Source organism: Coloeus monedula (genome assembly GCF_965178545.1).
Source record: "Coloeus monedula genome assembly, chromosome: 21".
Classification (NCBI taxonomy): domain Eukaryota; kingdom Metazoa; phylum Chordata; class Aves; order Passeriformes; family Corvidae; genus Coloeus; species Coloeus monedula.
The window spans coordinates 7020250-7164428 of record NC_138801.1 but is presented as its reverse complement, the minus strand read 5'-3'; the positions used below and the strand labels follow the sequence as shown (position 1 = coordinate 7164428).

The window sequence follows — 144179 nt, the reverse complement described above, 5'->3', positions numbered from 1 at the left end:
ATTTCAACCCCAAATCCCATATCCTGCGCATTGAAATAATTTTCTCCTTAAACTCAACCTTATGCTTTAGGTGGAAGCCTGTCTTTAAATGAGAAGGAAGCAAAAGCTGTGGTTTCAGCAGACTTTCTATTAGAATTGAAAACCCTGGAGCTTCTGGTACATTGTTGTGTTCATTAAAAGTCTGTTAAAATTAGTGGGGAAAAATAAGAAAACAAAAATCATTACAGGAAGATTTTTATTTCAATATGTATAAACTCAAAGAGATTGATGAACTGATTTTATTTTTTTTTTTCTACACAAACATTCTGTTAATTAAGTATTTTGTTGTTTATTTACCTTTACAAATACCCAAGGACAGCTTCACAGCAGGGTTTATATTACTCCCTAGGAAGCAGAAAGCTTGTGGGTCTAGGGAAATATTTTTATTTAACATTTATACCAGACCACAGACCTGATTCACATGCAGAATTTTCCCCTCTGAGGTATTTCAATGTACCCATAAGACTGATAGCAGAAAAAGTTGAACAGAAACCCAATTTTGCTGCAAAATAGTTAAAGGATAGTTTGAAAATGCAAAAAAAAATATTTTGAGTTAAAATCCTCCAGGTATGTCATTTTGCCTCATGATAATGATATTTTGGGGCACATTATTCTCTCCCACGGTCTTCAGAGTAGGGCTTGTACCTGCCTACTTCAAAGGAAATGTTGAAGCAATTTCTGCAACGCTGGTATTTTTCAGCTGATTTTTTTTTTATTTTGATAGAAACCAACTACCACTTTGCAAATATTTTGATGGAAAATCCCTAGCAATTTCCCACAATTCAATGAACTCAGTTAGATTCCTTGCACAGCCTAAATTCCATGAAAACCAGCATCTGGAATCTGTATCCAGGAGAAATATGCACACCTTTTTTTTTATTGGGTTTATTATATCTGGATTTTCCTTGGTCCCGGCCCCTCTGATTTGAGCCGTCCCCACAGATGATTGAGCTTTATTACAATTTTGGATGCTCCTCCTATGGGTGTCCTGTTGCATCCTGCAGACAATGAACTGGAGAGGTGCAGGGAAACAGGAGAAGAGGAAGGACAGATTTTGAGGAGCATCATTTCAGGTCCGTGTCAGAATCCTGTGACCACTCAACCCTAAGAAGGCTTTGATCTCCCATTTCCCCACCCCTGAGCCACTGTTGTGAGCATCCATGTTAATTCCTAGCAGGTTGCCACTCCTTTTTCCAGCCTGTATTTGCTGACATTCTTGGGCAAACACGGAAACAGGAAATCAGATGCAGCTGCAGATCCTGGAAAATCTGAGCTGTTTCCAACAGGCTCCCTTTATTATCCCCACCACTTTATTTTTTGGCAGCAAAAGCCAACTAACCATGAAATAGCTACTTCAGCCACAGGAAACTGAACACATCTCATTCTCTATTTCCCTCTCTCCATGGTTCTATTTCATGTTGAGTTTTGATGAGCCTTAGGGATATGTGTCCTTGGGTGATCCAAAGTTTATAAAGTAACAATGAGATCCTCAAAGTAGTAGTAGGATAATGTTTGGCAAGAAAACCAAGCAGGAGATGACATAAAGGAAAGTGGGGAAAAAAAGAGGAAATAGGAAAAGAGGGGCAGGAAGAAACAATAAAGTCATGCAAAAATGAAAATAGGGAAAAGGCTAAAAGGATGGTAAAGCAAAGATGGAGGAGACAGAATGGAGAAGATGAATAGATGGGCTGAAGGAAGGCAAAGGAAGGGGAAAGCTGAACAAGGAGTGATAAAAGAACTCCAGAGCGATGGGTTTGCAGGTGCATCCCAGCAGGTTGCCTCTGATGGGCTCTCTCAGGGACACAGCATGGCACCTGGGCTAATTTATAGAGGAAATGGAAAGGAAATGGACTCATTATAATGAACACCATTAATTCACCTCTCCAGACTCCACCGGTTGAACAGAGAGCATCACACCTCTCAATTGTCATTTGTCTGTTCCATCCTTCTCTGTTGCCTGGTGGAAAGGACTTGTGAGCACAGACGCCCCGAAAGGCTGCACAGCCACTAATTAGCATATATATTGTTTGTCCTGGTACAAATTTATAGCAAACAGCAATATTTTACACTCCAGTAAAGTTAATAAATGAGGATTTAGGCTATAAAAATTTCATGTTCTTTTGTGCAAAGGTCAATTATAAATAGTTAAGCTCAGATTCATCCAAAAATTCTGGGCTTCAGCAGGGGACGAATAGAATGTGTTTTGGTCACTCTGGTTGCAGCTGGACAAATGCCTCTTCAACAGTGCCTGAGACAACTCTCTGCAACAGCTCACTCAGTTGTAGAGTGGTTTTGGCTCTGAGGTGATGGATGCCCCATTTGAGAGGAAGAAGATGCTCTGAAGGGTGGGAGGCACAGCAGGATCTCACTGGGCCAGGAGAGGGGAGAATTTAATGTTTGGAGTTGTCTTCTCTGAGAGGGAGTTCTGGAGCTGGAAAAGCAGATGCATTCACTCAGCATCTCCAATGGTGTTACAAAGGACAAAAACACAGAAAGAAATTAAGGAATATGAAAACTTCCACATTCTAGACATAAAAGGAAATCTGGATTTCAAGACATCTTTTATTTCATAGAGTCATGGCAAAATTTTGGTTGAAAGTGGTCTTAAAGTCCCATGGGCAGGGACACCTTCCACTGTCCCAGGTTGCTCTAAGCCCTGTCCAAGCTGGCCCTGGAGACTTCCAGGAATGGAGCAGCCACAGCTTCTCTGGGCACCCTGTGCTAGGGCTTCACCACCTTCACAGGGAAGAATTTCTTCCTAATATCCAATCTAAACCTCCTCTCTGTCAGTTTAGCACCATCCCTGCTTGTCCTGTCACTCCTCCATGTCCTATTTTTATTAGGGGAACATGTAGGATCCACATTTTACTCAACTCTATAAATGAAGGAAGGAGAGGTGGCTTTGTTTTAAAGGTCATCATCTGCATACGAGTGATGGAGGGAGATGCTGGTTGTTCTGTGCATTATTATTATTATTCCTTTATCACACAGTTGCAACAGGGAGACTGTATCCTATTGTATGAGGTCACATGTGAACGTGTCAAGATAGATATCTCAAGGCTGGGGGTTTATAAGTTATGGGATCAATGATATATAGATTTATCTTCTTCCTAGTGCAGGAGGAAAGAAAAAATATTGATCTTTCCTGCAACAGCCTACTTGAGAATTGAGGCATTAAATCAGAAGTTTTTTGAGGGATCCTGGGGAAGTTGGTCTGGGAGGAGATAATTCAATTGCAGGACATTGGAGATTACAGGATGGACCAGACTGAACAGAGGATTCAGGAGTTAAGTTACCAAAAAGAGACTGTGAACAAGAGCATCGGAAGACTTGACACCACAGGAGGCTGGGAATGGAAAGGGCTGGATCCCAGGGTCATGGAGGAAGCAGTGTTAAGCAAACTGTCACCCAGCATTTGTCACCAGCCTTAACCTGGTAACCAGGCAACTGAGAGATGTGTGAGAAGCTCCCTGCATCATCCAGAGCCAAGGGATGTGTTTGGAAGGGAGGAGAAAGGGCTTGGGAGCTCTGCAATTTGTGGGATCAGCAGCCCATCATCAGGGGCTGCCAGGCTGGCAACTCAGGGGACACATGCAGGCTTTGTAGGGTAGATCAGGGGGAAGCAGGAAAGCTTGGAAATGTAATCAGCAGGGATGGGGCCTGTACTGAAGAACCCAAGCTTTTGTAATTGCCATCACTATCCACCTCTGAACCATTCCTGTGGCTGTCCCAAATGCCGTTTGTCACTTTGGTTTTATGTTTCCCTCTCCAGGGTTGGGCATCCCCTGTGTCCCTGTGGAGCTTCAGTCTCACTATGGGTCGTAATCAGGGACGTGGATCATCCCTTCACTGCCCAGAGCCCAAGGCAGCCCCCACCAGCTCCAGCAAAGGGAAGGACATCCATGGGACTACAGAGAACTTCCCCACTGCAGCAGGGGAGGATGGAGGAATAAATTTATTTAAATAGGCCACGGATATCCTGGGAGCAGCATGTCAGCAGCTGGGAGCAAGGAGACCCCCTCAATGGAGTAATTTCCTATGGGAAATGGTTTGAAGCTCCTGTTCAAGAAGAATTTTGGCAGGGAACAGAAAGCTGTGTGGAGGAGACAATGCAAGGGGTTTGGAGAAGGGGTAGGAAAAAAGGGGAGATACATCTTGCCACTGGAAGAGTTGTTAACACTCTGTGTACAGCCAGGGAGGAGAACTCAGCAGGCAAAGCTTGGCTTTCCCACTCCCCTGCTTTTCACTGGGTGAACTTGGAAGCTGTGCCTGGGAACAGAGGGTGTGCAGAGTTACCAGCTCCCTGTGAGGAGGAGACACAGACACCACAGATCCTGAGAGGGGATTAATGATAAAGTTGACTGAAATGAAACTATTGCCATCATAATAACCTGTGAGTTCATTTCCCTGCATTTCCACCTGATCCATTTTTTTCTGCTTGACATAAAAGGAGCTGTGCAGCGGCAGAGAACAAAAACAGGATTGGAAAGGAGAATCCATCTCCCAGGATGAGCAGAAGCTGTTGGCTGCTACTGCCAGGCTGGCTCAGCAAAGGTCACCCCAAATGGGCAGACCTGTGAGTTCTGCAAGAGGCTGGGAAGCAAAAAGAGGCCAGGCCTGAGCTGGGCTGCTCAAGGGCTTTCAGAGATGCCCCAGAAAGGGGAGGGATGCTGATGCCTGCACTTGGTCAGGAGGAGACAGAGCTCAGCAAGGAAGCTAATGCAGCTGTGACTGTCATGTTGGCTTTGCTTCATTTACAGCACCTGTTAATTACACAAGGTTTGTGTGGGGAACAGCTGGCGAGGTCCCTCCCTCTGTCCTGCTTCTGCATGAGCTGGCCTGGTTGTGTTCTCAGCATGTCAGACCCAGGAGGTTCTTGTCCTTGTGTGTCCAGGCACCATTCTCATTATGGCTCTAGTTATGTAACATCTGAATTTTAAATTAAACTCTGAAACATTTTTGCAATTTCTTTTCATCTCAGACCATAAAGAATGACAAAAGAAGGGAGATGGGGAAAGCAGCTCTTCAGCTTGGATGTTTTCAGGACCCTTGTGGTTTTCAGCCAGTTAATTTCTGATCCCTCTGCTCCAAACCTTCATCCTCCATATTGTCCATAGGTGAAGATTTTTACCCTTTACACTTTTCGAATTACTTGAGTCAGAATGGAAAAAGCTTCTGAAGTTTAAGATACAGAACTTGTGTCACTTCCTCAAATCCGAGGGAGATCATATTTGTTAGGCTGTGGTGACTGGAGAGCTCACTTTCAGAAGATGTTTACACAGAATATTTCAGATATAACTCCCTGGGTTTTTTTGATATTTATATAAAGTTTGAGGAAGACTTCAAATACAGCCTGGATCTCATTGTATAAGAGCAAAGGTGCACAAGGAAAAATGACAAATCTTGTGACAGCCCACACCTTCACAAGTTAGGAGAGGTCCTGCCAACCAGGAGTTCAAGCAAAGGGAGCAGAAATAGGAAAGTCCAGGAAAAATGGATATGGTGATATCCTGCATTAAGAAGAGACTTGGATTAGGGTGATTCACTGATTGAGAAGGAAGCAGCCACAGGAGGGTCCTCTTGTGAGACAAAGCCACTTTCAGTGGTCCCCAGTCTCAAATTAAGTCTTTAAACTTGGCACTGATGGTGTGGGCCAAACCCCTGCCCTGGTATTGCAGAAATCATCTGCTTTCCAAAATACTGAGTACTGGGCACTGTGCTGCACAAAGACAGGGTGAGAGGCAGCAGCCCTGCTCCCCCAAAGGCAGGAGGAGATGGTAGAGGGTGTACCCATCCCACAGCACTCCTACCTCTGCTGCTGCTATTTCCACCTTGGAAGTGGGGCTGCAGAACAGCTTGAAGGAGCCCAAGGACTGTGAAAGGGGTGTCCTGTGATCCACATCATCTCCTGCAGCTCCAGCTGTGGTGGTATGGGTGGTTGATATACATAGGTTAGTTGTCCACTCTCTTACCTGGATGTATGAACCACTCAGGAGTTCAAAAACTCATATAGATTCAGAAATTTGGAAGCTCAGGCTGGTCTCATCAAAGTTTTTAATGTTATTTTCTCTGTGAGTCAGAGGTAGATTCCAAACACCCTCAGGAATTCACCTTTAATAAACACTTGTGGAGCAAGGGGGTGAAGAGCATCCAGCCAGGCCCCTGTTACTATACTTTCCCCTTGTTCAGTACTTCTCTCACTCAAATATCTCAGAGCCATAGGGGGTTGCTGGTGGTGATGGGGATCTTATTGCAATTAATTTCTCATCCAAATTAAAACCAGAGCATTAGGTTCACCTTGCTGTGCTGACTGAGTGCTTTTCATGGAGCAGAGTAAGGCCAGAGCATGGCAGCGACAAAGCTGGGAGGTGGAAACGCACTGTGTCACTATCTGAGAAGATAAAGAACCACTGAGCTATGGCAAAATTAAAGCTTGCCCTAATTCCCCCACTGAAGTCTGCAATCAAGCTTGGAAGCAGCAAAAATGCCTCCAGACCACAGCCTAGTGAGGAAGTGACACAGCAAGTGCCATCTACAGCTGGAGAAGGCTGCAACAGAACAAAATCCTGGTGCCATGTCACATGCCATGGGTACAGCTGTCCAGGTGCTGCAGCCAGGCTGGGCCCAGAGATGTTGGTCAAACCATTTTTCTCCTGGCAAAACCCATCCTGGGGGACCTGGATCTGCTCCAGGTGTCCCCCCAGGCTCTGCTGTGCCCCCCTGCAGTGTGCTGTAGGAAAAGCATAAACAACATCCAGCTGTCTGCCTCAGCAACAAGTCCCTTTTGGAGGGTGTCAGTGGCAGCTTGAGGCAGTTTCCTCACTGGAACAGGATCTGGCATCTCCAGGGGATGTGGAGGAGAGCCAGGCTGAGACAGCCCTGATCTGAGTCATGGAGTGACTTGCAGAATTCCTTTGACTCAGTAGCTGAAGGGGTTTGGGTTGCTGTTCTCGGGCTTATTCCCGAATCTTCTGTCAGGAACACAGCCGCAGCCAGCAGGAAGGAGTCGGTGGTGGGGCTGCTCTGCATTGCTGCTCAGAAACCTAAATACAAATGCTTCCCTTTGAAACCCCTTCTCACATAACAGTAGAGGCATGGGCTCCAGGGTTTATTTAATGTTTTGCCATTTTATTCCCACTCTTTCTTCCTTGTCTTCAAAAGGTGCTGCTCACAATGCAGAGGGAGGATCTCTTTCTTAGTTTAAGAGGGAAAAATGTAAATGAGGAACAATACTTGACAAAATAAACCTGTAAGGGGAAATCTTCCAGCAGTTTTGCTTTTTGTTGCGAGTTATTATGTACACCCCTGCTCTGATATTATTTTATAATCTAAAATACTGCCATGCAGTAATAAAATAATTAAATACAAATATATTATTACATCTTTGTCTGGCTTAATGATGAACACCTTGGGCAGGGTCACCTGCAAGGTAGAAGCAGCTGGTGGCCTTGTCAGCTCTTGTCCCCTGCTCGGAGTCTCTCTCCTCATTTCCCTCTGCTGCAAGGCCCATTTCCTTGGCTAAGAGCCATGAGCCTCCCAATTGAGAGAGAAATTCGAGCATAGGAAGCAATTTATTGTCAAATAAAGACAACCTCTGACATCAGTTTCATTTCTTGTTTTTATTGACCCATTTCACGCATGTGAAGTCAATTTTCAAAGCCTGTTAGGGGCAGGTGTGTCCTTCTGTCCTGGTTAAATGACCTCACTTTGCACGGCTCCCAAAGAGCACAACCAGGCAGCATCACCTGAGCCCAGGCTCAAACTCCTGGTGTCAGCTGCTGCATCCCTTGTCCCTGGAGCCCAGAAGAGGGACAGCCTTGGAGCCAGGCAGAGAAAACCTATGAGAGGCAAGCAGGAGGGGCAAGGACTGGAACTGGATTAAGAATAAAGGGTGAAAGTAAGAGTACAGCAGGAGAATGGGACTTGCTGTGTCAGACCAGGACAGAAAAAAGTGAGAGAGAAGAATAGGAGAATAAGATGGTGTTAGCATAAAGTTGTGCTGCAGGAGATAGAGTTGGAAGAAGAAATGTTTATGGGAAGAAGAAAAGAGAGAAGGCAAAACAAAGAAAATAAATGAAGAATTAGTCTGAGGAAGACAAAGAAACAAGAAAAAGTACAGCAAAAAGGGTTTGTACTTCCTCCTCCTGAAGCAGCTGGGTTCAGTTTGTTACTTAACATTTTGGGGCTGTGTTTTAGAGGCTTTTCTTTTTCACCCCCCACTATCCCAGCTTGCTCCAAACTCTGTCCAGCCTGGCCTTGGACACTTCCAGGGATGCAGGGGCAGCCACAGCTTCTCTGGGCACCCTGTGCCAGGGCCTCCCCACCCTCATAGGGAGGAATTTCTTCTTTTAGCAGAATTGGGTCCATGGTTACACCCATTCCTGGGCCCTGAGAGCTGGAAGCCAGCCAGGGTTGATCAGAGACTCCAACCTTCTCCTGTTTCCTCACTTGAAATCACTACCTGCCACCTCAGGAACTGCTGAAATATGTTCTCCACACCTCCTCTGAGCTCCCCACCCTCAGAAGTCTCCTTGGATTTCCAATTTAACTCCTCCAGGGAGAGAGTGCCTGAAAGGAAGAAGCATAAGCTTACTAAATGAATCTCTTAATCACTGTCATTTTAGTCCTAAAAAACCTAGCAAAAACAAAGATATAACTTCTGCAGACAAATGGAAGTCCAGCAGTGAATTTTCCCTTCTGATCACATCCCTCCGGAGAAATCTTTCTTGTTGAGCTGATTTTTTACATATACAAAGCACATTTCCTTTGATATTTTCCACATTCAGCAAGGTGAAAATGCTGGTCAAAAACGGCTTATTTCTGTGCAGAGAGAAAAGCAATGTGCATCCAAGCTTTGAAGCCTTCCTCACTAAGCATAACCACAGTGTTCTCAGGAGGAGCTGAGCCCAGGCTGTCTTGGTGGATCAGGCTTTAACCTGCTAAGACTGAGAGGATTTTGATGCTCCTGATGGTGTTAAAGTTGCCCCATGTTCCCAGCTGGTCAAAATTATGGTGCACCCAATATGAAATATCATAGTGAAATGAATCTGAATGAATAAAGTGTGATTAATTCTGTATGTTAAATGGTCATAAGACGCTCAGGGTGCATGAGGCAGAAAGAGCCCAGCTTTCTCCTCATCTTGAAGCTCACAGCATTTAACCATGTTCAAGTTTGGCCTGGTGATCCTGTGCCCCCCTGGTGAATGAACTGCCTGTGGTGAATCTTGGATTTCGGGCAAACTGGCATAGATATTGCCTCCTCGCTACTAATTGTCCTGAGATAAATCTTGCTATGATGAAATAGCTCTGCCTACAAAAAAAAAAAAGGAGTGATTTGTGAAGGAAAGGCTGCAATGAAATAGCAAAGAGCTCAATAGTGCAGTGAGTTAATAGAGGAGGAAATGTAGGAACTGAAAGCTGAGCCCTACCTTTCATCCATGCAGTGGGCTCCCCACACCAGGGGAATGCTCTCCCAGATTTGTGCAACAAAGGAATGCAAAGAGGCCCCACCATCCTCTGCTTCTTCCCCCAGCTGGATTAAAATTGTGCATTCAGAAAGTGAGCCGGGATGGATTCCATGTAATAAATTCTGTTTGAAAGCTGGAAGGTTTGCAGCCAGCAGAGGAGGGAAGCTATAGGACAGCCTTCAGCAGGAGGAGTGGGTGGCAGGCAGCAGCCTGATGGGTTTTATGATGAAGCTTGATCTGCTTTTGAGTGGGTGTGCGTGGAGCAGTTGCCCAAGATAGCAGGGACTGGATGTGATGACCTTTGCGGGCTCTTTCCATCACTTGCTTCCTGAAATTCCAGTGAAATCATGGGGTATAAGAGACACAGTTCAATATTTTTTTGTCTTATGGAATGTACTTTAGCTCACACCAGCTGAGAACAGCCCTAGTGTGGCCAACACCAAGGCTGGCAACCTTTAATCCTTGCCACGTGTGACAACACCTCAGCCCTCTCAGCCCTCACCTGGCTTCCTGATAATACCAAGGATGGCTTTATTCTTCAGGGCCTTTTTCTATTGTAGAGATGTTAGCAATGATCTGGTGCCACATTCAAATAGATATTTCTCCCTTTGTCTGGCAATAAAAGATACCTTGAAAGAGCAAGGATGGTGGTGAGAGTGTCAGGTGGGGTCACAAGGCACAGGCATTCCACAAAAGGGAACAAAATAACAATGAGAAAATACCTCAAAACACTTGCCAGATATAGCAGCCTAATTAATACAGCCATTGTTTGCTCAGTGGCTGAACCTCCTTTCCTGTGCTTGGAAATGACTGCTGCGGAATTAGAAGGAACTTGACTTTGTTTCTAAGCTTTAGCCCTAACAATCTGCTTTGATGGAGAAATGTGTATGAAATCAGGTGGCTGATACTCAGCATGGGAGCTCTGGGTTGTGTCAGAACCGACCAGCACAACATGAACATGGGATGCAGAGTACTAACAATGTAATGCCTATTTTATATATATCTATCTATATATAGATAGATATAGATATATCTATCTATCTATCTATTTCACAGAGGGACAGTGTGCCCCCAGTCAAAGTGCTGGATGGACTACAAACAGAACAAAAAGGGCAACCTGCAGAATCTTACAATTCAACCAAGTTATGGCACAGAAAATATAATTCCATGAAAAAATGTTTGGCAAATAAATGCAAAGAATTAATCCCTTGTAGGAGGATAACGCACAGAAAGGCAAAATCAGTCAAGTAAATCAGAAAGAATTTCTAAAGCAAAATTAGCCTGATAAACCTGTGGCTAAAAGTTAATCAGTGCAGTGCTCTGGTTTGGTGTCACTTCCCTCAGGGTGCTGCTGGGCATGGACAGTGACTCAGTGGGGATGCATCAGTCTGGACAAAAAACTCTCCCAGCCCACTGCTCACCAGACCACAGCTGTCTCCACGTGTACCCATCCGTTTCTGGTAGGAGAACGACACTGGCTTTGTAGAACCTGCTGTTAAGCTTTGTAAGACTTCCAGCTTTGCAGGGCTCTTTTCCCAGTCTCTGTGGTCAGCCAAAATGGCATCTGTTGTGCTGTTGTTTCTCTGGAGACCGTCAGAGATCTGCTGTGCATGCACTGCTGGTTGAAACAGGCAGTGCTGGACTCATCCCTGTGCATTTCAGGATATAAAAAGAAGGATCTAGTTCAATAAGACCATAAAACAAATTTGTCCAAGCTGCACAGGAAAACAAGCCCAGCTGCACATTTTTGTGGATTCATTTATCCTACAGGCAACAGCTCAAGGGTACAAACGTTCATGGTTTCTCTTGCTACCACGTAACACTGAAAAGCACCTCTGTATTTGACATGGGATCAGAATCGAGGTGTCCCTTCATCTTCCCCTGTGAATCCCAGAATCAAACAATGTTTTGGGTTGGAAGAAACCTTAGAGAACATCTCATTCCCAGCCCCTACCATGGGCAGGGACACTTTCCACTATCCCAGGGTGCTCTAAGCCCTGTCCTTGACCAAGTGGCCTTGGACACTTCCAGGGATCCAGGGGCAGCCACAGCCGCTCTGGACAACCTGTGCCAGGGTTTCGCCAGCCTCACAGGGGAGAATTTCTTCCCAATATCCAATCTAACCTTCTGAAGGGGCAGGTTAGAGTAGGGAACATGCCAGGTTGAGGCTCTGTGGTCCCTGACTATATCCCTGGAGGAGGGAATGGTGTCCCTGGACAGACGTCCTGCTCCTGCCAGCACACACAGGAGCACATTTTCTGTGCATCCCTGCTGCTGCTGAGGAAAGGCTTGAAGTGCTGTCTAAAACTGCACTTTTAAGAAACCTCAGTAGCTGCCCAAGGACAGGAGTTTGCTTAATTGCTGTATCAGTGTGTTCAAAGCTCCTCCCTATCTCACCATCGCCCCGGCAAAACATGTATTATCCATTTGTCCTTGGAAGCAGCCATCCCCCTGCGCAGTGATTACAGCGCTCTTGTGCCACATGAACCATGCACAGCTCTTCTCCTCCTGCTCCCCCCAAAGATATCATCCCCCTGCCTTTCCCCTAGTTACGACAGAGCTCCTTCTGTTCAATTTATAACGTTTGCACTCATTTGTTTTCCGTCAGATTGGCTTCAAGGCACTGCATCCAGTGACCTCTGGCAAAGGGATGGGAATAGCACACACTTTTATCCTGGCACCAGGAAGCAGCAGTGACAAATTGGTTTACTTTTCTTCCTGACATGGGGGGTTCTGAGTAGGGAAAGGGGGTTTATTAGCCTGGACTTATGCATCTGAAATATGCTGGGTAAACTCTGCTCTGATGTTATTTAAAATATGTATTTGGCCTTGTCTCTTATTGCCTTGAAATGCAGTGAGTTTTGCCCAAGTGGATGGAAGCTTCTGGCTGGAAATAAACTTGTTATCACGATATGCCGGGATTTTAAATTTTTATTTTATTTTATTTAACAGCTAAATATAAATGTTCAGTTGTGTATGGATGTATTCGGTTATGTTAGGGAAAGGAACAGCACATACATCCACACTTTCCAGCACAAAAATATCCAGCCATTTACCAGAGAAAAGAGATTAGGAGGTGTGCACAGCCACAAACATTTCTCCAAGCCTATGGGAACATTTTGGAAAGAAAGTACTGTTCCCACTTCTCTCCTTCTAAAGCGAGCAGAAATAGCCCAGCAGATGGGGGATTCTGGGTGATTCTTGGCAGCACAAAGTGATAATAGCATTGAATTTGGTTTCACTGTGTTTTGCCAGCACTGCCCTGCCCTCCAGTTCAACCCCCTCCATGGGCACATCCACCTTTGGGAGTGCCCAGCAGAGCGGCAGAGGAAATAAAGCAGTGGAGATAATTTGTGTGGCATTCAAAATACTGCCCCTCTCTGCACAGCCTGTAAGGTCTATTGATAAAAGCACTAACAGGTGGGTCCTGTGTCTTTGTTACATTCATCACTGATTTAAAAATCAAGGAAAGGTTATAACACCTGAGGACTTTTCCTCAAGAGCCTGCATAACCATTTCCAAGAGTACACATGTGTATGTGAATATTCATTTTCTAACCTGGCTGGGCTTCTTGCTGTGGTTCTGAGGATGATCACAGTACCCATCTCAGCTTGGTGCACTATCACAGCACCATTTTCAGTGTTCCCATGTTGCTGCTGTGTCCTGACCTCAAAGGATCGAGCTCAATGCTGCCTCCTCAGAAAAACTCCATTTGTGTTCCCTCCTCCACTCTCCTTTTTTCGTGGCTGATATTATCTCCTGTTATCTTAATTACAAGCTTTAAGGGTGCCTGCTGCACAGATCATTGATGGAGTTTGATGTTTGTTAATATCAAGTTGCATTATGAAAATCTGGTACATTAAGAGCTTGGTGTCTTTCCAAATTATTCTGAAGATATAAAAAAAACCTAATAAGCAATCCACTTCAACTAATACAGACTAATAAGTTGGGAAGGCAGTGGGTGAGTTTGGGAACATGTTTATTTGAAGGGTTTTAAGAAAATTATTTAAAGAGCCCTTGCACAAGACTTGCTGTTCAAGGTCAGGGTTTAGTGTGAGAATTTGGGTTAGTGCTGCTGGGGACAGCAGACAGCAATTTGTGGTCAGATCAAGTGAACCTTCCCACTTGTATTTAATTTTCCCAAAACAGCAATTTGTCTTTAAATATGAACACTTTTTAAAATCAGATACAGATGGTTGTTTTTATCAAATGAATGCTGTTTTATCACTTTAAAAGCTTTTGTTCTTAGTCAAGTGAAGGCAGTGGGCAGCACTCCCTTGTTTTTGAAAGAAGAAGAGCATATGCTTTTTAATTTGAAATGTAGCACTAATAGCATTATCCACAGGGGTATAGGCTGTGCTATTGTGGATTGTGGATAATGCATTTATGCTCAAATATCCTTTATTCCCTCCTGAGTGAAAGAATTTAACAGCATATTGTATTATCATGCCACAGAGAATATAGTTTACACCAAGAGTGAATTTTTTGACAGTATTAACTCTTCTTATAAGTCTGTGTTGAAAAAAAACCCCTCAACCTATCATGAACAACGAAAAAACACTGTTGAGGGGAGATCTGGAGATAAGGCAGACAAGAGCCAGAGACAGTTTCAAAAACTGTCAGGCACATCCTTCTTTTGCCTTTCTCAGTCCCTGCTCCCTTCTCACCAGAAGTTGGTGCTTGTGCTACAAAGGTGCCACGCTGGGGGATACAGTGGAATGGGGAGAAACGGGCTTGGGATACACAAACTCAGCCCATGTGTGACTTTCTCTGGCAAACTCCTTTCCCCCAGGGCTGGAAGACAACTGGTTTAATAACCCAGAATGCTGTGCTCTTTGCTTCAGCAAAGTTGACTCTGTGCATTCAGCCTTACTCACAGGTATCTCCCACAACCTCCTGGGAAAATGCTGAACAAACAGAGATCATGGCTTGGACACCCGGGGCTGGCCTTGCATTGTTTGCTTTTTATTATAAGGCTTATCTTACTGTGTCATATGGTTAAGAACTGGAGCCTTGCCTCCAAGATAGCAGAGGGAAGGCAAGAAAAGCTTGTGCACATTTGTCTTCAGGTCAGTTTTACAAATGAATGTACTGATGCAGCCCTCAAAAAAAGGCATGGGAGAAACTATGAGCAAGAGAGAGCAGGAGCAAGTCCTAACTTTGTTACCATCATGTGGTTTTCTGGAAATGAAAAATCTGGACGCTGCTTTCATGCTCTCTCACCAGAGGACTGGCTGTGCTCCAGTATTTGTGTGAAGTGCTGGACTGGATCCTTTCACTCAGAGACAAGGGAGTGTAGCCACAGCCCAGCTGGAGGGACATTTGGAAAACAAAACCAGGTCATGCACCCTGTTCCCACCTGCCCCAGGATCTTGGGATGTCCTAGTTAAGTCAGGGACATCAAGCCAAACCTGTTAGAACCATCAACATAGAATGAGGTGACAAAGGATGAGAAGCTCTATGGAATGAAGGCACCATGGGGTGCAATGTACAAGTGGGGCAGCAAAAGAGAGAAAAGAGATTTTTGAAATCAAGCTGGACGCTGAGTGCCCACCTACGACCTTGTAGGAGGAAGCAGAGAAGGAATTCCTGCTGTCTCCCAGGAGGATTCAGCTTGAACCTGAGCTGACTGCCTGTTGGGCATCAATTACCTCAGACCTGGTTAGGGCAAGACAGGAGGTTCATCCTGCAGCTCCACGTGCAGGGCACAGAGCAGCAGTGCTCTGGTGTCCATCACAGTGCTTATTGTGAAGCACAGAAATATCTGCGTCTTCTTCAGCTAAGGGAGGATTAATTTTACCCATTTTTAGTCCTGTAAAAGTTTAAATGTCTAAGCAAGTGATCTAGCCTTCTTGTACAGGCTGTGAGGAGAAAGGGAGGAATCTCCAGAGCATGAGTCACCTCTTTTAATGTATAGTGTCTGAAGTGGGTGGGTTGAGTCATTCTCCAAAGGTAACAGTCTCTTTCTGTCTTAAATAACTAGTTACAACTGAAAGCCTGACTTCACAGTGGCAGAAGTTAGCCATCTTCAGTGTCACCAGCATTTTTATAAAGTTATTTTCACAATTTAGAGCAAGGTGAGAAGGCTCCTTCTCAGTTGATGGCACTTCATAGGACTGTTTTGTGCTTTCTCCTGGAATCTGCACATCTTTGTCCTTCAGAAATGGTGCTGAAATGGTTTGCTCGCATTTCATGGAGTCAGAGAAATTAAAGGCTGTTGGAAATAGTCACTTGACCCATCCCCAATCCACAGGCAGAAAACTGCAGTTCAGTTTTGTTATTCTTAATGTTTCCTTCTTTCAACAATATCTTCCAACAGTCAGTAAGAAAATTTCAGTTGTTTTCAATGGGCTTTGATCCAAGCCTGCAGAGAAGCAATAGAGGAAATTCAGCTGCAGAAGCAAATCAACAGAGGGGAAAGGTAATGGCATGAGAGAGCTAAAAGACGTAATCGTGAGATGAGGGGAGAAAGGGGAACAAAGAGAGGTGCTTTAAAGCCTGAGCAGAGGAGGAACACAGAGGCAGAGCTCAGTGGAGAGGGGATCTGGGCACGGAGAGAGGGACAAACTCATACCCTTGAAACACGCATCTCTCCACCACTGCAGCATTACTTCAATTCGAAAATGCCTAACTGCTCTTCAGTTTAATCATTGCTGCACTTTTGGGTATAAGATGAATAATTAAGCCTGGGAGTAGAATACAGCAAGTGTTAATAGGGCAGAAGGAACTGCAAAGTCCTTATAAAAAGCTGTGCTTGCAGCACGAAGTGGCTGCTGTTCTCTGCGTCCCCAATCACTGAGTGAGGAGCAGGAAAGTACTAAATTAAATGAAGTGCATCTGTATCCATTCTGCTGGACTCTTTTCCCCCTGTGTTTGATACTATTTCTTGCTAAATAATATCCTGTCTCTAGCAAAGGCTGAACAGTGTAATTCTAAATTGTCCTTCCAAATCCATCCAGGACAGACATCCCGCACAGCCCTTCCTTCCATGCCTGCACCTGAGGGCTCCGACAGGCACAGCCTTCTCCCTTATGTAACTCAACGTCTGAAGAAACTCTCTGGTGCTTTAAAGAGATAATTCAGTCTGAAGTGACAGCGTTGTGGAATTCATCCTCTCTGAGGAGCTTAAGATTTCTTCCTGTTGCTGTCAGAAGATGAACATGAAGTAAATGCCACTTCACAGCATGAGAGGCAACAATTAAACAAGGTCTGAGAAGACCTCTAGGACGCTTGAGCAGGGAGGTTGGCCCAGGTGACTCCACTGTGATCCCTTCCAGCCTGACCCATTCTGTGAAGACATTGGGCCATGCACACAGCAAGAGAAGGCAGAGCCAGAAAAAGTTGTACCTGGAATAAAGTACAGCCATTAATCCATGTACAACGCAAGTGATTGTGGTTTGCTGCTCTCTGCTCTCCCCTCCATCTGGTGTGCCTCCCTTTCCCTTAGCACCCTCTTCCTCAGACCAACAAAGCAGCAGCTCAAAGGACAACAGTTCATATCTGAATCACCCAAAACATACCCAGGGACAGCGTGCAGGGAGTGTTGTTCACTCCTCTGGGAGGTCAGACCAGTGACAAACCAAAACCAAACGCAATGCTCCTCTTTCAGATTTTCATTTTCCACACACACCCAATTAAACAGAGCTGTGTACATTAATCAAATTAGGTGGGGAGGAAGAAAGACAGATTGTTATTTTTAAATCCTTGGAAGATGTTTGGGAATGAGAGGTCATAAAAGTAAAGAGGGAAGTCAATAAATAGAAAGGAGAAAATTATTTTTACCCATTGCAGATAAGGTATTTTTAGAGCAATCACCTGAAAGCTCCCTGAACTACACAGAGTGATAAGCACAGCTCAAATTGGCAGCTTCAGCCTGGCTCAGACCCACCTTCCCTGGCTTCTTTAAAGTGAGTTTTCAGTGTAATGACTTTTTCCTTTCCTTTTTTGTCCCACCTCCAGTCATTTCTGCTCTCCCTGAGGCACCCCAGAAAGTCTGGTGCTTGTATGGACATTTGAGGACATCTCCAGTTGTTAAGTAGGTATTTTTCCTCCTCTTTGATTTCTTTTTCATCCTTTTCTTTGGTCTCCTTTCTCCTTCACAGGAGGTGGAAGGATGATGAGCCGAGCTTCCCCAGGCCAGCATGTTGGAAAAGAAACCAGAGGCTGACTTCCCCGGGGCCAGGAGGACACACCTTTGGCTGGAACATCATAGACGGGGGTGTCACATGTGGGGCAGGAGCAGTGACTCCATCAGAGGCCTGTGCCACCAACCTCCAGTCTGGAGGCAGCAGACCCAGGCAGAGCTGCTTAAGGGGCCTGGGTGTGTTTGCCAGTGGTGGGAGAATGGGACATCACTGGGTTTTTAATCTTCTTTTTGCACACTCTCCCACACAGCTTCACCAATTATCCATGTCACACCTTGTCATCAAGGAGATGGGATCAATACCATAATTTCTCATAGTCTGGTCAACAGTCCAGGCAAATTTAGGTGTAGGAAAACTGTGGGGTGTGCCCAGCCCCTGCCCTGGCAGGAGGCCTGCTGAGATAAGGAGATTGCACAACCTCCCAGCAGAATCGCTTTGGAAAAGGCAGCACTTCGGTGAGGGTGAGGGAAAGCAAGAGCCATGATCCTCTGGGAGACCCTGTGCAGATTCCTTGTAACCCATTGGCCTCTACCCTCCCACACCCACCCTTGTGTCCCTGTAAGATCTACCCTTCTCCCCCTTTGAGTTGGAGAGCTCGTCCCTGGCCTCCCTTCACGGGGTGCGGGCTGATAAAGCTGCCCCATGCAGAACTGCTAAAGGAGCCTCTTGTCTCCTGGTCCAGCCTGGGGTTTGCCTCACAGAGCAAGAGCTGAAATCACTCCCACTGAATCCCTAGAGAGCTGGCAGCCTGCTGAGACAGGGAACCCCTCTGCAGAGGCACCCCAGCAGCTGAGGGATCCCTGCAGACCTCTGGAAGGCTGTCCCTTGTGGGACACCCTCTCTGGAGCTGTCACGGCTTCCAGGCTCTGAGCCACAGACTCCAACCCGGCCGCAATGGAAAACAACTTTGGATCAGGATAAATCCAGGGCAGGCCTCACACAGACATTCCCCTCTAATGCTGCAGAAAAAAGCCTGGGATGCACTGACTCGGCTGTGTATAAAACACTTATTTTGGCTCTCTACCCTTCTAGAAAGGGCCAGATCTTCAAAATAATTCCTCATAAACCACATTGTGCTGTAACATGTAAGCTGTGAATTTAAAACAGATAATTTCAAAGGTAAGGGAAGATGTCCCAGTGTCTTCCTCAACCTGAATTAGCATTTTTCCTGCCAGGCTGCCAAGCTTTTGAATGTGTCAATATGTTGACATGTTGCCATAGTTTGGGGAAAACAATTGTTTTTGAGCCATCTTCCCATCTGTTGTGTGAATTTGATTGTCTTCTTGCACCCTGCTGGCCACTTCACTGAGAGCCATGGTGCCTCTGCCTTCATGGTTTTCCAGAGTAAGGGCAAGGAAAAGGAATTTTCTCTTTCAGGGATCAAAGCAAAGCATAGAAGATGACAAAAGATAAATATTTGACTTTGAAATGTGAAAAAAAGAAGAGGAAGAGCAGCCTCATGGGAACAGATCTCTTGGGGTGTCCTGCAATCTGGATGTACATTTGTATTGCAAAGATAGGAGCTGGGGATGTGGTGTGTAAAGATGTGGGTTTTACAAGAAAATAGAATCAGTTAGAAGACCTCTGGGAAATCACAGAATGTGTGTACACTTTATGGTTGATATAAAATTAAATGCTTTTTTTTTTTTCCCTGCAAGATATTGATCCTTGTTCTTTTATTATTATTTATTATTATCATTTCTTTTTTCTCTCTCTCCTTTGATTATCCATGTCCTGGTCTTTCTGGTCCCTAATTTGAATTGGGCCTATTTAAGTGAAAGAGGTTGATAACTCTCATCTCTTCTCTCTTATGCTCTGAATAATTATAGGTGTCCCAGGAAATCTGGCCTTCAGTAGAAATTTTGTGAAGGTTTTGAAAGATTTTCTTAGAAAACACTTGGATCCTGCACAATTATCGGTTCTGAAAGGTGCTTTGCCCACCCTCTCCAGTGGAAGGGCTATTGATCATCTCACAAAGGCAAGGCAGGTACTCACAGGGAGAAGAGTTGAGGTTTGGTTGCCTTTTCAACATCAAAGATAAAACTGCATCTAGTGCTCACCTCATTCACCTTAACTCCAGTGGTCTGCACTAATTAAGGTGGAGCAAGCAGTGCTGGTTAATAAAGAACACTGTAATTCAGCTTGTGCCAGGCAGTGATTGCGACAAGAGGAAAAACTCAATAACTGATTTAAAAGATGGGCTTTGATTGCCAGAAATATCTGGGGCTTTTGTTCCCTGATTCCAGAGCACACACTGCAAAACCCTGCCACCATCAATGGCCCTAATGTGACACTCAAAATACCTTCTCTACCTTTCAGGTTGGGCTGCAACTTGTTGAGTTGTGCTTTAAAATATTGTAGATGATCCTCACAATTCTATTTTGAAAAAAACACTCTTCTGTTTGGCCATATGTGCCACCATCCTGCTCCCAGGTCCTATATCCAGAGCCATCACATCCCACACAGTAGCCAGCTCCTTTTGGAGCAGCTACCTTGTTCCCTCCAAGTTCCACACTGCTGTAGTTTACAGGAAATCTTGCTCCTAGGTCTATTTTGGATATCCATATGTCTGCCAGGTTTGGTTCTCTCTATCCAGGACAGTTCTTCCCCACTATCAGAACAGACTGTGCTCTTTCCTTCCCACCACAACCAGCCATCCCCGAGATATGTCCTCTGTGCTGTGCCAGCAGGGTTAGGACACAATCCTGCTAGCTCCACTGCTCTGAGGTGAAAACATACACACACAAAATCATTTTCTAGAGCAGTGGAAGCCCAAGGGCAAGAGCCAAATCAGGTGATGTATTGCCCTCGTGGCTAATTCCATCTCTGGAGCATTAGCCATGGAAATGTGTGATGGAGACCAGCTTTTGCAGTCTGCCTGATTATCAGGGTGGGAGTTGGAAATATATAAAGCAACCCCATGAGGTTTTCACCCCCTATCCCTGTCTGGAACGGCACATTCCAGCTGTGTAGACAGGAGACAGAGCAATCAAGAATCACTCCTTCCCAGAAGCCTCTCAGGAGCACTAAGAAAGGTCTACATGTACTCAGCGAGGCCAAGTTTTCACACCCCATTAGCCCAGATGGGATGAACTTCACTTCTCATAACCAGCTCTGCTGACAGAGCTGACCAATTCATTTTTCCCCAGCTGAACAGTTTTCTCCTACAGAAATGCAAATTCAGCAAAATATCATTTTTGTTGACATTTGTAATGGGAAATTATTGAAACACTTCATTTCCAGTTTAGCATTTGGCTGGTTCTGTCTCATCTGCTGTGAAGTAATCAAAACCCAGCAAAGAAGCCCTTCCCTCTTAAATCATTCACCAAAGTTTCCCTTCAAGAAGCCTGTCCTGAGATTCCTGAGATGAAATATGATGGGAGGTTGCCTTTTACCCAAAACTTTGAGAATTCTGCTTTCCTTTTAACTTTAGAACTTCCCTTCTTGGAATGAAACTATTGCTCCAGAAAGCTGCATTTCTAGGGAGAAAATGTGCCTTGCAGCAGCTGAATCACAGAAAGGATGGTTTGACTCAAGGCTTTTAAAGAATTAACAGTTGCCACAACAGGACTCCCTCTTATGCAGCCAAGGCGGTGCAGAGAGGAGTTGGTACAGGGAGTCCTGCGTGGTTCAGGCTTTTTATAGTGACAGATTTCTTTGCATAATGTATTTTGGGTGAAGCTTCAGGTTTATTTTGTACTTATCTGATGACAGAAAAGTATATATTAAGTCTTTTAAAGAAAAAAAAAAGGAAAAGAAAGGTTTCTTAATCAGCTTATTACAGCCTTCCATGTCTAATAAAGCACTTATATGGCAGTAAACCTGGAATCCTACAGGAGTTTGCTGTAAAGTGACAGATTCAGGTCAGCACTTTTCATGAGCAGCCAGATTGATTTGTGATGCATAATGATGGGAGAAATGGCATTATTGTTTTACAGGAGAGCACAGAAAGTTAGAATATGCCAGGGCCATTAGAACAGCTGGGCACCCTGGTCTGAAATACCTTGCCTCTGGCCAGTGCCTGATATATCAAATAAATTTAAGCTATTCCACAACTGGTGAATAAAGCAGTCACACAGTAGATGTGGTTTTGGCTCCTTAGCTCCCTTCACTCTGGCAACAAGCCCTAAACGTCCCTGTTACCTCTCGCTCCTGTAGGTACAGATTTTGAAAACCACAGACATGGGATGGGTACAACCAGGGCCGTCTGCAAGAGATCAATTTTGAGATTTTCCTTCCTTTCCCTCTGTCGCTGCCTAACTCTGTGACCATGGGCAACTCTTTCAACATCTACTTCTTCCCTCTTCCTTGTTTTGAACAAATCCTTTTTAGCACATGAGTTTGTCCTGTCTGTGTCATCTGGTTGGCTTTTATGTTGTTTCTTGTTCTGAATTTGTTGGCCTTTATTTTTATTAAGTGGGTCCTGTAATAAATGTACAAGTAATGCTAACCTGGAGGAAATGCTGCTCACTCTATAAAGTTATCAGAGAGGTATAAAAACACTTTCTGAATGGAATTATACTGAAATGGTAAAAGCAATGGCTCCTGTCCAACATTTCCAGGGACAGCAAAAAACCACCCTAAAAAACAGATGAAGGACTGGTCCACCTTTATGGGACTGACCCTTGAAAACCCGCTGGGAACTTCAGATGGTGCTACATGCATCTTCCTCTTAATTAGTGCTCCTCTGAGAGACTTTGTGACACCAGATCTCCTTTTCCTTACATCTCAGTAAAATGCCAGCTCCTGTGGGGTCTTGGTGTGCAACTGAGGTCCCTCAGTGCTACATCAGATATATTAATTCTCATTAAGAAATGATGCAATCAGTGCTCATTTGGACACATGCTGTGCCCCTCACTGGCTGCTGGGTGCCCTGTGATTTTCATCTTGGGCTGAAAGGCTCTGTGCACTTTCCATCACAGCTGCCCAGGCTCACCTCACCCAACCAGCTGCTGAGATGAACAAAGTACTTCAGGCTGGCAGGTTGGGTTTTTGATCTTGGGACTCCTGGGCCTTTACAGCCCTGAGACCTGGGATTCTCCCTGCACATTACCAGTTATTGAGAACTCTGAATTCCAGCCAAAATAATTTATGGGCACTATCTTAACTCTGAGGGGTTTGAAGAATCCCTTTGACTTTCATGCATCTGCCACACACATTCAGACCCTCAGTGTTGCAACCCATTGTGCTCAGCACCCTGCAGGACTGAACCCTTCACTAATCCTCCTAAATCCAAGTCTATTGACTTTCAAAGCAACCCGCCAGGGTTTCTTATCTACATTTCCTGAACAAGCTGCTTGCTTAAGCTGAGCTTTTTTGCATTAGTCTTCAACCAGAGTTGATTTTGAGCAATGAACATGATTAGATTTTCATATCAAGAGGGAATGAAAGTCTGGAGATAGTTCACAAGTATCCTGGAGTGAGGCAGGAGTGATCTACCTTAATTGAGTAGCTTGTAAAAACACAAAAGGTCAGAATTAGTGTCTAAATCCAACTCAGGCAATATCCAGGTTTTTCTTTCTCATCCTGGAATGAATCTCAACAGAACCCTGAGTCTAAATGTCTTAGGGAAGTTTGAAAGCCAGATCTCAGCCCTTAGATGCCTGACATTCTAGAATATGATCCTGTCACCACATGGCAGAATAAGATTCAGTCCTAAACTACAGCACAGCCCCACAAAAGAGGGAGATGCTGAATGAGGTTAAGGAGCCTGCTCCAGAAAACAGGCTGAAATAAGGATTGCTTCATCTCCAGGAAATGTCCATTATGGGGGTCACTTTACCCCAAAATCAGGTGAAGACTGTTCCTTCAGGCTGGACCTGAGCATTTGGGATGACAGAAGTCTGAAACAAAACCCACATCGTGGCAGCACAGCACTGTACATCTTTCTCAAGGCCTGTGTGAGTGGGGCAGTCAGACACCAGGAACTGGCTGTGGAAATAAAGCACACCTGGAGTAGCCATTCCCACGCTGACATTCTCCTCATCTTCATACAAAGGTCAGGCTTAGGGCTGAGACTCCAGAGAGACTCTGGTACAGTTCTGTGCAGGCTTTGCCAGAGCAAGTCACTCTTTGTCCATTTTGGACTTCTTTTTCCCACCTATAAAATCAGAGTAGTCCTAAACTGACCATGTCTGTATAAGTGGCAAACTTGTATTAATTCAGTGTATGCCCAGGAATAAACACAATGAGACTTGGATTGTCACTGAGACCTCAAAAGGTAGATTAATAGATAAATTAATAGATGTCTGTTAATAAGTTAAAAGATCAATAATATACACATATCAAACTTAACAAAAACCTGCATGTAGAAACACAGAAGGTGTAATTGTGTTTCTGTCCTTCTGATGTCACATTCAGTCTCTTGGCTCCCTCGCTTCAATTCAACAGCACCATAATCCAGGTGTTCTTCCCTCTATTCCTGGCAGCAGCTTTGAGAACTCCTGACCTTCAGCTCCCCTTGGCACACCCTGTTTGAGGAGATGTGTGAGCATCTTGGAAAATCGCCCCAGCCGAACTCCTCTTTCCTATTTAGACAAATCTACGTTCTAGACAACATGACTGACAGTATTAAGACACAGGGCTAACTCAGTCTCAAAAAGTAATACCCATCTCACATTTGTCAGTCAAGAAATCTTGACTTTAAAGTATCCTTTTTTACCTAAAATTTCAGCCAAAATGGTTCAGTTGGACATTTTGTACTGGAAGCTGTTGTGTAGTTAAAAATTAAGGTATCTCACAGCGATTTATCACTGGCAAAAACATCCCTAATAAACAAAATGAGCTGGTGTGCTTTTCCCATTTCATTTTGCTTTTTTTGCTCAGCTTGATTTAGTTGACTTTTTCAGCATTAAAACATTATTTTAAGCTGTGCTTGCATGTTGTGTGTTATATATAATATCTAATGGGCTGGCTTTGTTCATCACTGAGCCAAAACTGAAACGAGGAGGTGATGAGAGACAAGATGGGCTGGGGGAGTGAAAGGAGTCCTCCCTGAGCACTGAGGTCAGTAATCCAATTTCTTTTGTGCCTGCCTGTATCTCTTCAGGGGTCACTTCACCAGATCTCGCTCCTCCACAGATTCTGCTGCCGTGGTGATTTTTTCCAGCAATACCTTTTGCAGTTCTCCTGGGGAGGAACCCATGGTCTGGTTTTTTTAGGTCTCTACACAAGGTCAAATTTCCTTCTTGGCTTAAAAGCAGGTGCTGGAGGTCAACAGGAACCACCTGGAGATTGCACTGCTCTACAGATAAATGCTCAGGATGGGTACACAAAGATGGGTAATAGTACCTGGGGCTGTTCCTGAAGATGTCTTTAATATCCAAGGAGCAGAGACTTGGATAATTTGCCTTTTTTTCTTGTTACACTGAAGGAAGGTTTGGTTGAACAATGTATTTGTACAAAGCACCCATCTTGGGCCAGTTAAAAATTCAGGAGGAAGGACTGAAGTGTCCAACAAGGCTTTTATATAGTATTTTAGTCCTCACTGGTTTCCATATTTATTTAATTCACAGATGAATAATCATTTTGGTGACATTAGGAGAAGATTTAGATGAAGGCAAAGAAATTGTGAGAGTGAGATAATTGATGTGTAGATTCTTGGACAAGAAGTCTATAATCTGACTGGCTCCAACAGGGTTAATCTATGATTTCAAATTTTTCCAAGGTAGAAAGAACGTGGAAGTGTCTCCCCTGTGACCTCCTTATGCCTTGTCTGCTGTGCCTCCCTTCAGCCTCTCCCCAACACACACACCACAGACCATCCTCCTGTGTCTCTACTCTCACACCTGCAGCACCTCCTCCTTGTGCCATTTCTTCCTTTCAATGAGGGTAAATTCCTCAAGGAGAGTGCTTTAGGAGACAGAGCACAGAGCTGGGTTTGGCACCCAGCATGTCTCCTGCAGCACTGGGACTGAGCAGCCGGGCTGGGGATCTTGCTACACCCTTGTGCAGGAGGCACCATCTGCCAAATGTCCTCCTGAGCCATGTTTTAGCAAGTGGGCTAAAGAGCTAAAAAGAACATCCCATCCATGGCAGCTGAAGTCCATCACAGCTTGCTTACAGGATTCTGGCTCTGAAGGGAGGCTGGGCAAGTAGCCAAGAAGCCTCTATTACTTGCCCATGTTTCTCTTTGGGGAAAGAGATTCCTGGTTTAGCATGGCCTGAGACAGCTTTAGGGAGCAGGATGGCTTTAAGGGAGCATTGGAGTTCCCTCATCCCAGGTGCAGCCCACCCAAGAAGATGCAAACTCCATTAATCTGATTTGCCAGGGCCTTGGGGCTGCTCTTGATTTCTTTGAAGTCACTGGCATAAGCCTTGTCATCTCAAAAAGTAGCAGATTTCTTGTGTTCTTTTATGTAAGAGCAGCCAGGCTCCCAGGGTAGGGAAAGGAAAGGAAAAGAAGGGAAGGGAAGGGAAGGGAAGGGAAGGGAAGGGAAGGGAAGGGAAGGGAAGGGAAGGGAAGGGAAGGGAAGGGAAGGGAAGGGAAGGGAAGGGAAGGGAAGGGAAGGGAAGGGAAGGGAAGGGAAGGGAAGGGAAGGGAAGGGAAGGGAAGGGAAGGGAAGGGAAGGGAAGGGAAGGGGAAAGAAAAAGGGGAGATTATCTCCATGCTTTATTTATTTCTCTGCTTTCTGCCCTTGTTGCCCCCTCCCCTTTCTTGTCCACCTACTTCTCATCCCTCCAAGAGGACATTTCTGCTCCAGAATGTGGTTGTTCCTGGAATTGTGCAGGGGGGTCACTGGGCCTGACTGGGGGGGTCTCTGGGGATGTGCCCTTTGCCCCTGAGGAGGCCAAATCTGCTGAGGTCCAGATTCTTCCTGATGATTCCATGTGATAGCTAATAATGGCCTACCCATGTTTCCGTGGCAACTCCATGCTGTGCTCTTAGCCCTGATCCAAATGGACATTCAGCACACTCCAGAAGCCATAGCATCAGCATGTTAATAAGACTTGCTGACGTCTTTTGCTTTCTGCCACACCGGCTGGTGAGTCTAAATTTGAATAATTTAAAAAGAGCAGATTTCTTGGGAAGCTCCCAATGCATTTCTGTCATGTGACTGGAGGAAAGTGGTCCCAGAAGTCTTCTGCATCTGAAGGGACGCGGGACTCTGCCCTACCTTCTGCTTTTTCCATGCTTTGGCTTTGGGACACCTGGCATTGGCTTTTCTTTTTTTCTCTGGGTTATTTTGAAGCTCCAGCTTTCATGTGGTCCCTAATCTAATGACAGCAAGGAGCAAGCTGGACAATCTGATGAATTGCTCCCTAACTCCTTCTTGTGCCAAGGAAGGAAGCTGGGTTTTGTTCTCATACAGTCAGAGAATGGCTACTCTGATTTGAGAGTATGAACATCCCTTTTGTCATTAAACTCTACAACAATACCCACTGATCATGCAGGTTAGTGGGTCAAGTTCTATGGTGAAAGTGTTCTCCTGGCCTCACCTAATTCTGCTCTGTTAATTACCCTCCATTCCAGTCATTGTCTTGTCAAACACATTTTTATGACCATCATTTCCTCAGGAGCCCATTAACCCCACTGTAGCACTGGTGTGGCCTCCTTGGGGGATCTGAACTGCTTTCTCTTCCTGAGACAGATATCAGATGCCTCCACATCTCCTATTGCCTGCAGAACAAATTCCCTAAACCAAAACTGGGGGATGTTTCTGGATCTGGCTGTCACAGACTGCCCCTTACCTGGGGAAGGGCTTTTGGGACTGAGCAGTGGAAGCAGAGCATGTCCCTGTTTAATTTATTTCCTAGCATCAAAAGCATCACCCAGGCCACACTTGATTGGCTTGTTTGGCTTTTTTGCCATTTTCTCAGTGACATAAGCTTTGAGCCCAAAATTGTGGTAGAGCTGCCAAACAGCTTCATCTTCCCTACCTTGAAGGACATGGGAGTTTATTCTTGGCATTTTTGCTGCATTCCTTCACAAAATTTCATGTAACCATGTTGGAACGTGGCTCCACTGTGTGGTGTTGATGTGCCATCATATTCAGGTGCACCATCAGGTACTCCCAAGGTGAGTTCCATATGGTGAACATGTCTATGCCAAAATTCCTTTCCTCTTCCTGCACTGTTTCCCTACACTCCAGCTTCCCCCTTCCCAGCCATGATGGGAATGTTACCTCACGTGCCTCTCTCAGCTCCACACCATCCACTTGGTTCTGGATGGGCCAGCCAGGATTTAATGTTGTGTTGGGACCCAAAACCTTGCTTAAGGTTTATGGAGTTGCCCTCGTTGCTGAAGGCAGTAAATTCTGGGGGCTGCTCATCCCAAGTCATCATTAAAGATACATGAGGGCAATTGATTTTATCCCTACCAGTTCCGAAACACCAGGCGAAATTTAGGTAATGTGCTGCTAGTAACCCATGAGATCTGAGATTTAATTGCAGCTTCTTTGTCTTCTACTCACTAGACCTGGATTCTTATCTCAAAGGAAAGGAATTTATCGAATTAATTTCACTCTGTGTTGGCACGGTCACTATTCCCAGCCATGAGCAAATCCCATCATTGCATGCAGGCTGCAGCTCAGGCTGCTCAGAAACAGCAGTCAGTATTTTTAGAGCTATAGTTCTTTCCAGTGTCAGCTCTTTGGGTCATACATGTAATTTAAACAGTACATTTCTATTCCCTGCTTAGATGGATGTAACTGTCAGGAACATTATTTCTACTGATAATTACAAATTTGACATTCATTTCCCATGAATACTCTCTACTATTTGCTTAAAACTCACCTCCACGCATACGACTGCTGCCAAATGTTCTCTTATCAGAAAGCTGAGGCAGAAATGTCACATCTATAAAGAACACTCTTGGAATGGTGGGGTCTAATATGATTTTCTGCTACACAAAGCAAAGACCAGGCAAATGAAAAACAAACACTGGGAAAAATGGGCAACCTGAGGCCTCTTGTGTGGGCTGCCCAGGGGAGAGAGAGATCTTGATACAAGGTAGAGAAAAAAAGCTACTACTAAAGGAAATGTCCCTATAAACATCTTTGCTGTTTAATTCACCCAGCTCTTCTTCTGATACCCATTCTTCAATAGACAGACTTTTCTGACTAATCCCCCTTTTTGGAGTTTTACTGATTGCCCAAATTGCTTCTCTTATGCCCTCAATTGGTAGCTCAGGAGGAGAGTTCAGTGAATGTATATTTTCCTTAAGGCATCCAGGTCCTTCTGAGGGAATTTGGATGAGATCAACCTAAGTCATACGAATTCAACCTGAAGCCAGCCTTAATTGCCCAAGTCCCTGGTGACACATGACAAACACCACAATGCATTCAGGACTTCCCAGAACTGATGTTAGTCTTAGAATCTCGGCCGAAGTTTTCAAATAAAGTCAAAATTCCTCAAGACTATTTGGAGGTCAGTTGAATCAACATGTTAAATCTTGAGCCAAACCTGAATCTTGGTCTTTGGATCAGGGCTGTGCCCCTTGCTCAGACCTGTTTTCCCCAGGATGCTCCTCCAGCTCTGGAAGCCATCAGGATCAGAGATTTATTTCTCCCTTTCTGGAGGGCAGGAATTCCAATCTCTCACTAGCACTTCTCAATCAACTTTAACTAAAAAAAACCAGTGAAATTAAGAGAAACACCTCACTACTCACCTCCCACAGTGCTCAGGCTTCATCACCCAGCTCAGCTGATCCTACATTCACACACTCCATTCAACATCCTATTTTTTGTTTAAATCCAAACACATGTCCACACACATTCCAAAAAAATTTACCCACCTTTTGGTTATTTTAGTATTTTTTTTGATAACTCAATTCTTTTTAATTTGGCTTTATCCTTGCAAACTCAGGGTAGGTTTGGTTGTTGTGCTCTTCCCTCCCACCCCTCCGTTTTACTAATTTTGCATATATTTTCATAAAATGTTCTCATATATTTGCTGTAATTTTTTTTTTTTTTTTTTTGTGGACAAAGTGTAAGTGAGACAAGGATATTATTCACAGCCACAGAAACATAAGAAAGTAAAAAGGACTTTTTCCTTTCCCAATGAACAAAAATGACCTATGTACCCTTCAGTGTCTCCAGGTTTCCTTGGAAATGTATTCCCTTGCATTGTGCTTTAGTTTTTGTGGTGATGAGGGTTACCCAGTGCTACTGAAAAACCCAGCACCTGAGGCAGAAAGACAAACTCAGCTTTGCCTTTATGATTTTGGCTTTCTCTGCTTTAGGGACTATGTAGAAAGGCCTTAAAGATGAGTGAGTGAAGATTTACAGGTGCTGCTCCTCCTCTGGCACCACAGAAGGCAACATCAGCCCGATGCAGGGCACAAACTGCAGGTCAGTTAAACAACCCCACACATCCCATTTTCCAGCATCTGCTGAGCCTCTACCTCTGGTGAAACATCTTCCAAGATGGAAATCCCAAAGCGAGGACACCTGAGCCCTTCACCCACCCTCCACCTCTTCTGTGTGGTCCCACCAAGGAGGCATCAGTTTTACTCCCCAAGGGCTGCCATCCCCTCCTGTCCTCCAGCAAAGCTCAGCACAGGCTGTGGGAATAACTCAATATAAAGCTGGCATAAATCTCAACAGAAGAAATATCTTTTATCTTTAACCATTTACTCCCACTATAGGAATAATGGTAGCTCTTTTACATTTACATATAACTCTTGTTTGTTTGCTTTGATTTTTTTTTTTTTTATGTCTCTTTGTCTTGGCACCTGCATAGCAGAAAACTTGACAGTTCAGTACAGAAGTTTGCCTCTCTCTCTGCTTCTCCCTTTATTTCCTCTTCTGCCCCTGAGGACTCGCAAGCAACACCCCCAAGGTCAAGAGAGAGTACGGTGTTACCCTTTTATGACGGATATAGAAATAACAAACATGCCTGACAGTTTTATACAGCTGCTAGAACGGGTTTAGTTTTCAACAAATGAAGAATTTCCTCTTTTTTTTTTTTCTCTTTTGTATATTAATTACATTTTACAAATCTTATTTTTCCCCTTTTCTTTTCTTTCCTTTCCCCCCACTTTTCCTTCTTCCTTTTTACTTTTTTCCTCTTTTTTTGTTTTGTTTTTTTTTTTTTTTTTGGTTTTTTTTGGTTTTTTTGTTTGTTTTGTTTTGTTTTATTTTTTTTTTTTTTTATACAGCAAAAAGATCAGTCACCAAGGTGTCCATTGCTAAGTCCGGGGTTAGCAGAGTTTGGCTGTCATCTGGTCAGACTGTTTGAGGATCTCGGTGTTGTACAGGTCTAGTGCATGGTTCACTCGGATGATCTCGCTGTTGGTGAGCTTCAGGCGGTGCTTGAGCATACAAGAGAACAGATCCAGCTGGGGCTTCCCCGGGGCCACTGGAGGCGCCAGGCGGTTGATTCGGTCCCGAATATCCAGCAGCAAGAGCATGACGGAGGAGGAGGAGTAGAACTGCCCGCCCTGCGTGTAGGACTGGTTGACCTGCTGCACTGCGCTGCGCAGGAGGTCGGCGTTGAAGCGCAGGCTGTAGCCATAGACCTGCACATCGGAGATCTTGATATAGAACTGGCGCTTGGTGGGGTCAGAAAGGTCCACGGGCCCTTGGCCGGTCTCATTGCGCAGGAGGGAGGGCAGCCGAGTCCGGCTGCGTAGGTAGATGTGGACAGTCTCAAAAAAGGTTTTCCACCGGTTGCCCAGCAGCAGGGTCCAGTTGTAGCACTGGCTGTTTTGGAGGCGGATTTTCTCCCAGCGCGGGTAGCCATACTCCCCGAAAGGCATATTCCAGCCCTCTGAGTGGCTCCCACTGAACGGGTTGACGTAGACAAAGAACATGGGGTCTAGGCTGCTGTTGCGCATCTGGCAGATGCGCATGGAGATCCCGATCACCATGTGGATGAAGTCCATCCGGTTCTTGTTGCTCTTCAAGGTGAGGGACATGCGTTTGCGCCACCGCGGGTCGAAGAAGGTGTCCAGGCGGATCTCGTTGCTGATGAAAGTGGTGTGCACATACAGACGAGAGTCCATCTTCTGCAGCAGGTACTTCAGCTCCAGGTCCTGGAAGTCCAAGTCCGTCTCAAAGCTGATGAACTGCTCGCTCCGCTCGGAGTCCACGTTCTGGGGCTCACAGCGGCCTCGGTAAAGCTTATAGCCCTTGTTGCACGAGCCGCAGAGGGAGATGTTGGCAAGGCTGCACATGGCACAGCTGTTGTTGCCCCCGATGATGCAGGGGATGGGGCGCTGGCACAGACTGGTGCCACCATGGCAAACGCAGCTCCGCTGGCTTTCCAGAAAGGTCCCCCAGAACCCGTTCTCGTTGCAGTAGAGCAGGGACTGGACTCGGGTAAGCCATTCCTGTATCGTCCTGCAGGTGGGGAGAAGGAAGAATTAGCCTAGTAAGGCCTCACAGGGACTTGGCGTTGGCATCTTGCTGGAGCTACAGTGTTTTCAGGGATATATCTGAGGCAGAGCTCTCGGAACATCGATACCCTGCTGAGGCATCTGGGAGCTATTCCAGTCTATTTCTAGACTGAATCTTTCATCTGCTGTTTACTCCTTTGGTGACGAGCAAAAGCCTTCTAAGAAATAGCTACCAGTTAGAAATGCTCATCTGATCTCTCTTCACTCTGCTCTAGGAGCTGATACAGGCACGGTGCTCTGCCAAGGATCCCAGCAGTGCTACAGTGACACGGGAATGGAGCTGATAAAGCCATGCCAGAGGCTGTGGGGCCATCAGACATCACAAGGGCAACAGAACTCCCAGGCTAGCAGGAGAAAACTGCTCTTCAGGTCACTGGCAGTTGGCCCCACCCTCTAAAAAACAGACCCGTAACAGGATAAGGCAAAGCAAGCTGCAAATTCTGCTTGTGGTGCAGAGCTCAGAACAGCAGAAAAGAGGGTGGAAGCCAGGATGCACAGAGACAAAGCTGCTAAAACTATTCCTCCTTAAACAAACCCAAAAGATTGCTGCTAATTAACCACCTCTTGCAGTCTCTCCCTTAAAATCAGCCCCACTCACCCACCCCTGAGCCCCACCACTCCCACAGCTGCTGTATCAGCACCTTCAACTCCACATCCTGCAGCCCTGGAACAACTCCTAGAAAATGACACTGCAACCCACATTCACTTTTTGCACAACCCACTTGCCATGTTGCCTTGTTTCCCCCTTTTCCCCCTTCCCACTGCCCCAGGAAAGCTGGGCACAGCGACTCCTTTCTCAACAGTCCTCAGCAGAACTCTCTGTGCAGCCGCTGCTCCCTCCCCTCCATCTTCCCCCTGGCTAATGAATACTTCATTGTCTCCTCTGGGCAAAAAGTTCTTGGTAGTGCTGCAGTGAGAGGACTGGCTAATGACAAATTAGGATTCAGCCCCTGTAGAATGGGAGGAGTGATTATGGACAGAGGCTCTCAGAGCTGGATTAGTGAAATTCATGGCACCTGCATCGCCTGACCTCCGAATAATCATTAAGCTGTAGGCTGTATCAAAGAAGGCATTAAATGATACAGCAGCAAAGAACAGCAAGATGATTCGGGGGAGGGAGAGAGTGGAGGGATGAGAGTGTAAAACAGAGGAAAGTGCTGGAAGGAAAGAAATAATCAAGGAGCAGAAGCAGAAAAGTTGGGAAATAAAGAGAGGAAAATGTGCAGGTAAAAGGAAAAATGAGAGAGAAACGCAGTGGGCAGGAGTAACAGGGGTGAAGAAAGGGAAAAACAGTAACACCAACAACTGAAAGAGAAGAGGCAGGAATGAAAAGCAGGAGGAAAAGGAGTGAAAAGAAAGGGGAAAAAAAGACAGGGTGAGGAGAAAAGGAAGGGCATTAGATGAAAAATTCGGAAGTGTTGGATGTGGGAACAGACAATTTTCCCATTCTTCCTGTGGTACAGGGCTGCCAGGGTCTCTTTCCCCTGTTCCCAGCCAAGAGGAGCTCTTCTGCTGGTGGAAAGGACAAGGTTGGCTGGGGAGCTTGGGAGCAAGGCAGGGACCTCCATAAATATCTGCTATAGAGGCAGACAGTGACAGCCCAGGTCCCTCGAAAAAGTGCACAGGGCTCCTCCTGATTCCTGGGACAGCTCTGCCTTGGAGAGGAGGGGACAGCACAGCACAAAGTGGCTGCAAAACACAGCCACAAGCTGACAGCAACAAGAATTTTCAAACCATCCCAGGGGGTTGAGGCTGCCTTCTGCTCACAGGTGAATTTTTGCTCACTTTTCAGCAATACAAATATGGTTTCACCCATCTGAAGCCTTGTGCAGTGCTGGATTGATGCTTTGCACAGGTTTTAGGGGTTGATAATGCCCCTGAGTTCCTGGGCCAAGGACTGCTAGACCAAAGCAGGGGACACAGTATAAATTAGAGTCAGGTGACCACATTCTGTCCATTTTGGGTGTGTTCTGTCTTAGAAAAAAAATCACTGGATCATTCTGTCCTTCTTTATACTAACAACCAGCAGAATAAAATGGGAAAGAAACCTCAGCTGATATCTTGCAATGGACACCAGTAAAATTCCTGTTCCCCAGATGAGCTTTGTGGAGGAAGGATGAGAGGTTGTTTTTTGTTGTGTGCATGTGTATGTCTCAGCTTTCAGCAAAGACACAAGTAGGACTAAAAAAAACAAGAAGAAAATGAAACAGAAGACTACCTACCATCTGCTGATGGCAGCAATAAAGGATGTAATTAAATGAAAATACAGAATCCAGGGCAGAGCTGGGCATCGACTACAAACTCTACAGTGTGAAGTGTGAGAGAGTGAGAGAGAAGAAAAGTGGTATAAATTACCCCATTTTTTCTTGCAATTGGGGCAGGTTAAGAATATACACAGGACCAGCCAAAGCCTTCAGCTGACAGAAGGTAACTCACAGCACTGTACCTAAGACGTGTCAGAGAAGGAGGATGCTGGAAAGAGCCAGTTTAACAGCTAAAATCCAGTACCAGAGTAGCCACTGATTTTCATTTAGAACTTTCCCAGGGAGGTGGTGGAGTCCCCACCCCTGGAGGTGTCCAAGGAACGCCTGGATGTGGCACTCACTGCTCCGGTCTGGGTGACAAGATGGGGATCGAGCACAAGTTGGACTCACTGATCTTGGAGGTCATTTCCAACCTCAATGATTCCATGATTCTAAAGTGAAAATAAATATGACATGCAGGCCAAGCTCTGAGTGAGAATTACTTTGCAGTGTTTTCTGACTGTTGCTCACTGGACACGTGGTTCCCTGGCAATGCTGGAAACAGGGAGCCAGACAGATTTTTCTTTTTATTTGCAAGGAAAAAAGGCAGGGACTTGAAAAGTTTGCCTTTGTAAACTCACCTTTCACTTTCCAACCAGTGCTGGCTGCTCTGGGGGTACTTTTGGATTTTCTGTACAGAATAGTGAAGTAAAAAATGCTATTTTTATTCTCAGCAGCTGTGAGATATATTCTGGCTGGAGGCCAGAACATGTATAATCACTCTCTCCATTGGATGTTATTTCTATTTTACATCCGGTATTTTAAAATAAAACTACAGGTGATCATTCAACATCAAAGCTTTATTAACTGAGGAGTGGTCTCCTTTTTAAACCAACAGATTTGCCTCTGTTTTAAACCTGTAAACTTTCCTGGGTTTTTACAAAAGAAGTCCAGACTGAATATACCTCTGTCTGTCTGTCTGTCTGTCTATATCTTTATCTATATTTTTATATATCTCTGTCTCCTTAGCTGTTGCAAAGGGTCATGGAGAATCAGCCTAATTGCCAGAAGGCCTACTCTTCCTTCCTTATCTTCCTTTTGGAAACACCACCTCTTCCTTTCCCTGAGGACAATCAACAGCAATCTCATTTCTGTTTTTTTACATTGCCTTTGAATGTATAATGCAGGCTTACAATTATGTGTATTAAAGAGAGAGAGGCTTGCTCTTAATAGAACCTTGCCATCCTTTCAAAGCCACTGGTATTCTTGATAAGCTTCTGTCACTCTGTACCGCAACAATTAGAAAATTAGAGTATTTCCCAGCTCTGTGAGGAAAAAGATGGGTTGCACCTCTTCCACTACAGAGCTCCTACCACACTGCCCCCCTGCCTCGCTGCAGATGCAGAATGACAAACAAGAAAAGAAATGATAATACGCCTGCTGATGTTGACTTAAACAAATCAAGCACATCAGTCACTTAAAAACCCAGCTGCCATCATCCATTCCATCCTCCTTCCCCCAGATTTCATTGTAGTAGTTGGAGGCTCCCTTTCTGCTTGGCTGGGTTTTTAAAATAGATGAGAAATGCTGGAGACATGTTTGTCTAAATGTTTTGGAGCAACGTGGTTGGATGGAGATTTCCTTGCTGCTGTTTCACTTTATTGTCATTGTTGTTGTGGCACAACTATAAAATCCACATTGGACATGCCTGTGGCTCCTCCAGCATCAGCCTGGTCAGAACAGCTCAGCCAGTTGGCAGAGATGGGCCAGGTTTAGGAAGCTCTCCAAAGACTTTATTTCATAATCTCTTACATTTAATAGATATTTCTCCTCATCCCTAGTAAGTCCATCAAATCTTTGTCCTGAAACATGAGATTTCTTGGTAATTAAAGAGGTGTTAAGCCCTGGAAGAGTTTCCTGAGCTGCACCAGCATGAAATGAAAAGTCAGCGTGTTCAGCAGCCAGGGAGCTGGATGAGAGCAGTAGACAGCAGTCTATCTGTCAATTTTTCTCTTGAAACTGAGTATTTAGCTAACGAAGGAAGTGGACAAACAGTTTCTCTTCAAATATTAACTTGGCCTGACCCTTCCAAGAGAAGCTTGGAAGAAAAGGTACTCAGACTCATTTTTTTCCATAAGATTTTCAGTATTGCTTCATTCCAGACAATGTAGAAAGACACAGCAAGAGATGTTTATTAAAATCCAGAAAAGCAGGTCTCCAAACAGGACTTGAAGCAAACTCGGCTACAGGTTAAAGCTGAAAGGAGCCAGCAGGAGAGGATTATTAGATATCAATAGTTGCTGTAGCAGTAATGGAAAATCTGCTCTCTCCACCTGTAATAACCCTGCAAGGCTTCTGCTCAGTGAGGTTTTACAGGTCCACTCTGCCTCTCACAGCAGCAATGTGATGTATTCCAAGTGAAACTAAAGCTTCTCTTTCACTCTGGAGATACTGAGGAGCACAATTCAAGAATGGGCTGAAGCACCTTGTGCTCCACGTCCCTTTTAACAGCAAGTGGAGGCTGAAAGTTTGGCTGTGGATTTTGAGGGAAAACCACAAAAAAGCAGCTTAGTCTGCAGAACAGACTAAACATATTCTTGCAGAACTTAAAGAATAAGTGATGCCCTTCCCCTGGGTAGGTAAAACCACACTGAAGGGATGTGAGTGTAATCAGGAATGTGACAAAAGTTACCTACACCTCCAGGAATTTCAACCCACTCCCAGATTTTACCGTTTCCCCCAAACATCCATGCCAACACAACCCACATCCAACACAGCCTGCTAGGATTAGGTCCAAGCCCGAGCTCAGCTCCACCAGCCCCCAAGCCCAGCCCCCCTGTGCCCGAGGAAGGATGCAGGTACCTTTCCCTAGGCAGCTGGTGGTTAGGATTGTGCCGACACCGGACACTGAGGCCAAAGAGTTTGCGGGCAGTGCGCTGGATCTTCTGGCGCTGGGCTTCCAGCGAGCTCTGCAGCAGCTTGTAGCGGTTCTGCAGGTCCCAGTCATTCCCCCAGTGCTGGTGGATGCTCCCAATGGTCAGGAAGTGGTTGCTAGGTAGCCTTTTCATGAAGGATTTAAACTCATCTGGAACACACACAAGAAATGGGGAGAAATATGGAGGTTTTGGAGCTGTAACAAAGTTACAAAGCTTTTCATTAGCTGAGGGAGAAAGAGCAGTGATGGACGAGGCCATCAGCGCTGCCAGAGGAAGGTGATGTCCATTAACTCACTGTTCTGTCACTCTGCCCCAGGAAGCCACTAATTCCATGGCTGTTGCTGCTCCCATATAGGAAAAAAAAACCCTATAGTGAATATCAAGGTGAAACAACACAGTTAAAGTGTACAGGGTGGAGGAAAAAAAAAGAGAGAAATTCCCTGGAGCATGAGGTTATAGTCTAAGGGTTATAAACAAAAAGCTGGGAGTTGTAATCATTGTCAGTTAAAGAGTTCCCATTTATATTGTTTTTTAGCTGCTCCTGAAATGCTGTTTGTTGTTGAAGGCAAAGCATTTGGCTGTGTCATTAAAAAAAAGGGGAAAAAAACAAAGCTGTAAAAATTCCCCAGAGGAAAGGTTTGGATGCTGTTAAAATGTCCTGCTTTCGCATTTTTTAAAAAGAGCATTCTGATTCTTTCCTCTCATTTAACTCCATTTGAAGTTAAATGAGTTGCATTTTGTAATGAGGAAAATAAAATAAAATAGTTTGCAGAGCTCAGGTGAGAACAAAAGGTGTCAATTTTAGCTAAAGGGAACAAATCCAATTGATCGAAAAATATATTGTTCAATGTTGCTGTTTGTTGTGTTTGTTGTATTTTGATCACTTTATTTCCATATTATTTTGTTTGATAATGAAAAAACCCACCATTATGCAGGTTTGTTGGAGGGGTTTTTTTCATCACAATCAGAAATTCTGATACTGTTTCTGTTTATGATCACCCCTTCCTTCCTCCCTGAGAAGGGTGGTTTGCTCAGACTCTGATTACCAGGCTGGGACATCCTCAGATGGGAAAAAACCAGATGGTTTCAACTTTCTCAGGGAAAAATAACTCAATTTTTGATGGCAGAAAACCATATTTGACAGAGTGAGACCTTGAGAAATGCAATGAGTGGGACAATAAGAACTCCATAAAATGCAATAACAACAAGAGCAACGTTTTGTACCAGGAGAGAAAAACCCCATGTGGCAGCACAGGCTTGGGCACAACCAGCTGAGGAAGGTCCTGGGGACTGAGGTGGGTTAACAGTCTGTTCCACTGGAAAAAAATGTCATACTGGGCTGAATCCAGCTGGTTGGGGAAGTTGATATTCACCTTTTCTTGGCACTCCTGAGGCTACACCTGGGGCACCCACCTAAAAGGGATGAACAGAGGGAGGGCAGAGCTGAGGGACACCAAGATGCTCCAGGGCCTGAGCACAAGTTCTGCAAAGTCAGGTGTGGGGAGCTGCACTGGTTTCATTTGGTAAAGAGGAGGCCAAGGGATAAATAATTACTGCAGCAACTGCTCAGAAGGTACTCACATTTATGAACAAAACTCCTCTTTTTAGAGACAGTTGCTATAACAAGGAGCAATACACAGTTTGCAGCTTGAGAAATTAAAATGATTTACTAAAAAATTTTCTTCACTTGGAGTTAACGCAGCGCTGGAACATGATCAGAGATGTATAAAAATCTCTCATTTTAGACTCTGCTCGACAAACCATGGCTGACCTGACCTACTGCTGGCTATGGTCCTGCTTCTAGAGGGAGGCTGGACTAGACCCCTGCCATAAACTTCTCAAATAAGACAACAAGAAGTACAGCCATCTTTGCTGTACATTATCTACATTATTTCTGATCCTTTCCCAATCCTTTTTTTTTTTTTTTTAATTCCTTCATCCTCTTTTCAGAAGGAAAAGAGGACAAAAGCAAAGGAAAAAAGTCAGAAAAGGAGAGCTTATAAAGGCTGACATCTTTTCAAATAAAAAGAAATAATCCACAGAATTAGTGGAGAGAAAATCAGACCAGATAATTTACATCCTATAGTACAAAGTTAAAGATATTTGCATAACAGATTTCCTATTATTCATCAACTTGCAGTTCATGCTTAACTGCCTAACAAAGGCTATCTGTACATTAGTCAGTCCCATCCTGACATGGATGGTAAATGGATGTTCACATTCTACTCATCACATGGTGTAACTGAGCTCCTCATAAAAATCATCATCATCACTGCACTACCAGCATCCCTGGGACATCTGCTTATCTCCTTTCTCCCCCAAAGATAACTAAGAGATTCCTTTTTTTAAGTCATCTCTCAGGTTTTCATTCTGGTTTTAATGCTGCTTCCAGTGCCCTTCTCCTCCCCAAACCTGACTCTGTGCTTTTCCGCGGGTCTCTGAAAGTACCATCATGTATAATTGCTTCTGTTGACCATGCTGATTACTCCAGGTACCTTTCAGCAGTAAAAGCCTTGCATTTGCTTCCCGCCCCTTATAAATCAATTTCCTCAAAAGCCTGTTTGTGCAGGAGCCCAGGCTCTTTTCCCTCTGATGATGAATGTGCTACATTTTTCATCGAGACGGGCAAGGCAGGAGTTTCAGTGCAGTGTGTACGTTTTGCTACCGCAGTGCAACGTTGGGGGAAAAACAAATGAGCAGCAAATCTGGCAAAATAAAAGCTGGATGGGGTTGTTTAAAATTAGGGTGATGAAGGAAAAAAAGTACTTTAAAACCAACATCGTTTCTTCATTATTTATATTTATTTATAACTCTGCCTGGAAACCAACAGTATGGATGGGGATATTCATTATTTCTGGGAAGAGTTCATTTTTAACCCTAAGAATTTCCAATTAATTAAAAGTCTGTTTGCCTTTATTGTTATTTTATTCCTCTGCACAGAAAACCTTGCTGATGGCTGGGACTATACCTCCCGTGATGCAGCTTGGCCCCTCTTTCTGCCAAGTCACCCCATCCCTAAGGCAGTCCCATGGCAATGACTCAGCATCACAAGTGCCACCGCAGGGAATTGACAGATCAGACATCTCTTTCACAGATTAAGTTTTCCTTTTGCCAGAGTTAAAAAGAAAAAAAAAAAAATCCCATTTACATCAGAAGGCAATAGTCTTGAAAAAAACAAACAAATTAACAAATAAAACTCCACTTAATGACTTAATGACTTAATTAAAAGTTGGGGTTTTTTTAATCCACAGTCACAGAATTTTTTTGACCAGCCATTCTAAAATGCCAAGAATAAAGCAGTGTTATTTTTCTCAATTTACACACAAGCAGTGAAGCACAGGGCTAAAAAAACTCCTGAGCTGATTCAAAGCAGCTCCAGTTCACTGCATCCTCCTTGACTTTGAAGATACTATTCCAAATTACACCAACTCCTGATTCACCCTGCATGATTTTTTCAGATTAACAGAGGATCCAACACAGACCAGAAGCAGAATACAAATGTTTTAGGCTCTCAGTAGCTTCCTGTGCAAAATGGTATTTGCTTTCAGAGCACTCCTGTGACTTTCAGTCCACTTTATTGGAAAAGCCTTCAGATGTCATCAGAGATTTCTCCTCTGCTGTTCATAATGAAGAAAATCCCCTAGTTATTGGGAATATTTATTAAAACAAAGAAGCAAAACACTAATACTGCAGTCTTTTCTGATAGCAACTTCCATCTCAAAGGATAAGTTCACGCATGATGCATCAAAGTGATGAATCAGATGCAGCATCTTTAGACATAAAGATAATCACTCCATCTAGCCCTGAAAAGCCTCCAGCCCTGGGTGGAATATGGCAGAAATTGCACTGCAATATGTCACTTTAACATGGCAAATGAAAAACACCTTCCCCAGTTCAAATCTCAAGGGGAGGGAGCCTGAATATAATTATCTACCCTGGCCTGTGCTTGGATCGAGTGCAGCAAGGACAGAATGTGACAGGGACAGAGACTGTGGGACTGGAACTCCCCTCTCCACAGGGCTCCCACCTTCTCAGTGCCTGGGTTAGATCCCCTGGGAAGAGAAGGGCTTTAATGACACCAACTTGTGACTCTTGAGCACCTTATGTGAAGATCCTGTGCCAGAACTAACAACTGGTAACACATAACCAGTGGCAGAGCTGTGCTGGCCGGCACTGCCAGCAATCCTTGTAAACTTGTGTAGTACTGAGCTGGCAAAAGCTCCTGAAATCCACATTTCTGGTTTACCCTGGTGTTACCCACCCCATCCATGAACCCATAGAAACTCACAGAAAACATCTGACCTCGTTAGCTGGTGACCTGCTCCTGGAACTGCCCAGCCCTGTGGCTCCCCAAGGTACATGGGGCGATCTGGTCAAGATGGGCATTAGCCTCAGGCCATTAATTCCCACTCTGACTGCTCAGCTGAGCACCAAGGTGACAGCAGGAGTGGGACATAAGGATCTATGCAGCAGCAGAAACACCAGCAGGGGCCACATGTTGAAGTATGAAGAAAATCCTCAATAGCCCTTCAAGGAAACATCACAGGCTACTGCATTTCAGCTGTTAAAGGGATTATGGTGACCTTCAACATGAAGAAAGAAAGAAAACTTAGGAAGAATTCTTCTTGAATTTAGCTAGATGGTTCTTTTCTCAGAGTTTTCCTCCCTGACATGGAGATCTGGGCAGTTGTGACAATAATCATTGAAGAAAATGTGTTGGAAAGTAGCTGGTTAAACTGAAAGATGAGAGTCAACACAAGGACAAGTTCCTGATGAAGTTCTGCTTGGTGCCTGTGTGGTTTTGGGGCAAGTAGGCCACTTGCTAAAGGATAGAATTCACTGAAAGTGTTGCTCCTTCCTATCTCAAGCCCTCAAGAGTGTGCATCCCATGAGTACAACACACCTGCTATGGGTAAACTACTCCCACTACCAGCATCAGCGTGGAACAAACTCTGCTGGCACCCCCAGCCTCACCTGGGGAGAAAATGGAAAAGAGAAATGTTCCCAGCAGCAGACATTGCCCTGCAGGAGAGAGGAGTCATTTTCCTTTCTTCTCCCTGCCTCAAAGGAGGTTTCATCTGTCCTGTGTGTTCTTCTCCCTCTGAATTGCTTTCACCAAAGCAGAATAAATCATTCATGCAAATCTGAAAAGCAATTTCTGCATCATTTGTATTATGGAAGATTCTCCACAGAACTATTAAAAGAGATTTGGAGATGGTTTGGTATGAAAAATCAGATTTTTAACCAATCACACACTTCCATGGAAAATATCCCTGTACACATAATACCATGTGTGGTGTGTGTTCCTGTCTGTGTGTTTAATAGAGGGAAAAAGGGTACTCTCTCAAGACTAAGATCCTGGGTTTGAGCTCAATATCCTCTATTTTTTAGCCAAACTAGAGCATTATACTGAGGGAATAAAAGATTTTTACCTGATACAATCTGCCATCAATTGAAAAAGTGAGTTTTGCTCAGTTACCTGAATTCTCCAGATCTTTATAGGCTTCTGTCCAGGTCTTGGCCATGTTTGCCAGTGTGTACTCCATGATCTGGATGTCGGTGATGGGGCAGTTGCACTGAGGGAACTCCTCAGAGCACTGGCAGCCGCACTGGCTGTCCCGGCAGATGTACTCGCCCTCCCCGTTGCACATGATGTAACTCAAGGCAGACTGGACAAACTTCTCTTGTAAATATTGAGGGAAGATGATCTGGAGACCTGGAGAGGGAACAAGAGGGTTATGGGAGGAAAAAAAGTAAATTAAAAAGTAATTTCAGGTATTTATTCCTCAAAACCTGTTTCATTAGCAGTTTGGGAAAGTTATGGTGAAGAATTAAAAGCTGTCATGAATAAGGAAGGTACCACCTGCATCCCTCCAGGGCAAGTAGTGATTTAGCTGAGAACAGAGCCCATCTCGTGTGTGGGAGAAGGGCGACAAGTAACTTCTCTCTTCCCAACACCCTTTCATCCCATTCCCAGATCCCAGCACATTACAAAGCCCCTGAATGCAAAGCCTCCCTTAATCCCAGGTGTGATTGTTTTTGTCTCCTGAAACCAAGTGCTAGTTCAGAAGCAATGAGCATTATGATGCTCTTACCTGTTTTGAGAGACACTAAATGGGTTTGGTAGCACAGAAAAAAGGAAAATACACACTGAAATGGAAAATAAGAAGGAATGGAAAACAGAAGAAAGGTAAATAACACAAGAGTGGATTTGTAAAAGACCCTCACAGAGTTAAGTGCCCAGCTCCCACAGCATAAACACAGGAGTTGGGTACCTGAGCCTTCACAGCTTGCTCCCTGCTAGGAAGGCTACTTGCCAAATCCTATAAAAGTGCAAATGGATTTAGTGCCAATGATTTCAGTGGTGCTCAGCAGATTTACATTAGCAGGGAGATCTATCCCCTTGTCCTTTCTCCATGGCAAGTGTTTGTGTATCTATCCATCTGTGCAGGCATTAGTGTAAGTGCACCCATGCTCAGGTACCAGAGGACGTACTAAGAGTTTAAGTGTTTGCCCTGTGCACAGTGTACATGGTTTTCCATCCTGTCCTCCTCCAGACTATCTATGGATCTCCCTGAGGATTCACAGCTGTTTGTTTCTATCTGGCAAGTCCTGCCTGTCAGCCCCTGTCAGCGTCTGTGGTGCAGAGGCAGAGGACAATGACTCCAAATGAGCCTTTAACGGGACCCCACTTGGAAAAGGCCAGGGACTTTGGAGTGGCAGCAAGAGGAGTTTATGGCCTGAATGGCAGCACTGAACTCCAGTGTAATGAAGGCACGCGGGTCAATTACCCATCTGTTTGTGTTTCTGCTGTGCTGAATTACTGGATTTGTGCCTGACAGCTCATGGGAGTGGAATGAAAATCAGACAATAATTCAGAGGATGAGAGTATGCGGGAATGGCAAAAAGGGCTGTGACCCCTTTCAGGTGTGCAGGTCCGTCTCTGATGGGTTGTGTTCACCTCAGACAAGAGAAAAGCCACGGGTGGTGACCCTGGGACCCCTATTGCCCTTTTGCTTTTGGATCCAGAGATGCACTTCAGCCTTAATGAGGTCCCTCTGGAAGAGCAGGTTTGGGGGCTCAGGAGGCTGTGGAAGGCCCAGGGAGCCCTGTTTCCTCTCCCCCTGGTCTAGGTGAGCACCATGCTTGGTGGCAGCAAGCTGCCCTTCTGCCTGACCCCACTGGCAGCCTCCAGGCAGGATGATCTTGGAGCACTGTCCAGCTGGGAATATGTTTGTGACACTTGCACAGGGAAGGACTTCAAGCCTGGCATTCGGTGGCACTGTTTCCGCACAGATCCTGCTGCCTTTTCAGCTTTGCTATTGGGGACTGGAAGGAACACACAAAGAGCTGACCAGTACAGCATCCCTGCAAACACCTCACAACTGGCCTGCAGAGGATCATCATTATGAGGTCCCTTTGGTCTTTTCTGAGATGTGTCTCAACAAGAAGCTCAGATTTCTTCCTGCTGTCTTCAGGGTGTCCTGAAGGTCAGCCTGTTCTAGGGATTGTAATGATAAGACAAGGGGGAACAGCTTTAAACTGAAACAAAGTAGGTTTAGATTTGACATTAGGAAGAAATTCTTCCCTGTGAGGGTGGTGAGGCCCTGGCACAAGGTGCCCAGAGAAGCTGTGGCTGCCCCATTCCTGGGAGTGTCCAAGGCCAGGTAAGATGGGGCTTGGAGCAACCTGGGATAGTGGAAATTATCCCTGCCCATGGCAGGGGGTGGAACAGGGTGAGCTTTAAGGTTCCTTCCAACCCAAACCATTCTGGGATTCTCTGATTTATCTGAAACAACCACAACAGAGGGATGGTCCCTTGTCAAATCCTCACATGGATATTAGTGATGGTCCCACCTGCCAGGATCCAAACTTTCCTTCAGGATGGAATGAAAGTGCAGTGCTATTGGAGAACTGATCCACAAAGGGGACTGGAGAGCCTGAAGGCAGCTGTACTCACTGAGCTTTCAAGCTCACATGAGAGCAGAGCTGGACTTCTTGATGTGCATTGACTCTTCATTCATGGTCCAAGTCCCATGAATACATTTTCCACTCTGCTTCATGGAGGAGCAACCTGCTCTGGCTCTTCAAACATGATCAAATGACCTCAGGCTCTTAAGTTCTCCATAGTTTCTCTTTGAATTTTAACTTGGATAAAGCACAACAAGCTGTTTGGTCTCATCTACGAACGATCCTGACTTTGGAGATTTTTATTTTATTTTTTCCTGGAGGGAATAGGGTGAAAAAAGCCACTGAAGTTTCAGGGAAAGCACTTCCCATTCCAAGGGACATCCTCCATGCATTCCAGCAGATGCAGAAACATGAATACCCTGTAATCTCCAGAACACAACACGTTCTAACACTTCAGTGCTTCACGTGGATACTCTCTTTCTGCCCATAAAACTCATGCTTTCTGAAAAAAAAAAAACATTTCCAGGATAACCTCCTCTTGTAAGAAATAATATCATGTTTAAGGGGCAATCAGACCTCTTACCTCTGACCTAGCACCAACTTGTCAAAGCACTTATATAAATACTTAACTTTATCAGCGGTTTTGCTTTATCCATCAGTTACCTGAAGCATTGGACAAGAAGCACACACTCAGAGCTGTGTTTGCACAGGTGACACCCAAATCCAGCCACTCATAGGAGCACCAGTGTGCACACTCCAAACACAACCCCCTGACTTTCAAACAGGCTGTAGGGCTTACATGTGACTCACATCTTCCAGCCAAGAATTTCCTTGTGGAAGAAATCAGTGTTACTGAAATACAGCTGTGCCTATTTCCACAGAAGTACTTTCATATATATATATATATATATATACACATAAATATTCACAGATTCCTCATCATCCCCAGACAAGGGTAGATTCATATCAATTTTTTTGCTTTAGTTTTGAGCACCTCTGTGATCAGACCTCAGCAAGAGATTTTACAAGCACTGTGCCAGCAGCAGCATCTCACCAAGTCCTGGAATCCTCCCTTTCATGTGTAGTTCTAGCCCATGCCCAGGGACTAAATATTGCTGCAATTCAGTGGGTTATGGTTGTCAGTAAAGCACAGGTGGCATCAATCTTTTGAGACCACTGCTCTGGTGCTACAGTTTCTATCTGTAAAGCAGGAAAGCTGTAATCCCAAGGAATATAACAGCCCCACAGAGCAGCTTGTGCTAGCTGGGAAAGCCCTGCTGCCAGCCACAACCCTAATAAAATATCCCAAATGCTGTGCTGTTCTCGAACAAATTTATTTGGGTATTTCAAACATTCAGAAAAACACATATATATTCAATCTTTCACTGTTGTCTACTGATGAAACAACCTCCTGTCAGCAGCCAAGAAGAGAGGCAAGCTGGTCTTAAAAACTGGAATATTGGACCATTTCCATGGGGACAATCCCTCAATCCAAGCCAGGGGGCACAAGGAATGGGCTCATCCCCAACAGCAGCCTCAGGAGATGATAACAGATGCACACAGTAAGTTTGCTGCTGACTTGAATATCTTAGGTTTGAAGGTAACTTACTGATCAGAGGGGGAATTCTGCCACTTTGTAAAGCATAAAGTTCCTCTTTAAAAATGAAGAGAGGCACCAATTTGGTATAAGTTTATCTTAGATAACTACAGGCAGCATATGAAGTGTCTGACAAGGGAACATGTCCTTAATTCACCTAGAGAAACTATTAGAGAGAGATGTTGGCTTTAGACTGTATATAAAAGGCTTCCTGCATTAAAAGAGGTAAATTTCCCCAGCTCTAAATTAAAGCTATTTGAAATATTTTCCACAGAAGAGTTCTCTGTTGAAAATGCAGTTTCATTGAAGCATTTTGTGAGAGCATGTTGACTCCAAAAGCACTTTTGACTTTCTAAATGTATTTTTTCATACTCCCTCATTTCACTGCACTGAAAAGCTGAAATGTTTTGTGCTTTCATTACCATTCTGCCCATTTTGGTCATTACTGTTCTGCCCATCTTGGAAAAAGCTTTAATAGTAATTGTAATGTAAATTCTAATGTTATACTATCATATATATTATATAGGTATATAATATATCTCTCTATGTAGTTATATATGTATAATATAGAAGGGTATTTACAGATCTATAATAATATAATATTAAATATAGTAATATAATATATGTAATATTATGTAAGTATTGCATATAACATGCATTATATATACTATTATAATATATGACCATATTTGATGCAGCAAATGACCTGATATGCAACATTTCCTGTTTATTGTTGCACAGGTTAGAACAGCACAGAAGCATTATACCTCACTGAAATAGTGCTATGCTCCAATATTGACATATACTGTCAATAACACTATCGATACAACAGGACGTGCCACTGAAATTTGGATTTCCTGAAATTTTTTAAGGTGTTGCTTTTTTCAGTCAAATTTTCCAATTTCTGCCCAGGACACTTGTCCAGGGAGCACAAATTCCCCTTTTCCCACCACGTTGCTGTAGAGCTGCTGGCTTCTTGCCCTGCATCACCACAGGGATCCTGCTCCAGGAAGTGCTGGGAAAAAGGGAGACCTTCTGTGGCTCCTGGGATAAATACTGTGTATATATGTGTATATATATACACCCCAGTGCATGTCATGCATACTGGGCCCACAGGATACTGGTTTATAAATTAGTGATTCTTTCCTGTCCCAGTAACCACAAGTGCAGCACCAGACACCCTGCACCATCCTCCCCTGAAATCAACCTGCCCAAACCCTACATGAGTTCATGGAATCACTTAGGTTGGAAAAGACCACCAAGATCATCGAGTCCAGCTTTTGACTGATCACCACTTTGTCAACCAGACCATGGCAATCAGTGCCACAGTCCACCCAGTCTCTCCTGAAAGGCACAGCTTTGAAACCCCAACTCCCAGGGCTGGGCGGCAGCAAGTTCAGACAGAGAAATTCTCCCTGTCATGAAGAAGCTGCTCTTTTATTGAGCCAGGCTCAGAGCTGGAGTGACACAAAGGCAGGAACATGGATTTCTGTCAGCAGCTCATGCTTGGCTGCTGATCAGATCAGAGGAGACTTGGTCACGATCCATTACCTGCTGCAGCCCTGTGACTAATTCCTAATGAGGCCTCTCAGAGCAGAGGAAGGATCCTGGGTAATTATCCCAAGAACCACACTCCAGATTAGGTAGAAAATGCAGGTGGAGCCTTAAAGGTCACTTTGATCTATTAGGAAGAGCTCCTACCTTCCTCCCTTCGCTTGCTGTCTCCCTTGGCTTGGCTCCAGCCCCTCCCTGCACGGGGTTCAGCCATGGAGCATGAAACCCACGTGTGGTTGACCCTCAAGGTCCTCTGTCTGCTCCCATCAGAGATCACAGCCTCATCCCCTCTGTCTCCTAATTTTCCCCTCTTCCTCCACCTCCTCCCCCATCCCTTGGTTTATCTCCTCTCTTGTAGGATCAGATAACCAATAGAGGTCTATTGATTTACCCACTTGTCTGCCTAAACCCAAGCTGCCTGCTGATTTAGCTGCTTCCCCACTTATCTCATGTGTCATCCTTGGGTTTTCATTATCAGCACAGTGTAAAAAACCCCTCAAATTGCTCACTGTTAATTAGGTAAGAACCAGAACTCAGTGATTTGGGTAATCACTGGCATAGTGAAAACAACTTGCCTATGATTTTTAATGGCAAATAATAACAACAATAATATTATATCCACAACATTACTTGGTAAATGAAACCCAGTTTCTGTGAAACCAAAGATTAAAACAGCACTTGCCAAATTATACTCAAAGCGGAAGATGTAATGTAGCCTATTCATCTGAAAAATTAAAATTTGTGCAAGTACAAGGATTCCAGAAATAAAACCATCTGGGCAAATGAGCAATTAAATACCACATTTCCTTATTTTGTAAAAAACTTGGGAATAACCTTCGTAAATTACATGCCCAGTGAATTTCTTCCTTCTACTGAAGCTGACTTCTTGCTAACCAGCATGTATTTATTTATTAATTCAGCCATGACCTCTATCTGTTGACTTCTGGACTAGCTCCCCATCTGGGACTGAAGCCATGGCTTCTAGCATTCAAATAAAACCTCTGTGACTTTTCCCAAAGATTATGGTCATTAGAGAGTCCCAAAAGCTGATATGCAAACCTCTTACACAAATCAGCGATTCGGGAGGGATGGAGAGATGGGGGCAGAATTCTCCTTCAATATTGATGGAAGAGGTCACATTTTTTTATGTTGGTGTGTGTATCATACACAGAAGTCCATCAAAATTCAATGGCAGAGGGCACTCAGACACTTCACTGGGGTCAGCCGTGGCTCTGCTCAGCTGAGCCTCATGTGAAGCCACCAGAAGCTTCAGGGAACTTCCAGACACAACAGTATCACAGCAAAGAGAAGAGGGGAAAAGGCTCAGAAAAAGGGCACCCCTCTCCCATTTCCACCCCACTCCCTGGTTCCTGGGCCCTACCTTGCAGGTGGAGTTTGCTCTCAGTGCTTTGTAGAAGGACAGAACTCACAGAGTCCAGATTGTCGTAGCTGTTACAGCCCAGGGGGCCGGTCCGAGTTTCTGTTACCTACACAGGATGTAGAAAAGAAAGAATGTTCCCTTTGACTGCAGCCTCACACCTTCCCCAGGCTTTTAAAATCTTTCAGTTCAAAGGACTCCTTGTCACCAGCTGATACAACCCAAAGCACATCTTCCCTAGTTGGGAAAAAAGGCCCCACCCTGCACAGACACTGCTAATGTTTGGCGCAGTGGCAAGCTGAAAACTCAGAATGAATTGTGGCTGCTCTCTTCAGGGTACCTCAGGTTATTCTGGGCTTGGCAATGGGATCCTGCTTATTGATGTTTCTCATAGACGATCGCCACTGGAGAACATCAGAAGCCTGTAGAGGAATTATTCCCTGGCTTCTCTTATTGCAAAGCAAGAAACAGAGATGGATTGCCAGCCCACAGCGGTGCCTGGTGCTCCCACAACAGACGTGAACACCAGCCCTGTGCTGAGGATGGATGGAGGCACAGATGACCTGCAGTGCTGCTGCTGTTGGTTTCCAGCCATGGAGGAGAGCTGCCCTTCTGGAATTCACCACAGGTGATTATCTGCTGTCACTGGTTCAGTATCTCAACACAATCTCCCATCCAGAAGGGAACAGACTCAGCCATGAGACAGCACAGAACAGTAATGAGAGCTGAAACCTTTCAGAAATGGCTAACAATGATGACTCCATCCACATCACCTTCCCTGGAGTGAACTCAGCAACAATAAAATCCCTGCCCAGTGTAGGATGATTGCTTTCAGAGAAGGCAGCCTTTGCAGAGCCATTTTCCCTATTTTGTATTCTCTGAGCAGCTTCCCTTTCTTCCTGCTGCAACCCCCCAAGCTGTCTCTCAGTCCGTTTCATTCCAGATGCCTCAGTAATGCCACACTGAGTTTTTCACCTTTTCTTGTAGCAAATTCAGCTGAGAGATGTTTTGCAGCCTTAGACCCCCAGGAGACAAATACTCCTAGGTGGCACAGGGTTGTTCATTTCACAGACCTGCCTTTCCCTTCCAACCTCCATAAATGATCTGGGTCCTCTGCTCCCTCTCTCCCCTTCAGAAGTCACTGTCAAATTTAGTGAAAGTCTCCCATCCTACACAGCCACCACACTGAATGCCCACCTCTTTCCAGACATTCGTGGCCCTGGGAAAATCAATTCTTCAATTGAATAAGAGAAAAACTAACCCTGGGAACAAAACAACTTGTGACCAAAGATATCAGACCGGCAAAGTCCTGCCCCAAATCCTGGAGAATCCGTATAGACACACAATCTTTTGCCACTTCCTAAGGCAGTGTGTGGTACCTTAATTGCTCCGGTAGAGATCTGGATCTCATGGAGTCTCCTCATGGTGCCATCACGATCTACAAAGTAGGAGGACGCGAGCTGGTGTAAAGCTTCAACGCTCTGGGTGGCGTTTCCTGACTTTCTGTCGAGGCGGCTTTTGTCCATGTACATGGTTAAGGCCTCCTCTCCTGCAGCAGAAAGAAAAGGAGATTTCAGGTTGCCAGGTAGGGCCATCTTAACAGGAGCAAGTGGTGTCATCTACTGCACCTAGAGAAAGAAAAGTCCGACACCTAAAGCACTCTTGGAGGAATTTGCCCTTCCTCGCCAGCACCAGGACCCCAGGGGGATATAGAGAAGCCTCCTCCTCTATCCAGACAGCAAGGCTATGTCCACCAGACAAGTAAATCAGCTCCACTGAATTGAGTAGACAACATTTTGGATATTTTTTAGCCAGCAGAGCTTTGACACAACTGCTGGAGAGGATTCAGCCCATCTGTTCCACTCGAGGAACATTCTCTCTGTGGGTAGTGCCTCTAGAATGATGCACACCTGACAGGACAAGATCCCACTTTATGCAAGTCTCTGTGTGACCTGATTGCTAGAAGGAAAACTGCAAAAAGAATACAGTGTGTGGGTAGGTACAGTGGACAAATAAATGTTAGTTGGGCCTCTTCAACTTCCAGTGGCCTTGCAAAGGGGAAGGGAAAGGGGATGAGTGAAGAGAAGTAATCAGAGGAAAGAGTAAATAAGAAATTTAATTTAAACTAACCACCCTTACTGCCTTCTTTCCTCTCCCAGAGTCTCATTCAGGGAATATAAGTGGAGAGTGAAAATACTGTACTAGATACAGGACAAAAGCAGGTGATTTTGAAATGCTAACCCAGAAAATCTGGGAGTGAAGCAGTTAAGAACTGATAAACATCAGCAGAGACCTGAATGTAACAAAACATATCTGAAAAGGACATGAAGCCAAGAAGGCATATTTACCTAACAGTTCAATTTGTGCTGGGTGAGGCATGTTAAAATCCAGTTCATTCTTAACATAAGGCTGGCACTGTCAGAGGTCTAAAAAGGTGGAATGCCATCCTGCATCCTTAACATGTGAAACTTGGATTTTAATAAATGAAGAGAAGACACAACTATGGGAGGAATGTGCCATTTCTACATAACTCTCCTAATGAGAAGAATGGTGCTTGTTCTTATTTGATAGATGAACCACTGATGAATTCACTGCCTCTGGCAGTGATAGCATGGTCCAAAAAATATGTACCACCACTTTCAAGATCAAAAAATATTTTGGTCTTCATCATCTTTGCATAATTTTTTTTTTTTTAAGAGAACAAGAACTTATTTTTCTTTAAAAATCTTGTTAGCTGAAATAGTTTAATTCATCCAAATTACTTCTTTTATTGCATATCTGAAGAAAATAACCCAAAATCCCGGTAAGCCCTCCCCCTCACTTTCCCTGGAAATTTTCCAGCTTTTATCTGAAAGCCAAATGCCTGAAAACAAACCAAAAATATTCTGGATGAAAATCAAAATATTTTTATTAGATTTCAGTTTTTCAAGCAATAGTTGTGTTGAGGATTCAGCCTTTGGCTTTGAGATGAAAAATGGACTTTTTTTTTTTTGTGGAAAGAAGGTACTTTTCATCAAAAGAATTGATCAGTTGAAATCTTTTAATTGGCTTCGCAGGACCCAAGTGGAGAAGTTTGGCATGTAAAACTTTGTCTTTAATATTTTGTTAAAAATAACAGACTGGCCTTTGACCACGATCAAAGCTGTGGTAGTAACAATATCATCATTGTTACCTCTCACAAAAACACTTTCCCTGGAAAATTACCAGCTTTGATTTCCTTTCTGACCATTACCATTATTGTGTGTTGAACTTGTGAGGAGACCTTGGCAGGGATCAAGGCTCTGCCACATCAGGCTCTGTCCACACAAACAAAGTTAATCCATCTTCCAGGGGATTTAATCCCCTGTATCTGATGAGACACAACAGGTGAATACAACAAACAGCCCACAAGATACAGGTAATAAAATGTCTGTGGTTAGTGTGAGGGACAGTGGTCACTGCACCGACCACTCTCAGTGCCTTTTCAAGTTTCATCTCTTTGTGTTTTTCAGGAGGATTTGAAAAAACTTTGTCAGTTTTCATGAGTCAACTCATTTGCCACTGAAGAGGTTGGATCAGTGTGAAAGTGTATTTTGAGCCAGAAGTTTTGGATCTCTCATGTAACAGAGGCATTTAACTGCAAGGAGATGCAGTAGAGAGAAATGAGAAATGATGCTTCACCACCATTTTGTGAGGCTGTGGCAGGAGAAGGAAGACCTGGGATAATTCTCCCCTTAACTGTGATTCACAGCCATCAACTCTTTATCAATTCCACCAATAATTGGAAAAAAACAACTTTTTCTGGAAAAAAATCATGCCTTATATTAATAGCCAAGGCACAAAAATCCAGCCTTTTTCATTCCAGACTAGCTCATTTTCACTAGAGGAATGAGGCTGGAATGCCTTGGCCAGAGGGCAGGCAGGAAGCCTGGGTGGAATCACATCAGGCAGCAGCACTGGTGTCAGATCACCAGCAGATCTCCTTTTGGATTTGATCCTTACACAACACAAGCCAGGCACTAAGAAACACAACAGAGAAGAGAAATCTGTGCTCTGGGGCAGTAGGGATCAGTGATTTCCCCACAAAAGCTGTCATTTTTTCCTCCAAAGGAAGAGAGAATTCAAATCCATGAGCGATGATGCTTTTTCCTGAAGGATCAGTGCTGTCCCTAGGATTGAGAGGTGCTGAGCAGGGACACTGCTGCTGGAAACCTAGTTTGTGTAGCTCTGTGCAGAGCTGGAAAAGCACAGCATCCCCATGGAGGGGGCACACGGGAAAGCAACTCTTGGATCAAGAGAGGTTAACAGAATTTTGCTGCATTATTAAGTCTTAATTTCTCCTTTATTAAATGAATGCTATGTTCAAAGTTGTTTTTCCTTGAGGGCTTTTCCTGAAAATTGGCTCTCAGCTCCATCCCAGAGCATGGATGCCCTCAAAGTGACCCTTCACCAGTGCCTTTGTCAGAACCACACTGGAGCAGACCTGGGTTTTTACTGGGCTCTCAGGGGACCTGGCTGCTCTGTAGGTTGAAAGGCACCAGAGCTGTTCCTCCTGTGGCCAGGTGTGGAAATTGCTGTGTTCAGGTGCTGCTCTATCTCCCACCCTCCTGGGGCCCGTGCAGCAGCTGGCGTTTCAAAGCCAGACAATTTCCTGTGTGTTTGTCACTCGTCTGCCACCTCCTCAGACACCAGGCTGAACTACAAACAACTGTAACCCAGGGCAGAACTGCTTGTAGCTCTGCTGAGGAGACAGCAGCTCCTGGGAGAGCCAGTGTGCCAGGACACTCTGCTTTTATATCCCAGAGCTCTTGTTTAGCCCACAGACTATGATTAGAGCGTGTCTTCCGTGCATAATGCATGCCCAGCTCCATCTACATTTTCCCTGGGACTGCCATTGCCAAGATAAATCCTCCTTTTCTCCCTGCCATTGCTCACCATGCTTGAGGCTGGTGGAGTGTTTAGCTCTCCCCTCTAACACCAGTTCTCATTACAAGTCTCTGCATATTTAAAGTTGTTGTGTTGTAAAATCAGGAGAAGAAACAAGTCCCTGTGAATAATTTACAACCTCACCCAGGCAAAATTAAAAATATATTTTACCATCAAAGGCCTTTCCTATTTCTAATTTCCACGGATGTGAGTGGCAAGAAAAAGAGGAATGTCAATGGAGAAAAAGTAAACCCACCAAAAAAAATAATCTCAGTTTCCTTGGCTCTCTTGGGCTCTGTAAAACATCATCCTGAAAAGTGAGTTCCTCAAAAAAAAAGCAGTACATCTTTACTCAGACTTCATTAAGGCCTGATGAAAGCAATCACTTGTGCTCTTCAATGCTTGGAAACCCCCTTTCTCTCACACTTCTTGCTGATGGAATGGACTTGTTCAGGTGCCTGGACTGGAAGAGCAGCCCAAGGATCTTTGAAGGACATTACCACACCAAAGGCCGTTTGACTGCAGGGGAACTGTGCCAATTCACCCACCACCTAATTCGTGCATGAATCATACGTACACATCTAATCTCATCCCAGTGTCTGCAGAATGCTCTGGGAACAGACAGATGGCCAGAAATTCCTCAAAGTTCTCTACAAACATGGCAATGTGGCAAGGCTTGAGGTGAGGTACATTAGAAGGAGCAACAATAACAAATTCTGAAGTAAAATTGAGCCTTTAACACTGCAGAATCCTTCTCACAGATAGTAGTAGTAGTAGTTCTTGGAAGAAAGTAGTTCTTGGAAGAAGAACATTTAAATGAAAGAAAGCCCCACCCCAAAGGGGGAAAAGAATAGTGAAAATAATACTGAGGGGGAAAAAAGAACCAGGAGCAAATAACAATAGGAGCTGCTGATTTTCACCCCTCCAGTGCTCAACAGTTACTACTCAAAATGTTCCTGCAGCACCACCAGCATCGCCTGCTCAGGAGTTCATGGCCCTCCAGGGCTCTCCCTGATGCCATCCCTGACACATTCTGTGCACACACAGACCTCTCTGCAGCCCTTGCATACACATTTTGAATTTTACTGATCTGCTGTTTTTGCAGAAGTCTGATCCATGGTAATGCATTCAGCCTTCTGACCATCTCTTCCCCTCTGTTCACGCTCCCTGCCCAACTCCTTGATCTCCCTTTTCCTGGAGCTCTTTAAAATTCCTCCAGTTCCAGCAAGAAAGGATGTTTTTCCCCCTGCGTTTGTTTTCATCCTGTAAAAAAAGAGGGATGAACACATTCTGTTGTGAGGCTGAGGGCAGTGGTGCAGGGCTGGCAGGACAGTCCCCCAGCTGAGGGACGTGTTTCTCCTGACACACACGGTGGTCAGAGCAGCACAGGGGCACACGTAGCACAGGGGCTGAACTCCCACCTCACACTCTGAATTCCTTTGTTCTTTGGGCTCTGGGTACACAGCTGGGCTTTGGGAGGGGGAGCTGCAGCCTGGCCTGTGCCCCCACTGCACCAGCATGGTTTCAGAGCCACAGGGTTATTCAGATTGCAAAGGACCACAGTGGAGTATTTGGTCCAGCCTCCCTGCTTTGGCAGGGTCATCCCAGAGCACATGGCACAGGACTGCATCCAGTTGGTTCTGGAATACCTTCTGTGAGGGAGAATCCACACCCTCTCTGGGCAATCTGTTCCAATGCTCCCAAGAAAGAAATTCTTCCTCAAGTTCAAGTGGAACTTCCTGGGCATCAGCTTCTGCCTGTTCCTCTTGTCCTTGTGGCTGGCACCACCAAGATGAGCCTGGTCCATCCTCTAGGCACCCCCGTTTAGATAATTATACTCATTAATGAGGTCTCCTTTCAGTCATCTCTTCTTGAGACTGAACAGCCCCAACTCCCTCAGTTTTCCCTCGTAACAGATGCCCCAGTCCCATCACCCCTGCCATAGCCTCTGCTGGACTCACTCCAGGAACTCCATGCCAAACTGGACACATTTCCAGCACTGCCCAGTGCCTTCACCAACTCCCCACAACCCCCCTCATCAGAAAGCAACCCAGGTTGCCACCTACCTCCCAGGGTGGCAGAGATGAGGAGGTGGGTGCCGTACTTTTTGATGATGGTGTCAATGAACTGCTGTGTGGTGGGTCTCCTGCCCAGAAGGCGGATGCTCCTCTGGAACTCAGGCATCAGGGGCAGTGGGTTGTGGAGCAGGTCCCTCCGCTCGATGGCTGTGTTCCTCACCTTCCAACGGGCAAACTCCCTATGCCACAACACAGGAACACAACAGGGGTGAGCCTCCGAGTCTGGAGGGGCAGGGAGAATCACTGGGAGCAGGAAAGGAGGATGGAGACGGGGCCAATCCTGTTGGACACTCCTACATGGATACACACGTGAGACCACAAGGCTGGACAGAGGGCAAGGGGAGGAGAAGAGGAAAAGCGAGACATTATTGCACAGTAACGATACACTGTGAGGATCAGGCTGGTAAGGAGGTGCCCTTGGAGTCATCAGAGGTGTCTGGCAGAGAGCTGGACTTCCCTAAAACAAAAGCAGGCTGGTCCTTTCACCCTCCCACATTTTGGGGTCTTGCACTTCTCCATAAAACAGCAAATTCTGGTCTCTGTCAGCAGGTCTAAACCACTGATCTGGCCCAAACTGATCATTGTTATATCCCTGCTGCCCACAAGCCTTCCTGGCACACTTTTGCAAAGCAAAGCTGGAGAAAATACATTTTCTCCAAACATCTTCATCTTCAGGAGTAGGGCAAAAGAGCATTTTGGAAAACAATTTTAGAGAGAAACCATGTAAAAGGATGGATTCAGGTTTCAGCAGAGTCCAGGATGAAAGCAGAGGTTTTGTTTGTGTTTTAGAAAATAAAACCAAAGTGATTCTCAAATCCATGCTTTTAAACTCAGAGCAACGGAGGAAAAAAAAATAAAGTTACTGTTTGCAAAAGCAGTGCTTTATTGCAGGTATCCATTTTGAAACGACAGAGGGAAATGCCTAGAGAAAAGCTTGCACACCTGCAATCTAAAAATCAAGCCTCTGAAACATCACCAGCTGAGCACCTGAAAAATGAGAAACCTATTAATGTCTTTCGAAAAATATTGAGCAAAGCCTTCCTTAAAGGAGAGGATATTATTTGTACCCATTCTCCTACAATGCACCTGCTCTATCTTAAGCTGTCTCCCAGACCATCAACTCAGGCTTCTCTGTCACTTTTCATTCGCTTATTCCAGTAACTTGGGTTTAGGACAAACATTTTATTTAGATTATGGGTGTTGTGGTTTAACCCGAGCTGGCAACTCAGCCCCATGCAGCCACACACTCCTCCCAAAGGGGAAGAGAGTCTGAAGGGTGAAAGTGAGAGAACTCATGAGTTGAGATAAACAGTTTAGCAGATAAAGAAAAAGCTGCAAGGGCAAGCAAAACAAAACAAGGAATCCATTCCCCACTTCCAGCTGAGTCACTGGTGGGGTGGGATGAGAGGCAGAAAAGCCCTGACCTGTGTAAGCTCTGCTCAGCAACACCCCTGTGCTATCAGCACTGTGTCCAGCAAAATCCAAAACACAGCCCCATACCAGCCTGGAAAAAATTTAACTTTATCCCAGTGTTACAGAAGACATTTAATAACGTTCTCTGGGAATAGTCTTGCTTAGCATTAGTGTGGCTCAGCAGTAGCAGCTAAAGCAGAGGAAGCCTTCACATGCAAGAACTGACCAAGGATAAACTTCTTTGAGAAAATTAATGCTGCTAACAAGGAACAAGCTGAATTCAGCAGATACAAGCAGAATGAAGATAAGGACCAAGGAGACTATTCCAAGAGAATGAAGTCACTTCAGAAGAAGGCCAGCCCAGCGACCAACAGAAACAATAAGTTAAGGGACCACTGATCAGAATCAAGGACTTGGGGCTGGATTTGAGGATTGGGTGATTAGATGGTACAGGTATAGTCTGAGGCATGAATTGGGATCGGGGTCCTCTCTGGAGGCACCCAGCTCAAATTGTAATCCAGGAAAGACTAATTGGAAACCTTCAGGCAGACTTGGCATTCCCAGAAGGATCCTGGGGTCAAATCTGTTACTCTGGCTGGTGTGGAAAAATCCGTAACACCCAGTCCAAACCAGCAATGGCAACACCTGGCACTGAGGCAGCATGTCCCATCACGGTGTGTCTACCCAGCACAACAACCCCACCCGGCTGGCAGAGACCCTGACTCACAGGCAGATTTAGGAGACTCAGTTGCAAGGCCAGGATCACAAACCAGATCTTTTCTGCCCAGGTTGATTCTATACTCAGTCCACTCAATGCGTGTTAGGTTATTTGACTAAATGTAATTATGCAGGTATTTATTTGGATTGTGCCCCTTCACAACACTCCACGCTGCCTGGCAGCAGTTACATTCATCAAAATAGCAAAGTGCCAACTATTTATTTCAAAATATCTCCTTATACCTGAGCTAATGCCCCCTCTGTAGTTCCTTGCTTTCACAAGCCAAGTCAAAATGCCAAAACAAAACACACCTCTTACTATGTTACAAGAGTCATTAGTGTCAAACCTTCCAATCTTCCAATCCATCTTTCCTAGAAAAACCTCAGTCTAAAGGCAACCCTCCCCCCCCCATACAACAGGTTCTTAACACAAAGAGTGACTGAAACAGATCATTGGCTCCCAAGTTGTCTGCAGATAACAAATACATCACCAGTGTATCCCCTTTATGGAGCAGAGGGTGTTTTCTGCTGTTCCAGAATTGTGTAAAAGTTGATTTTAATGATAGATAAAACTTTAAAAGTAAAGACAAATAGTTTCTCTCTGACGCTACAGGGAGGTTTCTCTAATCATTCCAGATTAGAGTTTCAATCCCAGACCTCGCTACACAAGGAAATCCCCTTTGAGGAAGGAATGGTCCCTTCAGCAGTTGCACTGCATGGGAAGGGGCAGAGCTGGATGCTTAAAGACAGGCAAGGTTTTATAATAAATAGACATGCCCCCGTTCCCATCAGAAAGATCATAACTAGCAAGCATAGAAAGAATGCCATCTGTGCTTCCTCTCCAAACAGACAATTATTGCTTCCTATAAAACTCAAGCCCACATTCGGATTCCTGCTTCCTGCAGTATCCATAAAGTCAGGAGGGACCAGAGCACTCCAGAGCCAGCACGTTTTCAGAAAGGGCTGAGGGAATGTTTCATGTTCCCAATAAAGTACAGACAGTTTGGTTTTGCTGCTTAGTAATAGATAATTTAGCAGCAAAGACCATAGATTTGAAACGTGCAACTGGTCAGGTACTGATCCCTATTCTCCTTCAGGGAAGCTGTGGCTGCCCCCGCATCCCTGGCAGTGTCCAAGGCTAGTTTGGACAGGACTTGGAGCAACCTGGGATAGTGGAAGGTGTCCCTGCCCATGGCAGGGGGTGGGACAAGATGGTCTTTAAGGTTCTTTCCAACTCAAACCATTCCAGGATGCTATGATATATCAACACCCAGACCCTGGGAGTGTCACCATTCAGGGTGTGGAGATGGACAGGGCAAACTGGGAAGCGATGGACAATGAAGGCAGGAGAAGGCAGGAAAGGAGGATGAAATTTTGATAAATAATGTGTCCAAGGGGAAAGTGGGTTCATTTTTTACATCAAGTCCAACATCACCTCATGACACCACTGGCAGGAGGCAAAAGCAGGAGTTTAAAAGAAATCACTGTCATAACCTCAGCCTTTCCAGCTGCAAAGGGACAATCCCAGTCCCTATTCATGTAGCAGATGAGCCCTGAGCAGGATTCACCTCTAAAGCATGGCAGTGAAGGAAACTCTTCCCACCATCAATTGTTATTGATGCCATCTCTCCCCAGGGCTTCCTGCTCCCAGGGCACATCAGGGAGGTGAAAGCCCAGTTCTGCTGTACTCCTCCTGTGCTTGGATGTGTGGCTTTCCCAGCTGATGAGAAAAGCTGAGCAAATATGTTATGATGAATAATTTATACAACTAACTTAGATGTTTATCTTCTGCTCATAGAATATCCATGAACCAGTTGCAATTCCCTCTAAGTTATGCATTATTTGAATTTACTTAGTGATATGTTTCAAGCTTTTTTATAGGTTTTGCATAGCATTTGACTCTTTTATTTCTTTGTATGCTGTTGACTCGTTGGGATTGGAATCCAAGAAGGGTTAAGTTTGGAAGGGAACACCAGTGGGATCATCTGTTCCAACCTCAATGGTCAAGCAAATGATATGGTCTTGTTAAGCTTCCTGTTTAATGTCCAAAAGATACATTTTAAACTTGGCTCACTGAATTCCAATATTTTACATGGAAAGCAAACCTCTAATTCCAGCAATTTTCCAAGCAACCTACAGAACCCTCTGCTGCAAGATGCACCTGAGGCCAAGACTGAGGTACAATTTTGGAAAATAGACTTCACATTAATAGATATGGCTACTGAAATCATTTAGAATTATTGAGGTCATAAAAAAAAAATTATATTTGCAGGGAACAGCATAGATTCAGCCTTAGGGAATGTTCCAGCCTGGAACTCCTGAAGCCTCTGAAGAAACACCTCCAAGAACAGGTTTTCGATTAGCTTTCAACTCTAGATTTAATTGCATTTTCTGCAGAAGCAGAAAATCAGCCAAAATGAATTCAGGGTGCTGGGTTAAGTAAACAATACTCTTGTCTGTTTGTCACCACTGAATCCTTCCATCTGCAAATCTTGGGAGGATTTACCAAGGCCTTGGATTCATAGATAATGGGTGCTGAAACCTTTCCTCACAAAACCATTCTGGGCTACCTTTCATTTTGGTTCTCAGAGCCACCAGTCTGTGTGCCACCTCCTGAGACACAGAGGTGAGGCCTCTACAGGTATTGAGGCATTTAAAAAGAGAAATACTGCCCTGTGCATCACTTACTTTCCAGGTAAAGAAGTTGCAAAGACTTGACCAGGATTAGGGGGCACCCTATGGTACAGCTAGGATTGGTACAGTTGGGATTAGTACAGAGTCTTCTGACCCTCAGGGGAAATTCCAAGCAAGGACCTGAACTTCTGCCAGCAGGGAAGCTTTGAATGGCTTTGGAAAGATACCTCTAAGGTGAGAAACCTCTTAGCAAGGAGGAGTCGGTATCCCTGAGGCAGAGATGGGATAAGGACACACTCTGACCCAAGGTCTAAGTAGTGGGGGAGAGGCACTTGCTGGTGCTCTGGCTCAGCAGGGCTGAGAGCCCAAGGGAATTTGGGGTGTGCCAGGAAATACCTTCCAGGCCAGCACAGGACAGCTGCCCTCTGGAGAAAATCCAGAGGAGCTTCTTTAGGGTTGAAAGGGGTAGGAGGTGCTGAAGGGGGAGGGGAGGTGAGAGGGAAGAGGGATAAGGGGTGAAGTACTGCCTCAGGGAGGCACATACACATAGTAAAGGCTTTTCTCCCTGTAACAGCAAGGGGACACACTTTATTTGAATAGGGCTGAGGATGAGAAAATACTGCCCCTTCAAGCCTGCATTAATGAGCTTCCATCAAGGCCAGCATGTCAGGGGCAGAAGGAGCCACTAGGAATGTCTCAGTGCTCATTAGCACTATGACCCCTCTAGGGAAACAGAAAAACAGGGAAAAAAACTGCTGAAGAGGGAGGAAAAGTCAAGAGCCTGGAATAGGTACATGATGCAGACCCCACTCTGCACCATCACAGAGGACAGCAGGATCCAAGGGCAGGAGCATCTCTACCCAGGGAGGGAAGTCTGAGGGAGAGAGTCCATCAGAGCAAATTAAATTCCCCGTCTTCAAATGGCCAAGACAACCAAAGCATGTAAGTGAGGAAACAAGTTCAGCACAGACCTTGGAGCCTGGTGCTTGAAACAAAAAAGAAATGAAATGCATCAAATAATGATCAAGACAGACACAGTTTTAAAAAGGAAAAAAAAAAATAGCAGAGAAGGAAGACACTGAACAAAGCATAAGTAGAACACCCCAACCCCTCCTGGTGCTGGAGGCACATCCTTCAGGGCAGCCAGTGCAGCCCACCCAGTGCACACCCAAACAGGAGCAGCACCACTCCTCCCTGGGAACTGGGCAAGGAAAAGGCACCAGCTCCTTTCTGCTCAATGGCTCTTTACTTCTTTTATAAAATTCATCTTGAAAGTCACCAGCTGCTCCCAAAGGTGATGAGCCTTCCTGAAGGCAACACGCTCTTCAGTAACAGCAGGACACAAACATTATTTCATGCCCTCTCCTTGGCATATTGCCCACATAATTGACTGTGATGACACCAGAACTCCCTGATGTCAGAGAGATGTTCCCTGGGATTTTGGTGTCCCTGCCCCTGTTTTCCTTCAAGCACCTCACCGTCATTAAGACAGACATTTTTGGACATGTCTGTATATGCTGCAGACAACTATTAGTAACTGTCACAATGAGTGTGAAGCAAACCAGAGAGATCTTAGGCCTTGTCTGGGTAAGAAACAAGTTCTGTGTTACCCCTAAATCTTCCAGAATCCTTCCAGATGCTCCTACGACAGAGCTGTTGGTTTGGGGGTTTTGTTTTGTTTTGCCATTCCTTTTTTCAGCCCAGTTGTCCCACCCACTGGCTGCACAAAGTCCTGGTTATCTCCAGTCCTCAGGATGATGGCTCTTCCAGGTTCCTGTGAGCCCTGGATTCTGCAAACAATGCCAAGGGACAGGGTCTGAGCACGACAACAGCATTATAATGCTTATCTTGTTCTGCCAGATCAGGGTTTATACAAGTCTTTGTGGGGTATCTGTGATTATGGTGGGGTCAGTGATGTTTCATTTCCAGTCTGTGCCCTCAAAATGCCAGACAGCCCCAGGCTGAGCAGTGCAATATTCTTTTAGCACTTTCCTCTGCAGCTTGGCCTCTTCCCTATCTAGGCCAGCATGAAGAAGTCACTCTTTTCAAAGCTGAGCTTTTCAAAGGACCTACAAGAATTAGTTTCCTGTGAGGGTTTGGCACTCATCCCGCCTAATCTATTTAAAAAACCTCCAGTCTGTAGATTTAAACTAGTTCCAAATTAGACAGAGGCTGAATCTCTGCCATGAAAAAAAGAAAAAAAAAATCTAAAAATTTAATTCCAGAAAAGTATGAAAAAAGAATCACTTAAGCTGAAAGTCCAACAGCATTTTGCATAACAACCAGGCAAGCAGACAGGCTCACTTATGACAGCTGGCAGGTGAATGAGGTAAATAAATTGACTATTGATCTATTGATAAATGCTGTGCTGTCTGCAGCAGGTTTATTGCTATAAGGGCATTTACCTGGATAGGACTGAACCAAGGAGAGGACAATCGGTGCTTGAATCATTCAGCAGAGTCCTATGGCAGAAATTAAGCAATGCTGTTGGACTACTTCCTCCTCCACCTGGCTCCAAAGGACAAAGGAAGAATCTCCTGTTGCTTTTCCCCTTGGTCTGTCCTTTGGCCATGTGCTTGGTGTTGGCTGAGGGGTCTGAAACCTCAAACACCCCCCCTTTTTTGGGCAAGCAGTTCAGCCTGCTCCAGAGTTTTGTTTTCATCTCTCTAATCACTTTTTAAAAGATATTAAATTGTTCCAGAGTTGAAAACTCTGAGGTTTTTTTTTTTTTTTGGAGAAAGAGAGAGAGAGATGGAGGTAAAAAATAGGTCCAGAACAACATGATGATTGCAAGAATCAAAAAGAAATAAAATTATTTCAGAGTTAGAGGGATTTCATGTGACTTTGAAAGCCCCTTGGTAAACAGGTTGTTCCAGCACTGAATTAAAATCCAGTCAGACAAACATGATTCCAAGTCTTGTGTTTTCTCTCAGGATAGGCCTGCATTTGGGTCTCTTAGGAAGAAACATGTAATGGTTGGGTGCCCAAAAGATCAATTTGTTTAGAAAAAAGCTGGAATAAATTTATTAATAGAGACTCAAGGCAGAGTGATTCAGCATAGGTAAGAACAAGTTAAAAGACAGGTCATGAAATTTAATCATTATCAAGTTTGCTTATTATTAAATGTGATCATGGCCAGGATGTGGCTGTGGTTCTTAACCCTGACTTCAAATCCAAAACATGAAAACATGGCAGAGTAAGTTTCTACCCTTTCACCTGCTTGGCATCACGTCCAGGTCATGGGTTTCTGCATCTTCAATAACACACAGTAACTTCTGAACTTCTTCAACACAGCTGCCTTCATCAGTCCTCTATGGATCTGTTCCCACACCCCAGCAGAGCCAGCTGCAGCAATGCCCTTCCATCTCACCCAGCAGTTCCAGTGTTAACAGCTTGTGGACATTTATTCCCACAGCTCTCCCTGTAATGTTATTTGTGCAGATTTCCTTGCAAAAATCCCACACCTAGAGCACTGGAGAGACCCTTCCCAACACCAGCCTCCGTCATCCTTGGCCAGCCAGCAGACGAGTGATGGTGAGTGGTGCCCATGATTGTTAACATCACCTCAGCTGACAGCACTTCTAAGCCACTATAATTTCCATCAGGGTTGATGGGCGCTGCTGGAAGCAGGAGTGACATCTCTCCAAGAGCTCCCAGCATTGTTCACACCACCACAGCTTAACAAACATTATTAACAATAGCAAATGTTCTGCTCTGGTGCTGTTTTCTCCCTGAAAGCTCACCCAGATCAGACATGGTTTATTAAGCTACTGAGGACGCTTCCAACAGGCTGTTCCAACAGGCTGTGGGGTCCTGTGCTCCAGCACTGGGATGAACAACACAGAGACACCCAGTCCTTCACTGTGAATTGGGATAAAAAATCACGGAAGATGCAGCCGGAACAGCTCTCCCACTAAAATACCTGAAATAGCCTAGAGAAACTCATCTGTGAATCAGGCATTTTGAGGTCTCTGGTTACAAATACAATGACACAGGTATTATTTTTCATAGCAGGGTCTTCTGGATTTCTGTTTCTAGGAGTTTGACCCAGAATTCCCAATCAAGTTGATCCTGGAATGTCAAGGAGCTGCCAAGAAGAAGCTTTCAAACAACACTTTTGAAGCAATGGGTGGAAACATCTGAGTCATTTAAGGAATTTTAGGTATTCTTGAAGAAAGGTGGGATAGCTGACATGATTGTAGGTTCTCTTCTCCACACTTCTTTCAATTCCCTCCTTGGACACTCCTTTGCTCAGCACACAATCCTAATCCAGGGGGATGAGGGCAGACATCAGCCAAAACAGGTTGGAAGGGAAGCTAAGACACAGGATGTTGAGACAAATAAGGCTGTATAGGAACATGTGACATAGACAGGAAAAAGCCCCAAACTATTCAGTCTTGTGCTGTAGCAATTGGTTTGGGGGCGGGAAACAAGAAGAAACTACAAATAACCCCAACAAAACAAAGAAAAGGCCAAACAAAACAAACCAACCAACCCAACAAAACAAACACAACACACAAAAATAACCCAACAAAAAAACCCCAAACCCCAAAATAAACAATAAATCCACAAAAAAACACCCGATAAACTAGACCTTTTCACATTGATGTGTTTTTTGGGACTCTAGTAGATAAGAGGATTACAGCCTTGATGAAGTCCCTCCTCTTGCGGCTAACTAGTACATGAGAATATTTAAATCTGCTGCTTTTGTAACCAAGTTTGCAATGGAAGACAGGCAGGGAGAGTTTAATTTATAGAGCAGATAACGAATCACCCAGGGGCGACTGGCCCATGTTTAGTCCTGGTGAGCCCTTGTTACCCCCATGGACCCTGTCAGCAAGCGGTGCCTACCCTGCCCCAAAATTCACCATGTGGATTCAGAGCCTGCCAGTGCTCCTAGGAGCACAATGGCACCAATCAAAGGCTGTAACAAGAACACAGTTTGGAACAAATCATTTCATTAAATTGCACTTGCTTCATTTCCTGAAGATAGAGGTGTATGTCGACCACAGGCTTTTTTTCCTAATTTTAGCTGTAGCAAGCTGATAACCTCAGCCTGTGACACCACAGCCCCAAACTTTGCTCTGTACTTATCATGATTCACAGCTTGCTCAGATGAAAAAACTGAGAAATGTCGCCTTGAACCTTAATTCCTCACGTTGCAAGCAAGGGTACCTGACTGTTGCACCGCCGGCAGCTTCAGCACAGCATTTGTCAATACTTGGAAAGCAATATCAGCAATTTAGCCTTGATTGCCCTTTTTCTCATAAAAAGGTACAAAATTTTCTCCAACACAGCATGCAGCCATGTTTCAGAACTTGAACTGTTGTTAGAAAATGGAGCCATCACACCTCCTCCGGTCAGTCGTGCTCCTCACTTGGCAAAGGCTCAAAATCACTGATTTAAGAGGGAAAAAAACCCAAAAGATGATGTTTAAATACAAAGCTGCTCCTGCCTCCTCTACCCAGCTGAGTCCTCTAGGCGGTCCTGGCAGAGCCACCTGGGCACAGCTGCCAGGCTTGTGGGCAGAGCAGGCAGTGATGGGAAACTGTCCCCTGTCGCCCAAGCCTCGGCCCTGAGTCATCCTCAGCTGATGGAGACACCACTGAGCACTCAAGGCAGGAGCTGGTGGGTGGATGGGATGCCTAAAGGCAACCAGTTGGCAAAGCCACCTGTTCCCACCAGGGATCCTTTGCTGCAGAGCAGCCAAGGGGGTTTTGTCCAGGTTAAATGAAGTGAGGAGGGTCCAGCCCCTTCCCTGCCATCCTTCAGATGGAAGGGTGTGCCCCACACTGCATGAGAGGATATGCAGGGAAGACAACGTGCAGGGGTGCAACAGGACAGGCAGACTAAGCGCTGCCTGCTTGCAAAGGCACACCCAGATCCAACAGATGGCCACCAGCCTCAGAATGGCACAGGGGATGGGATAAGGACTCATATCCTCTATCATCTGAGCCATTGCAAGGGATCTTGCAGGAAGCTTCTGTGAGTACACAGCAGAAGTAGGAGAGCAAGTGAACAAAAACTGTGTTAAAATAGTGAAACAAAGACACACTTCCCTTCCACTTTGATCCTTGCCACCTAATTTCCATAGTATTGGGACATTATTTCCTCCAAGTTGGTTTAGGAGAAAACAGTGGCTCTTCCTCATGATTCCTCAGGACACTCAGTTCTGTGCCTTCACCCTCAGAGCTGGGGCTCCACATCCCTTTGGTTTCCAAGCTGTGCTGTTCCACTCAGGCCACTGGCCAAGGGTTGCTTTTCAAGCAGTGGCATCCAGCAAGCAGGAATATCCACAGTGGCTGTACGCAGAGGATGTCCCCTCTCAGTATAGGATTCAGATGGTGACTGGGTCTGAAATTACTAGCAAATAGCATAAGATAAGAGGTTAAGGGCTAAAAAAAAAATTAGGCTGCAGAGTATTGCTGCAGCAAAATTTGAGTCATACATAATCAGAGACATTTGTGCTTTGCTCAAGATTAAAAAAGAAAAAAAGTTCCCAAAAGCCTACGACATTTCAGAATTACAGTAAAACTGAAGAAATTTTCTCTAAGAAAAAGGTGACCCATTTCCTCAGACTACATCCCTCTTTAGCAAAAAAACTGAACACAAGCTGTGAGAAAGCCTTGAATATTCCCTGGTTGCTCCAAAATCTCATTTCTACAAAAATCAGTTTTGATGTATTTAATTTTCATTCCTAGTCATGCCATTTCAAACTCAGGCATGTTTTGATGGAGGAAATAAAAAGACTGCAATAAAATAAAAATTCACAAACTCATGAAGAAAGGCAATCTCTTTGCATGCTGCAAAGTGGCCTGCAATGAAAAGATAACCATGCTTTTTATGCAACACTTCATAAAGAAAAAGCTTTATTTTTGTCCTGTCCTAGCCAACGAACAGGGACTTGTGAATGCAAATGCTTTTGTTTCCTGGGATCTGTTTGTGAAGCTCTGAGGCACTTGGTTATTCAGGCACATGCTTGGCAATTTCCCTATCATGAGTCATGTTTTCTTTAGCTGTTATTTGTGACTTTGATATGTGGATCTCAAAGCACCTTTAAGCAAATGTGTCACTGTAGATGAAGAAGCTAAAGCAGCAGGAGATGAACAACTTTTCCAAGGAAAAGATCAAGAATATAGGACAACCATGAAGAAAATTCACACAGATGTAGACAGGTCAAAGTATTTCACCAGCAAGGACTGAAGTAGATGGTGGGGTCATGGCTGAAGTTGCTGCCCTGTTTTGCCTGCCCAGGGCTCAGTTCATCTCTGCCTCCACACCTCACTCAGGTTGTGCAAACACAACCCCACAGCAGCTACAGAGAACAGAAACAGGGCCAGAATCACTAAATCATTAAACTTGGTAAAGATCTCCAAGATCATCCAGTCCAACAATCAACCAGCACCACCAGCACATTCACCATTAAACCATGTCCTTAAGTGCCATATCCACACAGTTTTTGAACCCTTCCAGGGATGGTGACTCCAACACTTTCCTGAGCAGCCCCTCCAATGCCTGTTGTTCCACAATTCCTAATACCTAAAACCTCCCCTGGTGCAACTTGAGGCCGTTCCCTTACGTCCTGTCAGAAATATGTCTATTAAAAATCACCACTGCACAGATTCCCAAATCTCAGCCCTTTATGGAGGACACAAAAGCCATGTGCAAGCAGTGGAGTGAGTGGAGTCATGCCACAGGGAGGGTGTTGGACCTGATCGATACCAAAAGTGAGAGGGATCAGATGCACACCCCTGGCACTCATCATCTCCCAGGTAGGGGAGCCTGGCTGGGAACTCCTGGAGGGTTGGTTCTTCCCCTCTCTCTTGTGCTGCTCTCTTTCACAGCAGACTTCTTGGTTTGTGTTGAGTTAAAAGACAGGATCCTTCTGAGGATGAACATTCGGTCTGAGGGCATCAGATGCTGCAGAAAAGCTGAGGAGAGACCCCAAGGTGTCCCTGCCTGTGGCAGAGGATTGGAACTGAGTGATATTTAAGGGCTCTTCCAACCCAAACCATTCTGGGATTCCATGAAAAACCTCCCGTCATGGCTATTTCAGGAGGGGAGGACAGGGCAAAGTTAAATTATCAGCTCCTATTCTAATTCAAGATACACACACACCTGAGTTAGGGATTATGTGCTATTGCACATCTGAGCCTCTGCTCCCAAAGAATGAATTGGACCCCAGAATTTAGAAGCATATGCATATGTATATATTTATCTACCGAGCAAAACAACCATATCTGCAATGCTTTTTATTTGCCTTCTGTGTTTTGAGATTTAAAGACTTGTATTTTCTGGCTTTCCTCTGCAATCCGAAAAGACAGCCTATTCTTATTTTTTAAATGGAAGTTGTGAGTTATACAATTATATGACTCAAGCCTGGAGTGCTTAAAGAAGACAGGAAAAAAGCTAATGTGAATCCCCCAACTCTTACAAACACTGGAGGAACAGAAAATAAAAAGCAGTATCTTTGCAGTCTAATAGAGAGCGGGTCCTGATCTTTTCTCTTACTGACTGGAAACCACACAATCCCCAGTGCCTGAGCAAGTGCTAGGAGGAAGGGGGACAGAACAGCTGCTTCCTTGCCCTGGTCTAGGTCATTATCCCTGGCATACAGCTCTGCCCTCCCTGGACTAGGGTAAACCCCCAGAGTACCTGAGTGATGCTCCAGCCAGTGGGATGCATTTCAGCACTTCCCTCTACACTGAGGCATCCAGCTTTCTCCTTTCTCCTGCCTTTTGGTGGAGTTCCTTTCCCTCCTCATGATTTCCAGCCATCCTTTCTGTTTTTCTCTCTGCAGCTCCTTCAGTATGCAGAGCAGGACAGACATAGAGTCCTACACACCATATTCTGTGGTAGGACATAGAACCTGAAGTAAACTTAACCCAACCTGAAAACCTAGTGGAGGGCTCCTAAAACTGTGGGAGGAATAAATTATCCACCTCTGTGCAAGAGCAGCACCCAGAGGCCTCCACAACAAGCACATGTTTATCTCACTGAGATCTGTCCCTGCGTCAGCCCTGCCTGTCCCTGCTCCTTCCACTGCCACGGCTAAACCCCAGCTGCTGCCAAATCCCAACTGCAGGGAGACAGGATAGGGAGAAGCAACCCCGTACTGAGGTGTCTTTGTGCAGCTCTGATACTGTTCCTGGTTTAACTTCTTCCCAACAGGAGATGCATGGGGTAGTCCCACCTCCCCTGCCTGTCTCTCCTTGCCCCACTTATCCCCATCTCTGGATGGGCATGTGGAACCTGTATTTAAAGCCTCAATCTTCCTGGGCACTGGACCGTGCCCAGCAGCACACTCATCGCTGGGGCAGAGTTTCACTGACTGATTGTTTTCTGATTCTGTTTGGCATTTTATCCTGGCTGCATAGAAAACTTATTATAAAATCATATCTGTGTTCCATAGATTATATCTGTGGCTCACTGCGGCGGGAGTGCAGAGCATGACAGGCAGAGTCGGAGACCAAGGTGACAGGGACCGAGCTGCAGTGCAGTTGTGGTGCTTGCAGGGGACAAAACAAGAGCCCCTTTGTCAGCTGTGGGTCATACTGGGGGTGGGATGGGTGGGATAACTGTTAATAATTAGCTGTTGCAATTCTCCTGGCCAGACCCATGCCATCTGCCACAAATAAATGTTTTAAACACAGAATAGTTTCATATTAAATGACTGTAACAGTTCCCACTGCTATTAAAAATCTCTCGGGCTTTCCTCTAGATAGTCCCAGCTTAGAGCTGCTGTTCATTTGCACCTGTATAGAGTCCAACAGCCTGTGCTAGAACCAGAGAAAATTATTGTTTAGGATTTTGGTTATTCCTTGGGTTCTGGGAGCAGTCAAGACCTGAGAGATGCTGACTGCAAAGAGAGCACCCCCAGCATCCCAGAGGTTTAAGACTTCAGTTCTTCAAATGGAAGAGTGGGAGGTGGGAAGCTGTGACCCTGGTGGGTCCTCTTAGTGCCATGTTCCTTGGGTTAAGACACCAGGTGCTAAAACCACTCTGTCCTTCCACCACCTTCCATGTGAGCCAAACAAATGGCATACTGTGAGTTCAGCCAGAAGACACCCCTGGAGTTGCATATGGCCCAGAAATGGAGGTAACCATCCCTTTTAGCCATGGTTTTCCCATGTTCCTCCCAGCTCCATTCCCTGTTCACCTCCCAGTCATGCACAGAGGGTGTGACTAGTGGCATTCAACCTTCCTCCCCTCAGCCTCTCTCTTGGGGAGAACTAAACATGCAGACTCGCATTCTGTCAGTTGCTTGGCAAAAACATTCCCTAAAACAGGGACGGTGTCCTCAGAAAAAGGCCAAGGAGAAAAAGAAAGTTTTACCTCTGGAGAAACAACTAGACATAGCTTCTTGGAGAGGTGGAAAAATGCTCCAGCCTCCTTCTCTCCAGAGTTGTTTCTGCTCTCTAGAATATGCATTTCAGGAGACAGCTCCTCTATTTCCCCCACTCCTGAGCACAGACAGATCTACTGGATTTTCCTGCCCACTTCAGCTAAAAACAAGAGGTACCTTGTTCACAAGTTCATCACAAGATGCTGGTGGTGCCAGAGGCTCCATGGCAGTGGAGTTGGCCATCTGGAACAAACCCTGTGTATCTCTTCATCTCATTGACTTTGTTCCATTTCAGTCTCAGCTGAAATTGGATCTTTTATCTCTCCTCCCTTGCCTGTGACTCTTATTTTCCCCCTCATACTGTATCTGCTGCTATTTATGATTTATTCTCTGTCGCTGTCCTATTTAATGCTGCTAAATGGTTGGGATGAAGGTTTCTGTGGATGGTGGAAGAAAGCAGAAGGATCCTGTCCTTTACCCATCACAGAGGAACTGACTGAGTATGTCTCAGCACTGTGGGAGATGGGAATCCCCAGCAGCACCCTGAATTCCTTACTGCCCAATACTGTGAAATGCCACAGTGTCTTGGAGACACTGTCAGGGGAATGGTTATTGGGAATCCTGGCTAAAGCAAGGAGCCTCCAGGATGTGGGGCTCCTCTCCTCACAGTGAGCTTAGGGCATCACCTTACTCCAAAAGGACTGAATGCCCTTTCCTGAGCGAGCAGCTGGGATGTTACACGTGCCATTTACAGTCTTCATCCAAGCTCTGGAATGCCCACAGGTCCTCTGGTCTCACCATTTCAGGAACCCCTGGGATGTGCAGGAGTCAGAGCAGCAAGACACGAGTGTCTCTGTGAGGCTTCTTCCTACACTGGGATTTTTTTATCATGCAAACGCCACGCTGCAGCTGGTTCTGGGAAGTCTTCTGCCCACACACTAAATAAATTCTGGTGTGGTGCTCTGCTTCTCTATGGAAACCGTACCCTGCATTTCCCTCCATAGGGTTTTTCTCATTTCAGGCTCCATAATAAATTAACGAGAAGATGTTTTCTTTACACCAACCGTATAAGAGACACTTTTCTGTACTCGATTAATCTTTAGTGATCTATATTAAATATTTATCTGAAGAAACGAGGCCTGTACTGCAGCAACATTTTCTATTATGAGACTTTATCATATCAAAAGATATTTTCCTAGTGCTGACTCCTTCGTCTGTACCCAGCCAGCATTTCAAATGGAAGGGTAACTTTTTTTCCCCTTCTCTCCCAGTGACCTTCTCCCTCCATAACAAGCTGCTGATATGTTAGAATTTACTGGGTTATAAACATTTTTTATTGAGTAGGAGGGAGCTGGGTGATTTGGCACCAGCTTCCCTAATAAAACCCAGGGGAGAGGCTGCAATGTTTGACTCCAGTAAAGGTCTGGAAGCACCTGCAACTTTCTGGGATGCTGGTCATGAACGACAAGGGGAGTTGGGAGTGTCAGTCACGTAGCTTCCCCCTGTTGAGGTGATTTTGGAAGGAGTCCAGCTCACTGGCACAGGAAAGGAAGCTGGGAGGGACCCGGTAGAAGACTGCTCTGTTCTTCCCCAGTATTTCCAAAACTGTGATTTATCACGTGGAGCAGTGAGCTGGGATCCCTAAACCCTCTTGCACAGCAACTGTGAGGTGGGGAGATACTAAACAGTTGAGATAACTCAGAAGGGATGAGGACCTTGGTGTTGGGGTCAAACACTGGTCCTGAGAGAACACAGAGAACTCAGGTCACAGTTTGATTTTGAGTAAGTGGATGGATTTCCCTACCTGAGGTAGACCTAGCATTGGCTAGAGATAATCAGAATTAAGGCTGATCTATTGAGGCAGCGCCAAAAGGAAACCCAGATGTGGGATTCTGCTTGTGGTATCAGGTCCTGACCAAAACCTCAGCAAAAAGAGAGGGTCCAAGTTCACCATGAGCTCCCAACCTTCCATGTCTCTGCCTCCCGAGGGAGCAGAGCTTTAACAGTCAATAACTAAAATACCATAAGCCTGAATAAATCATCTCAGGACTAGATATACACACATTATAAATGTTTAGTTCTGATGATATATGACTGAGCTGTTATTTTGACAAATAGCTAGTGAATAATATATCTGATGAACTGCATAATATTTTACTAATGATTAATTTATTCATTCAAAACAAACAAACAAAGCCCAGCCTTTTCCTCCACTATCCTAAAGAACTCTTATGGCTGCAAAGGGCTTTGAGATCCCTGGATGAGCCGTGTCTGTTATTCCTCTTTTTATCATTGTGTATTTCTAGTGATTTATTACCAGGGACAATAAATTCATGGCTTATGTTATGGATGGCTGCATTTCTGATAGTAGCAGATCCTGTTTAAAAACTCCTGATTTTGTAGTGCCCACTAAAATCTACAGGAATTTGGTACGTAGGTAGTTATTTACCCACACAATGTGCCTAAATATCTTGTTTAAGTCTGGGCCAAGCTTATCTGAAACATTCTGACTGAAGAAATGTTGTTTGGGATATTGTCCCTAGGGTTAGTTACTACAGGATATTTACTACAGGACGGAGGTCTGTGAGATTTAGTGGAGGATTGCCCTGGCTGTGCTTTTCTCTCTCCCTCACTCTCAATCCCATTCAGAAATACAATTTCTGTGAGTTCTCAGAGAAGATAAAGGACCAGAGAGCAAGAGCTCTTCCTCAGAGCTTTCCTGTGGGGGGGGGGGGGGGGGGTGGCTGATTGATTACAGATCGGAGGCTGTTCCACCTTCCCTTCCTAAATGAAAAATTGAGAGCTCTTAAAAATTGAACAAAATATGCCATTCTGAGAAGGATTTCCACTGGCACGAGCACAATAGGAGGTAGTAGTGAGTTGCTCAATATTTCTGTGTGCACTGGCTAATCCTTTACTCCTCGGTCCCCGTGCACTCTCCCCGTGGCACCTGAGGATAACTCATCTGTAATTGGTAAGGGCTCCAGTTCTGTGTCTCCAGACAAAGCTTAAATCGCTCACTTTTGGGAGAGCTCCAGCTTCAGCTGTGGCTGGAGCTGCCCAGGAGAGGATTCCCTTTAGTAGCTACTTTCAGGCCTGCAGAATCTGTCTTTGTTCCATGTTGGAACAATCTGGAACAGCTTGTAATGTTTTCACTAGACAAAATTTTGTCAAAATAGCTCATTTCTTAGATCTCTTGCTTTCACCATAGTCACTGGTGCCCAGAGAGGCACACATCAAAAATACGTTGAACCCAATCCATCAGCCTGAAACACTTTACTGCTAACAAAATAAAGCATTTTGACAAAACCTTACTGTGGAGAAAATGTTTTTCTACTTCACTGAGACAATTTTATTGCACCTAAAATACAAAGACTTTGCCATTCTGTTGTTTTCCTCCATGCTCGTAGAATTTCATCAGTTCTGCTCCCCTTTTGGTGCACAGTCCCTACCACTATGAGTGAAAATCCTGCTTCAGTGTTACAAACACTTGTGGGACCTTGACAAGGAGCTGAGATACTTCTATGCCAGCTCACAGACAGCAACTGTGCACAGAAAATCTTTTCCTTTGGGTGCTCACTCACAATTGTGCAGGAGATGGTCACCAGTGGAGCTTATATATTCAGGGGGAGATAAAGAACTGTCTTTTTTAAAGACCTGATCCAAATATCTCAGTTCCCCAGAGTGAAAACAGTAAACTTATTTTTATGACTCTTCTGCAGGAAAAAATTAAGTCCAAGTACAGTTGGCAATTATCCTGTAAGCTTATTACATAGTAGCACTCACCCTCTTGCACACTCTTGGTTCCTCTTTTTTTACATGCTGGAAGAGCTGGTAATTTCTGTCCCTTATTACAGAGTCATTTCACAGGGAAGCATTCTCAGATTTCATTTAATCCACTGTAGGCTGTGCAAGATGCTGCAGACACCTCAATAGCTGTGTGCACATCAAACATCAATGGTTCTGTGGGCATGGAGTCACTTAGGAGTGACCAGCAGAGCCCTGTTTGCTCTGTCCCCTCCCCACCCTTCAGTGTGTGTGGCTCCCAAACAGAATGACACAGCCTGAGTACACCTGCATGGGGAAGGCAGATGACAGTGGTGATCCCTTTTCATCTTGCCACACCAGCATCCCTGGTTTTGTGTCTGTAAACATTCCAGGAATATTATTGTGGATGCCACACGCCTGGAAGTGCCCAAGGCCAGGCTGGATGGGGCTTGGAGCAACCTGGGAGAGTGGAAGGTGGCCCTGCCCATGGCAGGGGGTTGGAAGTGGGTTTTTTTTAAGATCCCTTCCAACCCAAAGCATTCTGTGATTCTGTGACGAGTAAAGAGCCCCTGGGTGGTGCCTATACCCATAGAAATATTGGAACTATTCGTTTCAACATTCAGAGGCTTTTTTGTCCTTTCAGATCAATTCAGTTCATCTGAGATCATCAAACAATTAGCAAAACTTCAGTTGTGGCATCGGTAACTTAGCCACAAGTGTCTGTTCCCTGTGCAATCCTGTGGTAGGATGGAAAATTCTGGAATATATTTCTCCCTGGCTTTGCAGTGCTATTGCTCTGTGGCCTGCTCTCCCTGCTTATGCATGCTGAGGAGATTTGCTATTATGAATCGCACCACAGAACTACCTTCAAACTCAAATTTAATAACCTAAGTATTATGAAGATCAATATTATGGCTATTCTCATTCATATGATTAACACTAATATAATTTGGGGAAATATTTATGCTGCAGTAGTGACTGGAGACCTGGATTAAAGAGGAGATCCTCGGCAACTCCACAGAAGAAAAGACACTGTTGTCTCCAGATGGGCACTGAAGTGCAATACTCCATTTCTGAGTCTCCATGGGCTTGGATATTTTATGTAAGTTACCTAATAAGATAACAAACCAGCCTTACAATCCCTACAGCCACACTGGTGACAGTTTGAAAATCATGAGTCAAGCTCAAAAAAAGAATTAAGAGATTGGTTTTAAAATTCATGAGACTTTTAAAATCTGATAAACTTTAGAGGGTTTTTTTCTTCTTTTTTTTTTTGCTTTCTGCTTTCTGAGTATGTAGGAGTCGTATTATCAAGTTTTCCTCTGCAATTATGAGGGCCGTAAACTTACTTTAAAAATTGAGTTGAGACATTTACATAATCACAGGACTCTGAAAGTGTGGGCTTTGAAGAGACATTAAATAGTCTTGAGATACAGTTCATCATGTGACTTGGCAACACTCACTGCTGAACAGTACAGCAGAGACTCCAAATATCAAATACTCCCAAGGAACAGAGAGGAGTCTTTTATGGGTGGGAGGGGGGAATCTGACACTTTCACAGTCTGCACATGAATGGGGGAGAAGGGGAGGAAAACAGGGGAAGGAAAACAAGGAGAACAAGGACTGTGCGACTATTCATTTCACTTTAATCAGAGAGGAAGCTAAAAAACTTTTTGTCTTATTCCTGTATTTCCTGCTTGCTCTTAACCATGCAACACATGCTTTTCCCTGTGTACCAAGCTCTCTGATTAGCCTCACCCTGGCTGTGCACCTGCACTCCCCAGGGACAGCCCCAGACATTTGGAGGGGAGTTAAAAGTAATGTTCTTTCTGGGGTTTTCGCTCAAGAGCTGGAAGCTAACACTGAAATATTTAATGCTGAATACTCAATGGGCAGGTTTGCCTTTGCTGAAAAAAAATTAACCAGTATGAGAGAAAGGGGAGGGAAAGCAAAATGAGGCTGGGCAAGGGTGCATGGACAATGAAAATACCTTTCAGAGATGCATGGATGAAGAAAACAATTTTGCAGGGATGCACAGGCAATAAAACACCTTTGCTCTCCTGACATAACACAGCTTCTTCCACCTGCAGGTCGCCATGGGGTGGAAGTGTCCCTCACTGGTCAGTGCATCCTCATCCAACCTGAATGCCCGACATGCTCCGTGATGTTCAGATCTCAAACCAGTGCTCAAGCCCAGCCCATGCTCCAGCAGAGCTGCCAGCCACCATGAAACCTCTGCTTGCAGCTTGCAAAAAGGCACTTTTATTGCAGAAACACAGGCTTCCAGTGTCAGGATGCTTCACTGAGTCAGAGTCCAGAGACTGGTCCCCCCTGTAAGTTACAGGGGTACTCTTCCAGTGGCTTTTCCATGACACTCACACAGGGGAATGAGAGGCTGTTGCAATATCAGGCATTTTTGAGCCTCCAGACCCTGGTGAGAGCATAGCCATCAAACAGGGCTCTCCTTCAACAAGCCTTGTGTATCCCTGGGAGATGGACAGTATCCAGGGGTTTTTCTTTAACTGGCCTCTAAAATGCCTGGTTGCTCCCTACCCTTGCTGAAACCGATGGCAGGAGAAAGCACAGCATGGGGTTTTGGGCCAGCAAGGGTATATTAAAGGAGTCCCTTCAATTTAAGGAACTCCAGGAGGCAAAACACCTCTTGCCTCAATCCCAGAGCAGACAATTTCCATGCTGCTGCCTAAAAAGTGCTGCACATCATTGGCAGGTCCAATCAGGCAGCTCGCACACCTCCAGACGTTTGTCCATGAGCAGGGGCTGTGTCAGTGTGAAACCTGGCCCTGCAAGGCTGCAGGACAGCCCTGAGCAACTTGATCTCATGGGTGGCATTCCTGCCCATGGCACGGTGTCTGGACTAGATGATCTTTAAGGTCCCTTCCAACCCAAGCCTTTCTAGGCTTCCACGGTTCTATTTAACTCTGTCGTAGCACAGCTTTTTTGGAATCTCTCTCCAAAAAAAGCTCTTTCATTGCAAGCAGAAGCACAAGCTGGCTTGACCTGATTGAGAATTTGATGGAATGGCTTCCTCTCCCGGCTGCTCACCCCTCTGCTGGGAGCCATCTGCACATTAAAGCAGATGTTGGTTGCACTCAGGTCATGTTTCCAAGCTTTCTTTTGGAGCCATAAGGACTAGAGACTCTTCCTCCCTGCCTGCACTCATTTCTTAATTAAAGCTTAAATTCTGATGTCATCACATGACTGTAGGAGCAGATCCCCAGGCAGGCATTTAGTACTCTGTGTTGTCAGCAGGACTTTGATTTAGAAGCATCACAGATCCTTTAGAGGATCCCATCCCTCTGGAAGCCCCAGCCTGGCCCCGCTGGCAGCTGCCACTGCCAGACCTCAAGGCTCCCTCTCAGGCAGGTGCTGGAGCAGGTCAGAGGCTTTCCCACGCCACAGAGCGTGGGAATGGGGAGGATCTCTGTCTTCTTGGAATAGTGGTTCCAGAGCCGGGCAGCTGCGAGGAGTCTGGCAGGGAGGGACAAGGAGGAGGAGGAAGAGGAGGAGGAGGAGGCGGCAGCTGCCAGCAGCCTGCACTGCAGTGCCTCAGCCCAGAGAGCTGGGTCGGTGTAAACACCATCCCTGCCCCTCTCCTCCCTCTCTCCATGTTTTTAACTTGATGGGATGTATTTGACCAGGAAAAAAACCATTCCGTGGTGAAGGAAACCTCATGGCAGCTTCCTGTAAATACTTCATGGCCACCATGCGAGTTCTGGAAGGGTGAAGAGCTGCAGGTGTGAAATGGGTCTGATCATAAGAGCTCCCAGGCTTGGCAACCAGCAAACAGAGCCCTGGTGCACACCCCTGGCAGCCAAATGCTGCCTCCATCAACCCCGTGCTGAGGAGCAGAGCAGGTCTCACCTGCCCCAGGCTCTCCTGAGGGAAGCTGGGCTGTGCCAGGACACCTGGATGCTGCATCAGCTCCTTCTCCAGGCACACGTGGGCAGCAGCACAAAGTGCTGGCTCTGCACAGGAACATTTGATATCACACTGCCTGCAGAGGAGATCCTGGCACAAAGGGCTGACCCAAACCCTGCTGCAGGCAAAGCTGATTCCAGGGTTTCTTTGTGTCCTTGGGTTCTGTACCTGCTCTTAGCAGCTTAGCCCAGGAAAACTGCCTGGATGGCTCCGGCTGCCCTGGTGGGACACATCTTGTTCCATTTACAGAGCCTAGTGGGTGGCAATCAGCATAAAAGAAAGGGAAAAAAACATGCTTTCTGGAACCTAAGGGAAACATTGGAGGGATTCAGAAATAAAAAAAAAAAACCCCTTATAATGCCTTCTCCCAGTGCTACTTGTGCCAGAACAAAATTATTCTGTCCATCTAACATGATCACTTTTTATTTTAATATAACAGCTTCTCTGCTGAAATAAGCATCCGCCTGATTTGAAAACAGAATTAATAATCTGCTCATTAAAAAAAAAAAAAAAAAGCTAAAAATATATTTTTTTTTAAGAAAGAGAATGAAAGCTTCTCTTTGCCTTGTTAGCCTTTAAAATATGTTCCCAAGCCACTGGACCATAGTCTGCTGCCCTGGAGGAATCTGAGAGGAACGTGCAGAGTCATTGCTGTCACAGCATGCTGGGAGCAGCCCTGCTGGGCACAGCCTCTGCTTGACATGTGGAGGGGAAAACTCCCTCACCGTGCAAGAAGTCTCCAAGGGGATAGGATGTGGACATCCTTGTCCAAGCCCAGCAGGATGCAGATCTCTTTGGAAAGGTTCAGTGACTAAAATATTTCTGTGCTGCTTCTGGGATTCACTGGAAGGAGGATCAAAATATTTCTTTATGGATTGAGAAGGGGAATTTTTGTGCTGGAAGACACAACTCTGCAGATCTGTGCTAGCACTTGGCCAATGCAGCTAAGAGCTCCCCTGGATCAGCAGGCAGGCACTGATCTGCCTTTGCAGGCACACAGCTCACAGCAGTGATTTTCTCCAGAGGAACTGGCGTTGTCCTAACCACAGGAGCCTTATCAGAATGTGAACTTATCAACTGCTTTGCCTCCACGCTGTCCTGTGGTGGACAGGGTGTGCGCTGCTGCCTTCGGATGCGGGGCTGCCCTTCCCCAAGCCTGGACAGATTTTCTGCTCCCACATCTCAGCAGCTCCAAGCATATCAAAGGCTGGTGCCACTTATCCTTCCTCTTGCCCTCTGTTCTCAAGAATATCAAAGAGAAGGAGAGGTGTGTCCTTCTGTCAAGTCCTGCAGCTGCCAGGGATGTTCCCAAGCTATCACCATCCGAATCCAAAGGCAGCCAGAGCAGCTGCTCCTCCAACCTGACCAGAGCCAAGCTTTGTGCCTGCTCAGACACCCCAGGATGAAGCTCTGCACAGCTCAGCCCCAGCCATTCCCTGCCAGCCCCTACTCCTGCCTTATTCTGCTCGTGCAAATCCATGAAAAGCTGCACATATGCAGGGAGTTGCATTATGCAGGGGATGTAAACACAGCAGTCCCTGCACTGCATGAAGAATGAAGGTTGGGGCTGAAGGAGATGCTGTGTGATGGAATTGTCTGGTTTATGCCCATCACTGAATGGCTTCTGTTTGCCAAACTGCTTTTAGAGATGCTGAGACAGGAATGTAAATTGTGGCTTTCATAAAGTTGCATAAACGTGTAGTGATGTCACTTTTAGATTAGCATTTACATTGAAGACAACACTAGAAGGCTTCATTGTTTACAAGCACTATGGAAATGGATTTCAGGTTTTGGTTTACACACATTTATTTACACAGCATTTACTGATTACAAACCAATGTACATCGCTCATTTACAGGCATAACATAAACCAGGGAGATTCTGTATTTTTGCCTGTATGGATTTCCATTGCTCATTCCACACGGAGAAAAGAACCTCCTTTCATCTCAGCTCCCTCTGTCCTTCAGTTGCTGTGTTGTCTCTCCTAAAAAAGCCTTGCCTCTGACTGGAAAACAACAAAGTTGATGTCCCCTTTAAACAGATAGCATAAACCCCTAATAAGAAAACCTTGTCAGCAGAACTCCAGCGCAACCAGAAAAGCCCAAGCAAAGATTAAAAGGCCTAACAGCGCCTATCAATTCATACCAGAGCTAAGCACCACCTTAATGCTGTTTGAGAAGAAGGTTCACGGCGCTTTCTTGGATGCTTCAGGCATCCAAACAAGCGGAACAGGACTGAAAGCTTGCCAGGGTGTGTGTGTGAAGAGAGCATCTGTGAGTGCAGCCGTGGCATAATTTGTCACAGTCACAGCACCCAGGTCCCAGCACCCAGCCTGGTTTTGGGAAGCACCACGAGCCTTCCCAGGCAGAGCTGCATTCCGGCTGCTCATCTTGGCTCTCACTCCTTTGCCCAGCTGTGCTGGGGAAATTATTACTGTTTTTTTTCTTTCCTAAGATGCTGAACCCAGGGAAAATCAAAGCTGGACCCTAGGGAATTTCAAGATTTCAAAGTCACAAAGAGCGAACAACAAGGACAGTCTTTTTTTTTTTCCGTCCTTCCCTAACTCAAGGATATAAAAACTCCTTGCAAATTCAAATTGAAGAAAAAACAGCTAAACACAATACACTGAAAATCAAACTGTTTCTCTTTTGACATTTTTCAAGTGGCACTACTTGACTTCATGTCTTGAGATGAACTTTTGCACCTTAAAAATTAAAAAAAAGAAAAAATTCACTGGATTAATAAAGTGAAAATAAACAGCAAGGCTTGGAACTTTCATTGAGCCTGAAATGAAATGTTTTAATGTTTTCATTTTACTGAAAAGTTGAATAAACATCCATTTCATATCAACACATTTTTAATGTTATTTTTGTTCTGTATAACCAGTGAACCACAAAATCAATTATTTGTACTGCTCTAGTGACCAGCAGATTAAATTCAATGCAATAGAGAGACAGCAAAAAGAGTCAATGAGGAATGTAGAAATGGGAGAAGAACAGCCTGAAAAGATGATAGAAGCAGCTCTAATAGATTTTGTCTCTGCCAGAACTTAGCACAACCAAAACAACTTCACAACCACTTTAAAAGAATTTATGCACATTGCTGCTGGAAAGAGCAGCGTCCCTTTTGTCACCCTCCTGCCTCCATCCACACATTCCTGTTCCTTTGCTATCCCCTGACCACAGAATGAATGAGACCACAAAGTGATCTAGTTAAAAATTAACTTTTTTTTTTTTCTTTTCCTTTTTTTACCCGTCAGACTGCTTTTTCTTCCAGATCAGTTCCTCAGCTCTGGAAATCACAGGATTGCATGAAATCTGCCTAGAAGTTCCAGTCAGGAAAGGCCAAACTTCTGTAGGTTGGAGTAAACTTTAGCCTGGAGAAAAGGAGGCTCAGGGGGGACCTTCTTTCTCTCTACAACTCCCTGAAAGGAGTGACAAGTGACAAGGAACAAGTGACAAGAGGAAATGGCCTCAAGCCGTGCCAGGGGAGGCTCAGGTTGGACATCAGGAAGAATTTTTTCGTGGAAAGGGTGGTCAGGCCTTGGAAGGGGCTGCCCAGGGAGGTGGTGGAGTCCCTACCCCTGGAGGTGTCCAAGGAAGGCCTGGATGTGGCACTCAGTGCTCTGGGCTGGGTGACAAGGTGGGGATCAGGCACAGGTTGGACTAGATCTTGGAAGTTTTTTCCAGCCAAAACAATTCTGTGATCTGTGCTTCTGATATAAAACCACCCATAAAACCCTCACAATCACTGACCAGCTTGGCCAAGCCCAGTGCCTGACATAAGAGTCACATTTTGCTTTTGCCCAGAAATAATAAAAGCTCGTTGTCCTCCCAGCCAAGGCAGGCAGCCGTACAAACCCTGGTCCTGTGTTTGCAGCTCTGGGCACTGGGCAGTGCTGGATGTGCTGGAACACATTCTCCAGCCAATAAACTGGTGAATTTTCCTTGAAGTCAACAGTTTCACACATTTAAGTCACAGAGAATCTGGCTCATTGTTTTTAATTTGTGGTGCCATAAAACTTTGAAAGTTTTGTGAGACAGTTTTGTGAGACCAATCTTTTTTCTCCTTTATTTTTTTTCCTTGAAGGGAAAATTCAAGCAGTAGAACAGCATATGCATTTCTAAGTGTTGTAGCCTGTGCTACATGCACAGCAAAGATTCTGGCTTCAGCATCCTTCTCTTCCTCTCCACTGAGGGAGTGACATGTTTAGGGAGCATGTAGCTGCTCAGATTTGTGGGTTTTCTAGGACTAAATAAAAATCTCTAGTGTGGCTGAATGCATTCACTAGAGCAAATCCCTTTATGAGCACACAGTTTAGTGTCCACTCTGAATTGGAGAAACAGGGAAATAACAGAAATGTTGGTTAGATGGGACCCTGGGGGTCCCTAATCCAACCTCCCACTGGAAGCAGGACCAGCTCTCAAGCACATCAGCTGGGGCTTTGTCCAGCCAAGCTTTGAAAGCCACCGTGGGTGGAGACACCTCCCACCTCTCCACTGACTTGTCCTAGACCTGCACTGCTCTCCTGATGAAACAACATTTTGGGAGAAAAATACAATCAGCTTCTTTCCCCAGGCAGCATCCCAACCAATTTCTGTCCAGCTTGTGCAGCAAGTTACCTTAACCTTTCCTGTCTCAGGAGCTCCTTTTCCTTTTTACTATCCAGGACCTTGTTGTACCAAGTGTATGTCAGCAATTGTCATACATCTGTCCTGTCACTCTGCAGAGGGAGGGATGGGGCAGAACTGACTGCTTTGGTGTCACCACCCCCACTAAGTTTTGAATCTGCTGGTGTATTTTAAGCAGACCTGACAGAGGTCTCAGAAGGATTGTCTATTTGCAGGTTTTGTGAAATTAGGCAGCCTCTAACTGGTCCCACTGCAGAAGAAGTTGCAAGGCAAGCAGATCTCCTTTTTATACCCCAGGGTTTCCCTGCTCTCTTACACAGAGAGCCAGATTTCCCCATCCCCACTGTCATTGTAGAAAATGGAATTAAACTCCCACGCATAGAAAATATGCATTTCTTCTTGCACATGGACATTCCACTTGCAGCCCCGTGTGATCATCCATTTTATATTGCTGTTTTCCCTTATGTCCAAACGTCTTGCAGCTTTTAATTAAGTCTGCCCAGCAATGCAGAGCAGGCAAGTGCTGTCATCTCCTCATCTCCCCTTCTCAGGGGGTGGGGAGGGAATTGAAGCACACAGAAATGAGGTCACCCACAGCCACACCACGAGCCTGGGGCAAAAATCCAGATCCTGCTTGTGTCACCTCTCTGCCATCCTGCCTGCGGGCTCCTCTTTCCAAGGCACTGTGTCCTGTCCCTGTTTTCCATTGAACTGGCAGTGGCAGCCTCTCTGCTCAGCTGGATGAGTCCATCTCACGTCATCCCTCTGCCTCCCACCTCTGACACTGAACAACAAAACCTCTTTTTTTTTTTCCTAGAAAAGGTTTTTCTTTCTCTTTCTTTTTTTCTAGAAAGTATTTGTGTTTTCGAGAACTTGCTTCAACTGAGCAGCATCATCAGGGAAATTCCTGTCTCCGTGTCTCTGCCTGGCTATTTGCATGGAGTATTCCAGTGCTCAGCCCACTTTTTGCTTTACATTATAGCTAAATAATCAACTTCTGAGAGAAGAAAAAAAAAGGACAACATGACAACATACTTCAAAGCAGTGGGCTGAAGCTGTTAACTGTTCAGTGGTAACAGGGATGCTTTCTGGTCTGAGCAGAACCCCAGTCCCAAAGCCAAGCCAAGCTTCATCTGTTTTCCAGCCTTCCTGCAGTACCTCATACCCAAGGCTCTCATGACTAGGAACAAGGATGGTGACAATGAATATTCAGACATCCCACAAACCAGTCTCAGCATCTGCCATCCTATCTGCATTAGCAGCAGTGTGCACAGATAATGATCAAAGCAGCATTTTCCTGCCAGAGGCCCCCCTAAACCACCCTTATTAGTATGAATCGATGCTGATTAATGTGCTTCCCTCGTGCAATGGTATCCACTCCTACTGTTCATGATTTAACATAAAACATCTTCCCCCCTTGCTTGTCTTCCTCCTAACACCACGTGTAAGGTGTGAGCCTTGACTGAGGGCACCAGGAGAATCAGTGATCCAAGTTTTACAAGAAACAGACCTAAAATCCACTGAAATGAAATGCATGGAAGGAGGGAACAGGACTTTGGAGGTTGTAACAGTGAAGCATCTTTCCATGCTAGGATGGTAGACCTGGATCCAGGCTTCCTATGAAAGAGCTCATCAGCTCTGACATTCTACAGCAATTCTGCTTATGCAGAATATAAAATAGCCCTGTGTGCTTGCTGCTGACAGACCTTTGGACTTCAGTAGTGATGCAAGGAGGACTCCTCCGTGATTTTATGTTGCTTCCTTTATAGCATCACCTGTAAAAAGGAGAAAATGCTGCATTTTGCCTTATGCTGCTCTTAGCACCACCAGTGGCTTTGTCTTGGTGGTTTTCCAGTGTAAATGGCATGGTCCTAATGTGCTGTGTCCATGTTCCCACAGAGCAGGACACCGGGGAAATCACCACTAAACAGCCAACAGTGTTTCAATTAGGGATGGGTGAAGCTCCCAGAGATTCCCTGATTTCACATCCTCTCCAAACCCTTGGTCACTGTGGCTGGTTTGAGATCTGATGCCACTGGCCTTGGGAGAAGAGCAGGGGTCAGGCCAAACCTCACTCAACAAAATCACAAGTGCCCCAAGGAACTGCCTGACAGAGCAACGAACTAAAAACCAGCCAACCTAAAAGAGTATGGGAGGAAAGGGGCATTGAAGGAGAAGATTGCACAGAAAATTCTCGTGCTCCATATCAGCTGCTTTTCTAAGGAAAGGAGTGATGTCCTTAATGCAGGATATGTGCCTCCCTTGGGCTAGTCTAGTGCAAAGTGCAATTGAGAGACATCTTTTGGTAGGAAAGAGGCTTCTGTGCTGGAATTAAACAGTTGACAAAATCCCAGCAGCTGTACAGATTCTCAAAGTCAATTTAAGGAGCCCACAAAATGAGATTTTACCCCTGTGGGGTTCAGTAAAATGGAATGTTCTGGGGGAGTGTGTGCACGGTCTAGCTCTTAACTGTGAGAATTGACTGTGGTTCCACTAATTCTCCATAGCCAGACTGAGTCTGATATCCCTTCAAAAATGCATGGGTTCAGCTTTTAAGTGACCAATTCTGCCAGCAGAGACAGATATTAAAAACAAACAGCCCTCCAGCATCCAGCCAGACTCCCACCTGATTGTTCCATCTGCTCTGCTGAAGCACATGAGGCTTTCCCCTCCTCCTCAGCTGACCACAGTGGGAGCAGGTTTCTCCCAGACTTGTATTTCCAAAGTGCTCAGCTCCCAGCAGCTCCAACCACCACACACATGGCTGGTGTTCCCCAAGCAGTCAGATCCCTCCTGCAGCTCAGTGTGTGGCATTTCACCATGAGATGCCCTGGATACCCTTGCAGTCCTCTCTAAACTCTCTCCCTAACGACTTCCACTGGACTTTGTCTCATCTCCAGTTTCTTTTGGGAATGGAGACTTCTCCAGCATGGTCACCATCTGCAAGACCCCTCTCAGACACCTCCCTAACACACAGAATGCTGATGCCTGTTTTCTCCCATGCTGGAAGGAGGGTGTTGTGTTCTCTGCCTGCTCCACGTGGCTTTTGTAAATGGTTCAGCAATACTCAGCAGAAACAGAGAAAACAGATCCCTTTCCACATAAAGTTCATCCTGAACTGAGGTAAGACTTCAAATTCATATTAGTTTCCTACAAACTGAAAGGGAGTTTGTTCCTTACCCCCTGACAGATAGGACAACAAATCACAGGCTTCACATGCAAACAAGATTTTGGTTCCTTTATGAAAGTGGAGGAGGCAAAGCCACGGCACAGGCTGCCTGCTCAGGGTGTGAATCCTCTGTCACGGGAAACCTTCCAGGTTCCCCACAAACCTCTGCCAGACACGACACAGGTATGTCTGAGTCTGCCTTGGGGAAGAGGCACGGATTAAATGACCTCTCAAGGTCCTTCCAGACCCGTTTCTCCATGATGCTTAGAGACAGGATCCCAGGCTTGATGGATCTGTGGCCTGACCCACACTGACAGTTCATAGATGCGTCTGAACACATCCATCGTGTGGTTCTCTCCCCCCAGCCCCTGCAGACTCCGTGGTGGCATCCCAGGCTGCACAGCTCTTTAGCAAAGGGCAGAGCCAGTGCCAGAGGCGAGGAGCAGGGCAGGGATCTGCAGGCTGGGTCACTGTGTGTGTTGGCAGGCAGGGCAGGAGGGGAGCTGGGCAGAGCACAGCCAGGGAAAAAGGCTTTTGGGAAAAGGCATTTTCTCTGCTTCTCTGTGCACAGGCAGTGAGACCTCACCAGTGGAAGCAAGGCAGCATATTTTTTAGGTTTTGGGGCTGTCTTCCCCCTGAGCTGTTTTGGAGAGGACAAGCCAGGACAATATTTTTAACCTGCCCTTGCTGCTGCAAGGGGAGGGGGTGCTGCACTCCCTGGAGGCTGCACGACAAGAACAACTCATTTTTCTTCCCCACACAGAGCTGATGCCTCACACATCTCTGTTACTCTGCTTCTGGCTCCGTGCTCATGGGACAACACCCCCTGCACACAGTGATTCTCTGTGATTCCCTGCTTCCCCATCCCCATGTCCATGTCTCCACGTTCACAGTGCCATGGGCTGTTCACCAGCACTTCCCTGCCCACCACTTTGCATAGCTGCATTTGCAAGTGTCTTTCTGAAGCACAACAGGACCATATAATTATGTAAATGCACACATGCCTGGGAGAGTTTTCCAGTCTCTTTGGGTTTTAGCACAAATCTCCTGACACTTGCTGGCTTATTCCCCTTCACTCCAAAGTGCTTGCTGATTTAATAGGATGTTCATGTAGGCACCCCAGCTTTTCAGATTAAAATGAAGAGGAAAAAGTGTGGTTCTAGATAGCAAAGCTGGCAAGAAGAGTTTGAAACAAGCAACAACTAAGGCTTAGAAACCTAGAAGGCAAAATAGAATCCAAATTCTGCCTATCCTCTGTAGGATTTTTTAATTCTCTGTAGTTTTTTAAACCAAGATCACAGTTCTGCAGGCAAGTCCAACTTACACACGGAGATAAATCCTCAGAGAGTCTGTGGTAGGCAGCACACAGCCAAGGCTCCTACACAGCAGCGTGAGAACTGTCACAGTGACGTGCGTGGTGACATCTTTATGTGAACCTGAAGCTATTGGCAGTTCACATGTATGAGTTTGGTACAGAGGCTTGGGCTGTCCAGAGCTCCATTGATTTGAAAAAGCTGCTTGGGAACGTGCCTGTGAACTGTCTGTCACCACGAATGAAGAACACCCACCCCCTCAGTTCCTTTTCATCTCACTCTGTGCTTTGCACATTGCCATGACACTGCAGTGCCTTCATCTCACTAGCAGAGCACTCCACCCGAGCCTTCGAAGCAATTTGCATTGGCAGCTGAGGGCCATGGGGAGCCAAAGGAGCATTTCCAGGTGGAACAGGGACAATAGTGCATCTCCCATTGACTCCCAGCCTGGAGCCCATGGGAACTGGCAGAGTTCCCACCACCTAAAAACTCATCCAAGCCCCGGGAACCCGGCATACCTGTATATTTTATATCTGGTTGTAAATCCTTGACGATGTCTTTCCACAAAGGATAAGTAGCTCCGTGAGTGGTGGAAAGGCCCCCTGTCTGAAATAAGCCAATCAAACTCCTTGGAGACATGTTGGTTGGTAGCAGCTGGGTCCTGGTGGGAGGGCTGTACGAGTATATGGTCCCATATAAACAGGAGGTAGAGGAACTCAACAAGCCTCCAGTTCATGCTTTTCTGTCTGCCTTTTTCCTCTCATTCTTGCTCCATTCTGTGGAGTCCTGTTGAAAGAGAGAGGGGATAGGAGGAAGGAGAGAGAGAAAGAGAAATGAAAGGGAGGAGAGGGAGGAGGGAGAGAAAAAGAGAGATTAAAAACGGGAATTGCTCTGATCCTTTGACAACCATCTCTCAGGGTGAAAACAGACGTGAAAAATCAAGTTTTAAAAGACTTTGGTTTGCCTGTGTTACAGTTTAGAGTATCTGGCAGTGTTTTATTCATGTATTTAAGTGGTGCCTTTAACCTCCTGAGCATATATCACCTTTGAAATAACCAGGTCCTGACCTGAGACATCCTCACCCCAACTTCTCCATCATTTCCCTCATGGAGTTCTCCACAGTGCTGCAAAGGCAAGTGAAGGCTGGGTACAGGAGGTGGCTGCACCCTAGGCTACAATTACCCCTTTATTGTCCCTTTAATGCTGTGCCAGAGAAACGTGTCTTCTGCTTTCATGTCTCTCTGATGATCTGTAATCTACTCTGTGCAACCTGAGCAATCTATAAAGACCCAGCTCTTACTTTCAAGTGCTGCCAAAAAAAGAAATAAAACAAAATAATTACCCAGGCTTCAGCGACAAGCACACGCAGACACGCAGGCACACACACACAGACACACACAACTATGAAATCCTGCCAGACTCTGACAGATAAAAATGTCCTCACCCTGCTTTCCTGCTGCGGTGTTGGGGAGGTGTGTGTGGTGCAGGGGATGGGGTCTGTTGCTATTTCATATGGTGGGACCTCGAGGCTCTTCCCAAGATCAAGGCTCTGCAGATGACACAGTGAACGCTGAACATGCATATTCAGCAAGGGAGATTTACTAGGGAGCTTCAGGGGATCCTTCCCAGCACCTGGAGCAGGACACGCTCTCGCTGCCGTGGTGGAAGAGTGGCTGTCCTGCTGCAGCCCCGGCGAAGCGAGGCTAGAGCCAGCCCTGCGCCACGCCAGCTCCTCTGCCAGGCATGTGACAAGACATATGGTGAGTGGGAAGGGAACCAGGGGGTAAGGTGCCTTGCCGAAGGTTACCCAGCAAGCCATGGATACAGCTGGAAGAGAGCCCTGGTCTCCTGACTCCCATTTCCAGCATCTCAGCCATTAGCTCACCCACCTCCGCAGTCGGGCTGCTGGCACCGTGCCCCTCTCCAGGCAAAGCCATGTGCTCTTGTGGTGGCAGGTGAGGGGCTTGCTTAGCTGTCACCCCGCACCCAGCACAGTCCCCTCCTGCTTCCAAAGCACTACGTGGCTGCAGCAGCTCAGCCTGTCGGGTTGTGCTCCTCGCCCGTGGGAGCTGCTTGGAAAAAGTCCTCTCCACACTTACAACTGGTTCCTCCTCCTGCCTTCTGGGTTTTGTGAAGGATATGCCAACACTGTGGGCATAGCTGGGCCAGCAGTGATCTTAAGGCTGCTCCCCCAACTCTGGGAGCACAAGTTGTCCTCAGGACAGGTGATACCCACCTGTTCCTGTAAAATACAGTGCAGAGAGACTACAGATATTTTTTAAAGCAGGAGAAATTAGGCTACTCAAAGCTTTGCCACAGTGAGATTTCACGTCAGGCTTTTTTGCACATCTCCAGAAAACCTTCTGGTTTTGAGTCTGAGTCCTCTATAAGCACTTGAAAAGTTTGTAATTCCCAGAAAGAAAAGGTTTTGTTAAAAGTGTAGGAGAGGTGTGCTAGAGGTGCCACCCGCATTCACAGCACTGTGTGTGAACCTTGGCTGGTGTGAGCAGCAGAGCACAGACCAGAGGCCATCAGCATTGGTGGTCAGCATGGCTATCTCCTCTGCTCCAGGAGCTTTCCCTGGAGCATGGCAGAGCTGCATCCCATGGCAATGAGTGTGTGAGGCTGCTGTGCAGGTGGATTGGAGCCCTGGGTGTGCCGGGGAGCTCAGGAGCCCTCTGTGTGTGCCAGAGTGTGTGGGAGCCTGCACGTGTGCACAGCATGTGTTCGAGGAGCTGCAGTAAGCTCAGCAGCACTTGCCAGAACCGAGTTGTGTACGTCTGGTTAAAGACGACACTCAGCTGTTGCATTACAGGAAGAAATGGGAAAAAAAAATCAAGTATGGGAAAGTCAGCCAATGTTTGATTTTTCTGTTGGTCTCATGTAAACTTCTTTCTAATTGCAGATGGAATATTACTGTTATTAAACCTGGTGGTACCTGCAGCTCCCAGCTGAGGAGGTTGTTCCCATTCTAGAGGCATGTTTTTAACATCAGCCTTAACCACTGACTCCTATTTCAGCCCTAAACAGGGCAGTTCTCAGTGCTTAGTCCCTCACATCACACAAGGACTCGTTCTACCTTACATTACAAAACAGGGTAGTTTCTTGCCTCAAACTGAGGGCAACAGAGCACATTCCAAGTGGGCCACAGAACATCCCTGCTTCCACTCACTCATGAGCCCAAGGGGATTACTGGGGAATGCTCCCAGCTACATCCCACCTCAGGATCTCCAAATTCCAGTTCAGAAGTGTATTTCTACTGCTTCTCCACCCTGGTTCCTTCCCTGCCTGGTTGCTCTTGTCCCATCAGGGTGAGCAGCTGCAAACTCAGCATATTTGCCATGAGCCGGGTGTGCAGGTAACAATCAGCTGCTCTGTACATGCTGTCCCAGCCTCCTTGGTTGTCTGTTCATTAAACTCATCCATAGCTACTCCCCTCATCTGCCAGCCTGGATCAGTTTTCCCTTAAATATTTCACTGTCTATTGGATTTCTATTGCAGAGAGAAGGGAGCTCTTATGTACCCAAGTTGGGGACAGCCCCGCCTCCAGTTCCCAGCACGATGCAAGTGAGAACTGAAATATGAGAAAAGCCAAACAAAATGGGCCTCAGAGAAAGCCCAGTGTGTCCTCCTACATGTGAATATCATACACTGGGGAAATATCAGCTCGTGAAAGAGAGGAGATAGTCCCTAATTCCCCACACACACGTCTTCATCCTCTTTTCCTTTCCTTTGGGGCACAGTTGGAGTCAGGATGATTTGGGCTGTGATGTTCTTATCCAAGAGGTAAGATATGGGGAGAACATGCCTTGAGACCACTGAAGAAAGGATCACATCTCCAGCATGGAAGCTGCCTGAATCAGTTCTGAGAGCATGGAATGGTGCCTGAGGCAATGGAGGATGGTGGAGCACAACTGGGTCCAGACTACTATCACACCATCAACTTAAATTTTTTAGTAGTGTCTTTTTCCCCCCTGTAGCTGCTGTAGAGATGTTGTTTCACATTAAAGATTAATCCACTCCACAGGGCTGGTCCCCATGGAAGCTATAAAGCTTACTAAAGTGGGATTATCTTGTGTCTAAGACAATATTGTGAGGTGCATTCAATCTACCTCCTAACAAGCTTGAATCTGAAATTAATTTTTTAGGTGTCTTTATGGGGCTCCAGTGATGTGAAATATGTTTCATGGATTTGGCAAAAGGAACCAGGGAAGAAGCAGGGAGGGGAAGTCTCCAAGTATAGAGCTCTTAGGTGGGAGACCCACTAAAAGCTAAATCTGGCACAGAAGCAATCTGTGGACTAAAGGGTAGACTTGGGGGAGTCAGACACTGAGTTTTGATCCAAGAATCCAGTGTTTTGCTCAACTCTGCCCCAAACACCCCCTACGACCTTTGGCAGTGCCCGTACGTGTGGGGTCTTGGCCTCACTTTCCAATTATCAACATGGAACCACAACAGCATTTGTGTGACTATTTGTATCATGAACTTGTTGGAGAGGCCCGAATCGGGCTGTAGCACCTCCAGAAACACAAACCTGCTGCCCACATGACTCCAGTGGTGTTTCTGTCCTACAAGCAGTGAATGATAACCATCTCAGCAAGCTTTGCAAGGCAGCTGTTAACAATAGCCAGCTATAAAGCCCATTTCCACTGAGAAGCACGACAGAGCAGTGAGTGAGCTGGGTCCTTCTGGCTCATGTCAACAAACACAATCATGCAATCATCACATCTGTTAATAAACACGATCCGTGGGTGAGCCAGGACATGGCTCCAGTTCACAGCAAACAAGCAGTGGGAGAAGAAAATGTTGGATGTGCTGACTCTGAGTCATAGTACAGTCATTTTCCAGCACCGTCCAGCATGGAGGCACATCCCCCAGTGCACATGGAGATCCTTCTTAAAACCCCTTGGAGTTTGTTAGGTGGCTTAAGATGCCCTTTTTCTAATACAAATTCAGCCTGGAACATTAAATGTTCCTTATCTTATGAGTCTTCAGGATTCTTGGAGGAAAAATAGGCAAGTATTTTCTGTAAAGTGCAAGTTGCATTTGAATGTACACTTAATTTCTTTGTGATTGATATCTGTGTGTTAATTATATTCTATTTTTGGCAATACCTTTGCTGTCACAAGGCAGTGCCTTTTATCCAAGGAGTTCAAATTGAATTAGAGACATTAATTAAAGCTCTCAGCACTCTAGTAAGGCAGGCAAGTGCAGTTACTCCCATTGTTTCTTGAAATAAGAAGAAAAGAATAGAGCTGGATGTCTACTTAGCCACTTAAAAGGTAATTTTTATACAGTGGGAGAGCTCAGAGTGATAGATTTTGCACAAAATTATATTGCAAGGTCTGTTTCATCCAAGGGAGGCTGTGCAGCCCCAGATCGCTGCTATAAACAGGCAGACAGGATGCAGGTGCTCTGACTCTCCATCGTTTGCTGTGAACACTCCTCTGCCTCCTGGGATTTTCTACCTTTCCTCTAACCCCTGTACCTTTCATTTATCCCTTCCATTAGATCCAAATTGATCTCAAACACATCCCTTCTGTTTTCCCATGCTCATTGTTGTGAACTATTTCCATCAGAAATGCAGACTCAGGAAAAAGAAATTACTGAACACATTATTTGCAGTAAAGGAATAAGTCCCCTATCTCTTTAAGCTTCATGCACCAATAATTCTTCCTTGTGTCCTACATTTGGTCTTTGGCAGGTTGAGAGAGGTTTCTGCCTGCTGCCATTTACCAGAGGGAAGAGGCTAACAATTGCTATTTGTATCTGAAACTCTTCTGCTCTTCAGCAACTTCACACACTGCTTTAGGATGCTGATAAATTAGTAAGAGGCTGAAGTGTCAGGGGAGAGATGAAACAGCTTATGTTAGTTTAGAGCTCGACCCTGTAAAGTGACGAACATCTGACCTTTCAGTGAGCAGCTTAAGTGTACCCTTAATTTTAAGTATGGGATGTGCTACTCTAGATTTTATTCAGCTATCCCTGCTTCGAGTTTGTGCACTCAGATTCCTGGACAGGTAATTACTGCCCCACACCTTTACGATTTAATTTAACTTGTGGAGCAGTAACATTTCTGTCCTGCCCCTAACTGAGAGATGGCCCCTGAAAGTATTGGAAAGACAACAGCCAGGAGCAGCCCTGCTTGTCCTTTGGAAACCCTGCCCAGCAACCCAACCCAGCTGGGGACACCTTTCCTCTGTCAGGGCCAGAGGAATACAGGGAACGTGGATGGAAAGGGAAGCCAATCTGGCAGAGTTTAAGTCATATGAACTGCTGTGGCTAAACCTGAGCTCTGGGAAACAGAATTTGGGCACTTCTGACCTAGATGTCTTCATAGCTCAGACTGGAGACACTGATATCTGCCTGAGTCAGTGCTGGAGCTGCAACTCAGCAGTGGCTCTGACTCTCTGGGTGACTGTGGCATACAACATCGTAAAATCCCAAATGGTTGTAAAGCTATTTCTTTATGGAAGTGGGATTTCACTATTTCAGGCAGTGATTGGCTAATCCCTCCCCAAATCTCCGTAATTCTGTTCTGATTAGTGTCTAAATTTGCATTACTCTTTAACCACTCCAGTTTTAAATATGCATGAGTGGTTAGACCTGCGGGATATTCATCAGCCGAAATATTTTTGGGTGAGGAAAGGCAAGGAGATGAGAAATACTTCTTCAATAACACCAACAGAGTCCACAAATTCACTTCATTTTTGCCAAATTGCTCATGCAGAAAAAAAAATGATTGGGAGATGTCAGTGTTTGGGTTGTGAGAGCTCAAAGGGGAAATGTTTCCAAATCTCTATTTGAAATTACTGGAGCTTTTTCTCCTTTTGATTTGTCTTTCCACCCCCTTAAGATGGAACAGTGATAAAAATATCACTTTTGACCCCAAATGTCTTGTAGGAGAAAAGATTTTTCTTCTTTTCAGTTTGTCAACACTTTGCTTACAACTTGTCAGAATATTCAGTGAACCAAAACCACTCCACAAACCCTTTTTTATTAATGGAGTTCAACCAGCAGCCTAAAGAGAGCAGTTTTTGTGCAGAAACTCCAATTACTCCCTGCCTTTAAGGAGGACAGAATTAAAAAAGCTCTGTACCTGCTCTCAGCTCGTTTGTCCCCCCACTTCAGCTAATTATAAAATCCTGGTGAGATGATGAGGAGGATGAGGGGCAGCTTCAAACCAAACAAGAGTAGCAGGTACCTCCACCAAGTCACAAAATCAGGTGGCGCTGGACAGAGGGAGTCAACCCCAAAAGTCCTGATCATAAATCTACTGGTCAAGGTGCCAAAGTCACTGCTCTGAATTCCAGGCTCCACAGACACTTGGGTCAGGGCTCTGCTTGGAAACCTTCTCACAGCGCTCCATAGGTTGGGAAATTAGTTAAAAGGAACTTCTGCTCGTGCACACAGGTTTATGGTGAAGTGTCACAGGGTTATGAAGATGGTGAAGGGTCTAGAGGAGAAGCCATAAGAGGAGCTGCTGAGGTTTGTCCAGCCTGGAGAAGACAGGACTCAGGAGAACTTGTGGTATTCAGATTCCTCACAAGGGGAGGTGGAAGGGGAGGCATGGATCTCTTCTCTCTGGTGACCACTGATGGGATCTGAGGGAACAGCTGGAGTTGTGCCAGGGGGGTTTAGGTTGGATATCAGGGAAAAGTTCTTCCCCCAGAGGATGCTGGGCACTGAACAGGCTCCCCAGGGAATGGACATGGCCCCAAGGCTGCCAGAGCTCCAGAAATGTTTGGACAACGCTCTCAGGGATGCATGGGATGGGATTGTTGGGGTGCCCTGGGCAGGGCTAGGAGCTGGACTCTGGTCCTTGTGGGTCCCTTCCCACTCAAGACATTCCACGATTTTGTGATTCTGAAGCCAGTCCTGCTGAATCCAAGACTGGAACAGTGGGTGCTGCACAGACAGCAACCAGCAAGGCGGTCCATGCCCCAAAAAGCACACAATCTATTTAGGAGAGCAAGGACAGCAGATGGCCGGGGACAGATGGGGGAACGCAAGGGAACAGTGAGCTAACCCCGCTCAGCGGGCTGTGGAGCAGCGGTGTCAGCACACCAGCAGCCCAACTGTTGGCAGGAGTTTGATAGCTATTGTCACAAATGAGAGTTAAAAATAGCGAGACTGGATAATGAGCTCGCTTTTGTAGATGTTTGTGAGGAACTCCTCTCATTTATGAAATGGCAGAGATAGAATGAATATAGTTGATAATAATAATAATAATAATGATAAATTGCACTTTTCTGAGCTGCTTATTAAAAAAGAAAATACGGTGGGTGTTGAGCAGTGATTTCTATTAAGCACTGCCCTGAACTTGGAATTATTCCTGCTATTGTTAAAGTACTGTCCTAGCTAGTCCACTTCCCCATAATTTCTTACAAAGTTATACAAAAACGCAGCTCTATCTTCTGTCTTCCTTACTACTTATACACCTCACATCTAAGTCCAGTAATCTTACAAGCTTTAGTAGATTTTTATCCTTCCAGTAGCTTTAGATGGGGAAACGCTGCTTTTTTTCATTCTGCAGGATGGGAATTGAGACACAGGGTACATTAATGGCTTGTTCCAGATAATTTTAAAACTGCTTCAGGAATTCAACCCAAATTTCTTACGTCTCAGCTCAGTGCTACGTCTCCTTGCAGTACCCTTCCTACGCACCTTCATGCTACTATTCCAGAATTAGCTGGGACTTGCCACAGAGCTGCTTAGAATTATTTTGGATTGCTCATTTCATGTCAGGAAAATGCCAATTCATCAGAGGCAAAATACTTTGTAGAAATTTGTTGATTTAAGGGGGAAACAAAAGGCATTTTGATAAAGTCAGCTTTTCTTTGGAACAGAATGTGTTGAGTGTTCTGTTTGGAAGGGATTGGTTCAAGATTGTGTTTTGTTTTTCATTACATGTTGAGTAACATACATTCAAAATCAAAATGAAGTGTTTTCTTAAGCTGTGTGTTTTGACTGAGCTGAAATAGATTTTGTAATTTATGCGCAAGAGGAAATATCCAAATTCATTTAATACTGTTCCTACAGTTTGGAAAAAGAAACACCTGCAAACCAGACACAATAAACTGAACAAAAATCATGCAATTCCCTGCAATTTTCACTAGAAATTTCGGAAAGAGTAATCTGAATGCTCAGTTTAATGAGGCCTGTGACAGAGTCCAGAAATCGTGGGCTTTGCTTTCACTACTGTTCTGTCCTGGTGCCAGTCTTGCCTTTCTAACATATTCCACTGCAACGACTGAGACCTGTGAGCTGAGAGACTGAAGGAAAAATTGACGCCAGAACTCCTCTGGAGAGCAATAATGTAATATTCAATCCAAGTAAGTCAACTCTTATCCCACACCTGACAGTCTGTGCAGTATTTCTGTTCTGAAGTTCATTCCTGGGAAGAGACTTTACCATTGAAGCCACATGGAGCGATCCCACTCCATGGGGCTTGGGAAATGCAAACTACCACTGCTTCTTTCAGTAAAAGAAGTTGAGGTTGCCTAATGATCCTCGCAAATGGTTTATCTTCCCATTTGTCTTGTCCCTCAAAAAGGAGCTTAGCCTTTGACTGGGTTACTGTGCTCCTCCATTCTTACTGGAGGAGCTGAAGGGGTTAAAATCCACAGGCCATCCTCCTGGTACAGCTCCTGCTGCTTGGATAATGCCAGCCCTGCCTGCCAGATGAAAAGCACCATCAGAGCTTCCTCAGGGCACCATATTTAGCCACCACTCAGCTGGATGGAGACAAGAGAAGCAGGGGCAGCTGAAGAGGGGAGAGAAAAGGGACTCTGAGCTGGCAGCTGCAAATTCCGGCCTTGGGCAGCTCCACCTTCCTTATCCCACTGAGTGGATCAGGAATTTGTTGTGGCCATAAAACTCCCTGTGCATTTAGTCCCCCTGGCTCCTGCAGCCACTGTCTCACACCCTTGTGCATACCCCTGCCAGGACACTCTGGAAGCAGGGTGGGATTTGCTGAGAATGGTATGGCTCAGGCTTCTGTGGAGAAACAGAGCTGCAGGTAGGGCCAGGGTGAGCACAGGAAGTCCCTGATGTGAGCTTGGTATCCCTGCAATTCCCTGGGGGATGACTTAAAGGTGAGTTACACAAGTCACTGCTTTAGGTATGCAGGACACTGTTCTGAGGCTGAAAACACCCAGGATCTGCCCCTTCTGCAGCCCTGCTACCCCACAGAGGAGAAGTCAGATGCACTGCACTTCAATTCAGGTTAGGAATGTGAGCTAGAATGAGTATTAGCCCCAAATAACAGCATTTCATGGGCAGTTTCTGCAGCAGAAGTCAGAAATCTGAAGCGCAGGCTCTGCCACTGCAGGTTCTCCTGGAAGGTCTATTGAAGTCAATGAGCCTTGGGTTGGATCTCACTGCAAAAAGATAATCAAATATCATTTTAACTCTTAATTTGGAACAACATATTAAATTAGAAACTCACATTAACCTGGAACTGCATTTATATAATGAGAAGATTTAAAATCTGTGTACCATGAAGGTGGGAGAACACCTACCCAAAGCTGTTCTCAGCCGTGAATCCCAGAGCCAATCCACCTGGAGCACTGCATTTCTACCTATTCCCCAAGCTCTAAGCCTGGGATTTCCACTGGGCCAGAAGGATGTGTGGAAAATAAAGCCATCTCATCCTTACCAGTATTAATCTGTCAAGCACAGAAGGCTGGTACCAGCTAAACTCCAACCAAAGCCAAGAACTGGAAAATCCCAGAGGATACTGAGGATCTGCACTGGCATCACAAACACCCTCTCCCATCAGTGCACCAGTTCTGCAACACAGATATGCTAAAAAAAATTAGAAACTGAAGGAATTAAATCCTTTGTGGGATTAAAGTTCAACACCACTCAGGTCTGAGCATCTCAAACATTGCAGCCCTTTGGTACCCATGTTTGAGGCCACCTCTAGCTGTGAGCTTTATTTATTTCCTTCTCTGAGACTGTTCTGCTCTGGGCTTAATCCATCTCCTGACCACCTGGAGTGTTTGAGAGTCTTGGCTGTGATGCTTGTCTGTTTAGATAGACTGTAAGTAGAGCTGGTCAAAAAATTTTGACAGAACAGTTTTTTGCAGGAAAACACAGTTCCCTCAAAATCGAAACGTTGCATGGGAACATGTCAATTTTGACAAACTTTTTCATGTTTAAAGTGTCAAAACAAATAATTTGGATTTTCTCTCTTCATTTCAGTCATGTTGAAATGTTTAATTTTGAGGAAATAAACACACTATTTTTGTGTTGTTTCAATTAATTTGTTTTGACATTTTCAGATATTATGTATTGTATTGATATATGTTTAGAATGTATTGTATTACATGTTTAGAATGCATCATATATTGCATAAAACATTTGGTGCTGTTTATTTTATGTATTATCATACAGTGCTAAATATTTCCCACAGTATCTTAGTGCTTCAGCACCACAGGAACAGAAGATATCAATGATCTCAAATTATTATTGCTTTTAAATTTTTAGGTCATAAGAGCCTTGTGGGATCATGGTTCTCCTTCACATTGAAGTTTAAAAAAACCCAACCAAGTATCAAAAGGCAGGAATTTCCCAAGAAAATTGCCCATTTTCCAAGCAGCTCTGTCAATGACAGCATAGTACAGCTCCTCTCCCCTCTGCACACCAGAAAACCAACTTCTCTACTTGTTAAAGAAAAAAAAAAAAGAAGAAGAAGAAAATGCAGGTTTTCCCAGAGCAGAACTTGTATGCAATGTTTTCATAAGTATCAGGGATTTAAAAATCTGAATATCACTGACCACCTGGGGCCTTTGTCTTTCAAACCACTTATGTACTTTTAAGAGATATATTCCACCTCCTTCCGGGAAGTCTACCTGATTTTTTTTTTTTTTTTTTTGCTTGTTTGAAACCACATGTCTGCTCCTCCATGTGTAGCAGAGGGGATTCGCTCCCTGTGAATTTCTGCTGCCACCTCTGTGTAGGTGGTGGGAAAAGTGGGTTGAAAGGAAGGGCAAAGCAAGTGGCAAAAGGGAAGGCAAGAACAGCAGCACGGAGCTGAGCCTGCAAGAGGCAACTCCATCGATTCTTCTTTTAAAGGAGGAAAATGTCCCCAAGGTCCCCTGTGCAGCCACAGGTTCAGTAAGAGACGGAGGCAGTGCTGGATGGTTGGAGGACACAGAGCCCATTCTAAATGTGGAGAGAGGCAGGACCCCAGCGAGGCTGTGTGGGATGGTGATGGAGAGATAGCAGAGCATGGCCATGCACGACCATTCTCCTTCCCTCTCCTCCCTTTCAACAGGATTAAAGGAATTCCCAATACATGCTAAGGGCTGCTCCTTCCCATGGAAGGCTCAGCACCCTCAGAGAGAGGGATCAGTCCTCACCACCTCTCCCAGGGAGAGCTGTGTTTGTGAAGTGGGAATAAAAAGAAGCATCCCAAACTTCTGGAGATTTATTTACAGTGGAAGAGGGGCTTTTCTGTCCTGCTTTTCCTCTTAACGGGACATGCCTGGAGCGCTAGGCTCCATGGTTGGAAATCTGAATTCCCCCATGCAGCTGCCAGGAGTGCACCTCTGAATGCAGATCTGCCTGGATGTGTCCCCGTGCTCCAGCTGGCCTGTCACTATGGATTACAGCTCTTGGCTAATAGTGAGCACTGCTGGAGTCTGAGATTTCCATTAAAAGCTGATGTTCCCACCTCCCCGCCCCACAAATGGCTCCATCCCATCCCAGCTGACGTTTCTGTGCATACGGCCTCATCTCTGGGGTGGGGAAGGAGCAAAGTGCCTCAATTTGTCTGTGTTAGGCAACAATGGAACAAGTTGAAGGCAGGAAAGGAGGTTTGAGGATGATCAATTTTGAAAACTCTGGATAATTTACTTGAAAGTTGACCTTACCCCTTGTCACCAGCACATCTGTAATATTGGAGCCCCATCTCTCTGACGGCAAGAGTACAACTGAGCATGGAATTACCCCCTGGAAGAGTCCTTGAGGGAAATGCTATATTATTCCAAGTTACATTGTGGAGTGTCTTCGGAAAGGAGGAATGCTCCTGCAGGGAGATATTGCCCATCCGAGCCAGACACTGCAAATCATTAGCCCTTCATTGCCAGAGGGACTGAGGGCTGCTGACAGATCCAAAAGAATTGGCGTGGACACTTGACCTTTCCTCAATGCCAGGAGGAAATCACTGACCAGGAAGAACAGCACATGCTCGACCAGGCTCTACAAAGGCAGGCAAGAAGGTCTGGAAGAATTCAGAGCTATTTATAAAGCAAACACTACAGTTTCAGCACAACCTGTGCAGTTGGCTGGTGCTGCCATCACTCGCGGGCAGGCCGAGGGGTGACTTCCAGTTTGGCAAGTGCCAGGTGCCATCACAGCTCCTCCCGCTCCAAGGAGGACATTCAGAATGAATGCCTACAAAGCTTCCACGGGAATGCTGAGAGATTTACACCTTTGTGGGCTGGGGGAAGGACAGGACATGCTGAGTGGTACTTTACAGTTTCCCTGGCATGCTGTCCTGCCAAAGGCCGCGAGCAGTCCCCTCCACCAGCCTGCACACGTTCTCCTGCTAGAACTCCTCACCCTGGATGGATCCTGCATGCCTCTGCAGCTTCCTAAAGTGACTTTGAAAGCAATCCAGAGCAAGCATCACACGTGTCTTCAACAGCCTGACTCCCAGAAAGATCCCGTGCAATCAGCTGGCCAAATCCAAATCCGAAAAACACCTCCATGGCTGGTCATGACTAATTAATTCTGCCTTGACATTTCCCAGGGCACCTAGCAGCTAGTCAGAGCTGCCAGAGAAAGAGACACTGCTGTGGGAAAGGATAAATAGTCTTTCCTCAACTGCAGACATCAAATTAGATAATAAATAGCTGGCTAGATACATAATTTTGTATGAGTGTTAAATTAAATGCAGAGCAGAAATACAGCTGGCTTATCCCTGTGAAATCAAAGGTGTTGGGAAAGAGTTTCCAAAGAAAGAAGAGTATTTAGAGTCTGCTGTGCTCACAAAGACACAGCCTGAAGTTATCTATCATGGCTTATGTGACTGTTTACAATGACAGGCAGCTATTCTTGGACACTTTATTTCTGGTATAACATTCTCAGACCAGAGCAGCTCAAGGAAACTTCCCTGTAATTTACACCTCTGTTTCATCCCTCCTCCTGGCAGACTAGACAACATCTCTGTTCCAGTAGGACCAACACAGTTTGTCCCCACCAGCTGTTGTGGGCTTAGCCTGTGTTCCTCAGGGAGCTGCAGCCGCCAGCCCAAAACAGGGGCTCTCCTGTGTACCCCTAAAACACTTCAGACCCCTAAAACCACAGGTTCTGCCCAGATTTTCCCAGCAACCACACAGCAGAGGCTCCAGTGACAAGCAGGGGATCCTGTAGGACTCGAGGAAGCCAGCAAGAGGTGCAGTGACATCCCGGGCTCAGGTGGGGCCCTGTGGAGCGGGTGGCCCAGAGCAGATGGCTGTGGAACCCCTTCCAGCAGCACAGGGAGCACCATCAGCCCTGTCTCATTGAATGTGCACACCCACAGCTGATTTTATTCCAGCAGCACCACGAATCCCTGTGCACAAACCCAGCCACACAAATCAAGTGCAGGATGTCTGAGCTCCTGTCACAGCACAGCACAGAGGTCTGCTGGTTCCCCTTACATACCTCCCAGTCCTGGAAGTCTTTGCTTTGGCCCCTGTATCCCTGAGGAGACAAGTCCCACCCTCCAGATATGTTGATGTTCTCCTCCTGAGACAATCAGTTCAGACTCTGCTCCCATTGCAGTGAGGTTTCTGAGCGTGCAGGGGCTTCCTCTGCCTTCCTGCACCTTTGCCCAGAGTCTGAAATCAGTTCAGATCATCCCCTCCCTCCTTCTTTGCAACTTTCCTTCACCCACCTTGCTCCTCCTTTCTCCATCGCAGCAGGCACAGCCAAGACGTGTTATTAACACTTGCCACTTCGTTTGCAATCTTCTCCAGGAGGAGCAGAGGAGAAAACGGGAAAGTGTACAAAAATTGGAGAGTCAGGAAAGTTGGATTAAAGGAAGAGTAGCAAAGACTTGAAGGTGTGAATGAGAAAGTGCAGGAGTAGAAGGAGGATGAGAAAAATCTAACGGGTGAGAAAGAGATTTATAATTAATCCCCAGGCTGGTGAGAAAGCAGGGAATGAAGTCAAGACCATACGCTTCTCTAAATGGTTCTGCTCCTGACTGACTTCAGACAGATCTTTTTACTTTCTCCTTTTATCTCCCATCACTCTGGACCCTTTGAGTATCTGTTATTTGAGGTAGGAATTGTCTTTAACCATGTGCAGCATAAAGGAAACTGCAATCATAGGCACTAAAGGATGCAAGACATTGTTTTTAACACATCCTAAAATTAGGCTCAGAAAAGTGCTTGGGGATTGTCTGCCAATGTTTATTAATTCAGATTGAATTCATTAGATAGTTACTGTCAAAAAGTGGGATGGGAAAAAATTAAAATAATCAAAGTACACGACAGCATTATTTCTTAGCTTAAATGCTTCATGATGAGATGTTTATAAAGTGGATCTAGAAGGAAATATTAAAAAAAATAAACCAACCAAAAGGGAAATACTATGGTCACGAAAAAAAATTTATACATTTATGAAAAAATTAAGTTTTGAAGTGATTTTCTACTCTCTTTTCCTTTTAGTCTCAAATATAAAATCTTTTCATTTTTCCCCCACCACACTAATTATAGTTAAATACCTAAAAGTAATTTTTTCCCTTCATTTTTTCTTCCAGAACTAAACCGATGGAAAAAAAAAAAAAAAAAAAAAAAAGAGAGAAATCATTATTCACCTATTCCTACCAGGAATTCCAATAACTGTCTGTCAGATCTTCATAACAACATGAGGGATCTCAGCAAGGCTGAGTTTCTGTGAGTTCCTTAAGCTGATGACTTTCAGAGTCCTTTGCTCTCTTCTAGTCTAAACCTGCATTCAACAGAGAACTTAAAATGAAATAATTAGATTTACAGCAAAATAGATGAGCAAAGCCCTGTATAAAAAATGAGTGAAAAGTTCCCAGGAAATAATCTGAGAGTGAATTCACTTCTTCCATTAGAAATTGTCATATGCTTCTGGTTTATTTTAAGATGGTGACACCATCCCTTTTCACCCTCTATTTCTCTGAATTCCTCCTTTTCACTTCTCCTGGCTTTCTGTTTGGTTTTTTTTTTAATCACCACAGAACCAAACAGGCACAAAGTCCCAGCAGAAAATTGGAACGTGTGATGTCCAAGTGCCTAAGACATTAAGCCAAAAAAAAAGCAGCAGAACTCCCTCCATCAGCCATCCCTGACTCAAGCCCCTGAAGAGCACTCAGAGTGAGACACAGGCATGCAGGGGTGGGAACAACCTGTTCCAGGGATCCTGCTCCTCAGGCAGTGTCTGCACCCATTTTTGTGTCTGGTTTCTCCAGCACAGGACCGTGCTCATAGCAGTCTTTGTCCCAGGGGTATTTAGGGAAGCAGCAGCTGCTCAGCTTCCTGTATCCAGAGGATTTAAAGAAAACTAGGTATATGTGTAGGAATTGAGCATCTAATATCTCTGGATGTTTCCACATTGCCAAAGATCTCAGCTCCCTGTATTAGTTTGCTCTTGGAGTTTCTCCAGGAGGAAACAAGCTTCCCCTCAGAAATAACCCAGTTTGGGGTATATTTCACTTTATTAACATCAGTGTTGGGCAATATGAGCAAGCACAAATCCTCCAGTGGTTTATTGTCATCTTCCACAGTCCTGCAGCATTGTCCCAGCAGATGCTGCAAGCTTGAACACTCTGCATGTGGGGCATGGAAAATGCACCCTGAGTCTCTTAACACAAAAATACTGTATTACTGAGCTGGGAATCAGTCCTCATATCCTTTCAAGTGCCTGGAATTTTAAACTTACACCTAAAAATAAAATCCAGAGTGTGTCTTAGCTGTCCTGTTGATTTCCTTTTCCCTGACTCCAAATGTTACTGGTGGAGGTCTGGAGACCAGAGCAACACTGTGCAAGGGCAGCAGAGTGTGTTTGTCCCCAGCCCTTCCATTCACCACTGCCACAGCCCCCGAGGGAGGGTCATGCCCCAGCATCAAAGGGGTATGTATCCCTGTGGTGTAAGACACGAGGGTTTGGGGACTGCATTCACTGGTGTCAAGGCTTTACAGAAGAGCTGCCTAAGAGGAGCAGCAATGAGAAAAAAGGTGCAGCCACGGACAAAATGTCTGTCTTCAAACTTAACAAAGTAATGAGAAGCACTGCAGGAGGATCCACTGGTAGGAAGGACCTATCAGCCTCTTTCGCTCTTCCATTTAGTGCAAGCAGCTTTATCATTATTTGCTATTTACTGCAAATGCTGAAGTTGGTAAAAAGATTAATATGAAACAGCAGCCTTGATTCAGCATTCTTAAAGCACAATGCTCATGTCTGTGTGTGTGTGTGCACTTGCAAACTCCATTTTATATTTTGTGTATGTAACATACTCATTTCTGTGTGCAAGGGAAGCAAAAAGATGCAGTCAGCATGTTCTTCTTCCCTTATCTATTCCAGTGAAAGGCCAACTCTGCCAGTGATCTTAGGCAATGAGGAGAGAAATCCATTCAGGCCAGATTTGTGAAGATGGAGCCATTTTGCTGGGGTGGAGGGGAGACAGAGGCAAACCAGCACTGCTTTTGCCCAGCACTGGAAATGTAAAGAGTCAGCACTGCTGACTACCAGTCTTTGGGGGATTATATTTCATGAGCACAGGGGTTGCTGAATTCTTAAAAAAATCCACATTTTCCCTCATGCCAAACTTGGATCCGAGCTCCCTGGCTAGCTCCCATCCGCTGTGTGAGCTGGAATCTCAGAGCCGCAGCACTGAAGGGATTCCGCTCCTGTGCATGGAAACACATGCATTTAAAAAGCTCTTCTGAAAAGCTCCCAGCCTAAGTGACCTACTCAAGGTCATATATAACATGTCAGTGACAGTACCACGACTGAACTATCTTGCTACAGCGCTGCTTTATTCACACAGTGCTGCTGCATCCCAAAACAGCTGCTGCTCCCGGTCCGCTGCTGCCTTCCTCTCCATATCTCATCCTCCTTAGAGACACATCTGTCCTGTGCTCCGTAAACCATAATATACCTGTAGTCTTTTATTCACTATCTGTCACTGGGCAGTTTTATTACAGATCCCTGAATTAAGCAGCCTAGACTACAATCTTCTTATTCCTATCAGCCGTTCTCGCTTTTGACCCTCACCTCACCTTTCAGCCTTGTCAGTTTTAAGGCTTTCAGGTACTTGAAATGCAGGGACAACTCTGATTCTTGGGGGAAATCCAGCAGAATTTCACTGAGGACAGCCTGCTGGTCTCCCTCTCTTTTCTAAATGCAAGCGGTTGGAAATCAGAAGCTTGCACTGGTCTCTGCAGTCCCATTTGAACCAATCCTTCAAGAATACTAACAGCTGCCATTTTAGACCTCTGATCCCCATTCTTGACATTCATAAAATTTTATTCTCCTCCTTTTTTGCTCCTTTAATCAGAAATCAATCTTCCAGTGATGCAGGTAAATTGCAGTCCTACCTTATAGCTTTTTTTTTTTTTTTTTTTGCATGCATCTTTCTGATGAATTTTGCAGAACAAAAACTCCTTTGTCCATCCTTCCCAGCCCAGGCCATGAGCACAGTAATCATCACACCTACACAACACCTCACTAGCAGGTTTACATCTGCCACTCACATCCCTCTCTTGTTTCGATCCAGGAAGCAAAGGAATCGTTTGTCCCAATGCGGCAATTTGTCTGAGCATTCACACCTGCCCCACCAGTGAACTTTGTGTTCCCACCATTCAGCTCCCCCTTCCCTCCTCCCAGTCACACACCTGTCAGAATTTTATCCCATCTATTGATGTGTTTTCCTCACAGCCAACAGCTGCCCACACATTCCACCTTTCTGAAAGAAGTACTGCTGTATGACCTGACCAGGGGAGAGTAGTTTCTTCTCTGTTCACCTAGAGATGCTCATGGCCACTGCAGAAGTGTCACCTGTTGAAGCTGAACTTCCCTGTCTGTACTCAACAGCCTTGTTTTCTCTTCACCCAACCTCTGTCTTCAACAGCAGGAAAAGAATGGCTGAGGGGAGAGGAAAGTTATGGAGAAAGGCACATTCCTCCTTCCTCCCATCAGCATGGTGATAATGGATGACCCTGGGCAGGAGGCAGGACTGTGCCCAACACAAGGCAGACAGGGGGAGTCACCCTGGGACCCTCAGGGGGATGGGACTGTGGGGAAAATATAGGGAGAGGAGATGGCTCTATAGCTGATCTCTGTCCGCCCTGTCACTCCTACCAGGCTGCTTTGGTTAAGTCTCAAGGTTTCATGCACCCACTTATCTCTGTCGCAGCCTCCCTGCATCAGCTTGGGCTGATTCTTCAAGGTGACATCTTACAAGCACCTTGGAGGCTGATTTTCCAAATGTTCCCCCTATCCCACGGCAGTATTTAAAGTCCTGTTTTCTATAATGTTCTGCTACGTTGCCACCAACTACTTTGAAAATCCGTCAAGGCAAAATTGCAAACTGAAATGCTTCTACTGACAGGATTTGAACTGATCTCCGAGCCTTGTGCTGCATTTCCTCTGGTACTGAGTAGAGGTGACAGCATTCCCTGCTTCTTTTCCCCCTCCTCTGTCCAGGCAGCAGGCCCTTAGGGTCAGGGAGCTTGTATCCATACAGAACCTGGTGCTGGGAGACTCCAGGCTCATCCCAGCTCTGCACCAGCCCGCAAAATACCGGTTCTGATAGAGGAAACTGAGCTGTGCAGCTCAGGGTCACGGCTGCCACCTATAACCACCCATTTCATGTCCTACTTCAACATCTACTCTAATCATTGAAATTACTTTTGTGGGAGCTGACACAGAAGAGGAGATTGCTGGATTGATATTCTGTCTGGCATTGATGAAAACCTTTTTATAATACCTTAATCCAGCACCCACAGAAGCAATTTGCTAATCTCTTGCTGACTTAGCTTCCAGCGGGATTGACCATAGGCAGTCACATCACCTGGCCAACCATATTATGTTCTTTTTATGCAGACAGAAAATGTCCTTCCTGACCCCAGAAGATGGTCATCCTTTGCTTTGAAGCCTGAGACCTGATTACCATTGTCCCAGATTGTAGGGCTGCAAATGCTATTAATTGCTACAAAGTTATGTAGCCTTTTACACTTCAAATCCATCCGGACTTTCATCTCAGTAACATCCTGCAGCAGGGAATTGTGTGCCTTCACTATGCACTGAAGAAAGGACTATTTCTTTTTAATTTGCTTTAAAAGTTGTGCCCTTTAATTTTGATGTGTCCCCTTATTCTTGTATCATCAAAGTGTTAAAATGCTTCTGATCACTTTTCATTTTAACCTTCATATACCTTTGTACTGGAACCCGAATGTCCCTTCTCACTCCCATCTTTCCCAGACTAGATGAACTATTATTTCCAGGCTTCCCTTATTTAACTTGTTAATATTTGTAAAGCAATTTAAAATGTATTAATATGGTTCAATTATAATATCACTTCCATTTTCCATCCTTCCTTTTAATGTCTCAAGTGTCCATCTAATTTGCCATCCATCTCCATTGATTCTCCCTCTGATGATATGTTAGTCTTTATAATATCCCGGGGAATATTTCTTCTGCCTTCCTGACCAGCATTTTGGAACAAAGAAGCTGAACACTGATGGACCATAAACATGATTCACTCTGCACTCAGCCTGTGTATGGATTTGCTGTTGCTTAGGCTTTGATCTTGGAAATCAGTTTCATTATGTCCATGGGGCTGTAATTAAAAATTTCTCTGTGTAATTCCAATTGCAGGATTGGGGTCTTTGTGGTTGTGATTGCTCTGGGTCAGTTGACAATTGAGCCCAGGTGTGAAAATAAGTCTATGTTTGATAAACTTTGAGCAATATCTGAGCACTCAGTGACACATCCAGCAGCAGCAGGGCTTTTGAGACAAGAGGAGTGATTTTGGCATCTATCCCGTCACAAAGCGGGGAGAGAACTGAGATATGGTTATTCACCCCTTCTCTTTCCCATAGAAAGCTGAGAGACACACAAAGAAATTATGTGGTACCAGATCTAAAACCTCCCCCCCAAAAAATACTTCCATAGATGACTCGTAAATTACTCCATTACTGCAGAATGTTATGAAAACACAAAGCATGAAAGGAATCAATAAAGAAATAGTCACACACAGGATATTCCAGCTGGCACTGCAGATGACAGTCCTCAGACAACCACGGACTTTGCACGTCGCCACACGGCTGAAAGGTTATCCCAGGAGTGACAGCGCTCATCCATGTCTTTCTTTTTTCCAGTCTTAACAAGGCCCAATCCAGCTCCATCAGCAAAATATATCCCTCCTTCATCTCTCATCCTCCAGCAAACTCCCTGAGCAACACTTCCAGTTCCAATCAGTCTTTTCACCTTAACTCTTCCCCCCAAGAAGCAAATAAAAGGATTGCTGCATATGTATCTCTAATTGAACAGAAAGGCTTTTATCTAAATATTTCTAGAACTCAAATTTCCAGTGTTTGATTACTTTAGGTAAGTATTGTGGGAAAATCCTAACTGGTCTCTTTTCCCTGGTTGACCAGATTTATCTATTCACTGGACTAAAACATGGTCCATCATTTTCAAATACTTTACAGTTTTCTTTTAGGAGAGTGGAAATAGCAGATAAACCACATTATTAGCATTCTCCAGCAAAAAATCCCAGCAAAGCCTGGAGTTGTTTTGCAGAAGCAACTCCGAATTTGGACAACATGACAATAAGCAATTCTAGAAATAGCTGCTGGTCTTAAGGCTATGTTACAGGGATCCTTGCTGCTGCTTTCTTCTCTCTGTTCACAATTTTAGCACAAACACTGCGCTTAGTTCTTTTCTTTGACTTTCTTGGTATTTCTTAGGCATTCTTTGGTCTCAGCTTGTACCTTCTAAGCTCTTGCTGCTGCCTCAAAACACACCTTTGATTTTGACTGTAAACCTCACTCAGAATGGAGCAGTGTGGGAAACGGCTGGAATAACACTCCTGTTCCAGGCAGGGAGATGGTCTGAGCCAGGAGGGACCCAGAGCCATATACATACCCCAGCATATGTCTGAGGGCTCTGCTTACCCACTCACCATCTGCACCTGCCTGAAGAGCAGCCACGTGCCAAGAGCAGCCTGGCTGCTCCAGCACCCGCATCCTGCCTTGCTGGTGTCTGTTCCACTGATCCCAGAAGTCTAGCTAAGGATTCACACCTGCTCATCCTGGTCCTCCTGCCTGCTCTGAATCCCCAGCTTCCTCCCTGGAGTAACAGCTCATTTCTGTTCATTCTTGCCCGGTTAGTTTTAGTTTCTTTGTAATTTTCCACAAACTCCTTTTATTTATTTTTCTGGTTTCTGCAGCCTCACCTGGAATGTGCTGCCTGCATGAGGCGATGGTTTTAAAGCTCACCCTCCCTGTCTTCCACCCTGCTTAGCAAGTCAGCATCAACAGCTGAAAGGATAAATTACCACAGAGGTCTCCAGTGTTACCAATGTATCTGACAGCCACACACGCAGCTAGGGCAGGGTAAAGAAATGGCTAAATGGAATCAGCTGTGCTGACTCAGGACTTCTGGCCAAAACTGCATCCAAAACCATGATGGCCACAGTGGAGTCCAGAGCACAGGCCGGGATCTAAATCACACTTTAAATCAAAGCCTAAGAAAGAGATCCTCACTCACCACAGAGCCAGATAACAGCCCTGGCTTCGACAGGTTGCAGTGATTTACAGCAAGAGGCTGTGAGCTTTTCACAGGAACTCGCTTGTACAACATATTCCAGCTGTAACATGCGAAGATATAAAACTCCAGGCTGTAAGAAGACCTGTTGTAAGGCTTCAGGATGTATCTTCTCTAAATACCAGGGTAAAGGACATGCTTCCTGTCAGGATAGCAATGAGACAGGTCCCAGGCATGAAAAGACTACAAGATCCAGAGCTACTCTACTGGAAGCTGGGAGTACGGAGAACAGATGAGAGTGAGAGCTCCCTCTACTCCTATATTCTCTTTTGATATCCAACCAAAAGCCCTGGAGCAAATTGTTGGGGGGTTGTTGGTTTTCTGGAGCTTCGGTGTGAGAACCTCTCACAGCTTCATTTGCAAGCTTGGTGTGTGTCAGCCCTGAGCTGACTTTGCTGTAATTCATGACTCTCTGGGAGGGAAGATGTCTCTGTGATGGAAATACTCCACCGAATGGTGCCCTCTGCTAACACACGCACACAGAATTGTTCCAGGGCTTCAAAGCTGTACTGGTGCTTCTGGCACCTCAGTTTCTACCTCTGTCCAGCATTTCCATCCCCAGTACAGTGAACAACAGCATGTGTCTGGCAAAGGCAATTCACTCCATCCTCCTCTGCAGGCCACCCTCTGAAGCTGGTTTAATTATTCACTCCTCTATGACTTACTGCTATTCCTATTGCCACTGCAAGAGGTGATCCATTAGCAGTGCAACTGGTTGTGTTTCTGGAACAAGAGCCAGGAATCATGTGTGTGAGAGTTCAAGCACTGAGGAATGCTAGGTGAACACCCAGAAACATGCCACCACCACTGGGGCCAACATGGGTCCCACTCTCACCCAGCACTGCAGCGGACAAAGCAGCAGCTCTGTGCAGAGCTGAGCTCTGCCAGCTGCGCTGTGCAGGCAACAATAAAATGGATGTAGAACACATGACTTCAGAAGAACAAATAGCAAAAATAAATAAGCATCTTTCTCCTGTGAAGCTGCTTGCAGGTCCTGCCTCAAGGCTGCAGGAAAACAGCTCCCTGAGCAGGGGGCTGTAAACATTGTGTTAAACTCCCCAGCCCAGGCTCAGGGGAATCCTGGGCCTGACTCTTGTTTTCTTTCCAAAATGACATGTTCATATACCCAGTTTATGCCACCTCCACTTGGGATGTGATCCAGCATTCCTGAAATAAACGTAAGTCCTTCAATAGCCTTCAGCTCAGTCTAAATCAGCTGCTCCTCTGATTTCTGCTCTTTCTCCCATTCCTCCCTCCCACTAGTCAGGACTTTTCCTTCCCTGGCACTGCACAGCTTAGCTCATCAAGCCAGCAACAGCTGTCCTGTGCCTACTCCAAACCCTGGGAATGTCACCTCATTTGTCTGGTCCAGCTCTGCCCATCCTCTCTCCAGACAGAAGTTCCTAGCAGATATATCCAGTTGCTTCCCCAGGTCTCTCTGCTTGACAACATTTCCCTTTTCCACACCAACTGCAGCCATGAGCCCGCTGCAGCCCTGGCCTGACGTGCTCCAGGCCCAGCACGTCGGCTGGACGTGGCCATGCAGAGGCATAGCAAACAGGGGGAAACCTTCCCTGGCATCCAAGAACACACTGGAGTACCACACATTGCTGGGGGGAGATGTTTTGCCCTGACTTAGCTCAGCACCATTCCCTAACTCGGCATCCTGCTCAGCCAGCCTCGGCATCCTGGCAGCCATCTTCCAGGGATGAGGGAGAACCGCAGGACCAGCCGCCGGTCCGTGGATGTGTTTAGAGGCCAGATCTGTCTGTGTGTGTGGATATTCTTCCTTTCTGAAAAGTTGCTCTGTGTGGCCTGGAAGGAAATGGGCCAAGGTCCTTATGGTTGTTAAAAATCTCACGATACTTTTGCAAGCAGGATGGTGTAAATCAAACAACTGGGCACAAGCTCCCTCGGTCCGGGTAATTTATATTCTGCCTCACTAAGTTCATCTCTGCACTTCCAATGCATGAAGTGATTTTTCACTTCCCCTGTAGTATTTGCTGGCACGGAAAAGCTGCTGGGCTCTGTCCCAGAAGTAGCTGCATTTTATCACCGGGTGAACGATCCCTGCGCGCACCGGGCCGGCTCCCCGTACGGCTCCCGCTCGCCCCGCAGCTCCGTAGCGAGAGGACGCGGCCCGCACCCCTCCAGCCGCACCTGGGCTCCAGGAGCAGAGCCCCGCCGGCACCGAGCGCCCACCCCCGGCCCCTCCGCTTTATCCGCGGCTGGGAATGCGGGCAGGGGATGCGGGCGAGGATGCGGGCGGGGGATGCTGCCGGGGAATGCGGACAGGGGATGCTGCCGAGGAATGAGGGCGGGGATGCGGGCGGGGGTGCGGACAGGGGTGCGGGCGGGGGTGCGGACAGGGGTGCGGGCGGGGGTGCGGACAGGGGTGCGGGCAGGGGTGCGGACAGGGGTGCGGGCAGGGATGAGGACACGGATGAGGACAGGGGTGCGGGCAGGGATGAGGACAGGGGTGCGGGCAGGGGTGCAGGCAGGGGTGCGGGCAGGGATGGGGACAGGGGTGCGGGAAGGGATGAGGACATGGGTGCGGGCAGGGGTGCGCGCAGGGATGAGGACAGGGGTGAGGACAGGGGTGCGGACAGGGATGAGGACAGGGGTGCGGGCAGGGATGAGGACAGGGGTGCGCGCAGGGATGAGGACAGGGGTGCGCGCAGGGGTGAGGACAGGGGTGCGCGCAGGGGTGAGGACAGGGGTGCGCGCAGGGATGAGGACAGGGGTGTGCGCAGGGGTGAGGACGAGCCCCGCTCCGCTCCGCGCTGCTCCGCGCCCGGCGCTCCGTGGAGCCACAGCGCCCCCTCCTGGGGCCCGGCGGCACCGCCCGCCCGCCGCGCTGGCGCAGCGGGGCTGCGCGGGGCTGCGCGGGGCTGCGCGGGGCGAGGGGGGTGCTCCCTTCCCAGGGGGGTCCCTCCCTGATTGCCCACCTCCGAATGCCGTGCCTCGCGGTGCTCGGGGAGTTCTTCACCCTCGTTTCTGTTCTTCAGCGATTTCCCCGCCCCCCCCAACCCGATCAATTTTTTCCTGCTTTCTCAACATCTCTGCATCAGCTGTAAATACCAAGTCCTGGATAAAGGAAATCCACGTCCATTCCTGGAGGTGGACAGGGAGCTGGGCACGGATCCCTGGTTCTGGAGTCAGTTCCTGCCGTGCTCTCCTGAGCAATGTGCCTGGAGAAGGTGGTGGGGCTCCTGCCTGAGCAAAGATGGGAGGATTTGGCTTTGAACTATTTCTGTCATACAGACAACAATGATTCTTGTCTGCTGGCAGACCCATTCCCACATAGTGTTTAGCACCAGCCTTACACATACTTCCAATGTAGTAAACAGTGGTGGCTAGGAGGGAACAGATACACATTCTGTGTCGTTTCCTTTGGGACACGTTTTACCTAGAATAAGCCAATTCACCATATGTTCCTCCTCTCCAAAGTTTTAACACAGACTTTAGTTGGCCTCATTATATTCCTGCTCTTGGAGGCTTGTCTCCTCACTAGGCCCTATGGAAAGAGGGGAAGAGGAGGAAGGTCAGAGGGGGATGTTAAACACCTCTAACACCAGGGACATAATCTCCCCTGTGCCTACTCTGTCATTTCTCACCAAAGGGGCTTGCAAAGGGAGGATCTGTCCCCTGAGGATGGGAGGATTTTGCTCTGAACCAGGGTAAGACTGAAGTGGAGCCTTGCATTGTGTGTTTTAGCCATAGATGTGTGTGTGGTTCTGCTCACACACACACTCACACACATTAAAAAGCTATGCAACTCCAGCAGAGCTCTTCCCATACTCCCAGACTCCAGCTCTTGATCAGAGAAGGCATGATGGGTATGGAATTGCCACCGCGCCCCCAGCCATTTCCCTGCTTCCCTGTCTGCTGCTCGTCTGCCTTTCCAGTAGTGAAATCATTCCAGAGTCTTGGGAATCTGCAAAGAGCCATAAAACAAACGTACACACACCAAACGTAGTAGGCTTTTCTGCTGAGTGGAAAAGGGCTTTGGAGTCAGACAAACCCCAAATCAATGCCAGGGGCCAACTACAAGACAGAAAACTACACTGGAGGAACAAACCACCTACTGCGAGCCCTGCAAAGAAGACAGCATGTGTGTGCTCATGTGAACTTCTGAAGGTTTGATTTACATAATAAGAATATCAATGCAGCTATTTCTGCACGTTCCAGTGTGCGTGGATCCCACCTGTGTGGCTGAGCGTGTGGCAACTGCGGGGCCGCAGAGCTTGGAGAGGTGTTTGCATCCACGGGAGAGCAAGCCCGAGGTACTGTGTCTGGGCATGGGGTGGGCTGCGAGTTCCACAGCATGTGCTGGATTGCTTGGCGTGTACATGCTTCAGGGAGATCACGGTGGCTTGTCTGGGGTGTGTGGGAGGGAGAGAGTCCGGGGCTGTCTGCCTGCTACTCACAAGGAGAGCTGATTGATATTTTTGCTTTATAAGGATTTTTTTTTAAAAAAATCTTTCATGTTCCTTACACCAAAGCCTCTTTACTCACTCTCTCCTTCTCTCACTGTCTCCCAAATACTTCTCTACAGCTCCTGGGAAAGCAGATTTACTGCCATTAAGAAATTATTATTATGCAGCCAGATGAGCAGCCAGAGTAAAGCATGAAGGACCTTCCTGTCCTGCCTAGTGCAGATGTCAATCACACGGCTAAATTCAAACACGAATTCTGCCAGCATTTAATCTGCTGCTGGGTTCCTCCATGAAGAGGAGACTGCATCCAAGAAGTGACACCTCCTCCCCCTACCCACTCCCAGGTACCAGCACGGGGGAACTCTCCAAAGCCAAAACACACACACCTATAATCTCCCTCCTCTCTCTAGATCGTCTCTGAGTCTTTAGACCCAGGCTGTGCTGGACCTCGGGGATGATGCAATGGCATGGAGATGCTCTCCGTCCCCCCATTCCCCAAGGACTGGAAAAAGGCAAAGTTATGCTCCACACCAGCCTCGCAAGCAGCACTGAATGCCGAGTGGGGAAAAGCCATCTCCAGCACCGTGGGGTGCAGCTCCCCGCTATCGCTGCCCTCCCCCGGCTCTGCCGCTGTCTCCCATCCCCGCTGGAAGTAGAGGCAATCAGCCCAGTGTGGAATTCGAGGCGACAGACTTTCCTTTTCCTCCGCGATTTGCTTGTCACTTGCGAAAGCGGAGCAGTGGATTAAGTGGAGATGACACCATCTCCCTGGGGACGGTCCCCCCTGCTCCGGGATGTATCGATACTCCGGAATACAGATGGATCCCGGCTGTCTCCCACCCCCACCGCCATACCCGCCTCGCCGCCAGCCCAGCCGAGTCGGGGCTAAACCCCAGTTGCCGGGCATCCTCCGGGGGGGGCTGCGTCTCGCCCCAGTAAAAACCAGCGCTCCCAGTCTTCCCAGTGCGCGAATCTCGGCCCCTCGCTCAGCACCACGCACGCAGAATGGCTAACGGATCCGCGGGACTCTGCCGTCCATCCCCCCTCGTCACTCCGCGCCGCCCAGGGCGGAGGTGCAGGCAGGGGGAGCGGAGGGGCCGCGGGCGCGTTACACAACGCGCGGCAGGACGGGGGAGCCGGCCCCGGGCAGGGGCAGCGCCGCAGCCGCAGCGCAGCGCTCGCCTTACCTGATGCTAATGTCCCTCCCTGGCGGAGATCGGGTCGCCCGTGGGTTTTATTCGGCTCGGTAGGAACTTGTGGGAGAGCTTTTCTGTCCAGCTCGCATACTGGGTGCGGGGCTGATACTGCAGGCGTGAAAATCCTGGGGCTCTAGCAGTCCTTTTCATGCTCAGACAGAAAATCCCCTTCCTTGATCCAGATCGCGGGCATTAAGGGCAGAAGCAAAAAAAAAAAAAAAAAAAAAATTCCTTTTCTCCCCTTCTTCCTTTTCCTTTTTCTTGCTTTTTTCCCCCCCTTCCTGTGCCCCCCCCTCCCCTCTTCTGCTGCTCAGTTCGTAGCCATCGGGGGAAAGAGCAGAGGCAGCAGGAAGAATGGAGAGGGGGTTAGAAATAAAAATGAAAAGAGCTCCAGGAGGGAAGCGAGAGGCTGGGCTTGCCACCGGGGGAGGGGCTTGGAGCGGGCTGGAGAGGATGAATGGGGAAGAGGAAAGCAGGGCGGAGCCCCAGCTTGGCCATTTTATTCTAAGTGTTTCGTATATAATTAGAGAAGGGGAGGGGCCGGTGGCAAAAAGGAGGGACTTAAGCTCTGGCCAGACGGAGCCTGGGCCGTGGGAAGGGAGGGTGGGAGTAGGAAGGGCCGTCGGATGGAGCTGCGGGAGGGGTAAAAACTTGTCTGCCGAGGGGGAATAAGAGGGGGTTGGGGAGGAGGCTGCAGCGGCGCCGGTTGCCATTCCAGGAAGACCCCATCTATTTTTTTTATTTTTCTTTCCTACACCCCCACGCCTTCAATTTTCTCCTCGCGGACTCGGACAGCGCACGGCTCGTTCGGCCGAGCTGGGAGCTGATGGGAGAGCAGGATGCTCCCAAGCCTGGCGCCACGCTGGAGGGATCCCAGCTCTCCTTGGCGAGGTGCGGTGGGGACGAGCCTCTCCGCATCCCCGGCGGGCGGGCGCGGTTCAGCACCGCGGAGAGCGGCGGCCGTGCCGGGAGAGCCGCGCGGAGCCGAGCGGAGCCGAGCGGAGCCGGGCTGAGCCGAGCGGAGCCGAGCGGAGCCGGGCTGAGCCGGGCTGAGCCGGGCTGAGCCGAGCGGAGCCGAGCGGAGCCGGGCTGAGCCGAGCGGAGCCGGGCTGAGCCGGGCTGAGCCGAGCGGAGCCGAGCGGAGCCGGGCTGAGCCGAGCGGAGCCGGGCTGAGCCGGGCTGAGCCGAGCGGAGCCGGGCTGAGCTGGGCTGAGCCGGGCTGAGCCGAGCGGAGCCGAGCGGAGCCGGGCTGAGCCGAGCGGAGCCGAGCTGAGCCGGGCTGAGCCGGGCTGAGCCGAGCGGAGCCGAGCGGAGCCGAGCGGAGCCGGGCTGAGCCGGGCTGAGCGGCCGCGGGCGGAACCGAGCCCAGCCAAGGCTGGAGGCAGCGGCAGCCGGCTGCGCTCCCGACCCGGCTGTGCCCCCCGGGGAAAAGTCCCGCCGCTGGGCATGGAGATGACTTGGGATGAGGAATGGAGATGGGGCCGATTCAAGGGCATGACCCACCCAGATAAATCTCAGCAGCTCAGCAAAGGCAGCCCAGGGTACGAGCAGAGCGTCACAACACTGTGATGTGAGGTTTCCAGAAAGGGACCCCTAAGAAAAGCCAGTGGCTGGGAGGGGCGGGGCGGGGCGGGGCTGGGCTGGGCTGGAAAAAAATCAGGGAAAAAAATCAGCCACCTCGTGCAGGGTATGTGGGGAAAGGACGGCAATGGGAGACGCCTTCCTTCCTGCAAGGACAAGCCCTTCTCTGGCCTGCAAGGACATTCTGTCCTTCTCTCACCCATCCCCTGTGGCTACAGAACATTGTCTTAGGCTAAATCTTCAGCAAATCTTTCCTAAGCAGAATAAGAACCTGTTTTGTTAAACTCCAAGCTGCTCCGACAGGGCTGAAGCTTAGCTTATCTCAGTTGCAGGATACCCAAATCTCCCGAGTTGTGCCTTTTTCCAAGTGACTGTTCAGCCACAAAGCACACTTCCTGGTAAGCCACCTTGGATTCTGTCACACTGGCTCAAATAATAGTCTGAAATCATTCTCACAGATTCCCCTGGTGCAAGGCCTCAGAGGAAACTCCACAGCAGGGTAAATTCAGGAACTGCATCTTATACAGAACATATAAACAAGGTCAAAGCCGTTGTTTAAACAAATAAATGGTGCTTGGGGTTATCATCAGTGTGTTCTTTCATTGATGCTCTTGGCATTTACCAGAAATAGAAGAGGAACCTTTGTGTCCTACATGAGGCTGTTTGAAATTAGCCTGCAGTGTAGCCACATGGGATTTGCCAACTCAACCAATGCAACAGTTCTGTGTGTCTTTCCTCAGTACGCCTGAGATGGCTTCTGTGATTTGGTCTGGCAGGATTTGGCACCACCCAGAATGACATTTCATATTCCTGTGAAGAGGGAGAGAGAGAAAACAAGTGAGATGATACTCTTCAGGCACCCAAAGGTCTCACAGACCTAGGGAACATTTCATCACCCAAGGGCTGGAGCTGTGTTAGGGGAGGATATCAGGAAAAGGTTCTTCCCCCAGAGGGCTGTGAGGCACTGCCCAGGCTCCCCAGGGAATGGTCACAGCCCCAAGGCTGCCAGAGCTCAAGGAGTGCTTTGACAACACTCTCAGGCACAGGGTGGGATGGTTGGGGTGTCTGTGCAGGAGCAGGAGTTGGACTGGATGATCCCTGTGGGTCCCTTCCAACTCAGGATATTCCATGATTCTGTAATTCTGTGATTAAAAACTCTACAAAGTAACACCTCCATCCAGAAAGTCTAAGTCAACCAACTCCTGGGGCAGTTGTCCTGCCTGGAAATAAGATTTTCTATGAATATAATAAAAATAAAATTAGAGGAAAACATAATGCAAAAAGAATCGTTTTGCTTATCATTTTCCTGTCCAGAATGTTTTCCCTGTTCCCCCCCAAATCACACATACACTGTTGCTGCATCTTTTCCCACAGCTGTGACTGTCTCTGTATCAAAAGCGGATTATTTGGTGCATTGAGTATTCAACATGTTCTCTTACAGTATTGTTGTGTTCAATGAGCTTTGCTCATCTGAATGGACACTCACTGCATAGTCCACTGGTTTAATTTGCTGCTTTGGAAACCTAAGCAGGTTACAGTATATTTAGCTATGTGTCTGTTCTTATGTGTCAAAGATAAGGTTTCTGGATGCCATTTTTAAAAACAAAATTATTTCACTTCAGTAGCTTTCTCTTTTCAGTGGTCTCTTGTTTTTAGTCTGGGGTATTTCAAGTCACCTTCTCCCTACAACGAACAAAGCCTGGATCTTCACCCCAAATCAGCAAAGCTCCATTGAACAAGGATTTCTATTTCTTCTTCCAGTAAGGAATTTTTTTTTGAGCTTTTAACAATTTTAGCACATCCAATCCTCACTTTTTTTGCCCTTCTTTCCACAGATGTCTTAAAAGCAATGTGTGGACTTCTTTAAACTATAATATTGTTCCCATGATGAAAATAGAGACCAGTGTATCAGGAGAGGATATGAATGAGAACAGAAATTCACAACACACAGGGTGAAAAGAGAGAGTGTCCAATTTGCAAGCACTGGGAAAAAAAAAATTGTGGTAGTGACGAGGATGGGGAAACCGTAATTTGTACTCTTTATTAGAAGTTTAGGAAGAAAACACATGGAACTGAGAGATCTAGAAAGCAGAGAAGTTGGTCACTTAAGAGTGCCACAATGATCAACAAAGAGGTTTCCACAATGTGTGCCAGGTATGCTGTGGGTATGGGTTAACTCCAGTGTTCAACTCAACACAGCATAGTCATCCCCTCACTGTCCTCCAGCCCTCACTCCAGGGGCCTGGGGGAAGAGGAAAGGGCAAAAAAAGCAAGAAAACTTGGTGGTCAAGAGAAAAAAATTTCAAAATTGAAGCAGTAGAAGATGACTAAAAGAAAACAAAAGAAGTGAGATGAAGGCAATCACTCACCACATCTCACAGGTAGATCAATACCCAGCTGGATCTCAAACAAAAGATGACTAATCTAACTAAAATCCTCTTTTTTCCCTTTTCATTGCTGAGCATGATGTTCATTATTGAAATTATCAGTGTATGAACAGCAGTTTTTGGTCACAGACCTACAACAGGATCCTATGAGCTGCTATAAGGGAAATTCAGTCTACCCCAAACAGGCCAGCACAAAGTGCCATTATTGTCTCTTGCAAAAGGAGCTGTATGTGCCAGCTGCACACAGTGAATTCTTCATCTCTATTTGTGATTCTACAGCAAAACTCACTCCAGAGTCCCTTGAGCTGGTGAAGATATTCAGACTCCACTCTCAGTTCTTCGCATGCTACTGGCAAACTTTTCTTTCCTACATATCCTGTTGTGTTGTCCTCCTTGAGAATGCACAATGTATTCTTGTCAAGGTTTCACAGACTTCATTGTTTATTACAGGCTAAAAATGGATTAAATTTGCTTTGTGAGCATTGTATTGATATTCTGGTGCTTTCCCAGTCTCTTGTGAAATATATTTCCTCTTTCTCCTCTGCGAACAATATCACAGCAAGCAGTGATCTTACTCAGACTGTGCTTTGTGCTGGTTGCAGAGATATCCTATGCACCAACCAGATTCATCTGCTGTTGGTATCCCTGAACACCTGGATGAGTGTCTCAGTCTTCCCCAAGCAGGATGGGTGACACAAAGGGCTCTGTGGCCAGACAACTACCAGGCTGTTCTAATGGATGATGGCAAGAAGGCTGTGAATGGGCTCAAGGGTCAGGCCAAGAGGCAAGGAGTAAGCAGAGCCTGTTTCCACCACCCCCAAATGCAGAATTAAAGGTGTAAGTCGAATCTTCAGCAGTGGCTGGGGAAAGGCTGGAATCCCCAGCCAAGACACAATGCTGGCAGGTCCCAACAGGGTGGGAAGAAGCAGTTGGGAAATGTTTGGGGCTTCTTCTAAAAGGAGTTTCTGATATCTAGTTCCCCTGCATTAAACTGAAGCATCATCCTCAGTGCAGTTCTTAGATACCTTAAAAATGCTGAACTCATTAATCTTTCCAAATAGGTATTTCCCCACCTTTGCATTGCTCCTAAATTAACATATCCCAGATTTATCATTTTAGATAAATCTCTTTCCAGCTTCAAACTAACAAAGGCAGAATGCCTTAACTTCAGAATTGAACTCCAGCTGTCCTGGGCAGCACCTTTCAGGACACTTGTTCTAAGCACCATGAACTTCTGAAGTTGCAGAATGAGATTTTCAATTTCCTGAAATCCAGCTTTCTAATTAGCTTTTCTAGTATTTTTCCCTGCTGTTCTGCTTCTTAGCAGATGTCTTGTGAGAAAGAAATAATAGTGATTTGTCTTTCACTGAAGTTTAAAATAAGGCAGCGACCACTCTGAGGTGAACTCTCAGAAAATGTAGTGGGCAGAAAGAACAGTGGGAATTGGTTGTTTCCCAGCTCTGAAGACTGTTTGCTGTCATTGATATGACAGTTCCTGGCCAAGACTAGATGATACAAATTAATTATTTGGTCCATTGGATTAATGGGGAATTAGAACAGGCCAGACATTTGGTTTCAGGTATTCATCTAAACATTCTCTGCAGTTAACAGAAAGTGGTAATTTTAATTCTACAGGTGTAATCTTCCTGTTATCTTTGACATGTCTTCGACATGGCTTGAATTGCCTTCTGAAGTTCTCTTTCTCTGTGTTGACTCTAAAGGGAACCAAATCAGTGCTTAGATGAATTCCTAAATTTTAGAAGAAGGATGAAGCCAGAGGATTTGAATACGTTCCTTTAGAGCTTGCTGTGGTGCATGGAAGAGCAAGCAAATGAACCTATATCTGCTGATTTTGCCATTTAGGCACAAATCCATATTCTTTATTAGCAGTCTTTCATATTCACTATCGTTGCTATTGTGTGGGACCAAGCACAAGTCATCAGTATTCATCATCTGCAGTTTCGTTTCCTTCTGAACTTGGACTAAGACTTTTAAAAGGGAACTACTTGTAACTCCCAGCCCATCATGAGCTGTACAGAAGGCTTCAAGCCTCAGTCTCCCTCTATCTGCAATCACTCAGCACTTCAGACCAATTAAAAAAAAGTGTTGGCAGATGAAACGCATGTGCAGTCAAATGCAGGGACTAAAATGTTCAATGGATTTTTTTTTTTCTTATTCCTCACTCCAACATATCTGTGTTCTTGCAACTATTTCATGTCTCACAGAGCCCCCATAAAATTCATTGCAAAGGAGATGGCAAAGCAAGAGGCATGGATATCTCCTGATGTTTATGAAGCAGGCATGAGATAGAGTTTAGCTTGATTAAAAAAGCTGCAGGAGAGCCACTGTCATCCAAAGTCCAAGCTAATTCTGATGAGAGCTAGAGGGTCAGTGCTTCTGTTCTGATTTCCCCACCCAGCAGGGCTGTGCTGAGGTCCTACATTGGATGTTAGCAAGGAATAATGGTCCCAGCCCCAGCAGAAAACCAAGTCATGCCACGAACACACATCCCACTGCATGACTGTTCAATCTGTGCTGATCCATTGCAACTGTCCAGGCCATTGTTTCCAGCCTCTGGAAGGGGTGGCTTTGTCTTTTTGTCCCTGGATTATAAATAGCGGCCAAGCCACCTGGCTTCCTGCCACAAAACACAGGGGGGAAACTCTGTTTTCTGAAGCCTAAGGGTCCAAATCTCCAGGACAGGGAATCCAGCTTGTTCCAACAGATTCATGCAACCTAAATGCATTTATTTCAACAACAGAAGTCCAGGTCAGAATGGACCATCACCATTATCTTTGGACCAATATACCTGGTAAGTATTGAATAAAGGAGGAGGAATAAAAAGTAACTCTTATTTTTTCACCACTGGGTATTATTATTTATTTGGGAGAAAATCTGAATCAGTGAGGAATACCATGTTTTAGAGTGTGCTGTTACTCTGAGATAACTGCATTTTGCCTCAGGTATGCAGTGAGTCACCAGGTTGATGGCTGGTGCATTCCAGCACCCTGAGAAGTGGAGCTCCTCACAGTAACCACATGCCTTGAGCAATATTATTTCTCACCTACAATAGGGGCTTTTTATCTCATTAAGACAAAGTGATGCCATCGATTGCCAGGAACTACGTTGAAAGGGCTTCACAAAAACTCTGCATAAACGCAGCCTCTTGGGCTATTCTGATTAGTGGTCAGAGCAGGAAAGGACAAATCAAAATATTCAGGAATCTATTTACAGAAACATGGTCAGGTAAACCAAGAAGGAGCCGTGGTGTGTGTACCCTATCCAGATGAGTAGGACCAGGATCTTTGTGTGAAACACAGCTGTTTAGATGCAGCCCTTATGGCACTGTTTCCCAAGCAGCATGTTAAAGAGTGAGTATAAAAACTACAGTTTGTTTATTTCATTTGGATGCTTCCCAAAGTAAAGACTGTTGCATACTCTGTGTGTGCACACCTCTCCCTGAGCAGTCCTGAACTCAGCTGCTGCCTTTCCATGGAAGTAGAGATATTCCTAACAAGGATCTTTGCCTCCATCTTTCTTCACTTCCTGCTGCCCAGACATGTTTTGGTACCAGCAGGTTTCAGATTTCTATACCAATCACTTCGTTCTCTGTGGGTTAAACATTAGACAGCAATTCAGTCTGGGTAATCCTAGAGGTTCTTATGTCCTCTTATGTTCCCCTCTGGGTATCCATTTGCCCATGGCAGCTCTGAACCAGCCCAGATGTCCTCTCTAGAGCATTGTCATCCCCAATGTCCCAGTGCTGTTACAGTAGATTCATACCCTGAGTTCAGTCTCTGGAGCTGACACTATTTTTTGGATGACAGCAATTAGTTCTGCACACAGACACTCAAGGCAACTGAAAGGGCCGTGGCTGTCAAGTGTTTCTTTTTGTCGTGTTCAATTCTTGTTTTCAAGCTTTCCTTATGCTTGTGACACCTTCTCCAGGAATAAACATTTCTTTCCCTCTTAGTTGTAGACCAATTTCCTCCCAGCCAGTCAGCATTTAACTCTTCCAATGTTTCCTGAGGAAAATCACCAGCTCACCTCTGGAGGGAGTGATCTATCGTATTAGTATGTGCAGGACCAGCTTGGACACCTGGAATCTATTTTTAGCTCTGCTGCTGCTGATAGCTACATATTCTTGAGGGAATCACTTTACTCCTCTTCACATCTGTGTAATACAATGATAAAATACAGATCTAATACTCTTGTCAGGATTATTTGTGTTTGACTAACTTCCACCTGGAAGCCAGACTGAGCTAACTGCATTTGCCCACCCAGTTTTTTGTCTAGACAACATAAAAGCATGAATCCAGCCCTATATTGAGGTATTTATAGGCAATGTTACAACTGAGAGCACCATGGTTTGCAGTTATCCACACCAGCAGGATTAAACCACCATGGGAATTTTAACATCCTCTACCAAAGCCTCTTTGGCCTCTGTAGATCATCCTGAGGGAAGTTCCAAGGTTTGCCTCACAAGCCTCAGTATGGCTGTACTAGTTTGAAAACAAACCAGTGGGAGATCACAAGTCAGAATTATAATGTAATAGGGAATTTAAAATAAGTGCAGTAGTACAATAACACTGACAGAGTCAGGATACAACCTGACACCCTCTTAGTCAGGGTGGTGGCAGCAGTCAGGATGAAGTGGCCCTGCTGAAGCAGTGATCATGTAGAAAAAGAGTCTGGTCTTCACCTGAAGGCCCAGTGGTGCAGCTCTCTTCTTCTAGGAATCCCACAGGTAAGGGCTGCTTGTGCCATTCCAAACCCGGGATTATACCCAGGTGGGAATGCTTGGCTCCTCCCCCTGGGTGGAGCATCCCACGATGGGCTGATGTAATTCCATGAGTCATGCGGTGGGCCCTTGATTGCCCATTAAACAGAGATAGCTCCGGAGGGAGTTATCAAGGATGAGTCATGGTAGGAGACAAGGAACATTGCCCCACCTGCTTTAACAGCTTGGGAAGATGATAATAGAATACATGCTTTTGGTTACATCTTACATTGTAACCGAGGACAATGGCAATAGGTGAAGTTAAAAGGAAGCAGTACTGACCCTCTTGTTCATGAGAGGGATGTAGAAAGAACCTGTTTTACACAAAACCAGAGGCAGAACTTGGAAAAAACACAGTGACAGACCTCAGTTAAATGTCTTTAATCTCCAAATCATCCATCTCTACACATGTTGACAAAAACCACTCTATAGGGGCAAAGTAATTATTTTTATTCTCTTTCTTTCCTTCCTGCTTCACCAATACTCGATCAATATTGTCATTAAAGCTCTGAGAATAGGTTCTGTTGGTTAATCTGTGTCTTGAGTACAACACGGAGAGAAAGGAAAACAAAAATCTCTCAATCATGTCGCTCTTCCACAGCCATCACCAGTCCCTTTGTTTGGGAAAAGGGGCACATCCATGGATGTATCTTTCACAAACAACAAGGCCCATGGTCCTGGGTTTTCAATAGGCATTTGGAGCCCAGGAGAGCTCTCTCACCAGGGGCAATTTGCAGGTAGGTCAGGTTTAGAGGATGAACTGACTGAGGTGTCCTATAAATAGCTGGCTTATTGTATATTTAGTGTGTGCCTTTAACAGGCTTATGCTGCCCTTAAGTCTTCTGTGGAAGAAGGGAGCCATTGTGCCACTGCAACACCGACCTAATTAGCTTTACTGAGGATTTCTTTAACAGGTTTATTCTAACAAGTTTATTCTTTAAATGCCTGATAACTGATTTGTTGTAAGTCATTTTAATGAGTCTCTGTCTTCCTCTGTTGGTTTTAATTTGTGCTGCTGCTGCTCAGTAAGGTTTTGCATCTACACAGAAGGCTGATTGTGATGTGTTTAGGCTTTGATAAGCTTTATTCTTGTAGCAGATTCCTTTCAATATGCTGAAGTAGGTGGAGGCACGTATATTCCTGTAGGAATGTGTGGAAGAAGGAACATTTTTTGTATTGCATTTCAGTGCTGTGCCTTTCATCCAGAGAGGCCCCAGCAGTCTCACAAACTCCTGCACTCAAATCCTGCTTGCTGGAAGGAAAGTGATTGATTTCAAGTGGGTTTCTAATCACAGACATAATTCCTAATTGGTGCATTCACCAACGAAATGATAAGGGGTTAATTGTGTACAAGGTAACTCCAAACGTGGTCTGAGCCTACTTTTATCTCCACAGCACCCCGAGGGTCCCTTGGGTGATAGGGTGAGGTGTTCCCTAGCCTTGTACAAGAGCACCGTGTAGGACATGGGGCTGTTCTGACCCTGATGCTGAAGGTGAGATGGTTTCAAATCCTCTGACTGGGCAAAGTATCCTATTACAGCCTCTTCAAGGCTCTCTGAATGTGCAGAGATGCACACTTTTCTTTGTGCACCTCCAAACACCTCTGTTCTGGAGGCAATTAAGCATAAATTTAGCTGCACTCTAATGAGACGTGGTTTCTATATTACTTCAGCAGGTAGGGAAACTCAAGCAAGACCTGTCAGAGCATTAATCAGAACTGCCCCACGGATCATTGGAATAGATTTTAGCTTTCCTAGCCCAGTTCTGCAATCTCAGGCTTTGTGTTCTCCAAGTAGAAAGAAATATCTAGAAATATTGTTCCAGAATAAAAGGAGAAAGCACCTCTGTTTAGGCCAAAATATATTACTGTTCTTCAGACTCAATAATTATTATTGATAATTCATACTACACAAATAATGCTCAAATTTTAATCAAATTATGTATTAAATAAAATGTATTACTATTATATATAACCATAATGATTAAATAAAAAGGGGATGGGACCCACATTGTTACACTGTGCACCACTTGATCCAGACAATGTGGACAGACAAACTCCTCTTTTGATCTTATTCAGTCACATTCACCCAGGCAGTGCCTCAGCCAGAGAGAGCACCATGAAAGTGATGCCTGGTGGCAGAATTTTGTGTCATCTTTAGAATGTTATTTTGCACAGCAAAGAGAAAAGGAGGTTCAGGGAAAAGCCAACACTTTTGCCTCTTACAATCAGGGAATCTGCTGTAAGAATGAAGTAATGTCTGTGGAAAGGGAGGAGGAACTGCAGGTAGATGCATGTGCTCACATAGACAGAAAGCCTCAATCTTCTAGATTTACTTCCTAACATATTTAGGATAAGGTGGAAATACTCTTATCATTTTTATAGATGAAAACGCGACAGACTGAGGGCACTTATCTGTAAAGTAACATAGAAAAGATGTGTCCAGACAGCAAATTTAACTGTTGCTTCCAAAATACCATCCCTGTTTCCTAACCCTTGGATCAGCCTTTTTCTAATAGAAGCTTTCAGTCCATAGTACCCAAACCCCCTGACTTCATATCACCAAAAATAAGTGAAGAATTAACTATCATGGCTTTCTGTATAAAGGGAGTCTGGAGGAGGCCCTGGAGATAACTGCTTGTTCAATTTTCTTCACCTCAGCTCTGCCAGTGGTTTTTCTGAGGGTCTGCTAGCAAAGGTTTTACAGTTTAAGGGAAAAGAAAGAAAACTGAAAATTATTTTCCACCAAAATTTTACTAAAGAGTTCTTAATGTGGCAGGAAATATTTCCACCATGTGATTTTCCTTCTCTGCAGGGCTGCTAAACACAGACTAATATCTGCAGGACAGATATGGATATATACTCCCTGATGGAATGATTTTATTTAAAAACATCAATATTTTGACCCCAAACTTTACATGGAAAAGGCTTTTGTTTCAACAACACTTCTCAATCACAGGCTTCTACTTATGTTGAAAACAGAGAGAAAGAAACTTTCAGTCTGGCCCCCTGAGATGTGTAGGAGATCAGAGGCTGAGACTCTAACTTGGGTCCTTGTGTGACTCCCCTGGAGTCTTTGAGGCAGAGTGGGACTGCAGTGTGATTCTGTCCCAGTCCTCTCCACAAACCCCTGGGCAGGGGCTGGCATCAAGGAATGTCCATGTTTTACTCCTGGAGCACATCCATATCTACATTCACAGCCCCTTCCCCTGCACACAACCTATTACAGAAGGAACTTGAGCCAGGACAAGGAGAGGCTCTGAGGACAATTGTGCCACCCCATCCTCACCACCTCACACAGTGCTCTCCAGTTCTGTGACTGAGCTGTGATGATAAAAAGCCATTTCAGCTTTAGCCAAAGCCTGACCTTAGTTATTAACAGTACAGGTTGTGCAGAGACTGCTGATGGAGGTTTTCTTTTAGCATTTCTGAGTAAGGATGAAACCTCATCCCCAGGACTCCACAGTTTTTCTTGCAGCCTACTGGTATAAATTTCTACCCTTAAAACAAAAAGCCCCTTCCCCCACCATGGCTCCCCAAAAGTCACCATTTATTCCCATCCCTGCATCTGCAGTTTTATATCAGCACAGGACAGTGCCTTGGAGTGTAAATGATGAGTGTCCGAGCTGACCTCCACAGGCTCAGATCTTATCTATCCCTGGCAGCAAGGCCAGCTCCTCCCAATCAGCTTTTCTGTGCAGGGATAATAAAACAAGATATACCTTCCCTCCCCACCTGTTTAACACAGTTGTTTAATACAGTAATTCTGGGAGAATGTGCATGTTGGGAATGACTTACTGTTATTGCATGCATTTAGGGCAGCCTGAAGATTCAAAAACAGAGATAAAAGTTCTATTATCCAAAGGGCCCCTTTCCCCACAGCAATGTTTATGAAAATCATTTTGTTCCTTTGCAGTTTGACTTTGTTTTATTAAACAGTAAAGCATTTTAAAAGGAGCATGGAAAGGAAATACATATGCTTGCTGGAGCCACCTCAAAATAGATCAAGCATAATCTCTCATATCTCTCTGCTGCCTTCTGAGTAGATCCATGGTCCTGGAAATGAACAGGTGGGATTTAAACAATACAGCTGTTTTCTTGCTTCCTTCATCTGGGAAAAAAAAAAAAAATTAAAAAAAGAGAAATAGTCCATTTGTAGCTCCTTACACCGGCAGAAAAAACCCATAAGTCTTATTTAGGAAAAAAGAGAGAACAGCACACTCCACTGCTCCAAATTCCTTTGTTATTGACTGTAAAAGTCTTGTACTCTTCAGTCATTATGGTTATTTTGTTATTTTTAAGAACAGACTCTTCATTTTAGGACATTCTAGATTCCAAAAGCTATTCTTGCCTTTCAGACATGAAGCTCCTCAGACCAGATATGTTTCTATTTATGTGTCTGAACACCCTCTGGTACAACAGAGCCCTGATCTTTGCAAGAATTCTGAATTTCTCTTCTATTGCAGTTAATAGCAATTTTTTCCTGATATTTCACTGGAGTAATTCCATTGGACGCTACATGAAACATGGAGAATGTTCCTAAGGCTTTAATGCATGTTCTTTGTGCCTTCTGAAGGTTATTCAGAGCAGGAAAAAATATCAATAACTCCCCACCTGGAGTCCTGGGTCCTGTCAAGCTCCCCAGCTTTGGAGGACTGAAGCATGCAGGAATGTTTACAGAAGTGTAGAAATAACAGCCTTGCCATTATTCTTTTAATTAATGGTTGGTTAATGCTGATCCCAACTTCCGACTGCTGCATGTTCAGTGGTAGAGCAAAGGAGGTGAAAGGAAAATTCTGTGCATTTAGATTAGAAAGTAGTACAGAGAAAATAGTATGGATGGCTGGAAAATACTATATCCTGCTAAAAAGAGGATGGTGATATAGCAGGTCTGTCCAGCCTTGAGAAGGGAAAGCTCCAGGAGAAAAATCCATGAATTCATACCACACATGTTGCTCACTTCTGCTAAGTTAAAGCATTAAAAAATTAAAAAAAAAAATCTTTTTGTCTCTAGATTCTGTGCAAGGTATTTAATGTAAAATACAAAATTAACTTAAACAGAAAAGGATATTTTGACTTTTATTTTCTGATCCTTTGGAATGGTCACAAAAGATATTTTCTACTTTTTCTCCTGCCATGAAAACTTGATTCCTAAATTAGGTAGCTGGAAGATGAACTATCCAAATTATAATATGGCACCTGGATATGGATCTTTTTCTGAAAGCAATTGATATTATCAGATTTATAATAACTCACTTAAAATTATACCAGTGCACATCACTGATGAAATCCTTCTTTCCCTATTTTGTCAGGACGACTTGTGATAAACCTTGCACTTTTCATCCCTTTTCAAGTAATACAAATTCTTAGATTTTTCCTTGCTGATGTTCTGTCATCCTCTCTGACTCCCTTGTCAGGCTCCAGCAAACACTGTTTTCTTGGGGATAGGAATTACCAATATCCAGTGATCTTTTATTACTTCAGAATGTTGCCAGACACTTCTTTTGTGATGTGCAAAGCTTTCAGCCAGAGCCAAACCCCAGTGAGTGTCTTCATCACGTGAACGTGGTCACAATTTTATGTTATTTCAGTAATGAATGAGCAAAAAAACACCACAAAAGGCCAGGGTGACCTGTAAACAAGGCAGGTGATAGCAAAGGTTATGCATTAACCCCTGTCCCAGGGTTCCTGCAGAGCCCCCTCCACAGAACCAGAGGTAGGAGGACAATCCAGCCCAACTGGCTCCTCCACCCGCTGTATTTTCCAAGCCTTGATTAGATTCTGCAATCACAGATCAATTGATAATTTCATAAAACCAAGTGAGTGGCTGTCAGCACTGCAATCAGCCCAGGATGATGTGTATGCATTGACCTTCAATCCCCTGCCCAGGAGTGTGTGTCAGAGATAAAATGCCTGTTTGGAATGCCTCTCCCTCCCACTCTCCCCAGGCTGTTGCTCTTTATGGACTGAGTAAGCTTTTGTTTAATTGGTAACGGCAACAGGAGAAATAAATAATATCAATACTGAGCCTGCCTCCAGTGGCTCCCAGGTGGCTGCAGAGAGCAGGCTTTGCCTGACAGGTGGCCCTCAGGAAAAGTTTGCAAGACTGCTCCAAGGAAAAAAAAGCCACACACAGATTTTTAGGTCCACAACAGAGGAGGTTGTTTTCCCCGTGCCTTAGTAATGGGAGTGAAAAAAGAATCATGGAAAATAATTTTTCCATACCTTTTCAACCCATGCTCTGGAGCTGGCTGTCCTCCCTTCTCCAGTGCCTCACTGTGCACTATGGCATAGCACAGATACAAAGCTACTTCCCTTTTCTGTCCTTCCTCTTTTTCCCACCCATCCCACTGGACGTCCATCCTTGAATTGAGTATCCATATTAGCCAAGACATGGGAAGAGAGGCAAGAAGTAAATTGCCAACAGCCGCTCAGAAAAACCATCCTGAAGCCTTTTGAAAGCATCTGTGTTTCTTATCTGCTTATTTTGTTCACCATTTCATCCCAAATAAATGCAGTGATTCCTCTTCACTCATGTTCCATGTGAGCATCCCCAGTCCTTTTTCCTGCAAGCACTCAGTTATTCTCAGAGCTTGGTGAAGAATTTATAAGCCATATATAAACTCTTTTTCCTGCTGCCAGAGTATTCCATGAATAGATTTTAATTTTCTGAAGCATCTTTGCTGTGCAAATCCATCAGGATCACAATCCAGACTCCCATCCCAACAGATGCTCGGGAATGTTCACGAGCTGATCAATACCAGGCAGAATTGGTCACTTAAACCACAAGGTCCTCTTGAACCTGTTTCCATATTAGATGATGGCTCACAAACACTTGCAATTAGGGGCTCGTAAAAAGTTTATGCAAGTTTTCACGCAACATTGCATCCAGCAAAACAGGAGCATTCAGCCTTACACAGCCTGGGAGGGAACACAATGAGAGCTGGCTCCTTAGAAGTTACAGCTGAAGTTCCCAGGATTCTTATGTTGAACAAATGTTGCCTGGTTATGAATAAAAATATAAACCCTTTTGACTTTGGGATAAACATGGCATGAAGTGTGAAATCAACCCATGTTTTACATCATTCGGAATGACTAGTCGCATGCAGAGTCTAAATAATTTGCAAAATAATTAATAACCTGCCAAATAAATAACACATAATTAGGTATGGACAAAAATGAGAGCCTAAGTACGTGTGCTCCTGGAGTTAGGGTCATAGTGAACAAGTTTGGAATGTCAAGTTTTCAGCCATCATTGCATAACCTGGCTGGGTGATTTTGGGAAAACTGTAAGAATGATGCAACGTGGGTCTTGATATTATTCAGATAAAATTACATCTGTCTCACTTCCACTCTCCCCTTTTGATTAATACTGAGGCAACCTCCCCTGTTACAGCTGGGATTCTGTAACACGTGTATCAAACAAGGAGGCCTGTGAGAAAGAAATATATAAGGACAGATTCTTGGTAGATGTTTCAGAGGTGTTTATTTCTCCAGCCGCATGGCTGAGGATCTGCTGAGGAACTGCTCAATCCTGGGACCTGAGGGTCCTTGCCCACGCAGGGGAACACAAAACAACCAATGGGGAACGAGGCTGACCAGGGGCAGGGAAATCCTGTGCCTCCCCTCAGGGCCCCTCTCCCAGGGCTACATGGCAGGGGGAGGGACCCCGACACTCCCCTAACTTCTTTTTATGGCATTGCTGTTGCCAAGAGCTTCTTTGGAAGAGACAGGATTTATTTTTCTTTAAACCTAGCTCCAGTAACCAGTGGTGGGCAGCCAGAACCACAGGGACAGAGGATGTTCCCCATAGTTTTCATTATAATATTCCCCCTTGCACCTCCAGAATCACATCTTGGGCCTGGCTTTCCCTCACTGAGTTGTTTTTCTCTGGATGCACCATCATTCAGGCTACTTCCAGTGACACTTTACACCTTACGGCTGCTGTGGGACAAGACAGACAGTTTCTGCAGGAAGGAACACACTCCCTGAAGAAAACTTCAAACCTAGAATCATAGAATGGTTTGGGTTGGAAGGGATCTTAAAGCTCTTCTCATTCCACCCCCTGCCATGGGCAGGGACACCTTCCACTATCCCAGGTGACTCCAAGCCCCATCCAGCCTGTCCTGGAACACATCCAGGGATAGAAGTGTTCGATATTTGACTTCCTTCCACTTCTGAGAGAGCTGCACAAGAAAACATTGATTCACCAAAGCCAGAGGAAGCTGCTCATCTCCATGGCCAAGACCAGCAGCATTAGTCAAGCAGCCTAATGCCATGAGAATCCAGAGGTCTTCTTCAAAAATCAGTGCATGGCTGATACATTTGGTATAGATGCCTCACCTCAAACATCGCACTGGACAAACAGGAGCCTTGTGCAATCCCTTGGAGCATCCCAAGGAGCCATCCATCACTGAAGGCAGGCAGCATACAAGCTGGCCAAGTGGCACAATAAGCAAATCTCCTCTCTCTGGAGAGGAGCGTTCCCTGCAGTTCCCAGCATACACCCAGGGCTCCATCTGTGGTTGTGCTGAGCCAGGTCTCCCCTGGGCGGGTGTGGGGAGGGAGCCTTGGCTGCATTTTCCTCCCCTGGGGCTGATGTGATATATGAGGCACAGGTGACACTTGGGTCAAGTGAGCACCTGTTCTGCCGAGGCCTCAGGGGAGTCTTACTAACATGAGAAGAATTTATTTTAGCAGCGAGAAACTGCAGGAGATTAGCATGGCACATTCTCTCCCTGGGAGTTGTTAACTGCTGGAATTCACTTCTTCCCTTTGGGATGCTGCAAAGAAGAGAGGAAGAGCTTTATGATTGAAAGCTGGTGTCTGTGTTAGCTTGAAATTTGGATTGCAATAGTCAAGAGATATCCTTGGTCTGCAAACAATGACAACCCCATCTCTGCAGCATGGAAGCTGGAAGACCGAGCCCATTTATATTTTGTCCAGAGGATTTGGGATTTTTGTTAAGACAAGGGATGGCTTCCATACAAATACCATTTGGAAAGCAGGGACTAAAACCATAGTCATGCACGTATACATTCAATATATCTTCTAAGTACCTTTGCCTGCTGCAAGGTTAAAATAAAGGATTATTATTCTTGTCAGGTAATTGAAAATGAGAAGCCCCTTTCCCTATTTCATCTGAGCCTACAAAGTCAGGATGCATACACCATTCCCTACCCACTCAGTCAAAAAAAATAAACCCCATTTCACAGTGAGGGCTAGGAAAGGGTCCTACAGCTCATTAGTCTGGGTTCCGAGGGAAGCTGTGGCCTGTGTTTGTCACCAGCTGATGGTGTTTTCATAGTTCATGTAAAAATTAATTGCTTGTCTTAGTTCAGTTTCCCATGACTGGGTAGGAATTGCACAAACCCAGCCTGGGGTCAGCATCCTTACAAAAAGAGCCATGTCTAGGCTTTAATCCTGGAGATAGGAGACGTGTGCTGGACATCAGTCCCAGGGAGGAGGGTAAATGAAGTATTTGGTCACATCACACTGCAGAGAATTTCTGATCTTTTTGTAGAAACAGTGGGAAAGGGAAGCAAGAGGTAAAAAAAAAAAAAATTTAAAAACCCCTTTTTTCCCCACTTGTCATTAAAATGTTGACTGTAGCTGTTGTTTGAAAATTACTCTGTTTTGACATTTCCTTTAATGTTGTTGCCTTACTCAAAATAGTTTTAATGGTAAAAAAATAAGTGCAATACTTTCCCTGACCCTAAATGGAAGTAATTTTGTTGTTCTGGTTGCATTTTTTTTTTTTACTTTTCAATTTGCTAAGAAAGCTGTTATTCACCAGCCCTACTGGCATCATTTCTCTTCCCTTACTCCCATTGCCTGTACTACTGGCATCAATTCTGCAGATGAACAGAGGATTTCAGTCTTCTAAAGATGCCAATCCCACACCTTTCAGAATTGCCAACTGTACTTTCTATGATAGCAGGGAATTACTGTGCTGGTGCAGGCAGAGCCTGGAGCCCAAGGACAGAGCCAGCAGAAGAATCCAGTCTGGGGAGCCTGGGCTGCTCCATGGAAATCAGTCATGGACAGCTTGTTTTCCACAAGGGCCAGTTGAACACATCCCAGTCTCCCCTGATCCCTAGATATAAGCAAGGATCACAAAAACAGCTCTTCCTCCTCCACAAGAGGACTCAGGATTTGGGCAAAGGACTTTGCTAAAGAGGAGAGGGGCTCACCCAGAGATTAATGGGAGCTTATATCAGCACGTTCCTCCTCTTTGTGGTCACAGACAGGGAAGGTAAAATGATTCTCCCAGTGTGGCCTCTGCCAGCTGAGCATCTGCCTGCCTGGCCAAGTGTGTCTTGCTCAAAGGAGCAGCACCCTCACCTCACCTGTGGCTGCTCTTCTTCAGCAGTGCCCCTCTCTTGGAAATGGTTGGCTCCCACTATGGAATGTAAATCACTTCCAGTGACAGACTCCTCCAGGAAGAGCCACTGTGGACAGAGGAAAGATGACTTTCTGTCCCTGGGATTCCCTCAGCACTAGTCCTCCTGTGGTCCTGACAGAACAAAAATCCCTACATCCTACCCCCCCTCCCCCCAAGACTTTCTCAAGGCCATATAACCCCCATACTTCCATTCACACCCCTAGCCATCCCATTGAAGCAGGGCAGGGCTGGTCGTGGTAATTAAAAGGTAGCAAAGCTCCTCGTCTGCATGAATAGGGGACAAGTCAATACAGTTCAATCTGCAGCTGAATTGACCGCAATCAATTCCTCTCTCTGCCCATCCAAGGCTGCAGATGTAAAGTGCTCACAATCTGATCAATGGTGACCTTGAGAGCAATGAAGAGACACTGCAAACAGGGGGAGTGATGGAGAGGAGCCTTCAGAGCAGGCAGGAATGAAAGGGAAAGCTGAGCTTAACCTTCCAGGCAAAGGTGCAGCCTGGACAGCTGGGGAGAGCCAGCAGCCTGTGCCACATGTGTGCTTGTGCCCTCTGTCATCAGCCCCCCAGGAGGAGCAGCAATTGCTCATCCCCCTGATCAGCTGCATCATGATGAGGAGCAGCATTTACCAAGGAGTACGATGGTTCTTGCACAAAAGATTTTTGGAGTGATACTGACAAGATATCACTATTCCCTATCAACCTCCTCCATCCTGCAGGGAGGTCAGGATGAGGAAATCAGAGAGTCATGGAATGGACTGGGTTGAAAGGGACAGCTCCCACTAGCCCAGGCTGTTAGTGAAAGGTTTCTCCCTGCTCGTGGCAGGGGGTTGGAGCTGGATGATCCTTAAAGTCCTCAAAAACAGATGGTACAAAGCATCCAATGCACCCCAGCATCTCCACTTGGCCTTAGGACATCTGTCCACCACAGGTAACACCTGCAAAGTTGTCTGAAGACATAAATCAAGACTGTGTTTTAGCACTTTCCTCTTCTGACCAGCTTCAACCCAATCACCAGTAATGAATTAATAATTAATCAATCATTCCCTGATTTCATTTTCAGCCTGCAAGATGGAAAAAAAAAAAAAAAAAAAAAGAAATGGGATCTTAAAATAATGCTCTGCAATGGGTTGTGTCTGTCTCTGGCAAATGCAATTTAACTGCCTTAATAAAATGCTAATTGGTAGAAAATATATATAAAAACCATCCTGAATACTCCTCTAATTGAATTTCCTTTTTCTGGATCTACAAAGCAAAATGCTCAGTGCAGAAAGAACAGTAAACAGACTCAAAGGCTGTCCTTTCTGAAACGGGATAAAATCACAAAGCGCTGCACAAGGGTTCATTTGGAATAGCACCATTGTTGTTCCTAATTGTGTGTGTGTGGTGTCTGCATGTGGCAGAGCTAAAGAAAAAATGATGTTTATAAAGAGCTGCTCCTTTGCCTGATGGACTGGAGGCGCTGATCCGACAATTAAAGCATCATCTCAGTAACAGCCATAAATAAACAGCAGCATTTGAACAGCCTGGCAATAAAGATGGCATTAAAAGGAGAACAAAATGAGAGGCAGCACCAAATGGGAAGGGGTGAAGTGGAAGTCACATTGATCCACTCTGTCTGTCTCACTGAGGAGGTAGAAACAATGAGATGAATGAGCATCGGGGACCACCAGTGCTCCCCAAAGCTGCTACAAAGGAAGAGTAGCACAGGCTTCTAGCTAGGGGTGATAGGTGTGACTTCTAGTAAGAAAGAGTGAAAAAGAGTATAAAGTGGGCACAATCAGGGCTGTTTAGAAAACTCCCATAGAAGCTTGTACAAGAAAGCACTGGCTTGTCAAAATCCCATCTTCTTGCAGGCCGGGGTCAGCTCTGACCCTTCTTCTACAATTTACAAGTTTTGAATTGTCAGAAGTGTGACACTATCAGAGTGTCAAGTTCCCAATTTCAAGTTGTAATGACTTTTCATATAGAAATTGTAAATCACTGCACTATAAGAGTTTAAGGGGGGAAAAAAAACCTAACCCAAATCACTCCATTTCAAACACAAAATGCCAACTGACCTGACAAAGATACCGGCCACTCCCCACAAATTACTATCCTCATATTTCGGCAGTTAAAAGTTTTTGTCCTCTTTTGAGAGGAAAAAGGTGCTGACGCTCTGAAAACTCCCTCCCCTGACCTGAGAGAGCCACGTCCTCTCTAGAATGGACATCCTTGACTTTGCCACTGGCAAAGCATCACCTGACTCTTCAATGCAGCCTCAGGTTTCTCAAGCAGGACACCAGCAGTGCTGGCAGCCCCAGTCCAGTGGTCCACACAAGCAGTCGATTTCCTGTGCTCTATCAGTATTACTATCTTTAAACCCTCCTAGAGGCTTTAAATGCCTCTGCAAATAGTCCATCCAGCTGAGTATAATTACCTTAATTAAAACCCCACCTCATCCTTCTGACTGGAAAGGTTCATGTGATTGCCTTAATGATCTCCTTAGCAGCAGGCTCAGAATGTCCTTTAGCTCCTCTGCCAGGGAGCTGGGACCTGAATGCATAAGGTGGGGGAACTCACAGAGGTGACTGCTCACGGGGTGAGTTTTGGGGCTGAGGTTTCCAGGGGATGGATGGCTGACAGAGGTCTCCGTTCTCCTCGAAGCATCTGTAATTTCTGGCTGCTTCTTTTCTTGATGAGATGGGAACCTTCCAAACCTTCAAAGTCAGGACTTAGTTGCATCCTGATGCCATGCCAAGGGAAGGGGATGGTATGGTTATCTATGCCTGGCTGAGGACAGATTGGCAGACAGCAAGGGCCATAAGGCAGCAGGAAATGCCTTTCTATGTCTAGAGCAGCCAGGGATGTTTTTTCACCTCTGATCTATAAACAGCAATTCAGTTTTGTCTCTGCTTCCCAAGGAGCCCTTATGGTTCACAGAAAGCAGAGAACAACCACTTTTGATATGCATCCTACTTACCTTCTGTCCTCTTCCCAGGGCTGTGTCTATGCAAAGTTAACCCCTCTCTTCCTCTTGGGGTTTAGGATTCTTCCTTTTGTTTCTTTCAGGGAATTTTCTCCCATTTTTGTTGGTAAGAGACAATAACGACCTGGTACTTAGGAGAGACAGAAGAAGTTGCCAAGCTCAGGGGAGAATGGCACTTGGCTGCACTCCTCTTATCTGAGGGTTTCTCTCAGAGGGGCAGAGATACTGCGAGACCTGGGCTGGGAAAACGGGGCTGGGGCAGCTGCTGGCTCCTCCCTGCTCTCGGCATTCGGAGGGGAAGGAGGCTGCAGTCGCTGTGGGAAGAATTCACCACCGCTGTGGGGTTCTGTCTTTGTTTGTCTTGTTATACATATATATACACTAGTAAAGAACTCTTACTCCTTTTCTCATATCTTTGCCTGAAAGCCCCTTAGTTTCAAAGTTATAATAATTTGGAGGGAAGGGGGGGGTCATATTTTCCATTCCAAGGGAGGCTCCTGCCTTCCTTAGCAGACACCTGTCTTTCAAACCAAGACACTTCCTCCAAGTACTCTCTCTAGCCTCATGAAGTCCAGAAACAGGTCTGATAATACTTGTCCTGGGCATCAGATTGTTCTAAAAAGGCCATTCCTGCTTGTCACTCCCTAATCCTTGTTCTGCTGTTGGGGAAAAATTTAATTGTCAAGCAGGAAGTGTACCTCAGTTTTTGGCTCTTAGAACGAGGCAACAGCAAAGTCTGGCTTGAGTGGATCTGGGAGATGAAATCCTGGCTGCCTCTTCCTCTTCGCTGGGTGTGCAGACACCAGCACTGTTTCTATTTCCTTGCTGCCATGAAAATTGCCTTATTGAATTTTTAAATAAACTGTGCTGGTTGGAATATCTAAAGAGCCTTTGCACAGACCCTGACAGGACTCTTTTTTTTAAATTAAAAAACTTTGCCTCAGGCAAAATGGAAATGTCTTCAGATTTGCAATCAGTGCTCATGTAACATATCTGAAATGCAGTTTATAAGCTGGTGATTTGATGGGATTTGTTTCTGGAGGCGGTAATGGATGGATTTGTGGAACCTGGGAGTCCAGGATGCCATGACACAAAGTGCTAGCAATGACCATACCAAGGCATAAGGGGAGAATAGGAAAGAACAAGAAAAGAACAATCCAGATCTAATTGCTGAATTGCACATGGGAGTCACATTGTCCTCTCCTGCCAACCTCCTCCTCATCTTTGTGTTTAACCCACTGAGATGTCCAGTTTCCTCCGAAATGGAAAACATCTATGAGCTCCAAGAACATCCATCTCTGATAGAGATGGGAAATTAATAATAAATACCTGCTAAATGCTGAATAGGAACTGTCACAGAGAGCCTGTTGAGAAGAAAAAGGCTTGAACTTTGTCCAGAGGGTGCTTTCCCCAGTCACTGATCTGGATCATTTCATTAGCTGAGGTCAAAGGGAAATCCTTCTGGAGGGAGGCCTGGGGAAAGGGGAAAAGCACTGAGTAAAATACTTTCCTCTCTTAACATACAACTACAATGGCCTTAGCTAGGGATTAAATAGATGAGCAAGTCCCTAGTTATGCCTGGGTTAGATAGTCAAGAACATCAGAGGGAAGGAGTGAATAAAGGAAGACAGGACTGTTTATTGAACAGGAGAGGGGCAGAGCTGCCCAGGGGGATGCAGAGAGGCCAGAACTGTGTGTAGAAGGCGATGATTGGGGTGATTTGCCCAGTCCTCATCCAGAACACACGAATACAAATGGTGCAGAGATTCATCAGTCATTGCTCATGCCAGGCTTAGACAAGTGGGAAAGCCACAGATCATTGTGCAGAGCTGGGCTAGAATCAGCTGCTGCAGGGATATCTGCTCTGAGATGGAGCCCCTTGGCTGCAGCTCTTCTTCCTCTGCACCTCCACACCCAGCTCATTTGTCTCCTTATTCTGGGATATCTCACCTGGAACAAGCACAAAGGGAACATTCACCATACACGTGGACCATAGAGGGCCCAAGTCCTGCAGCACTTGGGGATCACGCTGCTACCAACTATGTGCTGTCCTTGCAGCCTGTAATTCACACCCCAAGATGTCCTACAGCCAATTACCTCATTGTGGCTAATCCAGGGGTAGCACTGATCTCTCCCAGCCCACATGAGTTGAGTGCCAACCTTCTTTCCACATGCCAGCATGTTATGATGACTTTACACATCACTTTATGGCACGTAGCAGCATCCAGCAGGATTTGTGCTAGGAACCATGCAGAGGGACTGCACCCCACCTGAAACCAGTACGAGTTGTGTGGGGTTTGGCTGAGATGGAGTTCATTTCCCCCACAGCAGCCCTCACAATGCTGGGCTGTGTACTGGTAACTGGGAAGGTGCTGGTAACACACTGGTGTGTTGGTTCTGCTGAGCACCAAGGCAGTCTCTCCAACATTTCCCCCGAGCAGCAGGCTGGGGATGGGCAAGATTATGGGAGGGATCACAGCCAGGACAGCTGACCCAAACTGACCAAATGGATATTCCACATTATATGATATCTGCTCAGCAATAAAAGCTTAGAGAAAGGAGAAGAAAGGGAGCATTTGCTATGATATTTGTCTTCCAGAGCATCCTCTACATGTACTTAACCCTCACTTCCCACTGATGGAAAGTAAAGAAAAGATTTATTCTTTTTCTTTGCTGCTGCTAGGGGCGTTTGCCTCAGTTTAATTAAACTGCCTTTACCTTGACATGACTTTTTTAATCTTATTTTCCCCCCTTCTCCACCCTGCTGAGGAGTGGTAGAGAGGCTTGGTGGGCACCTGTTGTCCAGACAAGGTCAGCTTCCCTCAGAGAAGCAGAAGAAAACCAAGCAGGTTAATGTGTCTTTTGGAGGTTGCAGAGCCTACATGTCTGTCTCCAAAGGTTTGCAGCCTCAAGGCAAAATCATTTCTTCACAGCTGAGTTTTGCCTAAGGCTGATGCTTCATCGCTGAACTGAAGCAGAAGGAGGAACAGGCTCATGGGCAGATTGTGCAATGCTGAGGAGGTAGGAAGGATAGAAGTGCTGGGATATCAGGGCTGGGCTGTGGGGCAGGGACAGGAATGTGCTGTAGGGTTGAGAAGCTGCTCCCTGCTCTGGGAAAGGAGGCAGGTCGGTGCAGAGCCGGCCTCCGTGTATTGGGACAGGCCTAGGAAACATTTTGCCTCTCACCCAAAATGGCAGATGATGCTTATCCATCATTATTATGTCACTCTGTGTGGGGATGGCCCAAAGGCTCTGCAGAGGTCAGCGGGCTGATCCATAAAAAGGCACCCCCAAAGATGAGCTCACTTCTTTCACATGGAAAAGGAGTGGGTGAAGTCTTTTAATCTCTGGAGTCAGAAACAGTTTGGAGTTTTGGTAGCTTTAAAGCCCAGTTTTCAGTATACATCATTCTTGTAAATGCAACTGACTCCATCTCTCACTGCCAAGTGCTATTTCAGGGCTGTTCATTCCTCTCTAGGACATGTCCTTAGTAAATACATTGTTTCTTGGTTGTATCCAGAAACAGGTTGTGTCTGAAGAGCAACCCAGTGGCAAAATCCCTTGTGGCTCATTTAAAGATACCATAAGCGGACAAATCCCTTTATTATTACAGAAATTACCTTGAACTATCCATGTCACTCACAACTGGACAAGGTGACCCTGTGGTTGCAGGACCATCCTGAAGTTCAACCCTACGAGATGCTGAGTGTGAGACTCATCTCTGACATCCATGAGAAGTAAGGGCACCCAACACCAGCCTGGATAGGACTTTTTCTGGAGGGAGGAAGAGAGCAAAGGTAAATAGGTGTAAGAGAGAGAGGGACAGAGGGAGTGAAAGGGAGAACAACTACTGGAGAGCTTCATCATATCCCTGTCCAGAAGATATTTCTCCACTGACTATTTAAAGTCAGCCGCAGGCTTGTGGGCTTGGAGAGCTTTTAGCAGATGAAAGAACTCACTCATCAGGCAGAGGTTGTTTTTTTGTTTTTTTGGTTTTTTTTCTCTCCCCAGCTTTCCCGGGTCTGTTTTAAAGCCATTTCAGCAACTGTTGAAAACTGTCAGATGCCTTTGACAGATCAGTACTTTACCGTGGAATCTGCATGGCCTGTTAGCCAATCAAAATGCAAATTTGGGATACATTTAAAACACAAGCCCCCAGTTTGTCTTCCAAAAGCTATTGGAAAGTCATGAAGGCAATTTAGCTGTTCCTGGGACTGCACCTTCTCCTCAGTCTCCATTCTGGCAGAGCTGCTGTGTTTTGCCAGGAGGGAATGTGTGTGTGTGTGTGTGTGTGTGTGCGCGAATGCTACGGGCGTCGTTCCCAGGCTGGGAGCATAAATCTTCCCCTCTGACTGAGTGAGATTTATGGCTCAGCCACAGGGCTCCCAGCACCTCCCAGCACAGCACTGCTCCTTCAGATCGAGACAAGCTCAGGGAGGAGGTTTGGGAAGAGGGATGGACGCCCAGGCTCTCCTGCCCTACTTCTCTTCCCTTCCTTTTCCAGGTGGCAGTGGGGTGACAGTTCAGGGCTGGTGCCAGCAGCTCACCCTGGGCAATAATGAGAGCCATTTAATGGAGGCTGAGTCAACAGGAACATGCTTCCCTTTCAACAAACAAACACTGTTATTCCCCCTCCTTGCTCTTCCCACTAGGAGCTTTCTGCTGAGGGAAACGTGTGGATCAGCATCACAACAGAGGAGCATCTTTGATCGACCTCCTGATGGGGTACAGTTGGCATCGTGGTGACACCAGCTCTTTCTGTCCCTCAGTCCTAACCCTGATCCCTGTTCCCAGTCAGAGCATTATCCATTCATTCCAGTCTGAGAACCCAATCTGAGCCAGCTTAACTAGTTTTCTTTATTTTTCTACCAGAAAATTATTTTTTCCCACTCTTTTTAAACTTACTGAAAGTAAAGGCCTACTTTGTCTGAAAATACCCCTTCCTCCCATAATAATCCTCCAGTTTTGATTTAAAGCCACCTTGCAAAGGTGGCGTGAGAGGTTATGTTTTTAACAAGAACTAGAACCGCTGTACACAAGACAAAAAGCCTGTCCAGCTCATTCTTTAGCTGGAAATGTCATTGTTTCATGCAGACTCATGCATAAAA

At 45.7% G+C, this 144179-nt stretch overlaps 1 protein-coding gene across 1 annotated transcript; it reads right to left on the bottom strand.

The window, feature by feature from the left end:
* Positions 1 to 30791: 30791 nt before the first annotated feature.
* BRINP1 (BMP/retinoic acid inducible neural specific 1) lies at positions 30792 to 89255 on the bottom strand (the record flags this gene model as incomplete). Its single annotated transcript, XM_082295018.1, has 7 exons — positions 30792 to 31932; positions 37094 to 37316; positions 42647 to 42883; positions 49611 to 49716; positions 50987 to 51156; positions 56579 to 56769; positions 89038 to 89255. The coding sequence occupies 7 exons, from the start codon at positions 89253 to 89255 to the stop codon at positions 30792 to 30794; spliced, it is 2286 nt and encodes a 761-aa protein (XP_082151144.1).
* Between the last annotated feature and the right edge of the window lie 54924 nt (positions 89256 to 144179).